Consider the following 144,179-nt stretch of genomic DNA (forward strand, 5'->3'; position numbering starts at 1 on the left):
GGATGTGCTTTTACCTCTGTAGCTAACAGAGATTCTAGGTATGGTTAATCCCACAAGTATCCTTTGGTACTAGGATATTAAATCCAATTTATCTCGCCCATTATGTGATTGTATCACAAAGTGAAGATAAGAATGAGGATTATATAACAGAATCTATACATTTAAAATGTACTATTAATTCATCATATGTTATCTATGTAAACGTACTTATGTAGGTGTACTCATGTAAATGTACTCATGTAGATGTGTCTATGTAACTGTACTCATGTAAATGTAATCATGTAAATGTATTCATGTAAATGTAATCATGTAAATGTATTCATGTAAATGTAATCATGTAAATGTATTCATGTAAATGTAATCATGTAAATGTATTCATGTAAATGTAATCATGTAAATGTACTCATGTAGATGTATCTATGTAAATGTACTCATGTAGATGTATCTATGTAAATGTATAGTAACATATTGTGTGTACTAGCTGTGACGTGTGTTCTCTCTCTATCTAGCAAGTATTGACTCATGAATGAACTGACTCATTGTATGATATCGTGTTCTAGTAATAGTTGTAGTATCTTCCTAAACTACCCATACGGTAGCTTACTAGTAATGTAACTGGCACGTATGAACATGGAAGTATACCCTTGCTACCCAAGGGTATTGAATGAACTGGAAGGACCTTTATGACTATATATGTACACATGATATATAACAAATATTTAAACGACCTTCGGACTGGTACCTGATGTCCCCCCATACCACATCTCAAGCGCAAAAAGGAAATAGGGTGGATAGCCTTCCTAAGTCTTTTAAACATATCTCATATAACTATACATATATAGGCATGCAATTGATAATATAAAAGCATAAAATAAGTTTTGTAAAACCTTTGAACATAATTATTATCTAAGAAAAGATCGACTTGATGTCAATCTATAAAACGGGTCGAAAGCATGGGTTTGATAAAACAGTTTAAGTATAAGGAAACATTTGTTTGAAACACAATTGCAAATGAGTTTGAAATGAAACATATAGAGTAAAATGTACAGTTTAATAAGGAGTTTTAAACATATAAAGTGTTTATAAAAAACATTTGAAGGAAACTGTTTGGTAAAACGGCTAATGAGTAGTAAATCATTTGAATGCTGCTTATTAATCACATATGATTGATATAATAACTAGCATAATTCTACTTGTATCCCCCCCATAAAGCATTTAAAAACATTTAAAACATTGATTAAGAGGTATGAACTCACCTGTTGCGAGTGGATCGGAAGGAAGTGTCGGATAAGTGCTTGGTGTCAAGTGAAGACTTAGACACGTACAAAGATCCTAATTACATATGAGGACATATGTATATAAACAATTAGTCTTTAAACAACTAATAAACAAGTCAAAACACTCTAGCACATGACAAACACTTTGTATAAGTGTTATAACTGCTAAGGAGTGCATCTAAGTGTTGTAGGGAAAGGCTAGTGTGTGTGGGGTTCAAGGAACACTCCTAAAATGAGTTTACTCCCTAAATGTCACACCCCAAAACCAAGAACGGCGGAAACATTCCGGGGTGGAGGACGTCATGTGAAGTATCATAACAGTGTAAAGTAGTAAACAAGCAACAACATCATCCATTGCATTAAAAGTGAAGTTTTAATACATGTGTGTTCTTTCATAATGTACAACAATAAAATGAATAATCAAAATAAGACGAGTCTTGTCTGTGCTCCGTCTTCTCAAAACTTGGCCATCGTACCTGTCTAACCGGTGACCTGAGAATACAAGTTATTTTGAAAGCGAGTATCAGCCTAAAGCTGGTGAATTCATAAGTATTTAAGTGTCATTGTCTTGTTTTGGAAAGCTGTTATGAATGCCATGTAAATCTTTAAATGAAACAGTTGATAGAAGTATGAAAAACCCTAGAAAATCTCATATTTCCTACAAGTATGAAATGTAGTCTTCTACCAAGACCCGAATGTTTTGTTATGACAATGTAGTCTTCTACCAAGACCCTAATGTTTTGCTATGATAATGATAGTTTTTCATTCTTTTTGACTATTACAAACAGTACTTAGTCTAACTCATCGTTTATGTGAATGTATCGCAAAATAAAGTAAATAGGAAAAGCATATAATAGTCGTCTACCAAGACCCGAATGTTTTGCTATGATAATGACAGTTTTTCCTTCTTTTTGACTATTACAAACAGTACTTAGTCTAACTCATCGTTTATGTGAATTTGTCACAAAATAAAGTAATACGGAAAATATAATCATGGAAGTGTAATCCTTTTGTATTAGGATTAACACGACATCGCGATTTGCGAAATGTATAACCTTTGAACATCCGTAGATTGTTCAATTGTCCTCTGTAGCTACAGCAGGTGGGAGGAAGGGTTAGTCTCGTAATCGACTTCCTAATATAAGTATTAACCGTAGGCATTCGTAGATGTTCATCAACCTCTGTAGCGAACAGTAGGTCCGAGGAATGGTTAGTCCCGTAAAAGTATTCTAATATAAGAAATAACTGTAAGCATCCGTAGATGTTCATCAACCACTGGTGCTAACAGCTGAGCTTCGGAATGGTTAGTCCCGTCTAGATATCCCGTTGAACTGGGATAGGCAGGACAATTTACAAAGAAGGTACTAATAAATCATCCTAGTGAATCGAGGTACAAGTATCCATGTAAATGTATATAGGAAAATGTATCCACATAAAGGTACTCATGTATGGCATTCATGTAAGCGTATCTATGTAAGTTCATGTAACATGTAATGTATAGTGTAGACTCATGAATGAACTGACTCTGATGTAATTCCTTGTAATAGGAATAATGTCATGTATCTCCTAACTATCCCTATAATAGTTAACTGGAAGGTAATTGATTGTCCAAACAGGTTTATACACCCTTGCTATACAAGAGTGTGGGAAACTAAATGAAGGATGAAAACTATAACATCAATACATATAAAAGAACATAAGTGTATACATATAGTTTTGTTAAAGAAGGTAAAAATGGTTTTGTAAGACATCTAAGAGTTTTGAAGAATAATTAACAATGACTTGATGTCATTTTAATAAACATTTCAAACGTAATACTTTTGCTATCAAGGTATTTTTAAGATATAAAACCATTTCATTCATCACATTTTGAAGTATGTGAAATCTACTGGATGGAAACACAGTTATAAATACATATGAGTGATTTAATAACATGTTGTTTTCTACTTGTATCCCCCGCCCCCATTAAAGCATTTAAAATCATTTAAAACATTGATTAAGGGGTATGAACTCACTTGTAGATGGTGGTTTGGATGTACTGAATGATGTAGGGTAGCTAGGTGACAAGTGAAGACTTGTTCACACTCAATGATCCTAGTTAACATATAATAACACATATATGTATCCAATTAGACTTAAACCACTAATTGACAGAGTGAAGACACCCTACGGCATGTAAAACACCTTATTTAGGTGCTACAAGTCATAAGGATTACTAAAGGACCTTGCTATAGTGTTTGGGGTTCAAGGGTAAACTCCTTTGGAGTTTACGGTTTTCATGACTTTGGCCTAATGAGTTTACGGTCGTAAAATCCTCTCTTTTTGACCATAAGTTGGTTTGAGGTTTTGCAAGTCCTTTGAAGCATTTCTACTAGGTGGTTTGGCCTTTGGAAGAGATTAGGGCATCATTACACTCCTTTGAGGAGTTTACGACCTCATGGTCATTTCTCTTTGGGTTTACTACCTTAAACACATGAGTTTACTACCTTAAACTCATAAGTTTGGTATTTGGGGGTTTTCAAGTCCTTAGCTCAATCATGGCAATAGTCTAGGTTAGATTTAGGCATAAGGAATAACCATTGGACTTTTATGGGACTTTTATGCACTTTTTGGGGTGTTTACGGTTTTAGGAGATCCCCAAACCATAAACACATAAAAATGGAAGTATTTGGTGCTTTTTGTGTGATAAACTCATCAAGGATGAAGCTAGACAAGTCCCTAAGGCATGGTGAAGCATCTAGGCACCACTTTGCACCATAAATGGTGTTTATGGTTTTGGGAGCCTCCCAAAACTGTGAATACCTTGATCTTGGTGTTCTTCGGACTTTTCGTTGATGTTAATATGTAATACAAGCTTAAGAAGACTCACGGATGGAAGTACTTACTATAAGGAAGCTTGGATTTTGCTAAAAGTCCAAGAACACTTAGTGTGTGTTCTTGGTGTTCTTTGTGATTTTGAAAGTCTAATCAAAACACAAAAATGAATGGATGAATAGATGCACAAACACTAGATTAAGTGCTTAATCAACTTGAAATGGATAGAACACTTACAACTTGGAAGATCTTGAATTGTTTCTAGTTTGCTACTTGAGAGGTTTTCTTGAGTTTACTCTTTTGGGGAGTAAACACATTATAACTAGACTTAGGGAGTAAACTCATGGATAAGCATGAGTTTATGGATTTTGGGATGATTTTTCGACCCAAACGAAATAGTTTGGCAGGAACTTCTAAGACGCGAGGTGTTTGTGGTTTTTAAAATTCAAAACCCGAGACAACACTTTCTTTCACCCGTTCGTTTAAAAATAATATTAATAATCAAACGAACTTTATTTTTCCCAAAAACAAGTAAAAGTGAACTTGACTTATAATATGAAGTGATTGACTTTTAGGGTTTGACCGAATGAAAATTCCGGGTTGTCACATCATCCCCCTGTTAAATGGAATTTCGTTCCGAAATTAGAATTTAGGTAAGGAAGTAGGCATGAATGGTCGAGTCATGAGGTGGAAACTTCCTAATCAATTGGTTCTCGCGCACATAAGTGAATCTGGTTCCTCAGTTGGTATTCCAACGAACCTTCACTTACGGGCGACGGCGTTGCTTCGTCCGCTTGACCTCTCGGTCGAGGGTCACTACGGTTTTAAATATGAAGCTGAGGATCTCGTTAATCTCGATATCGTCGAGTGGCTTATGAGAGTCCTAACGGAAAGGTACGTTTTCATGATCGAGACGCGAAGAGTAAAAATGTACGTTACTGAGTTCGCGGAGTAGGTCTAGTTTGTGAGATACAGGACCGATTCTGGTAAGAATCTCGGAGGTCCTAACTATATTGGATTTAGCTTTCCAAGCTTTACGAAGCGTATCAAGCCATTCCCAGAGTGAGATTTCCTAAAGAATTTGGTCTCTCACTTGGAATTCCAAAGGTTCCCTCTCTCGCTTAACTTCCCAGTCAAGGGCCACCCCTTGCTGGGTCAAAGTCGAAAGGGTTTCTGTAATTTGCGAGGAGTTCTGAATGGACTACGATAGTAGGTCTGCACGACCTAGAATTTGACGGATTTCTATCGGCGTCTCTGGCATTGACAAATTCTCAACGGTTTTGAAAAATTGAAAGAGTACTAAAAAATTCCCACATCCCTAACAGTGTATCTTAGGAATCGGACTCTTCAATTTCAAAACTCGTGTTTAGAGAACTTCACAAAAGTTCCTTTGAAGGTAAAGTTTCCATGGGTTCCTTCTTATTACCAGGGCAGATAATTAAGTCATTACATGATGAACTGATCCTAGTAAGAAAGACGTACCCTACTCATTTAGCTCATGAATACTATGGGCATATTGGTCCTATCCGAGGGGTATCACCACGGACTCGAAGTGTCCTCATCGAGTTCGGAGGGTAGTCATCAGGACATCATTCCCTAACACTCGAACTGGTGATATTCGGATCTCAGGTCCATTTCTGAAAGTAATTCTTTCCTATGATTTCTAGTGGAAATCTTGACGGATTCCTCGATAGCCGAGGTACATATGATTCAATCCTTCGACTTCTAGAAGAATAAGACCGGAGCTCTCAAGGGTGAGAAGCTTGGCCTTCCAATTCTATTGTTGAGTAGTTCGTTGTGTTTTCCGGGCTGTTCTTGTATCTCTGTAGGTGTTTAGACTGTGAGGCGATCTGGTTATAAGAGTTATACTGGGTTCTAAGTTTGTTCACATGCCAAAGCAATTACTCGTAGTCTTGGGCAGTCCCCGTCCTGAAGTTCATATTAGAATTCATACATGGTTCAACGATCACAATCTCGTGTATACGAGTCGTATATAATTAAGATTGAAAAGGTAGTCGAATAACTGATTCTTCCTTAAGCTCACATCCCATCGAGGGAAAAGAAGTTAAAGTGGAATCATCAATTCTAAACCTGTAGAACATTGATTATATATCACCCCTATGTATACATTCTTTAATGATAGATCAATCGTATGAATCTTTGGATTGAACTTGACGTACTGTACGAGTGATGCTGCGGGGATTCCTTCAGAAAGAAAAATAACTATAAGGTACTCCATGCATGAGTACTTCAGTGTTCTGATATGACGGCTTCGCTAAAAGATGTTTATTGAGAAAGATATGTACTTATGAAGCTGGTATTGCGAGGATCGAATTTACTCGAGTCGTATGATAAAGTCGGAATCATATGGAAACTAAAGAAATTAGATTTGAAAATAATGTGTTACGGACAAAACCCAACAGTGCAACTTTTAAGTGGGTTACAATACTTTTAGAGTAACTATAGGAATACTATTGCGAACAAAGTATACTACAAAAGACAAGTATACGCAGCACGAGAGTCCCTTAACTGACAGGATCTCGCAAAAGATAAGACACGAGTTGCACTAGTTTTTAAACATGCTTTAAAAGCATATAAAATACTGACGATTGGAAGTGACCCGATACTATAATAGGTTCCTTCGCTGCCTCTTTCCATTCTGAGATCAAACTCTTCTTGTTCCATCGTCGATCTGCCCTGATGGGGAGTCTCTCTTGAAGTGTCCTATCTCGCCACATAGATGGCATATCCTAGAGTTTTCGACATTGGTGGATGAAGTAATGTGTTGTATCCGAATTCTGTAGTAGCAGGTAGTATGCCCGTCTCTGTTGCAGTTAAAGCAGTGTGGTATACGACATCCTCCTAGATGATGGAAGGCGCACTTATCGCACTTCGGTAAGTCCCCAACATAAGGTCTGGCTGGGTTAGGGGCAATTTGAATACCCAAAGGGATGGTAGTAGGAGGTACCGATGTCGTGGCTGTGAAGGTTGTTAAGGGTGGTTGTTTCATGTTTGCCCTTCAAAGCGATTTGTCCTTAGATTTAGCCCAAGTCTTACGTTTGTTACACTTGGTCTTGGGACTCGGGGTGTCGTGATAGTTTGCTGCTCGTTGAGGTACTTGATTGTTACTTGGATTGGAATTGTTGTTAACAATCCCGCTAACATTTGCGTTGTTAGCGTTAAGGTGGGTCAGAATAGCTGACACGGCAGCCGAGACTGCAACTTGAAAGGTAGTTGCATCAATCTGAAGAGTTAGTGTTTGGTTGAGGGGTTGATTGTCTTTCCTTGGCGACATGATTCTGTTACATGGAAAAAAAATGAATTTATGAGCGAGAATGGTTGAACCTAGACGTAGTTCGATCGCTCATGCAAAGTATAGAAGTATGTTCTCTAAGGTTTGACCTACATCCCTATGATGCAGTCCTAGTACGGAATGGAAGTATGTTCACAAAGGTTTGACCTACATCCTTATGATGCAGTCCTAGCAAAAATCGGAAGTAAGTTCGTACAATGGTCTCAAGATGTTTGTCGTTCGAGCCAAGGTATCGTCGGTTGGTGAATAACATGATCCAACCATTAAAAGAGACTTGGAGATGTCTCCGGAGTTAAATTGATATAGTCTAATGACTTGACTAAAGCATGTTTCAGATAAACTCTAATGAAAGTATGATAAGAGTATTTGAATAAAGAATGACACAGAAGTTAGCCGACTGTCAATATCTTTGACATTCACGACGTACAAGTTCGGGAAAATGACCTTGTAAAAGGTCTTACATCATATCCAGAGAAGATAGTTCTTGACAGCATAAAGACCTAACCAAAAGTACTTACAGTACAAGATAGTTTCATAGAAAATGCCACATTGGGCATAGACAGAAAAATGATTCCTTTCTAACAAGGAAAATAAAGTAAAGTATCTACTATTGGCGATGGTCATCCCTCTGGTGAACTCTCAGTTCAGCCAGTTGGCGTTCCACATCAAGTAGGTGTCTTTCGTACACCCTCTGACGTACTCGAAGTTCTATGACTTAGGCTCGTGATTCAGCCCGTGCTTGCAGCAGGGTTTCATGGTTTCTCTCAGATCTCTCACAAGCATCTTCTAGACGAATGGTACGGAGGGTATGCATTCTCGCATCGGCGACTACTTCAGTGATCTGATGTAGGGCTGTCCTGCCTTGAATCTCATTTCGGGCCACTCTGCGGACCAAGATTGGCAAGATTCTGTCTGCTGAGCCCCCATTACTCAGGTCATAGAAGCTTCGGTCACCATTAAATGGCATGGGCTAGTCTTGTCCTTGGCTCCATGTTTCCAAGCATTCCACCCACTCAGGCGTCGGGCCATGAAAAGCAGGACGAGGGTTAGGAATTGGAAAGGGAGCTGTCTTGGGTAGGATGATCATTCTCTGGTTCTTCTTCAAACTATCCAGCAATGACCTCGTTCGGAAGGTACGGGTTGTCGTGGGGATGGAGTCCAGCCATGTTATCTGCATGAGAATTTGGGTAAGGAAATAATTATTAGACGAACTATCTAGATAATTATTATAAAATCTTCATTAGTTATATCGCTATTTGTAAAGTGCATACCAGTCATATGTAATCAACACAGGATAGGCCTTCGAATAAGTGACCTTAACTCCATCTTCACAAGGAATAGGGGTAAAGCAAAATTTTCACCGATTCTAAGTCTATAACATCCTAGTTACATATATCCTTAGTGTATCAACTTAGCAACTATCAACTTAGTAATGGAGACCCTTTTTAGTTCTCAAGTAAGTACTTATAGTAACACGAAACACCTGTATGGTATTTTAGACTAGGTTCTGCTATAATGTTCTCATTGTGGTAATGTTGGTAAGTGTTTAGACTTGTTGCCACATCACAACCATTCTTGGGCATGTGCTAATCACTCCTCGGAACAGCATAGTTGATCAGGCTATGCCACTCCCAAGACTGACCATACATCCCTGAGCTTACCTGTGATATTCAACAATCGTAGTACTTTTGTTCCTGTCATTGTGACATGCATTTTAGTATGAATGTAGGCACGTATACTAAATTAAATAATTTATTATTTAAAAGTATAACTCTTAGACAAAGTGGTTTAATCCAAATGCATTTATAGTTAGTATATCTTTTATGGGTTGATATACTTAATTCACTATAAACAGTTCTTTGATACCAATCTGTCACACCCCAAAACCAAGAACGACGGAAACATTCCGGGGTGGAGGACGTCATGTGAAGTATCATAACAGTGTAAAGTAGTAAACAAGCAACAACATCATCCATTGCATTAAAAGTAAAGTTTTAATACATGTGTGTTCTTTCATAATGTAAAACAATAAAATGAATAATCAAAATAAGACGACTCTTGTATGTGCTCCGTCTTCTCAAAACCTGGCCATCGTACCTGTCTAACTGGTGACCTGAGAATACAAGTTATTTTGAAAGCGAGTATCAGCCTAAAGCTGGTGAATTCATAAGTATTTAAGTGTCATTGTCTTGTTTTGGAAAGCTGTTATGAATGCCATGTAAATCTTTAAATGAAACAGTTGATATAAGTATGAAAAACCCTAGAAAATCTCATATTTCCTACTAGTATGAAATGTAGTCTTCTACCAAGATCCAAATGTTTTCTTATGACAATGTAGTCTTCTACCAAGACCCGAATGTTTTGGTATGATAATGATAGTTTTTCCTTCTTTTTGACTATTACAAACTGTACTTAGTCTAACCCATCGTTTATGTGAATGTGTCACAAAATAAAGTAATAGGAAAAATATAATCATGTAAGTGTTATCCTTTTGTATTAGGATTAACACGACATCACGATTTGCGAAATGTATAACCTTTGAACATCCGTAGATTGTTCAATTGTCCTCTATAGCTAAAGCAAGTGGGAGGAAGGGTTAGTCCCGTAATCGACTTCCTAATATAAGTATTAACCATAGGCATCCATAGATGTTCATCAACCTCTATAGCGAACAGTAGGCCCGAGGAATGGTTAGTCCCGTAAAAGTATTCTAATATAAGAAATAACCGTAGGCATCCGTAGATGTTCATCAACCACTGGTGCTAACAGCTGGGCTTCGGAATGGTTAGTCCCGTCTAGATATCCCGTTGAACTGGGATAGGCAGGACAGTTTACACAGAAGGTACTAATAAATCATCCTAGTGAATCGAGGTACAAGTATCCATGTAAATGTATATAGGAAAATGCATCTACGTAAAGGTAGTCATGTATGCCATTCATGTAAGCGTATATATGTAAGCGTATTCATGTAAGCGTATCTATGTAAGTGTATTCATGTAAGCGTATTCATGTAACATGTAATGTATAGTGTAGACTCATGAATGAACTGACTCTGATGTAATTCCTTGTAATAGGAATAATGTCATGTATCTCCTAGCTATGCCTATAATAGTTAACTGGAAGGTAATTGATTGTCTAAACAGATTTATACACCCTTGCTACACAAGAGTGTGAGAAACTGAATGAAGGATGAACACTATAACATCAATACATATAAAAGAACATAAGTGTATAGATATAGTTTTGTTCAAGAAGGTAAAAATGGTTTTGTAAGACATCTAAGAGTTTTGAACAATAATTAACAATGACTTGATTTCATTTTAATAAACATTTCAAACGTAATACTTTTGCTATCAAGGTATATTTAAGATATAAAACCATTTCATGCATCACATTTTGAAGTATGTGAAATCTATTGGATGGAAACACAGTTATAAATACATATGAGTGATTTAATAACATGTTTTTTTCTACTTGTATTCCCTCCCCCCCCCCATTAAAGCATTTAAAATCATTTAAAACATTGATTAAGGGGTATGAACTCACTTGTAGATGGTGGTTTGGATGTACTGAATGATGTAGGGTAGCTAGGTGACAAGCGAAGACTTGTTCACACTCAATGATCCTAGTTAACATATGATCACACATATATGTATCCAATTAGACTTTAAACCACTAATTGACAAAGTGAAGACATCCTAAGGCATGTAAAACACCTTATTTAGGTGCTACAAGTCATAAGGATTGCTAAAGGACCTTGCTATACTGTTTGGGGTTCAAGGGTAAACTCCGTTGGAGTCTACGGTTTTCATGACTTTGACCTAATAAGTTTATGGTCGTAAACTCAAGAGTTTATGGTCTTAAACTCCTCTTTTTTTTACCATAAGTTGGTTTGAGGTTTTGCAAGTCCTTTGAAGCATTTCTACTTGGTGGTTTGGCCTTTGGAAGAGATTAGGGCATCATTTCACTCCTTTGAGGAGTTTACGGCGTCATGGTCATTTCTATTTGGGGTTACTACCTTAAACTCATGAGTTTACTACCTTAAACTCATAAGTTTGGTATTTGGGGGTTTTCAAGTCCTTAGCTCAATCATGGCAATAGTCTAGGTTAGATTTAGGCATAAGGAATAACCATTGGACTTTTATGGGACTTTTATGCACTTTTTGGGGTGTTAATGGTTTTGGGAGATCCCCAAATTGTAAACACATAAAAATGGAAGTATTTGGTGCTTTTTGTGTGATAAACTCATCAAGGATGAAGCTAGACAAGTACCTAAGGCATGGTGAAGCATCTAGGCAACTTAAGGCACCACTTTGCACCATAAATGGTGTTTACGGTTTTGGGAGCCTCCCAAAACCGTGAACACCTTGATCTTGGTGTTCTTGGGACTTTTCTTTGATGTTAATATGTAATACAAGCTTAAGAAGACTCACGGATGGAAGTACTTACTATAAGGAAGCTTGGATTTAGCTAAAAGTCCAAGAACACCAAGTGTGTGTTCTTGGTGTTCTTGGTGTTTTTGAAAATCTAATCAAAACACTAAAATGAATGGATGAATAGATGCACAAACACTAGATTAAGTGTTTAATCAACTTGAAATGGATAGAACCCTTACAACTTGGAAGATCTTGAATTGTTTCTAGTTTGCTACTTGAGAGGTTTTCTTGAGTTTACTCTTTTGGAGTTTACTCTTTTGAGGAGTAAACACATTATAACTAGACTTAGGGAGTAAACTCATGGATAAGCATGAGTTTACGGATTTTAGGATGATTTTTTGACCCAAACGAAATAGTTTGGTTGGGAACTTCTAAGACGCGAGGTGTTTGCGGTTTTTAAAATTCAAAGCCTGATACGGCACTTTCTTTCACCCGTTCGTTTAAAAATAACATTCAAATAATCAAACGAACTTTATTTTTCCCAAAAACAAGTAAAAGTGAACTTGACTTATAATATGAAGTGATTGACTTTTAGGGTTTGACCGAATGAAAATTTCGGGTTGTCACACTAAAGACCAACACCCTTTGAGTTTACGGTCGTAAACTCTTGAGTTTACAGTCGTAAACTCCTAAACTTTTGACCATTTGTTGTTTTGAAGTCTTCTAAGCTATTCCAAACATTCCTACTTCATGTTTAAGCCTTAGGAAGTGTTGTGTGGCATCAAAACACTCCTATATAGAGTTTACGGTCTAAGGACCATTTCTCCATGAGTTTACTACCTTAAACTCATGAGTTTACTACCTTAAACCCATAAGTTTGGTATTTTGGGGGTTTTCAAGTACTTAGCTCAATCATGGCACTAGTCTAGGTTAGATTTAAATATAAGGAACAACCATGGGACTTTTATGGGACATTTAAACACCTTTTGGGGTGTTTACGGTTTTCGGAGATCCCCAAACCGTAAACACATAAAAATGATTGTTTTCTTGTTCTTTTATGTGATATACACATCAAGGATGGATCTAGACAAGCCCTACGGTATTGTGAATCATCTAGACACCCTAAAGCACCATAAGGCACTAAATTTGGTGTTTATGGTTTTGGGAGCCTCCCAAAACTGTGAACACCTTGTTATTGGTGTTCTTGGGACTTTTTCTTGGTATAAACATGTATAGCAAGCTTTAAATGGCTCTAGGATAGAAGTACTTACATTGTGGAAGCTTGAAATGAACTTAAAGTCCAAGAACACTTAGTGTGTGTTCTTGGTGTTCTTGGTGTTTTGGAAAAACTAGTCAAAACACATAAATGGGTGGATTAAAGGATGTACAATCACTAGGTTAAGTGATCTACTAACTTGAAAGGGCTAAAACACTTACAAGTTTGAATATCTTGAATTAATTCTAGGATGATACTTGAGAGGATTTTTGGAGTTTACTCTTTTGGTAAATGGGGAGTAAACACAAAATGACTAGTTTTTGGGGAGTAAACTCATGCTTATGCATGAGTTCACGGTTTTTGGGTGATTTTTCGACCCAAACATAAAAATTTAGTCGTGAACTTCTAAGACACGAGGTGTTTGCGGTTTTGAAATTTGAAAACCCGAGACGACACTTTCTTTCACCCGTTCGTTTAAAGAATAATATTAAAATAATCAAACGAACTTTAAATTTTCTAAAAATAAGTAATAATGTAATTGACCTATAAATCGAAGTGATTGACTTTTAGGGTTTGACAGAATGAAAATTTCGAGTTGTCACAGACACTTTTGTCCATACAAAGCTTCATAATATGTCATCTTGATGATCGAGTGGAAACTATTATTGTAGGAAAATTCTACCAGAGGTAAATGTTCATCCCAGTTACCTTGAAATTCAAGGGTACATGCTCTTAGCATATCCTCCAATGTTTGAATCGTTCGTTCGCTCTGACCATCGGTTTGTGGATGGTAGATTGTACTTAGACACAACTTCGTACCCAATTCCTCTTGTAGACTTCTCCGAAACCTTGACGTGAAATGACTATCACGATCTGATACAATTGTCAAAGTAACACCATGAGCATTCTAATCCTAAGTGTACATGCAACCCTAAATACCTTGGATCTATGTTTTCTCTATTATACATGCAAATAAGAACTTCCAAGGTATTATCCTAATCTAGCATACAAAACAATGAATGTAACAAGATAGAATACATACCTCTTTGATGTAGAAAGTATTCATGAAGCTTGAGTGCCTAGTGCCCCAAGTGTGACACCTCAAATGGTTCACACAACACCAAATACACATGGAATGACTTGAGAGAAATCTACACTTCATGAAATCGGCTAGCCCTCTCTATAATGATACTAGTCGCCAATTTTGTCAAGAATAAGATCTTTATATAGTGTTACAATTAGGGTAAACCCGAATTGTCATGACTTTCCATTTCCTTGGATCCATGGGTTCAAATACACCATGGAGCATCCATGGACCATCCTATGGGTTTTAGCCCAACTTGATTATCCATGGAGCATTAGCCCACTATACAAGTATGGATGATTTACACAATCAACCCATATATTTAATTAGTCTTCTTTTGATCACTTAATTAATCCTAGATTAATTCTTGATCAATACTAATTAAATAATCTTATTATTCTTATTATTAATATACTAGAACTTATAATATATTAATAACCATAAGTGTCTTATTTCTCTCATTATAGTCTATCCAAGTGCATGATGCCATGCAACCCAAATGGACCATGCCGGGTCGGGTCAAGTCTTACCAATTATAGTTATGGACTTAGACATTAATCCAACAGTCTCCCACTTGGATAAGTCTAAAACTAATATTGCGTATGACTTCAGGAACCGACTGGCAATTGTAGCTCTCAAAAGCTTCTGTCGAACTCTGACCTTGTAGATGAACTCTGACCTTTGTCAGTGACTTGTCCATTAGATAAGGGATCATATATTCCTCCATTCTAGATATCATGTGAACTGAGACATGGATTATAATCATTCTCTCTGTCCATTTGTTGTTTCCTGATTTCCGATTTATGACGACTGACTAATTGAACAAATCAAATCAGTCTTGGCCCGGCCGAGCACTTCCATTTGTCATCATCAAATCATCGAGGGGCCCACAGATATCGCTTTTATCCCGAAGGTAAAAGGAATGGATAAAATTCGACTCGTATGGCTTGTTCTACTACTTGTTGAATCATACACAAAGGCACGTTTTATAGCACAGAGTTACCAAATGCGTTTTCGTGCAATCAATGTACAACCAACTCATAGTAACAACTCATATCTCTAGGTTTGAAGAATATAAGATATTATCATCTCATGATCACTCGTGATAAAATCCATGAAGTGATTCCAATGAGCGCGGGTTGAATCCAATACTCAGAACTTATGAGCACTCATGAGTGTTGTAGCCCTTTGTCCAACACCTTAGACCTCTACAAGCCAACCCATGACAGTCTTAATTCATATCTACTTCCAACATATGACCGAATGTGGATGGTTTGAATAACTTAGTCATTCCGGAAGAATAACCTAGTTTATTCGGGAAGTCAAAACATGCAAAGTGAAACACAATAATAATTGAATCCAATATGGTATCAAAACCTATGAGCATAAATAAAACACCTTTTATTTATCACCATATGATTACACATTATTCATTGTATATTGTTTCAGCTATCAACTTTATTCTTGAATTTAAAACAATAGTTGTCCCATGCTCCAAGCATGTACACTATGTTTTCTAAACACTAGTCATGCCACACACCAAGTATGCATACCATGTTTGTCTATGATCTTTACTTTGTGAACTAGATCAATTGAACATAACTCCAATGATCCTATTTTCATAGTCCCAAATCCTTACTGCAAATGCAAGAATTCCAAATTCATGCCATTTACTGAAATCTGTTAGATTCTAAACTTATATGCATTGAACCCCTTGTAATGATTATGCACAAAGTCAGAAGGACTTGACAACAACCATTACAGACCATTCCAAAGGAGATCAGCTCCTTGGGAACATCCTTCTTGCATTAAGTTTCCTAATCTTAAACAGATTGAAAATTCTAACTTTGAAACATTTCCAGATTCCATTTTGACTATCACTTTTGAACAAGAGTTGCCTCCTTACAGACTATGTCAATATGGTCCTTCCAGAATTATCACTATACTTCCAACTGTCCTTGAGCAACCAATCTTTGGTAAACCTTAGATTGTCCTCGACAATTGTTTAATCCTTTTAGTCATATCCAGTTCTAAACCTTTTCCCTTCTTAATACCCTAGGCATTTGGAAAATTTTAGAAAGGATGAATATAGCACATGTAATCGATCCTATATTCGAAGCATATGGGAAACGATTTCATGATGTCTCACATAAAGACTAAACCAGTCTTTTGCTATAACATTTCCATTTCAATTTGCCAAGTTCTCATAATTCAGATTATGAAAAGGGATGTCGTAATCATAATCGAATTTTAGAACGCAAATAATGGACCCATATACATAATTTCCTTATTTTGAGACATTCCAACATGAAATTCATATATATTTCCTTGACTAAATGATTAAAACCTCACGATCTAAGCTTATAGATTTGAGATGAAGTATAATTTCCTCTCCCTTAATTATAGCAAAACAACTATTTCCCAATTGAAACTTTTGTTTTCTATAATTAACATTGCTTACTTGCAATACTTATCATAATTATCATGCTCCCACTAACATGATGATTATTAGCATAACACTTATGCTCCCACTAGCTTTGACATGTACTCAGAAATCAACTGACTTTCTTATCATAGTTCAGATTTCTGATACTAGATTGTTTTGATAAAACTTTATCAAAATCATACACCTTCCCTTAGATAGCACACTTGTGTGTCTAAACAATTATGAAGAGGGATGCCGTAATCATAATGGTTAGACCTTTTTGCCACTTCTCACAAGTCCAGGTTAGTGTGCCGGTAAACCACACACGCTCCACCAACGACTTTGAGAATGCAAATATCACAATTACTATCTAGCTAAAATCTACTTAGTGAAAGTGTTTCCTCACCATCATTTTCATGAATCGGAGAGAAACCTTATGACACTTAGATTTAATGGTGTATGTGTTCTTATCCATGTGAATTGTCAAAACCATAGTCACAAGACAAGGATAATGACAAATCCAAACTCATATGGACTGAACTCAATCTTAATTTCTTGCCACCTGGCAACTCAAGGGCCTGCCATTGCTTCCAAGTTATTGTGCAACAAATTGAGAACTCTAAGAACTCATATGCAAAGCCAACTTTAACTGGAATGGGCACAGAATATGTCAACACGATAGGTTATAAACCTCAAGTCGTGTGCTAGTGAAGAACTTCAGGTTTTATTCTTGATTAGTTCTTGAGACTTTCAAGACCTTTAAGACTCCCACTGTCCTCTTGACCTATAAGACTCCCTTGTCAAACATCCAAGAGATAGTGTGGATTCTAACCAAGACAAACACTTCACACAATTGGCCTAAGTTGGTCTTTGTTTTATCCAAAACATCACAACTTACCAATTTCAAATGTACAAGAGTAGAAAACTTTTACTCTTACATTTGACAAGTGTTTTAAACCTTCTTTGAGACATGTCAATCAAGTTACTATCTTGGAGTATGACTCTAAGATTTGTATTGGAACGAAGTATGACTCATCTTCTTGATTTAACCATTTCAACAATTCAAGTTCCTCTTCTTAGCTAGGCTCTTAGAGGATGAATTGTGATAAGGTCTCTAAATCATTAAGATGATCACAAAACTGATACTAAAGTACTCTCCCATCTTTTCAGATTTGAGAAACTTTTATCCTTCTGCCTAATTTGATTCTTCTTATTCGCTCTGCCATACATTGGAACCTTTTCCAATGTCTCAGAGTTACACTTAAGCTTGTAAGTATAACCATATTTACTGAGCTTTAGTAAACTATGACGAATAGTCTTATCAATCTTTTTTTTGGTGGACTTGACCAGTGCACAAGAATGTGTACTCAATCCCTTAGTCCTTCACATGACTCACACATCCATGTGAACGAGTAATTAGTCTTAATTTTCCAATACTTGAAAGTTCTCATTCATCATGCTATACAACTTGCATGATTCCAAGTTCTGGTCCAAATGAAACTTCGGTGATGAGAATTTTTCCTTATTTGGTAAATTTTGACATTATCACAAATGAAAGAATCAATTTCATATTTCCACTATTGCTATTAATGGAATCATATAAGCAACAATTTTTCCTCAAATTCCATTGTAAGGATATTTTAAAATAAATAAAATCAAAAATTTACTTTTTATTTTAAAACTTTGCGGAAAAACTTATCCTTACAATCCATATGAAAACTTGTTGTTATCTATTCCTAAGCAATATCTCATAACTCCTAAAAAGCAGCTCAAGAATCCGATCTTCAAACTACACGATAGAAATCCATCTACGCGATCAGATTCAGCATATTCTTTCTTTAAGTTCCTTTACTTTTCTTTGATTCTTAAAACATCAACATGTGACCCAGTCACATCATGTAATAAGAATCTCATAATAGAAACTTAACAGAGTTAGATAGTGGACTTTACCTGAAGTAAAGTCAAACTTATTGACTTTAACATCCTTAGGTAAATTTGGCAACTTCGCAACCAATGCCCCTTTCTTTGGCAATATAAACATATGGACCCTTTGATAATGGTACACGAGACTATCACAGACTTAGTTTTTCTCTTTACCATTTGGTCAACCGAGTTGACTATGGCCGATCCCTTTCCATTGGGAAGAGAATGCTTTTCTGGATTTCCTGTGTCACTATTGTCAATGTCCATCAAGTTTTAAGGAAGTTGATCTTAACAAATAGATAAGATCATTAAGGGTCTTGTCATAGTTTGTTTCATAGGTGTTCCAAAAGAACTCACTATGTGACTTAGAAAGTAGTTGAACCACCAACTTTCTCAAGACTTTGACACCCAACTCTCCCGGCTTGTCAATATGTGACTACATCTCCAAGATGTGATCACACCTAGACCTTGCCTTGCCAATAGGGCTTGAGTGACCTTGAACTTGTGGGTTAGGGAGAATAATTAGAGGAGGTGAAAGAAGTATGATTTCCATGGGACATCATCTTCATTTAGGAAAGCTTGTTTCAAGAGATTTTGGAAGATCATAAATGTCTAAACCAGACATCTTTTGGGAGATATTCAAGATAGTTGATCTTAAGTCCTTAATATGACACCCAATATGAAATATTAAGGCTAGGACCCAACAAACTATTTTATAACTTAGAAGAGGTATGTCGTAATCAAAGCTATAAAATATTTGAAGGTAGGTGAATGACGATTCACCAATTTCCACCAAGATAAACGAAATGTATTATTAGGTTTTAATTGGTTTTGAAACTCCTAGATCTTTGAGATTCATTGAACTGTTCAATGGCATGTTTCAATCTCGAGTGTGCCCTTCAGGTTTTGTGACTGGGATGCCGAGGATCACAAAACAAGGTGTGAAGTAACCATGCAAATTACTTGGTAACCTTAAGTGTTTACCCCTCAATCGATGTGCCGGTTAACCACACACGCTCCATCGATACTATGATAATCATCAAGTTACCCTTTACCTACCTTGTTAAATACGAGTTAGTGTGCCGGTTAACCACACACGCTCCACTAACCGACTTAAACAAAGTGCAAAGTGTAATTTCATGGATTAGCACCTTATTCACATTTTCCTAAGTAACTAAGATTGGGTATTATTAAGAGTTTAGTTACTTAGTATTTATCATTAATACTTTTAATGAAAGGAGAATTATAGTCCTGTCAAACCCGTTCGGCTAATGACCCTCCACTAGTCAAGCAAACGGTGGGTGAGAGTGGACACCCATTAAGTTGCGATTTTATAGGCAACAACCTTATACCCACCTTATAGACCGGCTTCGTGAATGAGGCGTACTAGCGGTAAGACTGACTTTACTCTTATACATATATATATATTATTAACCTATAATATTATAAAGTATAAGGGTTGAATTTTAACTTTTAAAATTCTAATGGCTAACTTGGAATTAAAGTATTCATAAGAGAAAACTTTACGAATTCCAAAACTTGAGGGCAAGTTTTGAAACTATTCAAAACTAATTAATTCCATAACTTATGTGTTTAAAGTAGATTTAATCCAAAAACTCTTCAAGTTCCATAACTTGAGGACAAGTTATGGAAGACTTTAAACTAATAAAAGAATTAACTTTTCTTTATTTTATAACTTATGGAATTAATTAAGGTTACACTTTTTTTTAATTTAGTATTTAATGAAGAGACTCTTGGTCCTCCATAACTTGAGGACAAATTATGGAGTCATAACACCATTTAATTAGAACTAGACTCTTCATTTTTTGTAACCTTTGCCAACTTTTATGAGTTTTATGAAACTTAAATGTGACTTTTCATATAACTTGAGGACAAGTTACAAAAACACATTTTAGAATCAACTCTTAGATTACTTTGGATTGAAAACAACTATTTCACTCATCTTTCTATTAATCTAAGCAACTCATAAGAACAAGATAATTCAAATCAAACTTTTTCATGTAATTAGTCTAAACCTTAAACTAATACAAAACATGAATCTATTGACAATTATCTTTGAAATTGGATTAGCATGAACATTACCACATCAAAAACAAGTTTATAAGTTCAAAAACATCTTAGGGTAATGTTCCTAGTCCAATTCCAGCCAAAAAAGTCGAATTTATGCTGTCTGGGGGTCCAACTCGTCGAGTGCATGAACCAACTCGGCGAGTTGGATTGATTTGATCACTTTTTAGGAATGGACTCGCCGAGTCTCCTGACGGACTCGCCGAGTCTGATGATCAGACAGCAACAATTTCGATTTTTTTTAAGTAGTTTTGCAAGTATAACAAGAAAACAAGTCTAGGCTCTGATACCACTGATGGGTTATGAGCATTCTAACACTCCTAAGTGTACATGCAACCCTAAATACCTTGGATCTATGTTTTCTCTATTATACATGCAAATAAGAACTTCCAAGTTATTATCCTAATCTAGCATACAAAACAATGAATGTAACAAGATAGAATACATACCTCTTTGATGTAGAAAGTCTTCATGAAGCTTGAGTGCCTAGTGCCCCAAGTGTGACACCTCAAATGGTTCACACAACACCAAATACACATGGAATGACTTGAGAGAAATCTACACTTCATGAAATCGGCTAGCCCTCTCTATAATGATACTAGTCGCCAATTTTGTCAAGAATAAGATCTTTATATAGTGTTACAATTAGGGTAAACCCTAATTGTCATGACTTTCCATTTCCTTGGATCCATGGGTTCAAATACACCATGGAGCATCCATGGACCATCCTATGGGTTTTAGCCCAACTTGATTATCCATGGAGCATTAGCCCACTATACAAGTATGGATGATTTACACAATCAACCCATATATTTAATTAGTCTTCTTTTGATCACTTAATTAATCCTGGATTAATTCTTGATCAATACTAATTAAATAATCTTATTATTCTTCTTATTAATATACTAGAACTTATAATATATTAATAACCATAAGTGTCTTATTTCTCTCATTATAGTCTATCCAAGTGCATGATGCCATGCAACCCAAATGGACCATGCCGGGTCGGGTATGAAGTGTTCACTTTTTGTGAATCTATCAACGACCACCCAAATCACGTCGTGACCGCTCTTCTTTTTGGGCAGTTTAGTCACAAAATCCATGGTGATGTCGTGACCGCTCTTCTTTCTGGGCACTTTTTGTGAACCTATCAACCCCTGCAGTTTGTTTCTTGATTTCCGATTTGTCTGACATAGAACATAACTGAATACATCAATTTACTTCTGACAGGCCCGACACCTAAGTAAAAACAAATCATCGAGAGGCCCAAGATATCGCTTTTAATCCTCTTAGGATAAAAGGAATAGATAAACCTCGCCATTATATGCTTGTACCAACTACTCATTAAATCATGCATAACGATACGTTTTATAACATCAAGTTATTGATGCGTTTTCATATCATCAATGCACAACAAACTCGTAGTCAACAATTCATATATCTTGGTTTGAAGACCATATGATATTATCATCTCACAATCACTCGTGATAAACTCCATGAAGTGATTCAGGTGAGCATATGATATCTTGATATTACCATATGATATCTTGGTTTAATCCAATACTCAAATTTTATTTCAGGAGCACTCATGAATGGTGTAGCAAACTTTTGCTATGCCTAATGCCTTAGACAATCTACAAGCCAACTCATGACAGTCTAGCCTCATAACCTACTTCCAAAGTATGATCGACTGTGGATAGTTTGAATAATCTTATTATGCTGGAAGTCAAAACATGCAAAGGTGAAACAATAGTAAATAATTGATACAAGACAGTAACTTTACTTATAAATAAAACTCCTTTAATTTAATTATCAAATGTCAATTATAGTTTAGCTATTACAAGTTTCAAACATTTATCTAATAACTAAAACTAATATCATCCATTAGCCCAATGCCCCTTGCATGCTGCAACTGTCTAACCCTACTCAGTCCCTTCGTGAGGGGATCTATTGGGTTGTCCTCTGACGACATCCTCTTCACAACAAGGTGTCCTTCTTCTACATGATGTCTTATGAAGTGGTACTTTCTGTCAATATGCATGGATCTACCATGATCTCTCGATTCCATGGTTAAGGCAATATCCCCTTCATTATCACAGAAAATATCTACAGGCTCCTTTATGGCTGGCACAAATCCAAGGCCTGTGATGAAGTTCTTCAATCATATCACCCATTTCGATGCTTCGCTCGCTGCAGTGTACTCTGAATCACATGTTGAAAGTTTCCCATGTTACTGCTCCTCTATTTAAGGTAAACACCCAGCCCGACGGAGAGCGCAAATTATCTTTGTCGGTCTGATAACCGGCGTCAAGATACCCTGTCATTCTTAAGTCATCACTCCCAACGAGGGTAAGAACCCAGTCCTTAGTCCTCCGCAGGTACTTAAGAATGTTCTTAACTGCAATCCAGTGAGCTCTACCAGGATTCCGTTGATATCTGATGACCATGCTCAAAGCAAAGGCCACATCAGGGTGAGTACAAGTCATAGCATACATGATCGAGCCAATTGCGGAAGCATATAGAACTCCAATCATCTTCGCTATCTCTATCTCTATACTCGGACTCTATGTCTTACTCAGTTTGGTATTGCTTTGGATAGTTAAGTCACCTTTCTTGGAGTTCTCCATGCTGAAACACTTCAACACCTGTCCAAGTAGGTACTTTGATATGTCATTTTAGTATTTTACTCCCGCTTCTCAATATCCTTATACCTGGAATATAGGCAGCTTCTCAAGGTCCTTCATAGCGAAACACTTCCCAAGCCAAGAATTAATTTCCTGCAAGGTTGGAATGTCGTTTCCTATGAGAAGTATGTCATCTACATACAATACCAGAAAGCTTACTATACTACCACTAGCTTTGACATATACGCAAGATTCATCCTCGCTTCTCGAAAATCCAAACTCTTTGATTTTCTCATTGAAACAAAGATTCGATCTGTGAGATGCTTTTTTCAATCCATAAATGGATTTCTCAAGCTTACACAACCTATTAGTGTTCTTTGCATTAACAAAACCCCCTGGCTAACTCATGTAAACATCTTCAGCCAACTTTCCATTAAGGAAAGCGGTTTTGACATCCATTTGCCATATTCATAGTCATGAAATGCAGCTATGGAAAGTGTAACCCTTATAGATTTAATCTTTGCTACTAGTGAGAAGGTCTTATCATAGCACAACTCAATGAGTTTGAGTATAGCCCTTCAAACTAGTCACGCCTTATATGTGTGTACTTTCCCATCCATGTCGGTCTTCTTCTTAAAGATCCATTTGCACCCGACTGTCTTTCGACCCGGTACATTGTCAACCAAGTTCCAAACTTGATTGTCACAAATGGATTGAAGCTCGCTGTCCATCGCCTCTTTCTATTTAGAAGACTCGGGGGCCACCATGGCTTCCTTGTAGTTGTTAGGTTCATCAAGATTTATCAATGTACTATCACTGATAAATGTATCACCCTCAGATGTTATATGAAAACCATATAACATAGGTGGAGCACTAACTCTACTGGAATGTCTCAGAGGTATAGACTGGTCAATCGGTTCAACAAGAGTTTCCTCTTTAGGTTGAGCGCTAGTGTTTGAGGTTCCTTCATCACTTAACTCTTTAAGCTCTTCAAGGTCAATTTTCCTCCCACTGTCCTCTTGGCATATGATTTCTCTCCCACTACGAGGTTCGAGCTTGTCGTGAGCTTCTTTTCTCATGAAAGCCTCACAACCCCAAACTTTGATGTGATCCAACGAGGGAACCTTCCTTGTCCACATCTCGTGAAGTGTTTTGGCAACCTTCTTGGTAGGGACTAGGTTAAGGATATGGGCAGCAGTCTCTAACGCACATCCTAGAATGAGATAGGTAACAAATCTAGACTCATCATGGAACGAACCATGTCCAACAAGGTTCGATTGCGCCTCTTAGCCACACCATTCAACTGCGGTGTCCTAAGTGGCATCAATTATGAAACAATTCCACATTCCCTAAGATAGTCTAGGAACTCGATACCAAGATACTCTCCTCCTCGATGGGATCGCAACATCTTTATCTTCCTGTCCAATTGATTCTCTACTTCTTACTTAAACTTTGAACTTTTCAAAGGTTTCTGACTTATGCTTAATTAAGTAGATATAGCCATATCTGTTGTAATCATCAGTAAAAGTCACATAGAAGCGGTTAGCATCCCTTGTGGCGGTTCTGAAGGGTCCACACGCATCACTTTGTATGAGATCCAACAAACCTTCAACCCTTTCACAAGTACCAGTGAAGAGTGACTTGGTCATCTTTCCAAGAAAACAAGATTTGCATGTGTCATCCGACTTCAAGTCGAATGGCTCCAAAACTCCAATCTTTTGGAGTTGGCCTATTTGCTTCTTGTTGAGATGTCCAAGATGGCAATGCTACAAGCATGCCTTGTCACATTCTTTAGACGAATCAATATTCAACTCATTATTTCCTAGGTTATCTACAACTATCACAGTTTCATATATATGATTACAAGGTAATGCTTCAAAATAAAATGTACCATTATAATAAGCATTAATACTACCAACTTCATTATTAAAAGAAAAGGTAAAACATTGTTTATACAAACTGTGAAAGCAAATAATATTTCTCGCTATTTCTAATGATTAACAACAATTATTCAATTCTAATTCTAACCCACTACTAAGCAATAAAGAATAAACTCCAATCTTGGTGACAGGCAACATTTCTCTATTTCACATGATTAAGTTTATCTTCCCGTGCTCCATATCCTTACTTCCTTTTAGTCATTGCAAATCAGAACAAAAGTGAAATCCACAACCTGTATTAAGGACCCATGAATTAGCATGTGGTGAGTTATTAGAAAGAATAGTGTAAATACCTGCAATGGTGGGCTTTATCTTCCAATCCTTTATGTCCTGCAAATATTTGGGGCAGCTTCGTTTCCAGTTCCTTTTTTCATGAAAATGGAAGGACTCTGCATCCTTTGGATTGGTAGAGGGATTATTAGAACTAACTTTGGTCCCACTGGAAGAGGATCCATCAAGAGACTTTCCCTTGCGGCTCTTAAAGGGAGCCTTCCTCTTTTTCCCTTTCCCATGTCCAATTGCTAGAATAGGTGCAACAATAGTAGTAGGAGTAGGTACAACCGACTTGCCTTTCAAGTTGCTTTCTACAGTTCTTAGAAGGCCTTGAAGCTTGCTAAGAGTGACCTCCTCCATGTTTATATGATAGGTCATGCGACAAGAAGGCAACGAGTGTAGGATAATATCAATGGCCAACTCTTCACTGAAGTTCACATTCAACTTTAGCAAGCAGTCCACATATCTCTGCATCTTTTGCAAGTGGGTCGTGATGGACTCTCCATCCTTCATCCTGGTTGTGATCATGGAGGCAATGATCTCGTACCTCTCCTGACGAGCACTTTGATGGTACCTTTCCAACAAATCTTGGTGCATTTCGAAGGGCCATAAGTCCTCATAGGACTTTTGAAGCTCAGCAGTCATGATAGCAATCATTATACACGACACCTTTGCCGCGTCCCTCTCATGAACCCTGTATTCCTCGATTTGTTTGGGAGTAGAAGTTTGTTCATCAATCTACTTTAGCTCTCTATCCAGGACATATTCTTTGTTCTCATAGCGAAGGGCCATACGAATGTTTCTTATCCAATCATTGAATTTTGACCCATCGAAGATAGTTTTCCCAACCAAACTCATGAGGGAGAATGAGCTAGAAGGGTTTGAACCTGAAGTATTGTTTGGGATAAACATCTGAAAAAGAAAAAGAACAAAGTTTAGATTATATGAGAATCCTTAATATCACATCGAATAAAATATTAAGGTTAGGACCCAACACAATATTTTACAATTCGAAAGAGGGATGTCGTAATCCAATTGAAAAATATTTAAAGGTAGGTAAATGACGATTTACCAATTTCCACCATGAAAAATGAAATTGATTATTAAGTTTTAATTGGATTGAAATTCCTAGATCCTTTGACATTCGTTGAACTTTTCAATGGCATGTTTAAATCTCGATTGTGCCCTTCAAGTTTGTGATTGGGATGCCGAGGATCACAAACAAGGTGTCAATAACCATGAAAATGTTCTTGGCACTCTTAATGTTACAAATCATCTAATCAATGTTTCGGTTAACCACACACGCTCCAGTGATCTATGATTAACATCAAGTTACCCTTTGCCACACTTGACAGTCCCAAATTAGTGTGCTGGTTAACCACACACCCTCCACTAACGACTTACCAAAGTGCAAAGTGCAATTTCATGGAATAACACCACTTTCATATTTTTCCTAAAGTAACTAAGATTTGGAATTTAATAAAAGTTTAGTTACTTTATAATTATCATTATACTTTTAATGAGAATTAATGTCCAATCCTACCCGTTCGGCTATGACCCACCACCAGTGAAGGAAGCGGCGGGTGAGAGTGGACACCCATTAAACCACCATTTTTAGCAAGTAACCTTCTAACCCCTTTGTAGACCGGCTTCGTGAATGAGGCCTACTAATGGTAAGACAGAAATATATATATATATATATATATATATATATATATATATATATATATACATATATATATATATATATATAAATATATATATATATATATATATATATATATATATATTAAACTTTTAATATTATAATAGTATAAGGGTTGAATTTTAAACTTTTAAGATTCTAAGGTTTGGAATTAAATGTTTCATTGGAGAGACCTTACAAATTCCAATACTTGAGGGCAAGTTTCGCATATGAGCTCCGTTTTCGACGTTCTTTAAAACCACGCGTAAGTAGGACCGTGCTCTACAACTTTGATTTAGACCCCGTCAGCTAATTTTGAGTTTATTTTTAATGTTATATTTTTAACAGGCTAAGACAGAAAAAGTCCGTTAAAAATTCTTAACTTCATTATTCGAAGTCCGTTTTTGTCTGTTTTTTTACCATTGAAATACTATCGATGAGACCTTCGATTCTTATTTAGGTTGTGTCAGCTAAAAATCGCTCGATCTATAATTCAAATTTCGGCTGTACACTATTATGTCAAATTTTAGAAAATTCATAACTTCCTCATACGAAGTCAGATTTGCACATTCTTTTTATGCATGCTCTCGGTTTAACGTATACTACGCCTTTCATTTAGATCGCTAAGGATAAAAAACACTTTATCATAAACTCACATTTTACATCACATAGCATCGGGCCGGTTCTGTCGCGAAACTTCGATAGGCTATAACTTCTTCGTTATAACTCGGACTTCGACATTCTTTATATCTCCGGAATCCTTGTTATGACCACTAAAATTTTCTTCATAGATATCGGGTTTATCTAAAATTTTATTTTTGACACTTATTTTTATTCTTAATTTATTATATCATAATTAAGTATAAAGCACATAATACTCACATAATTCATTCTTATTACTTCAAAACGAGTTACAAATGTTGACCTAGAGTATTACATCGTCTTTAATGCTTAGCCTATTAACACAGGCGTTACAATTGTCTCCCCCTTAGGATGATTCCGTCCCGGAATCATGCATCAACAAACAAATGCGGATAGCGACTCATCATGTCACTCTCCGTTTCCCAGGTAAGATTTGGCTCATTCGCATGTTTCCATCGCACAAGCACTAAATCGACCATCTTGTGTCGCAACTTCTTAGTCTTACGGTCAATGGTGGTTGTCGAGACCACCAAATAAAAAAAAACCGTATATAAGACAACATACAAAATTGAATTGTAGTAGCGGTAATAGGGATCGAATCCACAGGGATTGATTCGAATCAAATCTATGCATTCATTTTCTACGAAATAAAAATATAAAATTATATGGGGGGTTTTCAAAAGGCTAAATGCGATAAAAACTATTTTACAAAAATAACAAAATGGAAAAATACAAAATCTGTAAAATAAAATGTTCCAATATCGGGATAAATCGCAAGTTTAACTAATAGACTAATAATCATAATTTTGTGGTGCAATGGGTTTAATGGATACTAATTTGGCTATAGCAATCTAAGAAGTTTGAGATCACCTAGACTTTTCTTAGTTAATACAATGGTTAGAGAAACTCATAACATATTTTCTTAGTTAAAGTCACAATTTCCATGAAGCATGTAATTAATAAAAATTAACTAGCATTAAGATTTAAAAGTCACCAAATCTAAGAGGAGTCAAAATGTTTCACTACCATATTGGAGAAAATATTTTCATGATTGTGTGAAAGATAAGCAATCACAAGAACCATTTGTCACTTGTTAATTTGATGATCTATTACGTAATCAAGAAATTAACCAACTAATTAAACATTCACATATCTAAACTCATGATTAAAGACATATGAACATAAATAGATGTTTTACTAGAAAATATTTCATAGCATTCCATCGAAACCACACAAAACTATTCATAATCAATTAATTGTTTCATTGATTCACTCAATATTGAAAATAAAAACTAACTAGACAAAATAATAATAACAATAAAAATGATAGAAATTATACCAATAACGATTACGAAATGAATATGACAAAACTTCTTGAAATTGTCACTTCTTATTGCTCCAAAAAATCCATCCATAATCCAAGTATTAATACGAAAATTAACTTAATCTAATTACAAAGATAAACGACTCATTAACAAATTATGACTATGAAATCATAATTGCAATGTTCCAAAAATAAAGAAAACAAAAGAAATGAGAGACACCCTAAAAGAGGCGCCGCACCTCCATCTGCTCTCATCAACTGTGATGTGTCAAAAAAAAAATGTCCTATATTTTTTTGTTTTAATGCTGCCAATTTCTCTGCTCCACACATGACAAAATGCCCAATTAACTTTGCTCTTGGGCTGCTGGAATTAATTCATATGGGTTGCTGCAAAATACTTGGGATATTTAAAATCTTAAAATGGGCTGCCACCATCTTTATGTATTGGGCTGCCAAAGCTAAAGCTGATAGCTTTTTGTCCTGATGTTCATAAGGCTGAAAACTATATCAAAACAAGTCCGAATCCATTTCTTTTTGGTGAGCTCGTTTGCCCCTCCGTCTCATCGCTTGAAGAAAGCCGGTTAAAGCTGTCAAAATCCGAAAAATTAATTTATATCGTTTTGTTTTTCTTTTCGCTTCCGGATTTTGCTACGAGACTTCAATCGTGATTGCAAGGAATTCGATGTGCCTTTAAAGATGCTCCAAAATAACATCTTGTTCGAACAAATCTACACAAAATTAGCTTAAACAAGTAAAAAATATTCAAAACAATAAATCTAACAATTTAATATTAAAAATACTAAAAGTAAAAGAAAACGATTACTAAAATATATACAAAAAATCAAGTTATCAAAATCCCTCAAGCTTAACATTTCCTTGTCCTCAAGGAAAACAATACGAAAAAGTCAAAACGAAGAAAAACAACAAAAATAAAAATAAGATAAATGCAAATTTATCGAGACTAGAAAAAATTCTATTTTTTTTCAAATATTTAAAAAAAAAACGTTACCAAGATTATGTGAGTAGCAATTAAGACACCGGCTTAATAATCATGCAAAAAAAAATCCAGCTTATAACAAATTGTCGAAGCAAAAACGAAAATTAGAAATTTTAGTAAATTGGGGACAAAAAACATAACCACTAAGCCTAACATGTTAATTTCGACAAACATAAATTAACTAAATAAACATAAATTACCTACTAAACACAAAATTATCATACTAATGCAACATTAGAATGCTAGAAAATTGTTTTTTTTTTTTTTTAACATATAAAAACATGAAATTAACTAAATACAATGCATAAAAAAATTCCTAAATGAAAAAAATGAAATGATGAAAAATAAAATAAATAAAGCATCCTCCGCCAAGCTTTGAACATTTCATTGTCCTGAAGGAAAACAAGAATGAGAGAAAACGGGAATGACAAACAAGCAAAATAAAACGAATGAACATCTTCGGTAGCAAATCAAAACAACACCGTTTAGAAATAAAAACCATCATTTTAGATTTAAGAATCATTTTAAGGGACGAAAATTTGTTACACTTCTAGCAAAGGGACACATATGAAAGAGATATAAAACTATTTATGCATACTTCACTAATATAACACAAACGACACAATATGTGGTCCAATCTAGCATTCACATCACAAGAGGTTGTCCCTCCTTTGCATACCACTCACTATTCATAACTTTCTTCCTAATAAAGGAACGAGACCAAGAAAAATAACTTCAAACCTAAAAAAAACAAATGAGAAACGAGCTATATACAAAGGTTGACAAAACTACACTCATCTAAAAACACAAATGCTCATACCAAAATGACATCAATGTAAAGAGGATACTCGAGCAAAAGATGATAATGGAACATTATTGTAGTTGTCAACAAAAAACGAATTCTAGCCTAAAAAAATATCAAAACGGAAATGTAATATATAAGAAAAGAAATCTAATCTAAACATCTAATAAAAGAAAAACGAATGCAAATCGTTTGGCCCGACCCTTTTCATTATTTTTGTTTCTTTTTTTTCGTTTTTTTTTCTACTTCTTTTTTTTTTCTTTTCTTTGTTTTTTTTTTGGCTCACTTTTTTGGTTTACCAAGGACTTATACAAATATTACATCGAATAAAAATACAAAGCACAACTATATACAAGCGACAACTAGCAAAACAAAAACTAAATAAAAACTAAATTTAAATCAAATGGGAAAATATGTCTATATCATTAAGTAGAATGACATGGAATGTAATAACTAGACATAAAAGATCTCAAAGTAGCAAGTTCTACTTCTTGTTCCATTCTTTGGAAGAACGATATGCTTAACAAATAATACGCTTGTGGGGAACGGTTTCTAAGACATTAGGGCTAACTTGTATCACGCGTCATGTCATGCTTGCAATAAGTTGATTCATTTGCATAAATAATTTGTACCCTACCTTATGTGTGTTATAAGAAGATGTGAGAAATGACGGTCCCTATGAACAATTCTATTATCTAAAAAAGATTTGAACATTTGGCATATTAAGACTTGCAATTAAAGATGTTTGGAGGTGAGAGTAAAGAGATAACAAAAATGCATGAGAATGAACCTAAACTAAATGCTATGCTATAAAAAAATTTGAAAAGAAGAAACACAAATCTTTTTGGGTTTTAGATAAAAATGAGAGAAAAAAAAATTGCATGCAAAACTTAAGCTAAATGCAATGCTAGAATAAAAACTATAAAAATAATAAATTTTTTTTTTGGAATTTTCGACAAAATATGATCTAAAACGCAAACTAAAAATACGACTATATATACAACCTAAAAAAATACATGATAACAAAAACAAGAGTAAAAGAAAGACATAAAAAAATATACAAATATAGAAACTCGAGCATACAAAAAAAAATCAAATCAAAGATAAAACAATCCCCAGCAACGGCGCCAAAAATTTGCTGGTTGTCGACACCACCAAATAAAAAAAAACCTATATACGACAACATACAAAATTGAATTGTAGTAGCGGTAATAGGGATTGAATCCACAGTGATTGGTTCGAATCAAATCTGTGCATTTAGTTTCTATGAAATAAAAATATAAAATTATATGGGGTGTTTTCAAAAGGCTAAATGCGATAAAAACTATTTTACAAAAATAACAAAATGGAAAAATACAAAATCTATAAAATAAAATGTTCCAATATCGGGATAAATTGCAAGTTTAACTAATTGACTAATCATCATAATTTTGTGGTGCAATGCGTTTAATGGATACTAATTTGATTATATCAATCTAAGAAGCTTGAGATCATCTAGACTTTTCTTAGTTAATACAATGGTTAAAGAAGCTCATAACACATTTTTTTATTTAAAGTCACAATTTCCATGAAGCATGTAATTAATGAAAATTAACTAGCATTAAGATTTAAAAGTCACCAAATCTAAGAGGAGTCAAAATGTTTCACTACCATGTTGGAGAAAATATTTTCATGATTGTGTGAAAGATAAGCAATCACAAGAACCATTTGTCACTTGTTAATCTGATGATCTATTACGTAATCAAGAAATTAACCAACTAATTAAACATTCACATATATAGACTCATGATTAAAGACATATGAACATAAATAGATGTTTTACTAGAAAATATTTCATAGCATGCCATCGAAACCACACAAAACTATTCCTAATCAATTAATTGTTCCATTGATTCACCCAATATTGAAAATAAAAACTAACTAGACAAAATAATAATAACAATAAAAAGGATAGAAATTATACCAATACCGATTACGAAATGAAGATGATAAAGCTTCTTGAAATCGTCACTTCTTGTTGTTCCAAAAACTCCATCCATAATCCAAATATTTATACAAAAATTAACCTAATCTAATTACAAAGATAAACGACTCATTAACAAATTATAACTATGAAATCATAATTGCAATATTCCAAAAATAAAGAAAACAAAAGAAATGAGAGACGCCCTAAAAGAGGCGTCGCGCCTCTATCTGCTCTCATTAACTGTGATGCGTCAAAAAAAATGTCCTACATTTCTTTGTTTTAATGCTGCCAATTTCTCTACTCCACACATGACAAAAGGCCCAATTAAATTTGCTCATGGGTTGATGGAATTAATTCATATGGGCTGCTGCAAAATACTTGGCCTATTTAAAATCATAAATTGGGCTACCACCATCTTTATGCATTGGGCTGCCAAAGCTAAATCTGGCAGCTTTCTGTCCAGATGTTCATAAGGCTGAAAACTATATCAAAACAAGAATGAATCCATTTCATTTTGGTGAGGTAGTAGATTTATGTGTTGGGAAGACTCCTGTAAGTTTTCAGCTCAATTGGACCTCGTTTGCCCCTCCGTGTGATCGTTTGAAGAAAGCCGGTCAAAGCTTTCAAAATCCGAAAAATTAATTTATATCGCTTTGTTTTTCTTTTCGCTTTCGGATTTTGCTACGAGATTTCAATCGTAGTTGCAACGAATTCGATGTGCCTTTAAAAATGCTCCAAAATACCATCTTTCTCGAACAAATCTACACAAAATTAGTTTAAACGAGTAAAAATATTCAAAACAATAAATCTAACGATTTAATGCAAAAAAGAATATTAAAAATGCTAAAAGTAAATGATTGCTAAAATATATACAAAAAATCAAGTTATCAAAATCCCCCAAGCTTAACTTTTCCTTGTCCTCAAGGAAAACAATACGGAAAAGTCAAACCGAAGAAAAAAATCCAACTTATACCCAATTGTCAAAACAAAAACGGAAATTAGAAATTTCAATAAAATTCGGACAAACAACATAACCATTAAACCAAACATGTTAATTTCGACAAATATAAATTAACTAAGTAAACATAAATTACCTACTAAACACAAAATTATGTAACATGAGAATGCTACAAAATTGTTTTTTTTTTTTTTTGACACATAAAAACATGAAATTAACTAAATACAATGCATAACAAAAATTCCTAAATGAAAAAATGAAATGATGAAAAATAAAATAAATAAAGCATCCTCCCCCAAGCTTTGAACATTTCATTGTCATCAAGGAAAACAAGAATGCGAGAAAACAGGAATGACAAACAAGCAAAATAAAAAGAATGAACATCTTCGGTAGCAAATCAAAACAACACTGTTTAGAAATAAAAACCATCATTTTAGATTTAAGAATCACTTTAAGGGACGAACATTTGTTACACTTCTAGCAACGGGACACATATGAAAGAGATATAAAACTATTTATGCATACTTCACTAATATAACACACATGACACAATATGTGGTCCGATCTAGCCTTCACATCACAAGAGGTTGTCCCCCCTTTGCATACCACTCACCATTCATAATTTCTTCAAAATCAAGGAACAAGACCACGAAAAATAACTCCAAACCTAAAAGACAAACGAGAAACGAGCTATATACAAATGTTGACAAAACAACACTCATCTAAAGACACAAATGCTCATACGAAAATGAGATCCATGTAAAGAGGATACTCAAGCAAAAGATGATAATGGAACACTATTGTAGTTGTCAACAAAAAACGAATTCTAGCCTAAAAAAAATATCAAAACGGAAATGAAATATATAAGAAAAAAAAATCTAATCTAAACATCTAATAAAAGAAAAACGAATGCAACTCGCTTGGCCCGGTCGCTTTCAATATATATTTTTTTTCCTTTTTTCTTTTTGGCTCACTTTTTTGGTTTACCAAGGAGTTATACAAATATTACATCGAATAAAAATACAAAGCACAACTATATACAAGCTACAACTAGCAAAATAAAAACTAAATTGAGATAAAATGGGAAATATGTCTATATCATTAAGTAGGATGACATGAAATGTAATAACTAGACATAAAAGATCTCAAAATAGCAAGTTCTAGTTTTTGTTCCATTCTTTGGAAGAACGATATGTTTAACAAATAATACGCTCATGGGGGACGGTTTCTAAGACTTTAGGGCTAACTTGTCTCATGCGTCATGTCATGCTTGCAATATGTTGATTCATTTGCATAAATAACTTGTATCCTATCTTATGTGTGTTATAAGAAGGTGTGACAAATGAAGGTCCCTATTATCTTAAAAAGATTTGCACATATGGTGTATTAAGACTTGCATTTAAAGATGTTTAGAGGTGAGAGTAAAGAGACAACAAAAATGCATGAGAATGAACCTAAACTAAATGCTATGCTATAAAAAAATTTGAAAAGAAGAAACACAAATCTTTTTGGGTTTTAGATAAAAATGAGAGAAAAAAAATTGCATGTAAAACTTAAGCTAAATGCAATGCTAGAATAAAAACTCTAAAAATAATAAACTTTTTTTTTTGGAATTTTTGATAAAATATGATATAAAATGCAAACTAAAATTACGATTATATATATAACCTAAAAAATACATGATAACAAAAACAAGAGTAAAAGAAAGACATAAAAAAAAATATACACATATAGAAACTCGAGTATACAAAAAAAATCCGATCAAAGATAACCACTCCCCAGCAATGGCGCCAAAAATTTGGTGGTTGTCGAGACCACCAAATAAAAAAGAAACCTATATACGACAACATACAAAATTGAATTGTAGTAGCGGTAATAGGGATCGAATCCACAATGATTGATTCGAATCAAATCTATGCATTCAGTTTCTACGAAATGAAAATATAAAATTATATGCGAGGTTTTCAAAAGGCTAAATGCGATAAAAACTATTTTACAAAAATAACACAACGGAAAAATACAATATCTATAAAATAAAATGTTCCAATATCGGGATAAATCGCAAGTTTAACTAATTGACTAATCATCATAATTTTCTGGTGCAATGAGTTTAATGGATACTAATTTGGCTATAGCAATCTAAGAAGCTTGAGATCACCTAGACTTTTCTTAGTTAATACAATGGTTAGAGAAACTCATAACACATTTTCTTAGTTAAAGTCACAATTTCCATGAAGCATGTAATTAATGAAAATTAACTAGCATTAAGATTTAAAAGTCACCAAATCCAAGAGTAGTCAACATGTTTCACTACCATATTGGAGAATATATTTTCATGATTGTGTGAAGGATAAGCAATCACAAGAACCATTTGTCACTTGTTAATCTGATGATCTATTACGTAATCAAGAAATTAACCAACTAATTAAACATTCACATATATAGACTCATGATTAAAGACATATGAACATAAATAGATGTTTTACTAGAAAATATTTCATAGCATGCCATCGAAACCACACAAAACTATTCCTAATCAATTAATTGTTCCATTGATTCACCCAATATTGAAAATAAAAACTAACTAGACAAAATAATAATAACAATAAAAAGGATAGAAATTATACCAATACCGATTACGAAATGAAGATGACAAAGCTTCTTGAAATCGTCACTTCTTGTTGCTCCAAAAACTCCATCCATAATCCAAGTATTTATACAAAAATTAACCTAATCTAATTACAAAGATAAACGACTCATTAACAAATTATAACTATGAAATCATAATTGCAATATTCCAAAAATAAAGAAAACAAAAGAAATGAGAGACGCCCTAAAAGAGGCGTCGCGCCTCCATCTGCTCTCATTAACTGTGATGCGTCAAAAAAAATGTCCTACATTTATTTGTTTTAATGCTGCCAATTTCTCTACTCCACACATGACAAAAGGCCCAATGGCACATCCCCGAACCAGACGGAGGAAACGTCTGATGGCTTTTGTGACTTAAATTGAATACCATCACAATGAATATACATGATTCATAACATAAATCATCACCATGCACTGAAATGATACAACTGATATTGTTTACATCCAATACATTGTTTTAAACATTACAATTTCATAACATAAACTATCTGATAGATATCATAAGCAAAACACCCTGACATTACTTGGTACTTATTCTCCGGTTTACCTGTTACTTGAGAATACAAGTTAATTTTGAAAAACGTCAACATATGAAATGTTGGTGAGTTCATAAGCAATGTGGTGGTAAAATGATTTGGTGTAGTTTGTAAAACCCAGAAAATCCGATATTTTTTGAAAAGATAATTGTTTATAAAAAGTGTGAAGATCCGTGAATATATGCTTGTTGATTTTCAAAACATGTATAATTGTTGAACTTCTGTAATGATCGCGCAAGTGAAAATGTTGAACTTCCCAGGAAAACCCGATGTTTTCCCATTACATAAAACACAGTGATTTCTCAATTGTTATACCATCACGACGAATGATTTTGATTATGTCACACCCCGAAACCGAAGGCGGAAACGTTCCGGGGCAGAGGACTTCATGAATATCACAACCAATGTACATAGTAAGCATAGTAAACACAAAACTTTACATTACATAGATTCATTTACATTGTCTGAAAACAAGAGTTACATGTTTTATACATATACATATCATATGAACAAAAAATACAGACGTGTCTTCTACGTACTTCGTCTTCACCAAAAGGATCGCTGGTACCTGTCTAATGTGGACCTGAGAATACAAGCAGTTTGAAAATCAACATAAAGCTGGTGAGTTCATAAGAGGTTTGTTTTACTGAAAATATACAAGTATCCTTTGATTTTCCGAAAAGTTGGTTATCCAAGAAAATCTCATATTTTCTTTTAAGTATAGTTTAGTTATCCATTAATTACCCGATCTAGTTAAGAATAGTTCAGTTATCCCAGGAAAAACCCTTATTTTCCTAAAAGTAAAGTTTAGTTAAATAACACAGTGTATAGTTTAATACATAAAACTATATATTGAAAACCACTGGGAATTATCATCCAGTATATCAGTAGATATTTTTAATACATAAAAATATTGATTGAAAATCATGGGAATACTATCCCGTACTAGATATAAATTCAAAACCATGGGATTAAGATTCCGCACTAGATATAGATTTCAAAACCATGGGATTAATATCCCGCACTAGATATAGAATCAAAAACATGGGATTAACATCCCGCACTAGATATAGATTTCAAAACCATGGGATTAATATCCCACACTAGATATAGATTCAAAACCATGGGATTAACATCCCACACTAGATATAACATAGTTTTAATACACAAAAACTATAGATTAAAAGACATGGGACTACCATCCCGTACTAGATATAGATTGAAAACCATGGGACTAACATCCCGCACTAGATATATATACTATAGATTGAAAATAGATATAAAATCAAATCCGTGGATAAACTTATATTTATACGTATTGTGAGTCGGGTAACCATGCTGATAGGACACCGAGACCTCCTTGACGTTCGTCAGACGACGGACGATATCCAAAATTTTTCACCCCAGGCGTGCCCGCCTAACTGTAGCTAGCAGTTAAGGTGTGGGATTGTCAGTCCCGAATAGATCTATTCACAAATTCCACGCTCTCCCTCTAGGAGACTCTGGTTACACTTCCGGAGAGCATTTACTGATAACCCAAAAGGGTAGTGACGAACCTCACAAGCTAGTATTAAATTACTCAAGGTGTTTTCAGACGTTATCAAACATACTAATCGTTTTGAAACATGATACAGTGAAACAACTAAATACAAAGGAATTATCTGGCAATATACTCTAAATTAAATAGTGATAAACTAGATCAGACATAGTTTATCTAAATACTTTACATAAATCTGAACTCATTGAACAAGAACTAAAGATCCTATATTATTCCCATAATAATTTGATTGATTTAATTGTTTCCTTTACTGAAATCCATGTAGTTATAATCGATAAAACATCCCTTATGCTCAACATAATACATAAGGGGTAAAGATATCTAAAGATTAGCCAGATATTTATAGAAATATATCAAGTTTTAGGTTTTAAAACATTTATAGTTTGCTTGTATTCCCCCCCTGAAAACATTGAAAAACACGAAAAAAGGGTAGGGGTATGAACTTACCAATCGAGGAACGTGTCGTCTAGGATGCTAAGTGTCTGTTCAGGGCTTGATAACACGCGAGGTTCCTATGTAATATGAAATGATATACAAATGTATCTAATTAGACTTTGAATCACTAATTAGATATGATTATACACTCCAAGACGCGAAAACACTTCAAATCAAGTGTTTGGAGTGACCCAGGTGGCATCTACGGACGTATAGGGCTCGGATAATGTGTTTTCTCTCAAGAGTAAACTCCTTAGGGAGTTTACGGCCCGAAGATCAACTCCACATGAGTTCACGGCCGTGAACTCATGGATGGAGGGTTTTATGGTGCCAAATGGTCAAATAACACTTGGGAAATGTGACATCCCCAAAATCACGGCCAGAAAAGACCGGTTTGTTTATGCTTTGTTTAAAAATCAGAGTTACATTTTAAATGAAAGTGTTGCGGAATTTGTCCCAAAACAAAAATATGATAAAGATTTATCAAAAGCATTTCCATAGAAATGTATTTCATTAAAAGACTCGGGATGTCATGTTCGTACAGATCAAAAGCATAAACAGTACAATATAAGCCTTACTACATTATTTCATATCTACAGGCCTATATCCGTAATCCCTCGTCCAAAACATCACACCTATGCTCATGCGCCACTACCTGTAATACATAAAACTGAGTGGGTCAGGCTTGGGAGCCTGGTGAGCATATATGTCACACCCCAAAACCAAGAACGGCGGAAACGTTCTGGGGCGGAGGACGTCATGTAAGGTAATCACAACACAGTAAATGTAAATAGGCAAATAACATCATCCATTGCATTAAATATATAAATTTCATACATGCGTGTTCTGTACAGTTTTAGACACCAAAAATATAACGTAAATCAAAATAATAAAATGATGAGTCTTGAGTACGCTCCATCATCTCAAAAAGCTGGCATCGGTACCTGTCTACTGATGACCTGAGAATACAAGTTATTTTGAAAGAGTTTATCAGCATTAAGCTGGTGAGTTCATAAGTATTTTAGTGTCAATGATCATTGTCAAAAACGTTTGAACTTGTCCCAATGTATAAGTTTGTAAAAATGTAAATAAATGTTTAAAAGTATTTGCAAAAGTTTGAATCTCTCAGAAAATCCTATATTTTCTATAAAAGTAACCTTCTACCAAGGCTTAACTGTTTTGTAAACTCGTCTGTTGTAAAAGTGTGTGATTACCCAAGTATAACTATCATTTGATAAAATATAGTGTGTACATTAATGCTTAAGTGAGATTATCACCAAAATATGTAATGGGTAAATCATTGTAGTACTGTAGTTTTGTATAATAAGAACTACTGTTGTACTAATTACTACTACCTTAAACCGGATTTATATTAAGGTATAATGTGATAATTGCACCATACTATCGACTGATAACAACGACATAAAGAACGGTCGTAATAACGGAATGACGTTTGGCACCCGCAGACCTGCAGGTCCGGCTGTAGCTAGCAGCAAGGTGTAGGATAGTCAATCCAGTATAGATCTATACGCAAACTCAACGCTCTCCCTCCAAGAGAATTCTGGCTACAACTCGGGCCATGACATTTAAGGCATGCTCCGATACAGTGGATCACATTTGTTATCGTATTCTTGCATATGTGATGAAATGTTTCTTGTTCTAGTATAGTTGTATATGTTCTCTTCCTAGTATAGACTCATGAATGAACTGACTCATTGATCTAGCAGTTGTAATAGTATGGTTCTGTGTTACCCCGATGGTAACTTGTTAACGGTGCGTTTAGTACGTATGATTATGGAAGTACTTTTATGTCTATATATGTATATTTGATATATAATTAATATGGAAACGACCTTCGGATGGTCACCCGAAATCCTATCAGACCACATCCAAATCGAGGAAAAGGAAACAAGGTGGATAGCCTTCCTAAGTCTTTTAAACATTACTTATATAACTACACATATACGGGCATGCAATTTATAATATAAAAGCATAAATAAGTATTTATAAGGCATTTGAAACATAAGTATTATTTTTAAAGAAAGATTGACTTGATGTCAATCTATAAAACAATTTGAAGGCGTAGATTTGATTAAAACAGTTTAAGTATAAGGAACATTTGTTTAAATCACAGTTGCAGTGTAAATTCGAAAAGTAAATGGGTTTGGAAAACATTTATAAGTAAAACAGTTTGATAGATAGTTTAAATAGTGATAAAATCACTGGTTTCCCTAGTTATTAATCACATGTGATTAATGCAATCACATGTGATTGAAATGATAACTATAAGTATTTAACTTGTATTCCCCCCCCTTGAAAGCATATAAAAGCATTTAGAATATTTAAAAAGGTTGATTAAGGGGTATGAAACTCACTTGATTGATTGAGGAAAGCGAGATGGAAAACCGGGCAGAGTTTCGTCTCGGAAAACGGATTTTTCTCGGGATTCTCGGGAATCTCGGGAGTAAAATCGACCCTCGGGACTTGAGCAAAAAGACCAGAGCTTCGGGTTATAACGGGCACGGAAAACGAGACAAGGTTGTGAGAGAGAGGAGAGAAATGAGCAACATTTTCGGAAAGCCTCGCATCCTATTTATAGGAAGGCTGAACCGCCTCCGAACGCGGGGCGTACGCTCGTACGCAGCGCGTACGCGTACGTCATGCATGACCGAAGCCTCGACTGCCTCGGTTCGGATGGGACGGGTTGCTGGGTACGCGGGTCGGATGGGACAGCGGGTCGGACGGGACAGCGGGTCGGACGGGTCGGAGCTTCGGACGGGTCGGACGGGTTAGAACTCTTCGGATAGTGCGACGTGGACGATCCGAGACCCTCGATCTCAGTACGCGGGGCGTACGAAGGTACGCAGGGCGTACTTCGGTCCAATCCGATGACTCCCCTTCGGATATTACCGAGAATTTATAATTAAATTTATATTTATTATAAATAAACTTCAAAAATTCATATCTCCCTCATACGAACTCCGTTTTTGACGTTCTTTATATCCTCGCGAAGGTGAGACCATGATCTACGACTTTCGTTTAGATTCCGTTGGCTAATTCCGAAATTATTTTTATTATTTATTTATTAAAATGACGTGATTAAGGAATTTCTTCAAAATTTCATAACTTCCTCATCCGAAGTCATATTTGGACGTTCTTTTTATGTATGCAAACCTTGATATGATTCCTATTACTTTATTTAATCCGAATAAGATTTTAGGAAGGTTACATTTTGACCTAAATTTGATCGGTTTTACATTACATTGACTCGAAATATCGGGTTGTCACATCATCCCCCCGTTAGAAGGAATTTCGTCCCGAAATTAGACTTTTAAGCAAGCTAGAATTTACAAATAACTAAGCAAAAAGGTGAGGGTATTTCAGTTTCATCTGATCCTCACGTTCCCAAGTGAATTCCGGTCCTCGCTTGGCATTCCAGCGAACCTTCACGATAGGGATACGGCTTTGTTTTGTCTGCTTGACCTCACGGTCCATGATCTCTACAGGTTCTTCCACGAAGTTGAGGCTCTCGTTGATTTCAATCTCGTCGAGTGGGATTACAAGAGTCTCGTCGGATAGACACTTTTTCAAGTTAGATACGTGGAATGTAGAATGTACGTTACGAAGTGCGTCTGGTAGTTCGAGTTTGTAAGCTACGGGGCCGACTCTTGCAAGAATCTCGAAAGGCCCTATGTACCTCGGATTAAGCTTTCCACGCTTGCCGAAGCGTATCAAGCCCTTCCAGGGTGAGACTTTGAGGAGAACTCGGTCTCCCACCTGAAATTCCAAAGGTTTCCTTCGTTTATCAGCGTAGCTCTTCTGTCGGTCTCTAGAGGCTTTCAATCGTTCACGGATCTGAACGATTTTCTCTGTTGTTTCCCGAATGATCTCCGGACCGGTGAGAGTACTGTCGGAAGTTTGCCCCCTGGCTAATTGGGTATCACCCACCTCAGCCCAGCATAGAGGGGATCTGCACTTACGGCCGTAGAGAGCTTCAAATGGAGCAGCCTTGATGCTCGTGTGATAACTGTTATTATAGGAAAACTCGACAAGGGGTAAATGAGTATCCCATGCCTTCCCAAAGTCAATCACGCAGGCTCGCAACATATCTTCTAGAGTTTGGATGGTCCTCTCACTCTGTCCGTCGGTCTGAGGATGGTAGGCTGTGCTCATGTCCAACCTTGTTCCTAGGGAATGTTGTAGTGATTGCCAAAATCTTGAGGTGAACCTACTATCTCTATCGGAGATAATGGACATAGGTACACCATGCAGTCGTACGATTTCCCTAATGTATGTTCTCGTAAGTTTCTCCATCTTGTCGGTTTCTTTGATAGGCAGGAAGTGTGCAGACTTGGTCAATCTATCAACGATGACCCATATGGTGTCAAGTCGACCCGTTGTCTTGGGCAACTTGGTTATGAAATCCATAGTGATCCGCTCCCACTTCCATTTCGGGATCTCTGGTTGTTGCAATAAACCAGAGGGCTTCTGGTACTCGACCTTAACCTTTGCGCAAGTAAGGCATTTACTTACGAAGGTAGCAATTTCTGCTTTCATATTAGGCCACCAGTATAGCTTCTTAAGATCCAGATACATCTTATCTGAACCTGGGTGGACGGAATACCGAGTGTTGTGCGCCTCGGTCATGACCAAGTCTCGGAAACCACCGTGTTTCGGTGTCCAGATCCGGTTCATGAAATATAAAGCTCCGTCACCCTTGGCTTCTAAATTCTTGTCCATTCCTCTAAGGGATTCACTTGACACATTTTCAGGTTTCATGGCCTCAAGTTGAGCCTCCTGAATTTGCTTTGACAAGTGTGAATGGATGGTTATTGACAACGACTTGACCTTGCGACCAGAATATTCCTTCCGACTTAGGGCGTCTGCTACTACGTTGGCCTTACCCGGATGATAACGAATATCGCATTCGTAATCACTGAGTAGCTCGACCCACCGTCGTTGTCGCATGTTGAGCTCCTTCTGATCGAAAATGTGTTGTAAACTCTTGTGGTCGGTAAAGATAGTGCTCTTCGTTCCATACAAGTAATGCCTCCAGATCTTCAGAGCAAACACTACTGCTCCTAGTTCAAGATCGTGGGTCGTGTAGTTAACCTCGTGTGTCTTCAATTGTCTCGAGGCGTAGGCGATGACCTTACCTCGCTGCATCAGAACACATCCAAGCCCTTGATTCGATGCATCGCAATAAACTACGAAGTCTTCTATTCCTTCTGGAAGGGATAGTATTGGTGCGGTGCACAAGGCTCGTTTGAGCGTTTGGAACGCTCTTTCTTGTTTCTCTTCCCAGTCAAAGGCCACGCCTTTCTGGGTTAGGGTTGTAAGAGGCTTCGCTATTCGTGAGAAGTTCTGAATGAACCTGCGGTAGTAGCCAGCGAGACCTAGAAATTGACGAATTTCTGTAGGCGTCTTCGGTGCTGACCAGTTCTCAATGGCCTTAATTTTGGATGGGTCCACGTGGATTCCCTCTTCGCTTACCACGTGTCCTAAGAATTCGACTCTTCGGATCCAAAATTCACATTTCGAGAACTTCGCATAAAGTTTCTCTTTTCGTAATGTCCCTAGAACTTGTCGCAGGTGATCTCCATGTTCTTTCTTACTTCGGGAGTAGATTAGGATGTCGTCAATGAAAACGATGACGAACTGATCCAAGTAGGGTCGGCATACTCTATTCATCAGATCCATGAAGACTGCGGGCGCATTGGTCAATCCGAATGGCATCACCACGAACTCGTAATGTCCGTAACGAGTTCGGAAGGCGGTCTTCGGCACATCCTCCTCTAGCACTCGTAACTGGTGATATCCGGATCTCAGATCAATCTTAGAAAAATAGCTCGCCCCTTGCAGTTGGTCGAATAGATCATCTATGCGTGGTAGAGGATAACGATTCTTGACCGTCAGTTTGTTGAGTTCTCTGTAGTCAATACACATACGGAAGGATCCGTCCTTCTTCTTAACGAACAAGACCGGTGCTCCCCAAGGTGAGAAACTTGGCCTTATAAAGCCCTTGCTGAGCAGTTCGTTAAGTTGACCAGAGAGTTCCTGCATCTCAGCTGGTGCTAAACGGTAGGGCGACTTGGCTACTGGGGTAGCTCCTGGGACCAAATCGATTCTGAACTCGACTTGTCGTTGTGGAGGCAACCCGGGTAGTTCTTCTGGGAAAATGTCGGGGAAGTCGCTCACTACTGGGAGGTTCTTTAGTTCTTTCGTTTCTAGGTTCGTGTCGACGACGTGAGCAAGGAATGCGTGGTATTCCTTACGCAGGTATTTTTGTGCTTGAATACTTGATATGATGCGAAGACTTGCACTGGGTTTGTCGCCATAGACTATAAGAGTTTCGTTAGACGGAAGGTTTAGACGGACTGCTTTCTCAAAGCACATGATGTCGGCACGATGAAGGCTTAACCAGTCCATGCCAATGATGACGTCGAAACTTTTTATTGAGACTGGCATGAGGTCGATTGGAAATGAATGGTTATCTAGAGTTAGGGTACAACCTAAGTATATGCTACTTGTATTTTCAGTTTTTCCATTAGCCATTTCTACTGTGAATAGTTCTTTGAGTGCGTGCGGTGGTTGATTAAGCATGCGAGCAAATTTATGGTTTACGAAGCTTCGCTCCGCTCCACTATCGAACAGAATGCATGCATAGGAGTTATCGAGGAGGAACGTACCGGTTACTACTGTCGGGTCAGCAACTGCTTCCCCGTGGCCTATAGCCAGTACCCTCCCTGCTCCTCCAGCATTCCTCGCTTTGGGGCAGTCCCTCTTAAAGTGGCCTGCTTCGCCACATCCATAGCAGGTTGGGCTCGCGCCAGAGCCAGGGACTTGGTTGATAGGTTGTGCCGGGAACTTACAGAATCGGACGGTGTGTCCTTTCCTGTTGCAGTTAGAGCACTGCAATTCACGGCAGGGGCCGTTGTGGTGGTAGCTGCATTTGTTGCACTTGGGCGAACTTCCAGCATACCGACTAACCGGGGCAGTAGTAGCAGCAGTAGGGGTCACTGCGGCATGAATTGCCACCAGTTGCTGCTTTTTGGCAGCCTGCTGCTTCTTCCTTTCATCCCAGAATTTCCGCTTAGTATCGGCGGGTTTGGAGGGTTCCGGGATGGCTAGGGTGGTTGTGGTTGCAGAGGTTTTGACTCCATGGTCAATGAGTCGTTGTGCCAATCGTTTGGCACTGTCGAAGGTAGCGGGGTTTGACGCTAGCACATTCCCCTGATACGGAGGCACTAGTCCCCATATGTACCTCTCGATCTTCTTCCCCTCGGTGGGAACCATATTGGGGCAGAGGGCCACCAGCTCGCTGAAGCGGGCAGTATAAGCGACCACATTGGTGCCCTTCATTGACAGGTTCCAGAGTTCCTGCTCCAGTTTCTGGATCTCGCCCCTCGGGCAGTATTCCTCAGTCATGAGGTCTTTCATTGTTTCCCAGCCCATGTCGTTGGCTACGACGAGAGTTAGTGCTTTGACGTGGCCGTTCCACCACGTTAGGGCTTTACCCTCAAAGGTGCATGCGGCATATTTCACCTTGCACGCAGCAGGGCATGAACAGATTTCGAAGACTGATTCAGTCTTCTCGAACCATTGCGAGAGAGCAATGACTCCGCCGGTGCCATAGAAAGGCTTCGGCTTGCAGTTTGTAAAATCCTTGTAAGAGCACTCCCTTGAGCGCACAGGGATTTCGATCGGAATAGATTCCACAGGGGTTCCACCTCTGCTGGCATCAGAAGAGTGATACTGAGCCATGGCAGTTGCCACTACTGCAGCTACGACAGCATTCAGGGCTACAGTATCGATGACCGGAGGCGGAGGAGGTGCAGGATTATTCCTATTCCTGGGAGACTTGCGAGGAGGCATCTTTCAGCTAAAAGTTTATAAAGATAAGAAAGATGGTAAGAATCAATTTGTAAGCAGCGTGAGAGTGACACACGGACTAACTAAACATAGTCCAACAGTTGAAAGAGTGCTTGAAACCACAATAAGGAATATTAGAAGGAAAGCATAAGTGTATAGATTTTTCCCAGATAGATAGATCTCAAAAATTTACTGGTATTACTGATGTAATAAGTTCAGGGAAAATCGACCTAACAGTAGGTCATACATCATACCATATAGAAAAGTTTGACAGTCCTTAGATTTCAAATTTGAGTACGGGAGCTAGAAACATTTTACACACAAGCGCTACTTGGAGCATAGATGTTAAAGGCTATCCCTTAATTAAAAGACGGAGATGTACTAGACATCAACCAACGGCGATGGGAAAGTCCCGGGCGAGTACTGCGGTCGGACACTTGACGAAACACCTCTTGAATGGGTCGATCCTGAGTCCTCTGACGAGCTCGAAGTTCCAATATTTCAGCTCGTGAGGCAGCCAACTGCTACTGCAGGGTTTTATTTGTCCTCCGGGTCCGTTCCATGTCTTCTTCAAGACGGCGGATGCTGACTGTGTTGACACCTGAGTCGGCATCAATCTCTATGACCCGGTCGACGGCTGCTCTACCTTGCTCGACAATACGAGCTATTCTGCGGATAAAGACAGGCAGAGCTCGGTCAGTAGAGCCACCATTGCTGACGTTGTAAAAGGTTCGGTCCCCAAAGTATGGTAAGGGTTGACCCTGATCATTATTCCAGCGGTTCAGGTTGTTTGCCACCTGGAAACGCTGGTCGAGGGTTGTTGTTCGGGGCTTGACCTACAATCGGTAGGTTGTTGACTTCAGGCTCGGAGTCGGACCCATCTGAAAAGCCTTCTGCGAGGTGATCATCCAAAGGGATTGGATGATCAACTTCGGGCTCTTCATCGATCCACCCGGCATTGCCTTCATTGGGAAAGTACGGGTCGCCATGATGGATATCTAGCCATCAAGATCTATGCGAGAATAGAGGTATAAGAATATAGTATACGTGTAACTAGTAGCGCAAAATACTCCTATAGTATTTTAAGTTTAAATTCTATTGATCTTCTTGTGGTATGGTTGGTAAGTTTTTAGACTTGTTAACCTATCACAACCATTCTAAGGCATGTGCTAATCACTCCTAGGATCAGCATAGTTGATCAGGGTATGCCATTCCCAGGACTGACCATACATCCCCGAGCTCACTTGTGATATTTAACAATCGTAATACTTTTGTTCTTGTCATTGTGACACTTATTTTAGTATGAATGCAGACTAGTATACTTAGTTAAATATTTTATTATTTAAAGTATAGACTCTTGGTCAGAGTTTAATCCCTAATGGGTTTATAGTTTAGTATATTTTTTGTGGGTTGATATACTCAATTCACTATAAACAATGCTCTGATACCAATCTGTCACACCCCAAAACCAAGAACGGCGGAAACGTTCTGGGGCGGAGGACGTCATGTAAGGTAATCACAACACAGTAAATGTAAATAGGCAAACAACATCATCCATTGCATTAAATATATAAATTTAATACATGCGTGTTCTGTACAGTTTTAGACACCAAAAATATAACGTAAATCAAAATAATAAAATGATGAGTCTTGAGTACGCTCCATCATCTCAAAAAGCTGGCATCGGTACCTGTCTACTGATGACCTGAGAATACAAGTTATTTTGAAAGAGTTTATCAGCATTAAGCTGGTGAGTTCATAAGTATTTTAGTGTCAATGATCATTGTCAAAAACGTTTGAACTTGTCCCAATGTATAAGTTTGTAAAAATGTAAATAAATGTTTAAAAGTATTTGCAAAAGTTTGAATCTCTCAGAAAATCCTATATTTTCTATAAAAGTAACCTTCTACCAAGGCTTAACTGTTTTGTAAACTCGTCTGTTGTAAAAGTGTGTGATTACCCAAGTATAACTATCATTTGATAAAATATAGTGTGTACATTAATGCTTAAGTGAGATTATCACCAAAATATGTAATGGGTAAATCATTGTAGTACTGTAGTTTTGTATAATAAGAACTACTGTTGTACTAATTACTACTACCTTAAACCGGATTTATATTAAGGTATAATGTGATAATTGCACCATACTATCGACTGATAACAACGACATAAAGAACGGTCGTAATAACGGAATGACGTTTGGCACCCGCAGACCTGCAGGTCCGGCTGTAGCTAGCAGCAAGGTGTAGGATAGTCAATCCAGTATAGATCTATACGCAAACTCAACGCTCTCCCTCCAAGAGAATTCTGGCTACAACTCGGGCCATGACATTTAAGGCATGCTCCGATACAGTGGATCACATTTGTTATCGTATTCTTGCATATGTGATGAAATGTTTCTTGTTCTAGTATAGTTGTATATGTTCTCTTCCTAGTATAGACTCATGAATGAACTGACTCATTGATCTAGCAGTTGTAATAGTATGGTTCTGTGTTACCCCGATGGTAACTTGTTAACGGTGCGTTTAGTACGTATGATTATGGAAGTACTTTTATGTCTATATATGTATATTTGATATATAATTAATATGGAAACGACCTTCGGATGGTCACCCGAAATCCTATCAGACCACATCCAAATCGAGGAAAAGGAAACAAGGTGGATAGCCTTCCTAAGTCTTTTAAACATTACTTATATAACTACACATATACGGGCATGCAATTTATAATATAAAAGCATAAATAAGTATTTATAAGGCATTTGAAACATAAGTATTATTTTTAAAGAAAGATTGACTTGATGTCAATCTATAAAACAATTTGAAGGCGTAGATTTGATTAAAACAGTTTAAGTATAAGGAACATTTGTTTAAATCACAGTTGCAGTGTAAATTCGAAAAGTAAATGGGTTTGGAAAACATTTATAAGTAAAACAGTTTGATAGATAGTTTAAATAGTGATAAAATCACTGGTTTCCCTAGTTATTAATCACATGTGATTAATGCAATCACATGTGATTGAAATGATAACTATAAGTATTTAACTTGTATTCCCCCCCCCTTGAAAGCATATAAAAGCATTTAGAATATTTAAAAAGGTTGATTAAGGGGTATGAAACTCACTTGATTGATTGAGGAAAGCGAGATGGAAAACCGGGCAGAGTTTCGTCTCGGAAAACGGATTTTTCTCGGGATTCTCGGGAATCTCGGGAGTAAAATCGACCCTCGGGACTTGAGCAAAAAGACCAGAGCTTCGGGTTATAACGGGCACGGAAAACGAGACAAGGTTGTGAGAGAGAGGAGAGAAATGAGCAACATTTTCGGAAAGCCTCGCATCCTATTTATAGGAAGGCTGAACCGCCTCCGAACGCGGGGCGTACGCTCGTACGCAGCGCGTACGCGTACGTCATGCATGACCGAAGCCTCGACTGCCTCGGTTCGGATGGGACGGGTTGCTGGGTACGCGGGTCGGATGGGACAGCGGGTCGGACGGGACAGCGGGTCGGACGGGTCGGAGCTTCGGACGGGTCGGACGGGTTAGAACTCTTCGGATAGTGCGACGTGGACGATCCGAGACCCTCGATCTCAGTACGCGGGGCGTACGAAGGTACGCAGGGCGTACTTCGGTCCAATCCGATGACTCCCCTTCGGATATTACCGGGAATTTATAATTAAATTTATATTTATTATAAATAAACTTCAAAAATTCATATCTCCCTCATACGAACTCCGTTTTTGACGTTCTTTATATCCTCGCGAAGGTGAGACCATGATCTACGACTTTCGTTTAGATTCCGTTGGCTAATTCCGAAATTATTTTTATTATTTATTTATTAAAATGACGTGATTAAGGAATTTCTTCAAAATTTCATAACTTCCTCATCCGAAGTCATATTTGGACGTTCTTTTTATGTATGCAAACCTTGATATGATTCCTACTACTTTATTTAATCCGAATAAGATTTTAGGAAGGTTACATTTTGACCTAAATTTGATCGGTTTTACATTACATTGACTCGAAATATCGGGTTGTCACAATATAGGGTTCTCAACCCACAATAAATAAGTTTATTAATTTCATCGATCAACAATAACCCGATTACCCGTTCCCGTTATCCTCACTTTACGTCCCTAAACACCTATCATAAGGGACCTAGCCTAAGGATCATCATCGGGACGGACACTACTACTAAGGGGATTCCTCAGCAATAAATGTCCTAAAGGCAACCATGTGGGGGATGGAGTACACCGGTGAACATATCGTTCACAAACACCTACAGGTTGCGAGCCTGCTAGTGTTCCACTGGACTGTCTAGAAGAGTCCGTGGTCGTCATCCATACTCCGCTAGATGACAGAATCAACAACATCAACATCGAGGCCTCTCATCATTTTATCACACATCACCTATTGCATCTACCCATGTTTTACCCCAACATTTTCGTAGATATAAAATACATATACAGTTTAAATCATTGAAAACATGTATAACAACGTTCATCTAGCATAGATAGCAAGTATTCAGATAATATGCACACATAGCACGTAATTTATATAAAATACTTCATATCTATGTGTAAGTTGAAAGTAACTATGCACTCACTTGTTAAGGTGATGATTCCAAAATCGGGCAACGCTTGCTTCTAACGATTCTATTTTCCTTCGACGAAACAAGGGGGTTTTAGCTAGGAGTCGGGCTCTGCAGGGGCAGAACTTCGTCGCTGAATCTTTCTAAGAAAGATTCGTGCAGCGCTTCAGCGCTCACCTTACTATACTAAGCTACAGAAAGAGAAGTCGAATCACGAGGGACCGAAATGCTCGGGGGATAAGGAGAGAAAGACTCTTGAATCAAGAGAATGGTGCAAGAAATATGAGAGCCCAAGGCTCTTATTTATACTAATTGAATTTTCAAAAACTACCCTCCATAATTACTTAATGACCTTTTAGTTATATAAACAACTAAACACCCATCTATAATACTATTATAAATGGATTTAATGATATTTTTACTAAACTAATGTCGAAAGAACTCAACATTAGTCTTATAATGACCGCATCGTCGATACCTTTCTAATGATATATACATATGTATATATATGTGTACGTATACATGATTTATACTTTATTTTAATACGTAAATATGCTATTATAATTTGTAACTCATGCATACGAACTCCGTTTTTGACGTTCTTTATATCCACGCGTAGGTGAAGACGTACTCTACAACTTTCGTTTAGACTCCGTCGGCTAATTTTGACTTTATTTTTAAAGTTATATTTTTAACAAGTCGGGACAGGATTGGTCTGTTTAAAATCTCATAACTTCTTCATACGAAGTCAGATTTGGGCGTTCTTTTTATCGATGTTCTTAGTTTAACATATTCTACGACTTTCGTTTAGATCACTAAGGCTAAATCTCGCTCTATCGTAAATTCACTATTCACGCTTCCCGGTATCGTGCCGGTTCTGTCGTGAAACTTCGACGGGTCATAACTTCTTCGTTATAACTCGGATTTCGGCGTTCCTTATATGCACGGAAACCTTGAGACATATTCTACAGCTTTATGTAGAGATATCGGGATTATCTCACACTTTAATTTTGACGCTCATTTTTATTCTTTATTAATTATACATTTATAATTAAATAATAAACACATATAATTCACATAATACTCAAATATTTCATCTTTATTACTTCAAAAAGAGTTACAAGAGTTGACCTAGACTATTACATTGACAAAAATGCTTAGCCCTGAAACCCGGGCGTTACAATTCTCTCCCCCTTAGGATGATTCCGTCCCGGAATCATGCATCAGCAAACAGATGTGGATAGCGACTCATCATGTCATCCTCTGTTTCCCAAGTGAGATTCGGCCCATTCGAATGTTTCCATCGGACTAGCACCAAGTCGACCATCTTGCGTCGTAACTTCTTAGTCTTACGGTCAACAATTGCCTCAGGCTCTTCGATCAACCTTTTATTTTCATCCATCCTTAACTCTGAGATTGGAATTATGTCGGGAACATCTCCCATGAATTTCCTCAAATAACACACATGGAAGGTGTTATGAATACCATTGAGTTCTTCGGGTAATTCCAGCTTGTAAGCTTGGTTCCCTATCTTCTGAAGAACTTTGAACGGTCCAATAAACCTTGGACTCAACTTTCCTCGTTTCCCAAATCGTATAAGTCCCTTCCACGGTGAGACTTTAAGCAAAAAGGAATCCCTAACTTCGAAAGTTATCGGTCGTCTTTTCTTGTCAGCATAGCTCATCTACAATCCTGGGCTGCTAACATCCTTTCCCTAATCACCTTCAACTTCTCAGCAGTCTCATGGACTATCTCGGGGCCCATAAACTGCTTCTCTCCGGCTTCAAGCCAACAAGATGGCGTACGACACTTCTGCCCATACAAGGCTTGATAAGGAGCCATTTTGATGCTCAAGTGAAAACTATTGTTGTAGGAAAATTCTACCAGAGGTAAGTGCTCGTCCCAATTCCCTTGGAATTCGAGGGTACATGCTCTCAGCATATCTTCCAGCGTCTGAATCGTTCTTTCGCTCTGACCATCAGTTTGCGGATGATAAGCAGTACTCAAACACAACTTTGTACCTAACTCCTCTTGTAGACTCCTCTAAAACCTTGACGTGAAACGACTATCACGATCTGATACAATCGTAAGAGGGACACCGTGAAGTCTTACAATTTCCTTCACGTAAGCATTTGCGAGCTTATCCATAGACCACTTCTCGTTGGCTGCTATGAAGTGTGCACTCTTGGTGAAACGATCCACGACTACCCAAATCATGTCGTGACCGTTCTTCGTCCTGGGCAGTTTAGTCACAAAATCCATGGTGATGTCTTCCCATTTACCCATGGGTACAGGTAAAGGTTCCAAACTCCCATACGGTTTCTGATGTTGTGCCTTAACCCTCGCACATGTTACGCACTCGACCACATACTTCGCAACATCGAGCTTCATCGTCGGCCACCAGTAGTAGGGTTTTAGGTCCATATACATTTTAGTGCTACCGGGATGAATCGAGTACATGGTCTTGTGTGCTTCTTCCATCAGAAGATCTCTTATTCCTCCTGTCTTAGGTACCCAAATTCAATCTTGGAATACCTTCAGTCCTCGACTGTTTGTACCAAACACTAACTTTCTTCCCAAACGTTCTTCCTTTCGGTCATTTTTCTCTAAAGCTTCTTCTTGAGCTTTCATGATACTTTCCACAATCGTCGAGACGACTTCAATTCTTAACGCTCTTGGCCTTTTCCTTTCCAGATTGACTTTCCGACTGAGAGCATCAGCAACAATATTTGCTTTACCTGGGTGGTAAAGTATCTCACAGTCGTAGTCCTTGAGAAGTTCTAGCCAGCGTCGTTGCCTCATGTTCAACTCCTTCTGATTAAAGAGATACTGGAGACTCTTATGATCAGTGAAGAGCTTGCACTTCGTGCCGTAGAGGTAATGCCTCCATATCTTTAAAGCAAAAACTACCGCTGCCAACTCCAGATCATGAGTGGGGTAGTTCTTCTCGTGCTCTTTCAATTGTCGAGATGCGTATGCTATCACCTTTTCTCTTTGGGTCAGAACACAACCCAACCCGACTTCAGAAGCGTCACTATAAACCATGAAATCTTCGACTCCATCGGGTAGAGAAAGTATCGGTGCTTCACATAACTTCTTCTTTAGCTTCTCGAATGCCTCATCGTGTTTCTCACTCCACGTATACGTAGCTCCTTTATGAGTCAAAGCTGTTAATGGAGCAGCTATCGAAGAAAATCCTTGGATAAATCGTCGATAATATCCAGCTAATCCTAGAAAGCTTCGAATCTCCGTGGGACTCTTTGGACGTTCCCACTTCATTACAGCCTCGATCTTTGCGGGGTCAACCATTATTTCCTCCTGGTTAACAACATGACCCAAGAATTGGACTTCCCGTATCCAAAAGTCACATTTGGAGAACTTTGCAGAAAACTTCTCTTTCTTCAACACTTCTAATACTTCCCGTAGATGCTTGTCATGCTCCTCTTGGCTTTTCGAGTAGATGAGAATGTCGTCGATGAACACTATCACGGATTTATCGAGGAATGGTTTACAAACCCTATTCATCAAATCCATGAATGCTGCGGGAGCATTGGTTAGCCCGAATGACATAACCAAGAACTCGTAGTGTCCATATCTCGTTCTGAATGTAGTCTTCTCAATATCCTGCTTTCTCACCTTTAGCTGATGATATCCTGACCTAAGATCGATCTTTGAGAAGTAGCTCGAACCTTGCAGCTGATCGAATAGGTCATCAATCCTCGGCAATGGATACTTGTTCTTCACCGTTGCCTTATTCAGCTCTCGGTAGTCTATACACATTCTCATACTTCCGTCCTTCTTCTTCACGAATAACACCGGAGCTCCCCAGGGTGATGAACTAAGTCGAATAAAACCGTTGTCCAACAGCTCCTGAAGTTGCGTCATGAGCTCCTTCATCTCCGTCGGAGCTAATCAGTAAGGTGCCTTTGCTATCGGTGTTGTTCCTGGTAACAAGTCTATACGAAACTCCACTTGCCTATCAGGTGGTAATCCGGGAAGATCTTCGGGAAAGACTTCCGGATAATCACACACAACCGGTATATTCTGCACCTCTTTCTTCTCCTTCTTGGCATCGATTACAAATGCCAAGTATGATGCACATCCTTTGGACAAACATTTCCTGGCTTTCATCAGGGAGATGATTCCAGAATTCACTCTGCGTTTGTCCCCATACACCATAAATGATTCTTTTCTGGGTGGGTTTACCTTTACTATCTTCTTTCGGCATTGAATCTCAGCATCGTTGGCGCTAAGCCAATCCATACCCAAAACGATGTTGAAACCGTTTAACTCTATGGGTAATAGCTCTTCGTGGAATTCGTTTCCGTTTAGGTCAATGACGATGTTCCTAATATGATTACTAACAGGTACGAATTTGCCACTGGCAACTTCTACAATCAGGGCATTATCTAGTTTTTCTACAGGCAATGCTAATTTCCCACCAAATTTATGCGACACAAAGGAGTAGTTGGCCCCGGAATCAAATAGTATATTTGCAGGCAAACCATTTACAAGAAAGGTACCTGAAGCGACGTCTGCTGCCTCCTTTGCAGCCTCGAGCGTCATCTGGAAGGCTCTCGCCTTCGGCTTCGGTGGTATGTTGGGTCTTCCTGTCTCCTTCTTCTTCGGGCAGTCCTTCAAAATGTACCCTTCTTCATTGCACCCATAACAGGCTTTCTGGTTGAGGGTGCATTCATTGGCGTAGTGCCCAGGCTTTCCGCACTTGTAACAAGTGACCACTCCGTCACACTTCCCAGAGTGCTTCTTCTTGCACTTGTCACACCACTTCGCTTCTGATCCTCCTCCCCTCGAACCAGACTTCGAGAATCTACTCTTCTTGTTGGACTTCGAGGATCCATTGAACTTCCGTTTCTCACCAACCTTAGCCCTCTCCAGACCTCTTTCCTTTTGTTTGGTCTCCACGTTCTTAGCTGCTCGAATAGCTGATTTAAGAGTGGTTGCCATCTTGACTGTTGGGCCAAAGTCAGCCGGCAGTGCGTTTGCGAATTTCTCAATTTTGGAAAGTTCGGTTGGCACTAGGTATGGAAACAACTTCATCTTTTCCGTAAATGCAGCAGCATAGTCATCGATGCTCATTCTCCCCTTCTTCAAATTTTGGAACTCATTGTTCAGATCAATCAGGTCTATCTCTGAACAGTACTGCGCCTTCAGTTGTTCCAAGAACTCATCCCATGACATTTTCAGAGCTTCTCCCCGTGGCATTGTATCTGCCAATAGCTTCCACCAGCTCAAGACTCCAGTTTTCAATTGTCTCACAGCGAAGATAGTCTTCTGCTTCTCGCGGCAGTCGCAGCTCTCAAACACCATCTCCATCTCGGAGATCCAGTCCATAATCTCAATAGGCTTTGGGCTTCCTGAGAGACTTGGTGGTTTCGCACCCAATAAATTTTTGTACATCCGCCCATCCTTGTTGTTTCTCCCTTCTGCCTCAGTCCCTACTTGACTCACTTGGCGGCTATAGTTCCCTTCCTCAGATGGCTCGGGAACTGGCTCCGTCGGTTCAACATGTATGGTAGGTTCATCCCTATTTTCGTGGAGCATCTGTCTCATTTCTTCCCTTTGTTCAGCTAGCATAGTCTGAATCATGGCTTGAACTCCAGCCATGGTGACTGGCTCAGGTGCAACTTCTTCAACAACAGGTATTTGCTGAACCACTGGGGGTTGGTTCCTACCTCCATTTGCGTTCACGTTTCCGCTACGGGTCCTTGCCATCTTGATCTATACACCGAATAAGGTGAATTTAGATCTTTATTTAGGATAGACGTTTTAAATCGTCCTTATCACTCCGAAACGTTTACATGCTAGTTCTAATATCGTAGTCGTACGTTTAGAATCCTAAACACATAAGGTTTCCAGATCCGGTCGGCAACAGACCATAGATCCGAACAATTAACAGCATATTATGCACAAAACATTTAGCACATAAAAGCATTTTAGGCACAATTCCTAAAGTAAGCTAGTGCTCACACCTCACAATCATCGCTTAGAATTCTAAGTTTAAGTCTAGAAATTCTACAAATTCCTAGTTCGCTTAAACTAATGCTCTGATACCAACTGTGACATCCCCAAAATCACAGCCAGAAAAGACCGGTTTGTTTATGCTTTGTTTAAAAATCAGAGTTACATTTTAAATGAAAGTGTTGCGGAATTTGTCCCAAAACAAAAATATGATAAAGATTTATCAAAAGCATTTCCATAGAAATGTATTTCATTAAAAGACTCGGGATGTCATGTTCCTACAGATCAAAAGCATAAACAATACAATATAAGCCTTACTACATTATTTCATATCTACAGGCCTATATCCGTAATCCCTCGTCCAAAACATCACACCTATGCTCATGCGCCACTACCTGTAATACATAAAACTGAGTGGGTCAGGCTTGGGAGCCTGGTGAGCACATAGGGTTTTCAACCCACAATAAATAAGTTTGTTAATTTCATCGATCAACAATAATCCGATTACCCGTTCCCGTTATCCTCACTTTACGTCCCTAAACACCTATCATAAGGGACCTAGCCTAAGGATCATCATCGGGACAGACACTACTGCTAAGGGGATTCCTCAGCAATAAATGTCCTAAAGGCAACCATGTGGGGGATGGAGTACACCGGTGAACATATCGTTCACAAACACCTACAGGTTGCGAGCCTGCTAGTGTTCCACTGGACTGTCTAGAAGAGTCCGTGGTCGTCATCCATACTCCGCTAGATGACAGAATCAACAACATCAACATCGAGGCCTCTCATCATTTTATCACACATCACCTATTGCATCTACCCATGTTTTACCCCAACATTTTCGTAGATATAAAATACATATACAGTTTAAATCATTGAAAACATGTATAACAACGTTCATCTAGCATAGATAGCAAGTATTAAGATAATATGCACACATAGCACGTAATTTATATAAAATACTTCATATCTATGTGTAAGTTGAAAGTAACTATGCACTCACTTGTTAAGGTGATGATTCCAAAATCGGGCAGCGCTTGCTTCTAACGATTCTTGTAGGGTTTCAAAGCACTCCATGGATGATGGCAATGGGCCCCTTTGATGAATTCTAGGTTAAAAGCCCAAGACTTGTCTTTTCCCTATAAATAGTCATGTATTATTCATTATTAGGGTTAAGAGAGAGACAAAATGTAGCCGCCACGTTGTGAGGTTTCTTGTAGAGTTAGATTATTATTTCTTAAGTGTAATTTGTTCCTCACATTTCAATAAATCGAGTGATCATTCGACATAATCTTCATTATTGTGTTTGTTCTTATTTTCCGCATCTTGTTCATCAAATCACAATTAGGGTTTTAATCCCAACAAGTGGTATCAGAGCGGGTCTTTGAAAATCTATTGATTTTTGAAGTATCGGTTCTTGATTTGGTGATTTTCTACATATATTGAAGATTATTGGTGTTTTGGCGGTATGGAATCAATATTTTGTTCAAGCTACTGCTCATGGAAATTCATGCTGTTCATCACTGTTCATCTGATTTTTTTTATTCGTTCTTCTGTTCATCTTAGATCTGGTGATTGCTTAATCCGAAAATCAGTTGATTTCAATCATTTGTTTTGACCCATTTGGATCCATTCGTGTTTTATCTTGATCTGGCCCAATCCCTTGGCCGATTCACTGTTCATGATCCATTCGCTTAGTATCGATCCAAGTTTCTTTGGCTTTAATATTGCATCCGAGTCTCCAATTGCATCTTCATTCAGTGTTCAATTTGATTCTCCCTTGCCTGTCAAAATTAACAAATCGATGATTGACCGATGCTATCGTTTGTAAGCGTTTGAATATTGATTGGCTTAATCGACCCATCTGGAAAAGACGCATCTTGAATTCGTTATTCCTTTATTCTTTATTCATCGTTTTTTTTTTGGTTCTTACTGATTGACTCGATTTCATTTGTTTCTTCAAATTACTAATGATTCATAGATGAAATCGATCTGTGGTGTATTGACTTGGTGTTGGTTGAATGCAATTTTTGTAGTCATATGATACACTGCGTTGAATCTCAATTTGAATAGTCAAACCACAAAAGTCAAAATCGGAGGTGTGAAAACATTCTTTTATCGGAACTGTAAAATCAGATTGTTAGAATAAAAATTGGAACGAAGGAGATTTGTGGTCAATGCCTGAACTTGAATTGTGATCTAGCTTGGGTAATTGCATTCGGATTTGTCTTGACGTCCTGTTCGCTTCGCCAACCAGGTCTCTTAATAGGGGCTTTATAACATCGATCGAATGGAAGTCAAAATTGGTTTGAAAATCTCACCTGCAAACGAATCGATCTTAATTGGGATGAACATTGGTCAACAGAAAAGTCGCTATGAAAGCCTTACCTGTGAAAACTCGTTTACTGTGCTTATCTTTGGGGTATAAGCGACGATATTGAAGCGAATCTATGATTGGGTTCTTCTGTTGCCTTGGAACGAATGAAGGGAAGTCAGAAAGCAAACCTGTTGTTCGGCTAGGATAAGGTTTCACTCCTTGTTTGCATCGTGATGCTTGATTTCGCTTTTGTATCAATGGCCTTGGAATGTACCTGGAACGAACTTGAGATTCGCGTAAGCAGCTCATGGAACGAACCTCGATCTTGGGTTCGCGTGTTTATGCTGGGACTGAAATTGGAGATGAACCGAAAGCGAACCTGTAATTCGGCTTGGCTATGGTCTCGCTCCTTATTCTAATCGGGATGCTCGGTTTTGCTTTTGAAACTGGGTTCGGTTGTTAATGGTTGGAGCGAACGAAGGATGAACCGAAAGCGAAAGGGGTTTCGCCTGATGAAGCTTGATATGAAACGAACCGAACGTTCGGTTCGCGTGAATAGATGGCAATCTTGAAACGAACCTTGGTTCGGTTGCTGGTACTTGAAACGAATGTATGATCTGTAGCATTTGTTCCAGTCGCGCATTTCTTTTATCAGCCATATATATTGGGGAAGAAGACTTAATGTTTCATTTTTGGTCCCTGAAACTTCAGCGAATTGGCTCTTTTGGTCCCTGTTGTTTTCACAGTTTGTCATTTTTGGACCATTTCCAGTTTTTGTTACAAATGAAAGGGTTTGTTGATGCTGAATTACCATTCCAACCCCTGTCTTTCAGAAAGTGACAGTTTCGGCCCAATTTTCAGAAAAGTTACTACATTGAGGGCCGGTGAATAGTTTTGGATTCTTTAACGCTCATATTTTTTTGTGAACAGAAAAATAAAGATTCCATCAAGTCTTGGCGGTTCGGAAAGTCGTTTTTTTAACGTCAAGTTTTCACGATTTTTCCGGATTTTTTTTATATCTTTTTGTCGCGGGGGAGCATAGTAAATTTTTATCCATTCATGATCATTCTCATGACCTTTTGAAGGCTTTATAATCATGTTTTTGATTATAAATCGGGGGAGAATTTGGTATGGCCATTCGAAATTGGATTTGTGACTTTTCAAAGTCGAAGATTTTTGATAAAGCTTGTGGGAGAATTATGAAGGTAGCTTTTTTACAGAAGTTCTTCATCGAGCTCTACTAAGGTTTTTATAGAGAAGTATCCTTTACAGCAAGAGTTCTTCATCGAGCTCTGCTAAGGAATTGTTATATCTCCGACTTCTTGTATTTTCTCGATGAAGTGGCATTACGGATCTTAAAGTTTGGATTGTTACATGATATTTTTTGATGGCTTATATCATTAGCTTATTTGAAGATCGTTGTGACTTGGAGGGGGAGCTCTTCAAAGACAAGAAGTGATTCAGTTTCTTTATTCTGAGATGGGTTTTATGGCGGGTTTGGTTTTCATGAAGATTCTTTGGGATTACATTCAAAAATGAAGTTTAAAGACATTACTTCAGTGCTTGATTTATATATCCTAGAGCCCGTGTTTGAAGACCATTGAAGAATCAAGATTCGTGGATTGCTTCATATATTCCTCGTTGCAGATCTTTTTATTTGCTAGTTGCTTGTTTTGGAAGTTAAAGCATTGTCATCCATTCCATACTTTGAGGGGGAGATTGTAGGGTTTCAAAGCACTCCATGGATGATGGCAATGGGCCCTTTTGATGAATTCTAGGTTAAAAGCCCAAGACTTGTCTTTTCCCTATAAATAGTCATGTATTATTCATTATTAGGGTTAAGAGAAAGGCAAAATGTAGCCGCCACGTTGTGAGGTTTCTTGTAGAGTTAGATTATTATTTCTTAAGTGTAATTTGTTCCTCACATTTCAATAAATCGAGTGATCATTCGACATAATCTTCATTATTGTGTTTGTTCTTATTTTCCGCATCTTGTTCATCAAATCACAATTAGGGTTTTAATCCCAACAATTCTATTTTCCTTCGACGAAACAAGGGGGTTTTAGCTAGGAGTCGGGCTCTGCAGGGGCAGAACTTCGTCGCTGAATCTTTCTAAGAAAGATTCGTGCAGCGCTTCAGCGCTCACCTTACTATACTAAGCTACAGAAAGAGAAGTCGAATCACGAGGGACCGAAATGCTCGGGGGATAAGGAGAGAAAGACTCTTGAATCAAGAGAATGGTGCAAGAAATATGAGAGCCCAAGGCTCTTATTTATACTAATTGAATTTTCAAAAACTACCCTCCATAATTACTTAATGACCTTTTAGTTATATAAACAACTAAACACCCCTCTATAATACTATTATAAATGGATTTAATGATATTTTTACTAAACTAATGTCGAAAGAACTCAACATTAGTCTTATAATGACCGCATCGTCGATACCTTTCTAATGATATATACATATGTATATATATGTGTACGTATACATGATTTATACTTTATTTTAATACGTAAATATGCTATTATAATTTGTAACTCGTTCATACGAACTCCGTTTTTGACGTTCTTTATATCCACGCGTAGGTGAAGACGTACTCTACAACTTTCGTTTAGACTCCGTCGGCTAATTTTGACTTTATTTTTAAAGTTATATTTTTAACAAGCCGGGACAAGATTGGTCTATTTAAAATCTCATAACTTCTTCATACGAAGTCAGATTTGGGCGTTCTTTTTATCGATGTTCTTAGTTTAACATATTCTACGACTTTCGTTTAGATCACTAAGGCTAAATCTCGCTCTATCGTAAATTCACTATTCACGCTTCCCGGTATCGTGCCGGTTCTGTCGTGAAACTTCGACGGGTCATAACTTCTTCGTTATAACTCGGATTTCGGCGTTCCTTATATGCACGGAAACCTTGAGACATATTCTACAACTTTATGTAGAGATATCGGGATTATCTCACACTTTAATTTTGACGCTCATTTTTATTCTTTATTAATTATACATTTATAATTAAATAATAAACACATATAATTCACATAATACTCAAATATTTCATCTTTATTACTTCAAAAAGAGTTACAAGAGTTGACCTAGACTATTACATTGACAAAAATGCTTAGCCCTGAAACCCGGGCGTTACAGGAAAAGTTGCTATGATTTAATCTAAGGCTTAGGAATGGATCTAATCATCAAGAGCATTACCAAATGGAGTTTACGGCTATAAACTAGGAGTTTACGGCCGTAAGCTCCTATGTGACCATTCCTTACATGATTTTGTGGCTCTAGATTAATCATATGTGATTCAAACCAATCTTACAAGCCTTAGAATGAATTTAGGGCACCATTTGGCTAAGATATACGAGTTTACGGCCCAGGAACCTATCCTTGGGGGGTTTACGGCCGTAAGCTCCTATAGGAGTGGTTTTAATCAATTTATGGCCCCTAAATTGATTGTGGTTGGTTCTAGAATTTAATCCAAGGCCATTGGTGTGTTTAAGTGGCAATTTAACACTCAAATTTGAGTTTACTCCCCATGAATATGAGTTTCTGGCCCAAGAATGTTCTTGGACAGTAAAATCATGTTTACTCCTCAAAAGTTGGATTTAAGGTGTTCTAAGTCCGATTCCTTAAGTCATTTAGCCATATCTAAGCTCCAAAGGTGGATTGGAAGGGTTTTAAGGCTCAAAACCCCCCCTTTAAGTGTGTTCATGGCCCAAGAGCATTCCAGGGCCGTAAACACATGTTGATGGTCCTAAATCATGATTTGAACTCGAAATTGAAGGCTAAAGATGCTAATCTATGAGTTAGAGGAGTTACCTTGATGAATTGGAGCCTTAATTTGATGATTTTGGACCTTAAGTTTAGATTGAGGAGAGAGGTTAGAGAGAGAGTAGTGAGAGAGTGTAGAACTTCAAAATGAAGTCTTTTGGGCTTTAAATATGTTCTAAGTTTGGGACACGGTGGAATTCTACCCGATACCGACGTTAAACGGGGCTTTTGGTTGCACCCGATTAAGTTGTCGTAACCCGGCGGGACCGATTCTAAAAATTTCCAAAATAATAATTTGGGCCGTTTACATGAGTTTCTAAGGAGTTTGGACACTCACGAGATTAAAATAAACATATAAATTTAAATAACTTAGCCCAAAAACGAGATCGGATCGATTCGCAAAAGACGGGTTTTACGGGCGGAACGGGTTACGACGATGGAATAACTTCGGGTTGTCACAGATTTCTCGGGTGGCGTTGGATAAATTTGGGTTTGTGAGTTATTATAATCACACATTAGAAAATGACTAGTTCATCACTACAGATTTCGAACGATCCTTAAAGGCGTCGCCCGTTACTACTCACTTAATCCAACAACCATGATTACTCTTGATTAACGTCCTGAATCTGCTTACCTTGGTTACTCGTAAGCCTAACAAATGAGGAAAAGGGGAGTACAAAGTCCCGTTATTTCTGTGAGTTATTTTAGGCTGTCGGGAATGCGAAAGGCACGTTGGCCCAACTCGCATTTGATTTCTTGACCTTACTAGCAATACTAATGGGCCACTAGGGCACAATAGCACATTAGAGCCATTGAAAGTCCTTTTACATGAAATCGGGTCATAGGAGGCCCAATAACACATAAGCATATTCCCTTTGGGACCAAAGATCATGTTAATGGGATAGCAAGGCCCAACAAGTGTGATTTGAAACTTCCAAGCCCAAAGTTTGTAAGTTTGCTCATCGTAGTTATCGCGTATTTATTTAGATGATTTGGTTTAACGCTTGTTGTTTTGTATTGATTCGAGACCGAATCACTTCGTTTGTAACGAGATTTGTTGTTGAGAGTGTATTTGTTTTCCGTTTCGTCAGTAGTTGTGGATTTTGTGTTTTGTATTAATGAATTATTTTGTTTAAAAGTGGGATTTGATCTTTTCACTACCGTTCTTTTATAAAAATAACACTTTTGGTCCTTTTATATAGAAGATTTTCATTTTTAGTCCTTTTATATAGAAGATTTTCATTTTTAGTCCTTAAAACCTTTTCTTGAAACTTTTGTATTATTTATTTGATGAAAACACAATTTTAACCCAAATTTTATTTTGTTGATAGCTTCAGCCCTTCCAGAATAGTGTTTCTCTGTTTGAGCCCCATTTTTTCACAACTTTTACAGTTTTGACCCAAAATCAAAAAAGTTTACATTTTTGGTCCTTTTTGATAGTGAAAAGCATTTTTGACTCATAAAATGATTTTGTCATGCTAATTACCCCCTATTTTACAGAAAGTTTCATTTCAGCCCCTAAAATTTATCCTTTTTCGCATTTTTAGGCTTATTGGGCCGAAAAGATCAAAAATTAGCCCATTAAGCTAAAAATTTACATTTTAAGTCCCTTGAAAATTTTGTATTCAGAAAAATGATTATAGAAACTATTTTGACCCTTTTGACCTTCAAGAAACCATGATTGGTCGATTTGTATCCCAAGTTTTCGGTTTCTGTAGGAAAAGACGAAGAAGATTCGATCCTAGCAAGCTTTCTTAGAGGATCTCGAACTTAAATGTTTCTAAGGAGCAAGATCACAAGTTTTGTTTGAGATAAGGGAGATTGTTGGTAAAATGGAGAAGATATGTTATGAATCAAAGAGATAACTTACCAAAGATGTGAACTGCTTGATGAAAACCTCTTGAATCACAAGCGAAATTCAAGATTTTTGGATGAAGAAGAAGAGATGTGTCTTAAGTGATTTAGAGAATTTTTTTTGTGAGGTGTGTGTGTGTTTCTTTGTGCCTTCGGCCGAGAGAAGGAAAGAGAGGGAGAAGAAAGAGTGAGGTTGGATGGAAATATGAGAAGTGCATGGATGGTTGAAGTGTAATACCTAATTATCCCACAAACAAAAATGATGTGGCATGCAAAAAGTCAACCCTTCCTTTCTTTTGGGCTTAGGCCGAGAATGGAGGGGGGAAAAGGAAAGAATTGAGCCCTTAAATGCCTAAGCCCAAATTATAGATAATTTAGATAACTTTTGGCCTAAAGTAAATCAAGAAATGATTTTTATGGCCCATTAGGGCTAATTGGGTTAGTTATGGCCCAATAAGGTCCATTAAAGTATTTTATTTCATTATAGGCCCAATATGGCCCAAAATATTAAAATAAATAGAAGTGGGTCCAATTAGAGCCCATTTAAGAGTTCTAAGTCCAAAGTAGTCAAATTGGAAGCTTATTGGTCTATTAGGTCCAATAAGGAAATCCTAGTCCAAAATGGACTTTAACCGGGATTTCAAAGGTTTCCAATTCTTTGTTGACCATTTGCAGCGCTTGTATGGAGTGTTTGACTGAAATTCTGTTGTTATTGAATAAGCATCCTACATGCTTTCACATTGTTGGTTCACATTTGTTATCATTGTTAAATGTTTACAAGGCATCGAATTTCCTGGTTGTGACACCCAATTAACTTTGCTCGTGGGATGCTGGAATTAATTCATATGAGCTGCTCCAAAATACTTGGGCTATTTAAAATCTTAAAATGGGCTGCCACCATCTTTATGTATTGGGCTGCCAAAGCTAAAGCTGGCAGCATTCTGTCCTAATGTTCATAAGGCCGAAAACTATATCAAAACAAGTCCGAATCCATTTCTTTTTGGTGAGGTCATAGATTTATGAGTTGGGAAGACTCCTGTAAATTTTCAGCGCAATCAGACCTCGTTTGCCTCTCCATCTGATCGCTTTAAGAAAGCCGGTCAAAGCTGTCAAAATCCGAAAAATTAATTTATATCGCTTTGTTTTTCTTTTCGCTTCCGGATTTTGCTACGAGACTTCAATCGTGGTTGCAAGGAATTCGATGTGCCTTTAAAGATGCTCCAAAATACCATCTTGCTCAAACAAATTTACACAAAATTAGCTTAAACGAGTAAAAATATTCAAAACAATAAATCTAACGATTTAATGCAAAAAAGAATATTAAAAGTGCTAAAAGTAAAAGAAAACGATTGCTAAAATATATACAAAAAATCAAGTTATCAGTCAACGATCACCTTTTGTTCTTCAATTAGCCTCTTTGTTTCATCCATCCTTGACACTGAAATTAGAATTATATTGGGAACCTCTCTCGTAAACATCTCAAGTAACACACATGGAAAGTATTATGAATACCATTTACTTCTTCTGGTAGTTCTAGCTTGTAAGCTTTCTTTCCAATCCTCTGAAAGACTTTAAACGGTCCAATAAATCTTGGACTCAACTTTCCCCTTTTACCAAATCTTATAAGTCCCTTCCATGGCGAGACTTTAAGTAAAAATGAATCTCCAACTTCGAATGTCACCAGTTGTCTTTTCTTATCAGCATAGATCTTTTAACGATCCTGAGCTACTAACATCCTTTCCCTAATCACTTTCAGCTTTTCAGCAGTCTGATGGATTATCTCAAGTCCCATAAACTGCTTTTCCCTAGCTTCAAGCCAACATGACGGCGTTCGACACTTTTGTCCATACAAAGCTTCATAAGATGCCATCTTGATGCTCGAGTGGAAACTATTATGGTAGGAAAATTCTACCAGAGGTAAATGTTCATCTCAGTTACCTTGGAATTCCAGGGTACATGCTCTTAGCATATCCTCCAATGTTTGAATAGTTCGTTCGCTCTGATCATCGGTTTGCGGATGCTACGCTGTACATAGACACAACTTCATACCCAATTCCTCTTGTAGACTTCTCCAAAACCTTGACGTGAAATGACTATCATGATCTGATACAATTGTTAAAGTAACATCGTGAAGTCTTCCTATCTCCTTCACGTAAGCATTTGCAAGTTTATCCATCGACCATTTTTCATTGGCTGCTATGAAGTGTTCACTTTTTGTGAACCTATCAACGACCACCCAAATCATGTCATGACCGCTCTTCGTTCTGGGCAGTTTAGTCACAAAATCTATGGTGATGACTTTCCATTACCCATGGGTACAGGTAAAGGTTCTAAAATACCATATAGTTTCTGATCTTGTGCGTTAACCCTCGCACTTGTCACACACTCAACCACATACTTACAACTTAAACCTTCATCGTCGCCCACCAGTAGTAGAGTTTCAGATCCCTATACATTTCCGTGCTTCCGGGATGAATCAAGTACATGGTCTTGTGAGCTTCTTCCATCAGAAGATCCCTTATTCCTCCCGTCTTAGGTACCCAAATCCAATCTTGGAATACCTTCAGTCCTTGACAGTTTCTACCAAAAACTAACGTTTTGCCCAAACGTTCTGTAACATCCATAAATTTTATGCCAAATTTAAACTTTTCAATGATAAATAAAAATCAAATATCATTGTTTACAAAAATGTTTTCAAATCAATATCCATCAGAGTGTCCCAAAATCATATCAAAAGTATGAGGAGCAGTACGGTCACACCTTCGCCTTGCCATGATCTCCTAAAGTACCTGAAACAATAAACTGGAAACTGTAAGCCCGAGGGCTTAGCGAGCTACCCCTAAAATACTAATACCACAGTGACAATGCCACTTAAATACTTATGAATTCACCAGCTTTAGGCTGATACTCGCTTTCAAAATAAATTGTATTCTCAGGTCACCAGTTAGGTCTTGATCTAGTTTATGTAAAAACTTTGGTATAATTTCCTATCTTTGTAAATCTTAGACCTGTTAGGTCTTGATCTAGTCATAGTTCTGTCAAAATTTTCCTATCTTGGTTAATGTAAGGCCTACTTTTAGGCCATTTTTCCCGAACTTGTTACATTTGTAATCCCAATATTATTGACAGATATCTAATTATATGGAAATTATTATCCAAATGCTATCATATTCAGTTAGTTATACTATTCATTATGTTGTTGGACTATGGGGAGTTAGTCCATGAGACACACTCATTATTCATTTATTCTTATCCATGTCATCATCTTTTAAACGTATAGTTAAAGATGCTGCCACGCAGGAATCCCAGGTGTAACTCAAACAACAAAACACCGATACCACCACCTCAACCTCCTCAACCAGCTTCTCCTTTCGATGCCACTATATTCCAGGCAGCCTTCACAGCAGCAGTAGCAGCTGCTGTGTCAGCCATCAATGCTCCTGTCCCTAGTGGATCGGGAATAGGTGCACCTCCCTCAAACCACGGCGAAAGCCATGGACATCCCCGGGAATGCACCTACAAGGACTTCACGAACGCCAAACCCCGAAGCTTCAATGGAACTGGTGGGGTTATGGTGTTAAGGCAATGGATTGAAAAGATGGAATCAGTCTTTGAAATCTGTGATTGCCAGGAGGGCAACAAGTTCAAGGTTGCAGCTTGTACATTCTCTGACAGAGCACTAACATGGTGGAACGACCATGTTAAGTATCTGACTTTAGTGGTGACATATTCCATCAGCTGGGAACACTTGAAGGACATGCTGATGAGAGAGTACTGTCCTCGAGGTGAAGTACAAAAACTCGAGCAGGAACTCTGGGGTCTACAAATGGTTGGATTTGACATATCGACCTACACGAATAGGTTCTGTGATCTGGCAATTCTATGCCATGAGATGGTTGCTCTTGAGAGCAAGAAGATAGAGAGATATATCTGGGGACTGTCGCCCCAGATCCAGTCAAGTGTGTTAGCTTCCAAGCCTATCACTTTTGATAACGCCAAGGAGCTGGCACAATCTCTCATAGATCATAGGAAACCTCAAAACCCAACAATCTCTGCACCCGGACCACAAAAGGACAGCAACAACAAGAAGGGGTGGAACAAGAGGAAGAGAGGGGCTTCTCAAGAATCCTCCAAGAGACAGCAACTTGTGGCAATCAATGCTGCCACGGTAACTCCCGTTGTCCATGCGAACCCCTTACCAGCAAAGACTTATGCTGGAACTCTCCCGAAGTGCAACAAATGCAGCTTCCACCACCACGGACCTTGCAAGGAGATGCAGTGCTCTAACTGCAACAGGAAGGGGCATACATCCCGTTTCTGCAAGACTCCAACAACTCAGGTTGCCCAGGTTCCTAACACCGGTATGGGCCAAGCTTGCTATGGTTGTGGCAAGTGGGCCACTACAAGAGGAACTGCCCTAAAGTGGGGATGGCTGGAGGAGTAGGAAGAGTTATCGCTTTGGGCCATGCGGAGGCGGTAGCTGATCCTACGATAGTTACTGGTACGTTTCTCCTTGATAACTCATATGCTTGCATACTTTTTGACAGTGGAGGGGAGAAAAATTTCGTAAGTCATAAATTTGCACGCCTGCTTAAACAAAAACCATGTGAATTAGATAATTCATTCACGGTAGAAATGGCTAATGGGAAAATGGAGAGTACTAACTGCATATACGTAGGTTGTACTTTAACTTTAGATGGCCATACTTTCAAGATAGACCTCATGCCGGTCCCAATTAAATGTTTCGACGTTATCATCGACATTGATTGGTTGAGTCTTCTTCGAGTCGACATCATGTGCTTTGAAAAAGCAGTTCGTCTTAAGCTTCCTAACAACGAAACCTTAGTTATATATGGCGACAAACCTAGTACGAGCCTTCGCATCATTTCGTGCATCCAAGCCCAGAAGTGCTTGTGAAAGGAATATCATGCTTTCCTTGCACACGTCGTCGATACGAGTCAAGAAATGAAAGACATTCAGAACATCCCAGAAGTACGCGACTTTCTCGACATCTTCCTAGAAGAACTTCCCGGATTACCACCACAACGCCAAGTCGAGTTCAGAATCGACTTAGTGCCAGGAGCTACTCCTGTAGCCAAATCTCTTTATTGTGTGGCACTGGCCAAGATGCAGGAACATTCCAGTCGGCTTAACGAACTTCTCAAGAATGGATTCATTAGGCCAAGCTTCTCACCATGGGGAGCACCGGTCTTGTTCGTCAAGAAGAAAGATGGATCGTTTTGTGTGTGCATCGACTATAGAGAACTCAACAATCTTACCATTAAAAATCGTTATCCTTTGCCCCGCATTGACGATTTATTTGATCAACTTCAAGGAGCCAACTACTTCTCGAAGATAGATCTACGATCTGGATATAACCAACTACTAGTGTTAGAGGAGGATGTTCCCAAGACAGCCTTCCGAACTTATTATGGACACTACGAGTTTGTGGTGATGTCGTTCGAATTAACTAACGCGCCCGCAGTATTCATGGATCTGATGAATATGGTGTGTCGTCCTTACTTGGATCAGTTCGTCATTATTTTCATTGATGACATACTTATCTACTCTCGAAGTAAGGAGGAACATAGTCAACATCTCCATAGAGTCTTAGAAACATTGCGAGCGGAGAAGCTCTATGCGAAGTTCTCCAAGTGCGAATTTTGGATCCGACGAGTCGAATTCTTGGGCCATGTTGTTAGCGAAGAAGGAATACACATGAACCCTTCCAAAATCAAGGCCATTGAGAACTGGTCAGCACCGAAGACACCTAAAGAAATTCGTCAATTTCTAGGTCTCGCTGGCTACTATCGCAGGTTCATTCAGAACTTCTCCCGCATAGCGAAACCTCTTACAACCCTGACCCAAAAAGGCGTGGCCTTTGACTGGGAAGAGAAACAGGAAAGAGCGTTCCAAACGCTCAAACGAGCCTTGTGCACCGCACCAATACAATCCCTCCCCGAAGGGATAGAAGATTTCGTTGTCTATTGTGATCCATCAAATCAAGGACTCGGATGTGTTCTAATGCAGCGAGGTAAAGTCATAGCCTATGCCTCGAGACAACTGAAGACACATGAGGCTAACTACACCACCCATGATCTTGAGCTAGGAGCAGTTGTGTTTGCTCTGAAGATCTGGAGACACTACCTGTATGGTACAAAAAGCATGATCTTTACAGAACACAAGAGTCTACAACACATTTTCGACCAGAAGGAGCTCAACATGAGAAAACGACGGTGGGTCGAGCTACTCAGTGATTACGAGAGCGAAATTCGTTATCATCCGGGTAAAGCCAATGTAGTAGCCGACGCCCTAAGTCGGAAAGAATATTCTGGTCGTAGAGTCAAATCTTTGACTCTAACTATCCATTCACACATGTCTACGCAAATTAAGGAGGCTCAGCTCGATCCTTTGAAACCTGAAAATGTGGCAGGTGAATCCCTTAGAGGGATGGATAAGAACTTGGAAGTCAAGGGTGGATGAGCCTTATACCTCATGGATCGGATCTGGACACCGAAACATGGTGGATTTAGAGACTTGGTCATGACCGAAGCTCACAACACTTGTTATTCCATCCACCCAGGTTCAGATAAGATGTATCTGGATCTTAAAAAGTTATATGGTGGCCGAACATGAAAGCAGATATTGCTACCTTCGTGAGTAAATGCCTTACTTGCGCAAAGGTCAAGGTCGAATACCAGAAACCCTCCGGTCTTCTACAGCAACCGGAGATACCAGAATGGAAGTGGGAGCGGATCACTATGGACTTCATAACCAAGTTGCCCAAGACGACGGGTGGACTTGATTCCATATGGGTCATCGTCGATAGACTGACCAAGTCTGCACACTTCTTGCCAATCAAAGAAATAGACAAGATGGAGAAACTTACAAGAACTTACATTAGGGAGATTGTAAGACTGCACAGTGTTCCCTTATCTATTATCTCGGACAGAGATAGTAGATTCACTTCGAGGTTCTGGCAGTCGTTACAAAGTTCCCAAGGAACTAGGCTAGACATGAGTACAACATACCATCCACAGACCGATGGGAAAAGTGAGAGAACTATCCAAACCTTGGAAGATATGTTGCGAGACTGTGTGATAGACTTCGGGAAAGCATGGGATACCCATTTACCCTTTTTCGAATTTTCCTACAACAACAATTATCACACGAGCATAAAGACAGCGCCATTCGAGGCCCTCTATGGCCAAAAGTGCAGATTCCCTCTGTGCTGGGCTGAGGTGGGTGATACCCAGTTAGCTAAGGGACGAGTTCCTGAAAGCACTCTCACGGGTTCGGAGATCATTCGGAAAACAACTGAGAATACCGACAAAAAAGCTACGCCGACAAGCGAAGCAAACCGTTGGAATTCCAGGTGGGCGACCGAGTTCTACTGAAGGTCTCACCCTGGAAGGGCTTGATACGCTTTGGAAAGCGTGGAAATCTAAATCCAAGGTACATTGGGCCTTTCGAGATTCTCGCAAAAATCGGCCCTGAGGCTTACAAACTCAATCTACTCGATGAACTTCGTAACGTACATTCTACATTCCACGTATCTAACTTGAAAAAGTGTTTGTCCGACGAGACTCTTGTAATCCCACTCGACGAGATCGAGATCAACGAGAGCCTCAACTTCGTGGAAGAACTGGTAGAGATCATGGACCGTGAGGTCAAGCAGACGAAGCAAAGCCGGATCCTGATTGTGAAGGTTCGTTGGAACGCCAAGCGAGGACCTGAATTCACTTGGGAGCGAGAGGATCAGATGAAACTGAAATATCCTGATCTTTTTTCTTAGTTTTTTGTAACTACTTCATTTGTTTACACTTTAATTTCGTGACGAAATTCCCTTTAACAGGGGGATGATGTGACAACCTGGAATTTTCATTCGGTCAAACCCTAAAAGCCAATCACTTCATATTATAAGTCAAGTTCACTTTTACTTGTTTTTGGGAAAAACAAGTTCATTTGATTATTTTAAAAATTTATCTTTAAACGAACGGGTGAACGAATGGGCCGTCTCGGGTCTCTAAATTTCTTAACCGCAAACACCTCGTGTCTTAGAAGTTCGCGGCCAAACTTTTATGTTTGGGTCGAAAATCACCCAAAAACCGTAAACTCATGCCTTAAGCATGAGTTTACTCCCCAAGACAGTCACTTTATGTTTACTCCCCATTTACCAAAAGAGTAAACTCAAAAACCTCTCAAGTATCATCCTAGAATTAAATCAAGATCTTCAAACTTGTAAGTGTTATAGCCATTCCAAGTTGATATAACACTTAATCTAGTTTTTGTGCATCTATCCATCCATTCATTTTATGTTTTGATTAGATTTCCAAAAACACAAAGAACACCAAGAACACATACTAAGTGTTCTTGGACTTTTAGCACATTTCAAGCTTCCTTATAGTAAGTACTTCCATCCTTAAGTCTTATTAAGCTAGTATTACATGTTAGCATCAAGAAAATATGTCAAGAACACAAGGAATGAGGTGTTCATGGTCCAAGAATGTTCTTGGGCCGTAAACACCAAGAAAGGCACCAAAGTGTGCCTAAGTCCTTAATCTAAGCCTTAGTTTGATGTTTAAGCCTTCCTTGATATGTTTGAACCTTCCCTTGATGTGTTTAATCCTTGATAAACACCAAAGTCCAACACTTTTATGTGTTTACGGTTTGGGGATCTCCCAAAACCGTAAACACCTTAAAGTGTGTTTATTTGGGCCATATTCCTTCCTTAGGCCTAAAAACTAACCTAGACAATAACCTTGATGAGTTAAGGACTTGAAAACATAGAAATACCAATTTCCATATGGATTTAAGGTAGTAAACCCAAAGGGAAATGACCATGAGTCCGTAAATGTCACACCCCAAAACCGAGAATGACGGAAACGTTCTGGGGCGGAGGACGTCATGTATAGTATCACAACAATGTAAAGTAGTAAACAAGCGACAACATCATCCATTGCATTAATAATATAATTATTATACAAGTGTGTTATGTCAAATTTTGATAAACACTAAAGCATAAATCAAAATGAAAGATGAGTCTTCAACGAGCTCCATCTTCCCTAATCCTTGCTTTGGTACCTGTCTATGATGACCTGAGGATACAAGTAATTTTGAAAGCGAGTATCAGCTTTGAAGCTGGTGAGATCATAAGTATTTTAGTGTCTTAATTTGTATGTAAGTATTTGTATGTAAGAATTTGTATATGAACTGTAAGTATTGAAAATGTTTGTAAAACAACTGTAAACGTTTGAAAAACCCTAGAAATCCCTATGATTCCTACTATTATAACAGGGAGTCTTCTACCAAGACTTAACTGATCTCTATTAAGCCATTCCCAGAGTGAGTTCTCCTAAAGAACTTGGTCTCTCACTTGGAATTCCAAAGGTTCCTTTTCTTGCTTAACTTCCCAGTCAAAGGCCACCCCTTGCTGGGTCAAAGCCGTACGGGTTTCTGTAATTTGCGAGGAGTTCTGAATGAACTATGACAGTAGGTCGGTAAGACCTAGAATTTGGCAAATGACTGTCGGCGTCTCCGGTGTCGACAAATACTCAACGGTTTTGAGAAATTGAAAAACAACTCAAAATTTCCCACATTACTAACAGTGTGTCATAGAAATTCGACTCCTCAATTTCAAAACTCGGGCCTAGAGAACTTCGCTAAAAGTTCCTTTGTAGGAAATGTTTCCATTGGTTTTCTTCTTACTACGAGGGTAGATAAGTAAGTCATTACATGGAGAAATGACGAACTGATCCAAGTAAGAAAGACGTACCCTACTCGTTTAGCTCATGAAAGCTATGGGCGTATTGGTACTATCCGAAGGGTATCACTACGGACTCGAAGTGTCCGCATCGAATTCGGAAGATAGTCTTCTGGACATCCTTCCCTAACACTCGAACTGGTGATATTCGGATCTTAGATCCATTTCTGAAAGTAATTCTTTCCTTGCGTTTGCTCAACCATTTCATCTATGCGAGGCAGAGATAACGATTTCTAATGAAAAATCTTGACGGAGTACTCGATAGCCGAGGTACATACGACGCGATCCATCGATATCTGGAAGAATATGACCGGGGTTCTCCAGGGTAAGAAGCCTAGTCTTCTAATTCTATTTTCGTGTAGTTCGCTAAGCTGTCCGGGCTGTTCTTGTGTCTCCGTAGGTGTTTAAGAAAATGGGAGATCCATTTACGGGAGTCGTACTGGGTTCTAAGTTTGTTCACATGACGATGTGATTACTCGTAGTCTTGAGCAGTTCTCCGTCCTGAAGTTCATATTAGAATTCATACTTGGTTCACAATCACAATTTCGTGTATACGAGTCGTATATAATTAAGATTGAAAAGGTAGTCGAATAACTAATTCTTCTTTAAGCTCACATCCCATCGGGGAAAAAGAAGTTAAAGTGGAATCATAGATTCTAAACCTGTAGAACCTTGATTATATATCACTCTTATGTATACATTCCTCAGTGATAGATCAATCGTATGAATCCTTGGATTGAACTTGACGTACTGCACGAGTGGTACTTCGGGGATTTCTTTGGGAAGAAAATAACTAAGAGGTACTCCTGGCATGAGTACTTCAGTGTTCTCAGATATCGGCTTCCCTGGAAAAGCGATCTAGAAGAAAGAGATTTACGTATGAAGCTGATTGTTTCTTGATGACGACATGATTATGTTAGCATGAATGATAAGGATTTTGTGAGCGATTCTGGTTGACCCTAGATGTACTTCGATTGCTCAAGAAAAGAGTAAGAGTATGTTCTCGAAAGGTTAACCTACATCCCTATGATGCAGTCCTACAGAATGGAAGTGAGTTCGCGAAGGTTTGACCGACATCCCTATGATGCAGTCCTAGTAGTGAGTAGAAGTAAGTTCGTAGAATGGTCTCAAGACGTTTGTCGTTCAAGCCGAGGTATCGTGGGTTGGTGAATAACAAGATCCAACCACTGAAAGAGACCTGGAAATGTCTCCAAAGCTAAATTACTATAGTCCAATGACTTGACTAAAGCAGGTTTCAGATAGACTCCAATGAAAGTATGATAAGAGTACTTGAATAAAGAATGACACGAAAGTTAGCCAGCTATCAATATCTTTGATATTCACGACGTAAAGATTCGGAAAAATGACCTTGTAAAGGTCTTACATCATATCCAAAGAAGATAATTCTTGACAACATAAGGACCTAACCTAAAGTACTTACAGTACAAGATAATTTCATAGAAAATGCCTCATCGGGCAAAGATAGAAAACGATTACTTTCTAACAAGGGAAGTAAGGTAAAGAATCTACTACTGACGACAGTCATCCCTTTGCTGAACTCTCAGTTGAGCAAGTTGACGTTCCACATCAAGTAAGTATCTTTCATACACCCTATGGCATACTCGGAGCTCTATGACTTCGGCTCGTGATTCAGCCAGTGCTTGCAGCAGGGTTTCATGGTTTCTCTCTGATCTCTCGCGAGCATTTTCTAGACGTATGGTGTGGAGGGTATGCATTCTAGCATCGGTGACAACTTCGGTAATCTGATATAGGGCTGTCCTACCTTGAATCTCATTTCGGGCCACTCTACGGACGAAGATTTGCATGATTTTGTATGCTGAGCCCCCATTGCTCAGGTCGTAAAAGCTTCGGTCGCCATCAAATGGCATGGGCTGATCTTATCCTTGGCTCCATGTTTCCAAGCTTTCCACCCACTCAGGCGTCGGGCCATGAAAAGTCGGACGAGGGTTAGGAATTGGAAAGGGAGCTGCTTGAGGTAGGTTCTCAACCTCTGGTTCGGAATTAGCATCGTCCGAAAGGTCTTCATCATGGTGATCATTCAAAGGGATAGGATGATCATTCTCTGGTTCTTCTCCAAACCAACTAGCTATGACCTCATTCAGAAGGTACTGGTTGCCGTGGGGATGGAGTCCATCCATGTTATTTATGCGAGAATTGGGGTAAGAAATAATTATTAGACGAACTATCTAGATAATTATTTAGAAAATATTCATTAGTTACATCGCTATTTGTGAAGTGCATACCAGTTATATATAATCGAAACAAGATAGGCCTTCGAATAAGTGACCTTCACTCCAAATTCACACAAAATCGGGGTAAAGTAAAATTTCACAGATTCTAAGTCTATAACATCCTAATTACATATATTCTTAGTGTATCCACTTAGCAACTATCAACTTAGTAATGAAGATCCCATTTTAGTTCTCAAGTATAACGTACTTATAGTAACACCAAATACTCCTATAGTATTTTAAGTTTAATGTTATGTTCTATTGTTCTCATTGTGGTAGGGTTGGTAAGATTTTAGCATTGTTGCAACCACACAATTAAACTTAGGAACATGGTAGTCAACCCTCGGATAATATAGGTGATTAGGCTATATATTCCCAGTTTTGACAATATGTCTCTAAGCCCACTTGCGTTCCCCAACAATCGTAATTCTTTTGTGCTGTCCTAGTGACATTGATTTTAGTATGAATGCAGGCACGTATACTTAATTAAATATTTTAATATTTAAAGTATAAACTCTTGGTCAGAGTATTTTTAATCCCTTATGTATTTATAGTTAGTATATCTTTTATTGGTTGATATACTTAATTCACTATAAACAATGCTCTGATACCAATCTGTCACACCCCAAAACCGAGAACGGCGGAAACGTTCTGGGGCGGAGGACATCATGTACAGTATCACAACAATGTAAAGTAGTAAACAAGCGACAACATCATCCATTGCATTAATAATATAATTATTATACAAGTGTGTTATGTCAAATTTTGATAAACACTAAAGCATAAATCAAAATGAAAGATGAGTCTTCAACGAGCTCCATCTTCCCTAATCCTTGCATCAGTACCTGTCTATGATGACCTGAGGATACAAGTAATTTTGAAAGCGAGTATCAGCTTTGAAGCTGGTGCGATCATAAGTATTTTAGTGTCTTAATTTGTATGTAAGTATTTGTATGTAAGAATTTGTATATGAACTGTAAGTATTGAAAATGTTTGTAAAACAACTGTAAACGTTTGAAAAACCCTAGAAATCCCTATGATTCCTACTATTATAACAGGGAGTCTTCTACCAAGACTTAACTGATCTCTATGTAGCCTTCTACCAAGGCATCTAGTGTCTGTGTGTGTCTCTTGTAAGAGTGTGTATTTTCCCAAGTCTGACTACCATTAATCAAAAAGATAGTTTCTACATTACCGTGCGTCGTGTAAATGTTCACGAAGTGAATGTAATGGGAAAAAGAAATAATACTATGGTGTACCATTGAACTACAACCGTACCAATTACCTAAAGTCTAGGGTAATTCTTCTAAGTACTGTAGTATTTGATATAAATAACTACATCGGTACTCAACTGCCTTATTTGAGGGATAAGGTATAATGTGATGTCTAGATCCCAGACTATACGCTCCCCTATCAGAGGGATTTTGGGACCTACCCACGACCCCTGCATGTATGCAAGCCATGAGCATCCACATTACTATGATCATGTATACTCGATATAACGATCACAATTGCGTTGTGATTCATCGGTAAAATTAGATCCTGAACTGGTTCCATGCTATAGCACCTAATGACGTCTGTTCTATGTATATGTAAGCGTAATCATGTAAGTGTGATCATGTAATTGTGCTTATGTAAGCGTAATCATGTAAAAGTATATGAACGTATGCCTTTGCTACCCAAAGGCACTGAATTGACTGAAAGGAACTATTATGTCCATATATGTATACATGATATATAACTAATGTTTAAACGACCTTCGAACGGTACCCGATATCCCACCAGACCACATCTCAAGCGCGAAAAGGAAATAGGGTGGATAGCCTTCCTAAGTCTTTTAAACATTACTTATATAACTATACAAATATAGGCATGCTTATAACAAAATATCTATGTAAACGTAATTATGTAATTGTATAGTAATGTACTGTAATGTTCTAGCTGTAATGTATGTTCTCTCTATCTAGCAAGTATTGACTCATGAATGAACTGACTCATTGTGTGATATCGCGTTCTAGTAATAGTTCTAGTATCTTCCTAAACTACCCATATGGTAGCTTACTAGTAATATAACTGGTACGTATGAACATGGATGTATACCCTTGCTATCCAAGGGCATTGGATGAACTGGAAAGACCTTTTATGACTATATATGTACACATGATATATAACTAATATTTAAACGACCTTTGGACGGTACCCGATATCCCACCAGACCACATCTCAAACGCGAAAAGGAAATAGGGTGGATAGCCTTCCTAAGTCTTTTAAACATTTCTTATATAACCATACATATAGAGGCATGCAATTTATAATAAAAGCATAAAATAAGTTTTGTAAAAACCTTTGAACATAAATATTTTCTAAGAAAAGATCAACTTGATGTCGATCTATAAAAGGGTTTTGAAGGCATGGGTTTGATAAAACGGTTTAGTATAAAGAAACATTTGTTCGAAACACAATTGTAAATAAGTTTGAAATGTAATATACAGAGTAAAATGTACAGTGTAATAAGGAGTTTTAAACATATAAAGTGTTTATGAAAATCATTTAAAGGAAACTGTTTGGTAAAACGGCTAATGAGTAGTAAATCATTTGAATGCTGCTTATTAATCACATGTGATTGATATAATAAGTAGCATGATTCTACCTGTATCCCCCCATAAAACATTTAAAAACAGTTTAAAACATTGATTAAGGGGTATGAACTCACCTGTTGTTGGTGATACGGATGAACTGAAGAGGTAGGACTGCTAGGTGTCATGTGAAGTCTTGAACACACTTATGATCCTAGTTAACATATAATTTCACATATATGTAAGAAATTAGTCTATAAACAACTAATAAACAAGTCAAGACACCCTAGGATATGCTAAACACCTTTATCAAGTGTTATTAGCCTCTAGGATTGCATCTAAGTGTTTGTAGGGGAAGCTATTGTGTGTAGGGTTCAAGGAAAACTCCTTAAGGGAGTTCACGACCCTAATGACACTACCAAATGAGTTTACGGTCGTAAACTCATGAGTTTACAGCCGTGAACTCATACCTAGGTGTCTATTTGATGTTTGATGCTCTATAAGGCCCTAATAAGCATTTCTACTTAATGAATTGGTCTATGGAAGAGTTTAGGGCATAATATAACTCCTTTTAGGATTTTACGGCCCTGGGACCATATTCCCTTGGAGTTTACGGCCGTAAACTCCCTTGGAATGATGTTTTTGATGCTTTCAAGTCCCATACTCACATAGGATATGTTCTAGGCAATTGTTCAAGGCTTTAGGAGGAATTATGGCACCATTTGGCACCATTTATTGGAATTCACGGCCCTAGAACCTTTTGGGCCGTGAACTCTCTTTCTCCCTTGAATCGTAATTTTTTTGGTGGTCTAAACATGTAATGTAGGCTTCTAGTTTGAGATCCGAGGCTTTGAGGAGCAATGGGACTCTTTTGGCCCTTAAAATGGAGTTTACTTCCCAAGTGTTCTTGGGCGGTAAACTCCCAAATCTTGGGGTTTTGGATTGTTTTCTAGTCCTAAATACATTTATAAATAAGCCTAAGTTTGTTACTTATCATGGGGAAAAGACTAGGTAGCATTTATGCCTCATTTTGGAGTTTACTCTCCAAGAACGTTCTTGGGCGGTAAACTCCCGAATCTCACAGATTTGATATGTAATCTAAGTTATTAAGAACATAATAAGCATTATAAGACAACTAGAGAAGTGTACTCACGATTTGGGATAAAAACCCGAAGATCCGTGAGAGAGAAAACGACTTTTCTCTAGTTGGAAATGTAACTAATGACATAATTTGGTTCATAATTCTATTTATAGTCCTGAGATATTTTTGGCAGAAAATATTTTTGTTCCCGAAATGATTTATAATATAACAGAGTGTTGGAATAATAGTGTTGCACGAAACCCTAGTGCATCCACTCTCCTGATATCTCCTTAAATGTAAATCCTGAAAAACTGCCAAACTTATACTCAAAGTCTGAATTTTCATTGTAACTGTTCTACTTCTATTGGCTTCAAATGGTTTGTACAGAATGGAAATTTCGGGTTGTCACAGTAAACTCCTCAAAGGAGTGTAATGATGCCGTAATCTCTTCCAAAGGCCTAACCATCAAGTAGAAATGCTTAAAAGGACTTCAAAATCCTCAAAAACAACTTATGGTCAAAAAGTGAGGAGTTTATGACCATAAACTCTTGAGTTTACGACTGTAAACTCATTAGGTCAAGGTCATGAAAACTGTAAACTCCAAGGGAGGTTACCCTTGAACCCCAAACACAATAGCAAGATCCTTTAGCACCTAGGTGCAATCCTTATGACTTGTAGCACTTATATAAGGTACTTTACATGCCTTAGGATGTCTTAACTTTGTCAATTAGTGGTTTAAAGTCTAATTGGATACATGTATGTGTGATTATATGTTAACTAGGATCATTGAGTGTGTACAAGTCTTCACTTGTCACCTAGCTATCCTACATCATTCAGTTCATCCAAACCACCATCTACACGTGAGTTCATACCCCTTAATCAATGTTTTAAATGATTTTAAATGCTTTAATGGGGGGGGGGGGAATATAGGTAGAAAAAATATGTTATTAAATCACTCATATGTATTTTATAATTGTGTTTTCATCCAGCAAATTTCACATACTTCAAAATGTGATGCATGAAATGGTTTTCTATCTTAAAATACCTTGGTAACAAAAGTATTAGTTTTGAAATGTTTATTAAAATGACATCAAGTCATTGTTAATTATTGTTCAAAACTCTTAGATGTCTTACAAAACCATTTTTACCTTCTTGAACCAAACTATATCTATACACTTATGTTCTTATATATGTATTGATGTTATAGTTTTCATTCTTCATTCAGTTTCCCACACTCTTGTGTAGAAAGGGTGTATAAACCTGCTTGGACAACCAATTACCTTCCAGTTAACTATTATAGGGATACTTAGAAGATACAAAACATTATTCCTATTATAAGGAATTACATCAGAGTCAGTTCATTCATGAGTCTATACTATACATTACATGTTACATGAATACGCTTACATGAATACCTTTACATAGATACATTTACCTATATACACTTACATGAATACTTGTATCTCGATTCACTAGGATGATTTATTAGTACTTTCTGTATAAATTGTCCTGCCTATCCCAGTTGAACGGGATATCTAGACGGGACTAACCATTTCGAAACCCACATGTTAGCAACAGTGGTAGATGAACATCTACGGAAGCCTATGGTTATTACTTATATTAGGGGTACCTTTACGGGACTAACCATTCCTTTGGCCTAGTGTTTGCTACAGAGGTAAATGAACATCTACGGATGCCTATAGTTAATACTTATACTTGGAGTAGCTTTACGAGACTAACCCTTCCTTAAACCTGTTGTAATTGAACAATCTACGGATGTTCAAAGGGTATACATTTCACTAATCGCGATGTCGTGTTATTCCTAATACAAAAGGATAACAATTACATAATTACATTATTCCTATTACTTTATTTTGTGATACATTCACATAAACGATGAGTTAGACTAAGTATTGTTAGTAATAGTCGAAAAGGAAGGAAAAAAACTATCATTTTTACTTACAAAACATTCGAGTCTTGTTAGAAGACTACATTTCATACTAGTAGGAAATAAGGGATTTTCTAGGGTTTTCAAACTTATATCAACTGTTTCATTTAAATATTTACATGGCATTCATAACAGCTTTCCAAAACATGACAATGACACTTAAATACTTATGAATTCACCAACTTTAGGCTGATACTCGCTTTCAAAATACTTGTATTCTCAGGTCACCAGTAGACAGGTACGATGGCCAGGTTTTGAGAAGACGGAGCATAGATAAGACTCGTCTTTTATTTTGATTGTATATTTTGGTGTCTTATTACATTGAAAGAACACACATGTATTAAAACTTTACTTTTAATGCAATGGGTGATGTTGTTGCTTGTTTACTACTTTACACTGTTGTGATACTGTACATGACGTCCTCCACCTCGGAACGTTTCCGCCGTTCTTGGTTTTGGGGTGTGACACTCGCCGAGTCAAGCTTGTGACTCTCTGAGTCCATTTAGTCCTCTTTCCATACAGACTTGTTTTGAGCCATGCAGCGGCTCTAAATCACAGATCCAAGCTTCTAGGGCATGCTTATCACCTAAAGTTGCAAACTTTACGTGCATGTATGGCTATAAAGGCTCTAAATGCCTATTTTAGGTTTTTAATGGAACTTGATGCTCAAGAGGGACCTTAATCATGACCAAAACTGAATCATTATGCTTTTAGAACCCAAGGAGGGTCCAGATCTGAAGTTACAACCTTAGATGTAGCCCATAGCTCATCTTTCCAACTTATTATCTCACCAAACACCCTAAAACTCAACCAATAGATGAGATTCACAAGGAAAAAGGCGATGTGGTTACCTAAAGAAGATGATAACTGAGATAAGAGTTGATTCCCATACTCTACTTGCTCTAATCTCCTTTTCCTCCAAGCCTTCTCCCTCCAAAGATCCTATTTTCAAGCTTTAAACACACAATAGGCACACACATACATGCGTATTAGGGTTTTAAGGGGCTATCAAAGACTGTAAAGAGGCCAAAGGAGGCTAAGGCTCCTTTAAATAGAGGTGTAAACCCCGGGATTTAGGGCTTGATATGCCAGCTCCTACTCGCCGAGTCCCAATATGGACTCGTCGAGTAGGTCACTTAACACGCGATCCCACCCCGCTGCTACTCGAAGAGTAGTTCAACCAACTCGTCGAGTAGAGCTTAACCCAATAAATCTTAATTAAATAATACCTGTGAATCGGGGCATTACAACTCTCCTCCACTTAAACTAGACTTCGCCCTCGAAGTTCGTTGGAATAACAATGCCAGGTAATGCTCGCGCATCTTCGCCTCCGGCTCCTATGTCCACTCAGATCCCTTCCGATGTTCCCACTATACCTTTACTAAAGGTATTTCCTTGTACCGAAGAATCTTCTTCTTCCTTTCCAAAATAGCCATAGGTATCTCCACATAGTTCAGACACTCATAGACCTGAATGTCATCCAATGATACCACTGCCTCCTGGTCCATAATGTATTTTCACAATTGTGAAACATGAAATGTGCTGTGGATCCGGCTAAGCTCCTCCAGATGCTCTAGCCTATAAGCCACCCTGCCAACCCTGGCAATAATCCTGAACGGCCTAATGTAACGGGGACCCAATTTTCCCCTCTTCCTGAAGCGGATCACACCCTTCCAGGGTGAGACCTTCAGGAGAACCATGTCACCCACCTGAAATTCCAGCTCAGATCGGCGTTGGTCGCCATAAATTTTTTGCCGACTCTGAGTGGTCTGCAGCCGTTGTCTAATCTGTTGTATCATCTCGGTAGTTTGCAGAACTACCTCTGTCCGACCCATCACCCTGTGCCCAACCTCACCCCAGCAGACTGGGCTCCTACACTTCCGCCCATACAATAGCTCGAAAGGTGGGGCGCCAATACTGAAATGACAGTTGTTGTTGTAGGAGAACTCTACAAGCGGTAGGTAGGAATCCCAACTCCCACCGAAATCAATGACGCACGCCCTGAACATATCCTCGAGGGTCTGAATGGTCCGCTCACTCTGCCCATCCGTCCGCGGATGAAACGCCGTGCTAAAATGCAGTTGCGTACCCAGTTCCTCATGGAACTTCTGCCAAAAACGGGAAGTAAACCTGACATCTTGATCGGAAACGATAGAAACTGGAGCCCCATGGCGAGAGACAATCTCTCTGACGTACAGGTCGGCCAAATTCTCTTCCGACGAACTCTCCCATATGGCTAGGAAATGGGCACTCTTGGTCAATCGATCCACGATGACCTATATAGCATCAAACCCCCTTGCCGTCTTCGGCAACTTCGTGCTGAAATCCATCGCGATCTGTTCCCATTTCCACATGGGAATCTCCAGAGGCTGCAACATGCCATGCGGCCTCTGATGCTCGGCCTTGACCATCCTATAGGTCAAGCACCTCTCAACAAACCAAGCGATATCTCGCATCATGCCAGACCACCAATGTACCACCCGGATTCCCAGGTATAATATTTTGTTCCTTTATTTTGGGTTTTGTGGGGGAACCCGGCGAGTTGGCGTCTAGACTCGCCGAGTATGGTCGCGGATTGGTACGCGAGTTCACAGCTGGACTCAGCGAGTCCATGCTGCTTAATGAAACCCTAATTTCCAGGGTTTGTGACCTATTTATAAGGCCTTATGGCCATCATTTGCAGCCACCAACCCTAGAGAGAAACCCTAAAGAGACCTAGAGCGTTTGTGAGGAAGGAGAGGCTAATCTTGAGCTTTGGTGGGTGTTTTTGCAAGAAGGAAATGTTTAAGGTAAGAGGAGGCTGAAGGAGGTGCGATTTCTGGTGGTTTTGAGCTCATAGAGACTGCATTGAGGTATTATTGTCGGACCTTCTTCAGTTTTGGTGTTGATTCTTTGTGTTAGGGTTTTCCTAACCCTTTTAGAGATGGATTAAGTGGTATTTTGGTCCCTCCTCGAGTTTGTGTTATGGATCTGGACCCAAAGAGGTCCAGAGACCTTAACCTTTGGAGCTTTTTGAGTCATTTTGGAAGTCATGAGCTTGGAATGTTATTTTTGGGGCTAAATCACCATTCTGGACCATTTCTATGTCATATGTGTGTCCAGGTCCGAACTTTACATGATTATCATGCTTGGGGAGGCCATATCTATGATTATATGGAATAGATCTGACCTCAGAAGTTATTTTGAGTTGGTGCATGGTATCATTGGATTTTAGGGTCAAGTTTGACTATTGACCTTGTTGACTTTTAGGGTTGAGTGTTGTTGTATTTATGAGAGTATTACTTTGTGTGATTAGGCGGAGGCTAGATCACATTTCTTCCGAGACAGATACTTATCGAGACCGCGAGGTGAGTCTTCACACTGTACGTTACCTAGAGTCCTATATTTGTGTGGACCAGAGGGTCTTATGTGTTATGTATGAGACTCTGTGCTATGTGATAGTTGTATGTTGTATGATGATTTAGACCGGACCGGAGGGTCCAACGAGTTATGACCGAACCAGAGGGTCCAGCGAGCTATGGGACTGGAGGGTCCCGCTGAGACACATCGACCGGAGGGTCATATTATAGTTTCGAGTGGCGTATTTGTTGTATGTGGTATTTTGGGCAACTCACTAAGCATTCATGCTTACAGTTGTTGTGTTATGTGTTTCAGGTACCAGTGATGAGCGCGGGAAGGCGCCGACATGATTCGTACACACTTGAGGGGTTTATGTTTTGGATTATGGGGAGATGTTTTTGTGATAAATACATTTGATGCAATATGTTAGATGTTATTTTGTGAGTAAATGAATATTTTGAAAATGAAAAATTGTTTTGAAAATTTACGTTGTTACAAGTTGGTATCAGAGCCTTGGTTTGAGGGATTCGGATGCATCTTCGGGCGTATCTGAACTCAAACTGAGGAATTGAGGAAAATTTTGATAATGAAGTAATTTTTTTTGAAAAGAGAAAGAGTTTTGAGAAAAACAGAGCATAGCTGTGTGTACGATTAACCAGCGCCCGAACGACGAATTCCCCAAAAGTACCCTTACTTTATGTGTTATGAGATATGTTATATTATGCATGCTAGAGTAGGCTAAGTATACATATTAGGACTAGAGTGGCCAGATTTGTGATGTCTTAGCCTAGTAGTTTTCTGCTGCTGAGATGCTTTGAGGGCGAGTGGATAGCAATTAGGAGCTCATGAGAATAGAGTACTCGTTACCCAAGATCCAAGGAGGAGGACTTGAAGTGAATGCTGATGCGGTGTGGTTAGTAGTATTGGGCCCGTACTACTGAAGACACCGGATCAGTGGGCATTTCAAGTAAGAATCTTTTGGACAACGGAGGAAAATTAGGGTTGCGCCATCGAGTATGAGCATGTTTGATCGAATCTCTGATAATTTTTGTTGTATTTCAGAGGCATCATGGTTGCGACTCGACACACACCTGAGATCAGGGGTGTCAGCGACGAGAAGATCCGTCGGTTGATTCATGAGGAGGTGGTTGCTGCCATCCGGGCTGAGATTCCTGAGATGTTTGGGGACATCAAGACCACATTGATTGAGACTTTTTATGAGCGGTACGCAGCGTTGACTGAGGCTGCTGCAGCTGCAGCTACTGCTGCTGTTGCTGCTGCCAGACCTCAGGAAGGTGACTCGTTGTTCCGGGAGTTCAGCAACACGAAGCCACCAGAGTTCGACGGGACGTAGGACCCGATTGCTGCTATGAAGTGGATCTATGACATCGAGCGATGTTTTTATACATGCTCTTGTCCAGAGCACTTGTGTCACACCCCAAAACCACGAACGGTGAAAACGTTCAGGGGTGGAGGACGTCACGTGCAGTATCGCAATAGTGTAATATAATAAACAAGCAACAACATCATCCATTGCATTATAAGTAAATTTTTAATACATATGTGTTCTTTAATTGTAGTAAGACACCAAGAATATACAATCAAAATAAAAGACGAGACTTGTCTGCTCGTCTTCTCAAAACCTGGCCATCGTACCTGCCTACTGTTGACCTGAGAATACAAGTTATTTTGAAAGAGAGTATCAGCTTTAAAGCTGGTGAATTCATAAGTATTTAAGTGTCATTGTATTGCTTATGAAAATCTGTTATGAAGGCCATGTAAACCTTTAAATGAAAATGTTGATGTAAGTATGAAAACCCTAGAAAATCCCTTATTTTCTATCAGTTTGAGATGTAGTCTTCTACCAAGACCTGAATGTTTTGTAAGTAATATGATAGTTTTTCCTTCTTTTTGACTACTACAAACAGTAACTAGTCTAACTCCTCACTTATGTGAATATATCACAAAATAAAGTAAATAGGAAAATATAACCATGAAAGTATTACGCTTGGGTTACCAGGGATAACACAACATCGCTGAAGCGAAAGGTATAACCTAATGAACATCCGAAGATTGTTCAATTAACCTCTGTGGCGAACAGTAGGTTCCAGGAGTGGTTAGTCCCGTAACTGACTTTACATCGTTGTAGTCAAAGTAAATAACCTAATGAACATCCGAAGATTGTTCAATTAACCTCTGTAGCGAATGGTAGGTTCCAGGAATGGTTAGTCCCGTAACTGTCTCCTAATATATGTAATAACAACCCAATGAACATCCGAAGATTGTCCAATTAACCTCTGTGGCGAACAGTAGGTTCCAGGAATGGTTAGTCCTGTAACTGACTCTACATTGCTATAAGCGAAATAGATAACCTTATGAACATCCGAAGATTGTCCAATTAACCTCTGTAGCGAACAATAGGTTCCAGGAATGGTTAGTCCCGTAACTGACTCCTGTTGAACTGGGATGGGCTGGAATGATTTACTGAAGGTACTAATAAATCATCGTTACGAATCGAGTTTCAAGTATTCATGTAAGTATACACAGGTAATTGTATTTACGTAAAGGTACTCATGTAATGTGTTCTTGTAAGCGTATTCATGTATCATGTAAGCATATGTAAAGGTACTCATGTATCAGGTAATGTACTAGTAAAGCCTCATGAATGAATTGACTCTTGTGTGATCCCTTGTAATAGGGTAATGTTTGATATCTTCAGATTATCCCTATGATAATTTACTGAAAGGTAATTAGTTGCTCAACTAGGTTTATACACTCTTACTACTCAAGGGTGTGAGAAACTAAACGAAAGATGTAAACTATAACATCAATACATATATACGAATATAAGTGTATATGCATAGTTTAGTTCAAGAATGTAGAAATGGTTTTGTAAGACATCTTATGGGTTTTGAACAATAATTAACAATGACTTGATGTCATTTTAATTAACATTTCAAAGGTAAAACATTTGATAACAATGTATTTTTAAGATTTAAAACCATTTCATGCATCACATTTTGTAGTATGTGAAATTTGTTAAATGACAAACATAGTTATAAAATACATATCAATGATTTAATAACATGTTTGTTTCTACTTGTATCCCCCCATTATAGCATTTAAAATTATTTAAAACATTGATTAGGGGTATGAACTCACCTGTAGTTGGTGGTTCGGAAGAACTGGACGGTGTAGGATTGCTAGGTGTCAAGTGAGGATTTGTAGACACACTACGATCCTAATGAACATATAATCACACATATATGCACTCAATTAGTCTCAAATCACTATTTGATAATGTTAAGACATCCTAAACATAATAAACACTTTATATAAGTGTTTTAAGCCCTAAGGATTGCATCTAAGCTATTGTGGGACAAGGCACTTGTGTTTAGGGTTCCAAAGGACCCTATATATGAGTTTACTCCTCATATACTAACACTCATGGAGTTTACGGTTGTAAACTCTTGAGTGTACGGCTGTAAACTCCCAACTATGGGTGTATTGTGTGTTTTGAAGTTCCAAATGATTCCTAGAATTATTCCAACTTGGTGGTTCAATTCTTGAAAGGGTTTAAGGTCTAGAAACACTCCATTTAGGAGTTTACGGCCCCAAGGCCATTTCCCTTGGAGTTTACGGTTGTAAACTCCCTTGGGGTGTTGTTTTTGTTGTTTTCAAGCCTCATGCATAAGTGGGATAATTTCTAGGCATGTGTTTAAAGCTAATGAGGACCCTAGGCACACTTTGGTGCCATTGTTTGGTGTTTACGGACTAGGAGCATTACCAGGGACGTAAACTCACTTCAAGAGGTGATTTTGGTGTGGTTTTGTCCTTCAATTAAGTGGGAAACAATTCCATGTAAAGGTCTAGGGCTTTAGGTGTCTTAAAAGCACCCTTTGGTCCATTTCAATGGAGTTTATGGCCTAAGATACACTTGGGCCGTGAACTCCCATGTGTTTGTGTTCTTTGATTGTTTTCTTGTCCTTAATACACCTACAATTGGGTCTAAGGCAGTAGCATAATACAAGGAACAATCTAGGCTCGGTTTCGGGAGTTTATCGCCCAAGAACACCTTGGGGAGTAAACTCCTAAATCTAGTGATTTAGCCTTCTAAATCATGTTATTAACACAAATAAAGCTTTCTAACACTACTAGAAAGAGGTACTCATGATTTGGGATAAAAACCCGAAGATCCGTGAGAGAGAAAATGGCTTTTCTCTAGTTGGAAATGTGAATAATGAATGAATTTGGTTCAGAATTCTATTTATAGTCCTGAGATATTTTTGGCAGAAAATATTTTTATTCCTGTAATGATCTCTAATATAATAGAGTGTTGGAATAAAAGTGTTGCACAAAACCCTAGTGCACCCACTCTCCTGATATTTCCTGAAGTGTAAACCCTGAATTACTCAAACTTACGCGAAAAGTCTGAAAATTAACTGTGACTGCTATAACTTTTATTGAAGTGATATAGTTTGTACAGAATGGAAATTTCGGGTTGTCACATCATCCCCCCGTTAGAAGGAATTTCGTCCCGAAATTAGAATTTAAGCAAATAAGAAATTACAAATAACTAAGCGAAAAGGTGAGAGTATTTCAGTTTCATCTGATCCTCACGTTCCCAAGTGAATTCCGGTCCACGTTCCAGCGCACCTTCACTATCGGGATATGGATCTGCTTTGTTTGCTTGACCTCTCGGTCCATGATCTCTACTGGTTCCTCCACGAAGTTGAGGCTCTCGTTGATCTCGATCTCGTTGAGTGGAATAACAAGAGTCTCGTCGGATAGACACTTTTTCAAGTTCGAGACGTGGAAGGTAGGATGTACGTTATTGAGTTCGTGCGGTAGATTGAGTTTGTAAGCCACAGGGCCGATTCTCACGAGAATCTCGAAAGGCCCTATGTATCTTGGATTGAGGTTCCCACGCTTTCCAAAGCATATCAAGCCCTTCCAGGGTGAGACCTTCAGTAGGACTCGGTCGCCCACCTGGAACTCCAATGGTTTCCTACGCTTATCAGCGTAGCTTTTCTGTCGGTCTCTAGAGGCTTTCAACCGTTCGTGAATTTGAACGATCTTCTCTGTCGTTGCCCGAATGATCTCCGGACCCGTGAGAGTGCTTTCGGGAACTCGTCCCTTAGCTAACTGGGTATCACCCACTTCAGCCCAGCACAGAGGGGATCTGCACTTTCGACCATAGAGGGCCTCGAACGGAGCTGCCTTTATGCTCGTATGATAACTGTTGTTGTAGGAAAATTCAACAAGGGGTAAATGGGTATCCCAAGCTTTTCCAAAGTCAATCACACAAGCACGCAACATATCTTCTAAGGTTTGGATAGTTCTCTCACTTTGCCCGTCGGTCTGTGGGTGGTAGGCTGTACTCATGTCCGGCCTAGTTCCTAGGGAACTTTGTAATGACTGCCAGAACCTCGAAGTGAATCTACTATCTCGGTCCGAGATGATAGATAAAGGAACACCGTGCAGCCTTACAATCTGCCTAATGTAAGTTCTGGTAAGTTTCTCCATCTTGTCTGTTTCTTTGATTGGCAAGAAGTGCGCAGACTTGGTCAGTCCGTCGACGATGACCCATATGGAATCAAGTCCACCCGTCGTCTTGGGCAACTTGGTTATGAATTCCATAGTGATCCACTCCCACTTCCATTCTGGTATCTCCGGTTGTTGTAGAAGACCGGAGGGTTTCTGGTATTCGACCTTGACCTTTGCGCAAGTAAGGCATTTACTCATGAAGGTAGCAATATCTGCTTTCATGTTAGGCCACCAGTATAACTTTTTAAGATCCAGATACATCTTATCTGAACCCGGGTGGACGGAATAACGAGTGTTGTGAGCTTCGGTCATGACCAAGTATCTGAAGCTGTAACGCCCGCAAATCTGGGCTAGTCAAATTAGAGGCAATAGGGGTCGAAAACGACTTTTCGACAAAAGATTATTTAGAATAAATAATCTTAACCAAGTTGTAGAGTATGTTACAAGGTTTTCGTACATATAAAGAACGCCGAAATCCGAGTTATAACGAAGAAGTTATGACCCGTTGAAGTTTCGCGACGGAACGGGCACGATACCGGGATGCGTAAATAGTGAATTTACGATAGAGCGAGATTTAGCCTTAGCGATCTAAACAAAAGTCGTAGAATATGTTAAACTAAGAACATCGATAAAAAGAACGCCCAAATCTGACTTCGTATGAGGAAGTTATGATTTTTCTAAGATTTAGCATATCAGTGCACAACCCGAAATCTGAATTTTAGATCGGTCGATTTTTAGCCGACGGGATCTAAATGAAAGTTGTAGTACTCGTAAATACCAAAGTGTGGATATAAAGAACGTCGATAATAGACCTCGTATGCGAAAGATATGGACGAAGCTTAGTCCCTACTTTTCGAGCGCGGCGAATTCAATACAGTTTTGTAAATCCGAGATAGAATGAGAATTAGCCAACGAGGTCTAAATGAGAGTTGAAGATCTCATTAATAGGAACTCAACGGTAAAACGACAGATAGAAACGAAACTCGTATGCGAAATTTATGGACGAAGCTTAGTCTCTACTTTTCGAGCGCGACGAATTCGATACAGTTTTGTAAATCCGAGATAGAATGAGAATTAGCCAACGAGGTCTAAATGAGAGTTGAAGATCTCATTAATAGGAACTCAACGGTAAAAAGACAGACAGAAACGGAACTCGTATGCGAAAGTTATGGACGAAGCTTAGTCTCTACTTTTCGAGCGCGGCGAATTCTATACAGTTTTATAAATCCGAGATAGAATGAGAATTAGCTAACGAGGTCTAAATGAAAGTTGAAGATCTCATTAATAGGAACTCAACAGTAAAAAGACACACAAAAACGGAGCTCGTATGCAAAAGTTACGGATGAAGCTTGGAGACTACTTTACTATACACTTCCTATAAATACAAGGGTGAACTCCTCATATTTTCTTCACACCATAAGCCTTTCTTTCTCTCTCTAACTTCTCTCTAACCTCCCTAAACCCCTCCCAAGTCTAGGGAACCTCCCTATCACGAGAAGAAAGCCCCGGAGCGCCCGACGGCTCCGAGAAGAAAAGCTTTCGGCTCGGAAACGCTGCTCCAGCGAAGCCCGATTTTTAATAAAAACCCGCTGTAAGTGAGCTACGCCTATAGTATATTTAATATAGATTTTATTTAATTATAGTAACATTGTTAGGACCTTAATAATTATTTAGGCTATTATTATGAGTTATATTGAGTGTTATTTAACGCTTATATAATAGTAATAATAGCTAGACTATTAAATTAGTCTCGTCAAGCGTTAGACTAAACTCTAGTGGTAATGATACTAGGTTTCGTCAAGGGATAATTGTTTTAAGAGTAACGAAGTGCTGTCCGAGTGCCGACTCACCACCTTTCAGGTGAGTGCATAGTCCCTTTCATCTTAGACATAGATATGAAGTATTTTATATAAACTACGTGCTATGTGTGCACATTATCTGAATACTTGCTGTCTATGCTGGTTGAACGTTTTATACATGTTTTAAAGGACTTAAACTGTATACGTATTTTATATATACGAAAATGTTGGGTATGAGATGGGTAGATGAATGATGAGAGATAGAAGATGACATGAGTATACATTGGCAGTTATAGACTTAGTGCCTATGGGACAAACACCGGTAGCTATGGACTTAGTACCTTTTAGACGTTAGTAGCTATGGATTTAGTACCTGTTGGGAATTGGTAGCTATGGACTTAGTACCTATTAGTTAGACGCTGGTAGTTAAGGATTTAGTTCCTGTAGGAATTGGTAGCTATGGACTTAGTACCTGTTGAACATATGTAGCTATGGACTTAGTACCTATTAGATAAAGACTAGTAGCTATGGATTTAGTACCCGATGAATAGACTATAGCAACTATGGAATTAGTGCTTTATGAACGAACATTGGCAGCTATGGATTTAGTGCCAGTCCCATAACCCTGGAAGTAAGGGACTTCGGAATAAACGAATGCAGGATAGATGACTCTTAGGTTAAATCCTTAAAGAGTAAAGAAGATAATGGGGATGGGTAATTGGGTTGATTGTTTGATTGAACATAATAATTATATTATTGTGGGTTGAAAACCCTATGTACTCACCAGGTTTCCCAACCTGACCCACTCAGTTTATGTATATCACAGGTGACGAAGTGAAGTGACATTACACTGAGAGATTTAAAAGAGATGTAGATCACTAGTGTAAATCATTGTAAGTTCTGTTTATGCTTATGTTTCGGTATTAACGATGACATCCCAAACATTTTAAAATGAAATAAATACGTTTCTTCAAAAATGTTTTAATAATGTATTTACCATGTTTTTCTGGGAACAAATTCCGCAACCTTTTTATAAAATGAAGTACTCTGATTTTTATAAAGCATAAAAAAAATCGGTCTTTTCTGGCCGTGATTTTGGGGATGTCACAGTTGGTATCAGAGCATTAGTTTAAGCGAACTAGGAATATGGATTTATTTCTAGACTTAAACTTAGAATGCTAAGCGATGATTGTGAGGTGTGAGCACTAGCTTATTTTAGGAATTGTGCCTAAAATGCTTTTGTGTGCTAAATGCTTTGTGCATGATATGTTGTTAATTGTTCGGATCTATGGTCTGTCGCCGACCGGATCTGGAAACCTTATGTGTTTAGGATTCTAAACGTACGACTACGGTATTAGAACTAGCATGAAAACGTTTTGGAGTGATAAGGATGATTTAAACGTCAAGTAAAGGTCTAAATTCACCTTATTCGGTGTATAGATCGAGATGGTAAGGACCCATAGCGGAAACGTAAACGCAAATGGGAACAGGAACCAACCCCCAGTGGTTCAATAAATACCTGTTGTAGAAGAAATTGCGCCTGAGCCAGTCACCATGGATGGAGTTCAAGCCTTGATTTGGGCTATGTTGGGTGAACAATGGGAAGAAATGAGACGGATGTTGAATAGGGACGAACCTATTATGCCCATTGAGCAACCCGAACTGATTCCCGAGCAATCTGAGGAAGGGAACTACAGCCGCCAAGTGAGTCAAGTTGGGACTCAAGGTGAGCAAAGGGATGGCCCAGAAGGGAGAAACAACAAGGATGGGCGGATGTACAAGAATTTCTTGGGTGCGAAACCACCAAGCCTCTCAGGAAGCCCAAAGCCGGTTGAGATTATGGATTGGATCTCTGAGATGGAGATGGTGTTTGAGAGCTGCAGCTGTAATGAGAAACAGAAGACTGTCTTTGCAGTAAGACAGCTAAAAACTGGAGTCTTGAGCTGGTGGAAGCTATTGGCAGATACGATGCCACGAGGAGAAGCCTTAAGGATGTCGTGGGAAGAGTTTTTGGAACAGTTGAAAATGCAGTACTGCTCGGAGGTAGATCTGATAGACCTAAACAACGAGTTTTAGAACCTGAAGAAAGGGAAGATGAGTGTTGATGAGTATGCCACCGCATTTACCGAGAGGATGAAGCTATTTCCCTACTTGGTGCCTACTGAACTCTCCAAGATTGATAGGTTTGCTAACGGACTGCCCACTGACTTTGGTCCAATGGTCAAAATGGCAACTACCTTGAGAGCAGCTGTTAGGGCAGCTAAGAACGTAGAGGCCCAGATAAGAGAAAAGGGTCTAGAAAAAGATAAGGCAGGAGAGAAGCGAAAGTTTGAGGGATCTACGAGGTCGAACAAGGAAAGCAAATTCTCAAAACTTGGAGGAGTAGATGGAGGTGAAACAAGATGGTGTGATAATTGCAAGAAGAATCATGGTGGGAAGTGCAACGAAGAAGTGACTTGTTACAAGTGTGGGAGGACGGGTCACTATTCCAAAGACTGCACACATAATGACAAAGTATGTTACGGATGTGGAGGCAAGGGGCACATGTCCAGAGACTGCCCAAGGAAAAAAAAGCAGCAAGACCAGAAACGCCACCAAGGCCAAGGGCATTTCACATGATCCTCGACGAAGCAGAGAACCATGCGAGGAATCAAGAATGAGGACTTCTTACCCGAAGATCGGATTATGCAGTAGCCATAGTTTCGTATGATGTAGCCTAGTAGAGGCATAGTCTAGGGTGAACTTGAACACCTATGTAATCGTTTCAAGAATTAATATAAAACCTTCGTTTTGTTATCTGATGTGTTGAATGATTGTATGATTTGCTGCATGGTGACTTGGGAAACTGCGAGACAATACTTGGGACGAGTATGAGTAGGTGTGAATGGTAGTAGAGGCCTATACTACCGGAAGCACAGGACTCACACTTGGATCAGGGAAAGTCACAAGGTTACCAAGAAGCTAGTAATTGATTTCGTTTTATTCAAGTGTGTTGTTACCATCGTTTCGGTAATGACTAAGAAGATTGTTGATATTCCGACCCTAGTGGTCATATCGAATCGAGTCCGACTACGATGAGTATGTTGTGCGGTTCAGAGAACCAAGTTTGATGTAGCGTCCGACTTAAACCAAACGGTTGAAATCAAAGAGATCAATAGAAGTATCTCACTCGTTGTTAAAGAAGTTGGTGGCTAGAAATGCCTAATGTTAAAGTGTGATTATATCACATTAGAACATGAAGGAAGGCATAGTTTGTTTTAGAATTTAACTCTAAGAGACCTAAGTCTAAGTGTTGCAACATACGATGATAGGTCATTAGAATATGACACATCGATCTATAGTAGTAATAAAAGAACTTATCTCAAGTCCGTATCCAGCAAGGATCGAGATTGTGACTTGAAGGTCATAATTTGGAGTCTAACCTGAGGTAGAGAGTAGGTGCACGATCGAGTACTCTTACAGTCAATGAGTTTAAGAGATAGAATTGAAGGAATGTAGAAGTTATAATTATTACCTAGGATGAAGAGATGACGTATGGAGTCATTATATGAACCTATTTCGTTGATGATTCCGGGACGTAATCATCCTAAGGGGGAGATAATTGTAACGCCCGCAAATCCGGGCTAGTCAAATTAGAGGCAATAGGGGTCGAAAACGACTTTTAGACAAAAGATGATTTAGAATACATAATCTTAACCAAGTTGTAGAGTATGTTACAAGGTTTTCGTACATATAAAGAATGCCGAAATCCGAGTTATAACGAAGAAGTTATGAGCCGTTGAAGTTTCGCGACGGAATGGGCACGATACCGGGAAGCGTAAATAGTGAATTTACGATAGAGCGAGATTTAGCCTTAGCGATCTAAACAAAAGTCGTAGAATATGTTAAACTAAGAACGCCCAAATCTGACTTCGTATGAGGAAGTTATGATTTTTCTAAGATTTAGCATATCAGTGCACAACCCGAAATCTGAATTTTAGATCGGTCGATTTTTAGCCGACGGGATCTAAATGAAAGTTGTAGTACTCGTAAATACCAACGCGTGGATATAAAGAACGTCGATAATAGAGCTCGTATGCGAAAGATATGGACGAAGCTTAGTCCCTACTTTTCGAGCGCGGCGAATTCGATACAGTTTTGTAAATCCGAGATAGAATGAGAATTAGCCAACGAGGTCTAAATGAGAGTTGAAGATCTCATTAATAAGAACTCAACGGTAAAAAGACAGACATAAACGGAACTCGTATGCAAAAGTTATGGACGAAGCTTAGTCTCTACTTTTCGAGCGCGGCGAATTCGATACAGTTTTGTAAATCCGAGATAGAATGAGAATTAGCCAACGAGGTCTAAATGAGAGTTGAAGATCTCATTAATAGGAACTCAACGATAAAAAGACAGACATAAACGGAACTCGTATGCGAAAGTTATGGACGAAGCTTAGTCTCTACTTTTCGAGCGCGGCGAATTCGATACAGTTTTGTAAATCCGAGATAGAATGAGAATTAGCTAACGAGGTCTAAATGAAAGTTGAAGATCTCATTAATAGGAACTCAATAGTAAAAAGACAGACAAAAACGGAGCTCGTATGCAAAAGTTACGGATGAAGCTTGGAGACTACATTACTATACACTTCCTATAAATACAAGGGTGAACTCCTCATATTTTCTTCACACCATAAGCCTTTCTTTCTCTCTCTAACTTATCTCTAACCTCCCTAAACCCCTCCCAAGTCTAGGGAACCTCCCTATCACGAGAAGAAAGCCCCGGAGCGCCCGACGGCTCCGAGAAGAAAAGCTTTCGGCTCGGAAACGCAGCTCCAGCGAAGCCCGGTTTTTAATAAAAACCCGCTGTAAGTGAGCTACGCCTATAGTATATTTAATATAGATTTTATTTAATTATAGTAACATTGTTAGGACCTTAAAATAATTATTTAGGCTATTATTATGAGTTATATTGAGTGTTATTTAACGCTTATATAATAGTAATAATAGCTAGACTATTAAATTAGTCTCGTCAAGCGTTAGACTAAACTCTAGTGGTAATGATACTAGGTTTCGTCAAGGGATAATTGTTTTAAGAGTAACGAAGTGCTGTCCGAGTGCCGACTCACAACCTTTCAGGTGAGTGCATAGTCCCTTTCATCTTACACATAGATATGAAGTATTTTATATAAACTACGTGCTATGTGTGCACATTATCTGAATACTTGCTGTCTATGCTGGTTGAACGTTTTATACATGTTTTAAAGGACTTAAACTATATATGTATTTTAGCTATACGAAAATGTTGGGTATGAGATGGGTAGATGAATGATGAGAGATAGAAGATGACGTGAGTATACATTGGCAGTTATAGACTTAGTGCCTATGGGACAAACACCGGTAGCTATGGACTAAGTACCTTTTAGACGTTGGTAGCTATGGATTTAGTACCTGTTGGGAATTGGTAGCTATGGACTTAGTACCTATTAGTTAGACGCTGGTAGCTAAGGATTTAGTACCTGTAGGAATTGGTAGCTATGGACTTAGTACCTGTTGAACATTGGTAGCTATGGACTTAGTACCTATTAGATAAAGACTAGTAGCTATGGATTTAGTACCCGATGAATAGACTATAGCAACTATGGAATTAGTGCTTTATTAACGAACATTGGCAGTTATGGATTTAGTGCCAGTCCCATAACCCTGGAAGTAAGGGACTTCGGAATAAACGAATGCAGGATAGATGACTCTTAGGTTAAATCCTTAAAGAGTAAAGAAGATAATGGGGATGGGTAATTGGGTTGATTGTTTGATTGAACATAGTAATTATATTATTGTGGGTTGAAAACCCTATGTACTCACCAGGTTTCCCAACCTGACCCACTCAGTTTATGTATATCACAGGTGACGAAGTGAAGTGACATTACACTGAGAGATTTAAAAGAGATGTAGATCACTAGTGTAAATCATTGTAAGTTTTGTTTATGCTTATGTTTCGGTATTAACGATGACATCCCAAACATTTTAAAATGAAATAAATACGTTTCTTCAAAAATGTTTTAATAATGTATTTACCATGTTTTTCTGGGAACAAATTCCGCAACCTTTTTATAAAATGAAGTACTCTGATTTTTATAAAGCATAAAAAAAATTGGTCTTTTCAGGCCGTGATTTTGGGGATGTCATAGTTGGTATCAGATCATTAGTTTAAGCGAACTAGGAATATGGATTTATTTCTAGACTTAAACTTAGAATGCTAAGCGATGATTGTGAGGTGTGAGCACTAACTTATTTTAGGAATTGTGCCTAAAATGCTTTTGTGTGCTAAATGCTTTGTGCATGATATGTTTTTAATTGTTCGGATCTATGGTCTGTTGCCAACCGGATCTGGAAACCTTATGTGTTTAGGATTCTAAACGTACGACTACGATATTAGAACTAGCATGCAAACGTTTTGGAGTGATAAGGATGATTTAAACGTCAAGTAAAGGTCTAAATTCACCTTATTCGGTGTATAGATCGAGATGGTAAGGACCCGTAGCAGAAACGTAAACGCAAATGGGAACAGGAACCAACCCCCAGTGGTTCAGCAAATACCTGTCGTAGAAGAAGTTGCGCCTGAGCCAGTCACCATGGATGGAGTTCAAGCCATGATTCGGGCTATGTTGGCTGAACAAAGGGAAGAAATGAGACGGATGTTGAATAGGGACGAACCTACTATGCCCATTGAGCAACCCGAACTGATTCCCGAGAAATCTGAGGAAGGGAACTACAGCCGCCAAGTGAGTCAAGTTGGGACTCAAGGTGAGCAAAGGGATGGCCCAGAAGGGAGAAACAACAAGGATGGGTGGATGTACAAGAATTTCTTGGGTGCGAAACCACCAAGCCTCTCAGGAAGCCCAAAGCCGGTTGAGATTATGGATTAGATCTCTGAGTTGGAGATGGTGTTTGAGAGCTGCAGCTGTAATGAGAAACAGAAGACTGTCTTTGCAGTAAGACAGCTAAAAACTGGAGTCTTGAGCTGGTGGAAGCTATTGGCAGATATGATGCCACGAGGAGAAGCCTTAAGGATGTCGTGGGAAGAGTTTTTGGAACAGTTGAAAATGCAGTACTGCTCGGAGGTAGATCTGATAGACCTAAACAACGAGTTTTAGAACCTGAAGAAAGGGAAGATGAGTGTTGATGAGTATGCCACCGCATTTACCGAGAGGATGAAGCTATTTCCCTACTTGGTGCCTATTGAACTCTCCAAGATTGATAGGTTTGCTAACGGACTGCCCACTGACTTTGGTCCAATGGTCAAAATGGCAACTACCTTGAGAGCAGCTGTTAGGGCAGTTAAGAACGTAGAGGCCCAGATAAGAGAAAAGGGTCTAGAAAAAGATAAGGCAGGAGAGAAGCGAAAGTTTGAGGGATCTTCGAGGTCGAACAAGGAAATCAAATTCTCAAAACTTGGAGGAGTAGATGGAGGTGAAACAAGATGGTGTGATAATTGCAAGAAGAATCATGGTGGGAAGTGCAACGAAGAAGTGACTTGTTACAAGTGTGGGAGGACGGGTCACTATTCCAAAGACTGCACACATAATGACAAAGTATGTTACGGATGTGGAGGCAAGGGGCACATGTCCAGAGACTGCCCAAGGAAAAAAAAAGCAGCAAGACCAGAAACGCCACCAAGGCCAAGGGCATTTCACATGATCCTCGACGAAGCAGTGAACCATGCGAGGAATCAAGAATGAGGACTTCTTACCCGAAGATCGGATTATGCAGTAGCCATAGTTTCGTATGATGTAGCCTAGTAGAGGCATAGTCTAGGGTGAACTTGAACACCTATGTAATCGTTTCAAGAATTAATATAAAACCTTCGTTTTGTAATCTGATGTGTTGAATGATTGTATGATTTGCTGCATGGTGACTTGGGAAACTGCGAGACAATACTTGGGACGAGTATGAGTAGGTGTGAATGGTAGTAGAGGCCTATACTACCGGAAGCACAGGACTCACACTTGGATCAGGGAAAGTCACAAGGTTACCAAGAAGCTAGTAATTGATTTCGTTTTATTCAAGTGTGTTGTTACCATCGTTTCGGTAATGACTAAGAAGATTGTTGATATTCCGACCCTAGTGGTCATATCGAATCGAGTCCAACTACGATGAGTATGTTGTGCGGTTCAGAGAACCAAGTTTGATGTAGCGTCCGACTTAAACCAAACGGTTGAAATCAAAGAGATCAATAGAAGTATCTCACTCGTTGTTAAAGAAGTTGGTGGCTAGAAATGCCTAATGTTAAAGTGTGATTATATCACATTAGAACATGAAGGAAGGCATAGTTTGTTTTAGAATTTAACTCTAAGAGACCTAAGTCTAAGTGTTGCAACATACGATGATAGGTCATTAGAATATGACACATCGATCTATAGTAGTAATAAAAGAACTTATCTCAAGTCCGTATCCAGCAAGGATCGAGATTGTGACTTGAAGGTCATAATTTGGAGTCTAACCTGAGGTAGAGAGCAGGTGCACGATCGAGTACTCTTACAGTCAATGAGTTTAAGAGATAGAATTGAAGGAATGTAGAAGTTATAATTATTACCTAGGATGAAGAGATGACGTATGGAGTCATTATATGACCCTGTTTCGTTGATGATTCCGGGACGTAATCATCCTATGGGGGAGATAATTGTAACGCCCGCAAATCCGGGCTAGTCAAATTAGAGGCAATAGGGATCGAAAACGACTTTTAGACAAAAGATTATTAAGAATAAATAATCTTAACCAAGTTGTAGAGTATGTTACAAGGTTTTCGTACATATAAATAATGCCGAAATCCGAGTTATAACGAAGAAGTTATGACCCGTTGAAGTTTCGCGACGGAAACGACACGATACCCGGAAGCGTAAATAGTGAATTTACGATAGAGCGAGATTTAGCCTTAGCAATCTAAACGAAAGTCGTAGAATATGTTAAACTAAGAACATCGATAAAAAGAACGCCCAAATCTGATTTCGTATGAGGAAGTTATGATTTTTCTAAGATTTAGCATATCAGTGCACAGCCCGAATTCTGAATTTTAGATCGGTCGATTTTTAGCCGACGGAATCTAAATGAAAGTTGTAGTACTCGTAAATACCAACGCGTAGATATAAATAACGTCGATAATAGAGCTCGTATGCGAAAGATATGGACGAAGCTTAGTCGCTACTTTTCGAGCGCGACGAATTCGATACAGTTTTGTAAATCCGAGATAGAATGAGAATTAGCCAACGAGGTCTAAATGAGAGTTGAAGATCTCATTAATAGGAACTCAATGGTAAAAAGACAGACAGAAACGGAACTCGTATGCGAAAGTTATGGACGAAGCTTAGTCTCTACTTTTCGAGCGCGGCGAATTCGATACAGTTTTGTAAATCCGAGATAGAATGAGAATTAGACAACGAGGTGTAAATGAGAGTTGAAGATCTCATTAATAGGAACTCAATGGTAAAAAGACAGATAGAAACGGAACTTGTATGCGAAAGATATGGACGAAGCTTAGTCTCTACTTTTCGAGCGCGGCGAATTCGATACAGTTTTGTAAATCCGAGATAGAATGAGAATTAGCTAACGAGGTCTAAATGAAAGTTGAAGATCTCATTAATAGGAACTCAACAGTAAAAAGACAGACAAAAACGGAGCTCGTATGCAAAAGTTACGGATGAAGCTTGGAGACTACTTTACTATACACTTCCTATAAATACAAGGGTGAACTCCTCATATTTTCTTCACACCATAAGCCTTTCTTTCTTTCTCTAACTTATCTCTAACCTCCCTAAACCCCTCCCAAGTCTAGGGAACCTCCATATCACGAGAAGAAAGCCCCGGAGCGCCCGACGGCTCCGAGAAGAAAAGCTTTCGGCTCGGAAACGCTGCTCCAGCGAAGCCCGGTTTTTAATAAAAACCCGCTGTAAGTGCACGCCTATAGTATATTTAATATAGATTTTATTTAATTATAGTAACATTGTTAGGACCTTAAAATAATTATTTAGGCTATTATTATGAGTTATATTGAGTGTTATTTAACGCTTATATAATAGTAATAATAGCTAGACTATTAAATTAGTCTCGTCAAGCGTTAGACTAAACTCTAGTGGTAATGATACTAGGTTTCGTCAAGGGATAATTGTTTTAAGAGTAACAAAGTGTTGTCCGAGTGCCGACTCACCACCTTTCAGGTGAGTGCATAGTCCCTTTCATCTTACACATATATATGAAGTATTTTATATAAACTACGTGCTATGTGTGCACATTATCTGAATACTTGCTGTCTATGCTGGTTGAACGTTTTATACATGTTTTAAAGGACTTAAACTGTATACATATTTTATATATACGAAAATGTTGGGTATGAGATGGGTAGATGAATGATGAGAGATAGAAGATGACGTGAGTATACATTGGCAGTTATAGACTTAGTGCCTATGGGACAAACACCGGTAGCTATGGACTTAGTACCTTTTAGACGTTGGTAGCTATGGATTTAGTACCTGTTGGGAATTGGTAGCTATGGACTTAGTTCCTATTAGTTAGATGTTGGTAGCTAAGGATTTAGTACCTATAGGAATTGGTAGCTATGGAATTAGTACCTGTTGAACATTGGTAGCTATGGACTTAGTACCTATTAGATAAAGACTAGTAGCTATGGATTTAGTACCCAATGAATAGACTATAGAAACTATGGAATTAGTGCTTTATGAACGAACATTGGCAGCTATGGATTTAGTGCCAGTCCCATAACCCTGGAAGTAAGGGACTTCGGAATAAACGAATGCAGGATAGATGACTCTTAGGTTAAATCCTTAAAGAGTAAAGAAGATAATGGGGATGGGTAATTGGGTTGATTGTTTGATTGAACATAATAATTATATTATTGTGGGTTGAAAACCCTATGTACTCACCAGGTTTCCCAACCTGACCCACTCAGTTTATGTATATCACAGGTGACGAAGTGAAGTGACATTACACTGAGAGATTTAAAAGAGATGTAGATCACTAGTGTAAATCATTGTAAGTTCTGTTTATGCTTATGTTTCGGTATTAACGATGACATCCCAAACATTTTAAAATGAAATAAATACGTTTCTTCAAAAATGTTTTAATAACGTATTTACCATGTTTTTCTGGGAACAAATTCCGCAACCTTTTTATAAAATGAAGTACTCTGCTTTTTATAAAGCATAAAAAAAACCGGTCTTTTCTGGCCGTGATTTTGGGGATGTCACAGTTGGTATCAGAGCATTAGTTTAAGCGAACTAGGAATATGGATTTATTTCTAGACTTAAACATAGAATGCTAAGCGATGATTGTGAGGTGTGAGCACTAGCTTATTTTAGGAATTGTGCCTAAAATGCTTTTGTGTGCTAAATGCTTTGTGCATGATATGTTGTTAATTGTTCGGATCTATGGTCTGTTGCCGACCGGATCTGGAAACCTTATGTGTTTAGGATTCTAAACGTACGACTACGGTATTAGAACTAGCATGTAAACGTTTTGGAGTGATAAGGATGATTTAAACGTCAAGTAAATACGTTTTAAAATGAAATAAATACGTTTTAAAATGAAATAAATACGTTTCTTCGAAAATGTTTTAATAACGTATTTACCATGTTTTTCTAGGAACAAATTCCGCAACCTTTTTATAAAATAAAGTACTCTGATTTTTATAAAGCATAAACAAAATCGGTCTTTTCTGGCCGTGATTTTGGGGATGTCACAGAAGCCACCGTGTTTCGGTGTCCAGATCTGATCCATGAGGTATAAGGCTCCGCCACCCTTGATTTCTAAGTTCTTATCCATCCCTCTAAGGGATTCACCAGCCACGTTTTCAGGTTTCAAAGCGTCGAGCTGAGCCTCCTTTATTTGCGTGGACAAGTGTGAATGGATAGTTAGAGTCAAAGATTTGACTCTACGACCAATATATTCTTTCCAACTTAGGGCGTCGGCTACTACATTGGCTTTACCCGGATGATAACGAATTTCGCACTCGTAATCACTGAGTAGCTCAACCCACCGTCGTTGTCTCATGTTGAGCTCTTTCTGGTCGAAAATGTGTTGTAGACTCTTATGGTCTGTAAAGATCGTGCTTTTTGTACCGTACAGGTAATGTCGCCAGATCTTCAGAGCAAACACAACTGCTCCTAGTTCAAGATCGTGGGTTGTGTAGTTAACCTCATGTGTCTTCAGCTGTCTCGAGGCATAGGCTATGACTTTACCTCGCTGCATCAGAACACATCCGAGCCCTTGGTTTGATGCGTCGCAATAGACCACGAAGTCTTCTATCCCTTCGGTGAGGGACAGTATTGGTGCGGTGCACAAGGCTCGTTTGAGCGTTTGGAACGCTCTTTCTTGTTTCTCTTCCCAGTTAAAGGCTACGCCCTTCTGGGTCAGTGTCGTAAGAGGTTTTGCTATGCGGGAGAAGTTCTGAATGAACCTGCGATAGAAGCCAGCGAGACCTAGAAATTGACAAATTTCGGTAGGTGTCTTCGGTGCTGACCAGTTCTCATTGGCTTTGATCTTGGAGGGGTCCACGTGTATTCCCTTTTCGCTAACAACATGGCCCAAAAATTCGACTCGCCGAATCCAAAATTCGCACTTTGAGAACTTCACGTAGAGCTTCTCCGATCGTAATGTTTCTAAGATTTTACGAAGATGTTGACTATGTTCCTCCTTACTTCGAGAGTAGATGAGTATGTCATTAATGAAGACGATGACGAACTGATCCAAGTAAGGACGAAACACCCTATTCATCAGATCCATGAATACACCGGGCGCGTTAGTTAATCCGAACGGCATCACTACAAACTCGTAATGTCCATAACGAGTTCGGAAGGCTGTGTTGGGAACATCCTCCTGTAACACTCGTAGTTGGTGATATCTGGATCGCAGATCTATCTTCGAGAAGTAGTTGGCTCCTTGAAGTTGATCAAATAAATCGTCAATGCGGGGCAAGGGATAACGATTTTTAATGGTAAGTTTGTTGAGTTCTCTATAGTCGATGCACATGCGAAACGATCCATCTTTCTTCTTGACAAACAAGATCGGTGCTCCCCATGGTGAGAAGCTTGGTCAAATGAATCCCTTCTTGAGAAGTTCGTTAAGTTGACTGGAAAGTTCCTGCATTTCAGCCGGTGCTAGACGATAAGGCGATTTGGCTACGGGGGTAGCCCCTGGCACTAAGTCGATTCTGAACTCGACTTAGCGTTGTGGTGGTAAACCGGGAAGTTCTTCTGGGAAGATGTCAGGAAAGTCGCGTACTTCTGGGATGTTCTGGATGTCTTTCAGTTCTTGGCTTGTATCAACGACGTGTGCGAGGAATGCATGGAACTCCTTTCGCAAACACTTATGGGCTTGAATGCACGAAATGATGCGAAGGCTCGTACTAGGTTTGTCGCCGTAGATAACTAAGGATTTGTTGTTAGGAAAGTTAAGACGAACTACTTTTTCGAAGCACATAATGTCGGCACGAAGAAGACTCAACCAATCCATACCGATGATAACGTCGAAACATTTAATTGGGACTGGCATGAGATCTATCTTGAAAGTATGGCCATCTAAAGTTAAGGTACAACCTACGTATATGCAGTTTGTACTCTATGTTTTCCCGTTAGCCATTTCTACCGTGAATGAATTATCTAATGCACATGGTTTTTGTCTAAGCAGATTTGCAAATTTGTGACTTACGAAACTTTTCTCTGCTCCACTATCGAAAAGTATGCAGGCATATGAGTTATCGAGGAGGAACGTACCAGTAACTATCGTAGGATCAGCTACAACTTCCTCGTGTCCTAGGGCCATAACTCTTCCTACTCCGCCAGCCATCCCTGCTTTAGGGCAGTTCCTCTTGTAGTGGCCCACATCGCCACAACCGTAGCAAGCTTGGCCCATACCGGCGTTAGGCACCTGGGCGGCCGGTGTTGTTGGCGTCCTGCAGACATGGGCTGTATGCTCCTTTCTGTTGCAGTTAGAGCACTGCATCTCCTTGCAAGGTCCGTGGTGGTGGTAGTTGCACTTGGTGCACTTCGGAAGAGTTCCAGCATAAGTTTTTGCTGGTAAGGGGTTCGCAGGGACAATGGGAGTCACTGTGGCAACATTGATTGCCACAAGTTGTTGCCTCTTGGAGGATCCTTGCGGAGCCCCCCTTTTCCTCTTAGACCACCCTTTCTTGTTGTTGTCAGGGTTGGACTTTTGGGGTACGGGTGTAGGGATTGTTAGGTTTTGAGGTTTCCGGTGAGCGATGAGAGATTGTGCCAGTTCCTTGGCGCTATCGAAGGTAATAGGCCTGGAAGCGATTACACTTGACTGGATCTGGGGCGACAGTCCCCAGATATATCTCTCTATCTTTTTGCTCTGGAGAGCAACCATGTTAGGGTATAAGTTTCCCAGATCACAGAACTTATTTGTGTAGGTCGTGATGTCGGATCCAACCATTTGTAGACCCCATAATTCTAGCTCGAGCTTTTGTATTTCACCTCGAGGACAATATTCTTTCATCAACATGTCTTTCAACTTTTCCTAGCCAATGGAATAAGCCACCACCAAAGTCAGATAGTTAACATGGCTGTTCCACCATGTTAGTGCTCTGTTAGAGAAGGTACAAGCTGCAAACTTGACCTTGTTGCCCTCCTGACAAGCATAGATTTCAAAGACAGATTCCATCTTTTCAATCCATTGTCTCAACACCATAACACCCCCAGTTCCATTGAAGCTGCGGGGTTTGGCGTTTGTGAAGTCCTTGTAGGTGCATTCCCGAGGGTGTCCATGGCTTTCGCCGTGGTTCGAGGGTGGTGCACCTGTTCCTGATCCACTAGGGGCAAGAGCATTTATTGCTGACACAGCAGCTGCAACTGCTGCTGTGAAAGCTGCCTGGAACATGTTGGCATCGAAAGGATTAGGCGGTTGAAGAGGTACAGGTGGTGGTGGAGGTGGTGGTATCGGTGCTTCGTTGTTTGGGTTTCGCTTTGGATTCCTGCGTGGCGACATCTTTAACTGTACGTTTAAAAGATGACGACATGGATAAGAATAATGATTAATGAATGTGTCTCATGGACTAAATCCCCATAGCCCAACAACAGAAGGAATAGTATGACTAAATGAAGAAGATAGCATTTGGATAATAATTTCCATAAGATTAGATATCTGTCAATAATATTGGAATTACAGATGTAACAAGTTCGGGAAAATGGCTTAGAAGTAGGCCTTACATCAACCAAGATGGAAAATTTTGACAGAATTAAGACTAGATCAAGACCTAACAGGTCTAAGACTTATAAAGACAGGAAATTAGACCAAAGTTTTACATAAACTAGGTTATATCCAAAAGATGAGTCGACGAGGTTTTATCGGCAACGAGAACTGCTTGCATGGGTTCTCGATCCCGATAGTAGACGTTCAATGTCCCTCATACGCCTGTCAGCTCTCATTTGCTGAGCTTGAAGTTCCCTAACTTCAGCTTGAGTTTCAGCAAGTTCCTTCTGCAGATTTGCATTGCAGACTCTAGTTGGCGAATGTGGACAGTGTTAACACCAGAGTTGGCATCAACTTCCAAGACTTGATTGATAGTCGCCTGAGCCATTATCGTGTTCCGAGAAATCCTACGCACAATGATTGGTAGGACTCTATCAGCAGAACCTCCTTCAGCGAGGTTGTAGAAACTTCTGTCTCCATTGTAGGGAATGGGCTGACCCTGTTCATGACTCCATGTAATCAAGTCAGTGGCCCACAGAGGTGTGGGTTCTTGAAATGCAGACAGGGGTTCAGGTTTGGGTTTTGAGCACCTGGGGGTAGGTTGTTGACTTCAGGCTCTGAGTCAGAACTATTGGAAAAACCCTCAGCATGGTGATCATCCAAAGGGATTGGGTGATCATCTTCTGGTTCTGCCTCTAGCCAACCAGCATTTCCTTGGTTCGGGAAGTACGGATCGCCGTGGTGAAATCCAGCCATTTCAATCTACGCGAGAAAAGGGATATAAGAAATAGCTAAATAGGCGAACTAACTAAGATAATTACAGTAAGACCAAATACCCCTATGGTATTTCTTTATGGTTGTGTTGGTAAGTTTTTAGACTTGTTGCCATATCACAACCATTCTTGGGCATATTCAAATCACTCCTCGAACCAGCATAGTTGATCAGGCTATGCCATTCCCAAGACTGACCATATATCCCCAGGCTTACTTGTGATATTCAACAATCGTAATACTTTTGTTCTTGTCGTTGTGACACTGATTTTAGTATGAATGCAGGCACGTATACTTTGTTAAATATTTTATTATTTAAAAGTATAACTCTTAGACAGAGTGTTTTAATCCCAATGTATTTATAGTTAGTATATCTTTTATGGGTTGATATACTATATTCACTATAAACAATGCTCTGATACCAATCTGTCACACCCCAAAACCACGAACGGCGGAAACGTTCAGGGGTGGAGGACGTTATGTGCAGTATCACAACAGTGTAATATAATAAACAAGCAACAACATCATCCATTGCATTATAAGTAAAGTTTTAATACATATGTGTTCTTTCATTGTAGTAAGACACCAAGAATATACAATCAAAATAAAAGACGAGACTTTTCTACTCCGTCTTCTCAAAACCTGGCCATCGTACCTGTCTACTGTTGACCTGAGAATACAAGTTATTTTGAAAGAGAGTATCAACTTTAAAGCTGGTGAATTCATAAATATTTAAGTGTTATTGTCTTGCTTATGAAATTCTGTTATGAAGGCCATGTAAACCTTTAAATGAAAATGTTGATGTAAGTATGAAAACCCTAGAAAATCCCTTATTTTATATCAGTTTGAGATGTAGTCATCTACCAAGACCCGAATGGTTTGTAAGTAATATGATAGTTTTTCCTTCTTTTTGACTACTACAAACAATAACTAGTCTAACTCCTCACTTATGTGAATATATCACAAAATAAAGTAAATAGGAAAATATAACCATGAAAGTATTAACCTTGGGTTACCAGGGATAACACAACATCGCTGAAGTGAAAGGTATAACCTAATGAACATCCGAAGATTGTTCAATTAACCTCTGTGGCGAACAGTAGGTTCCAGGAGTGGTTAGTCCCGTAACTGACTTTACATCATTGTAGTCGAAGTAAATAACCTAATGAACATCCGAAGATTGTTCAATTAACCTCTGTAGCGAACGGTAGGTTCCAGGAATGGTTAGTCCCGTAACTGTTTCCTAATATATGTAATAACAACCCAATGAACATCTGAAGATTGTCCAATTAACCTCTGTGGCGAACAGTAGGTTCCAGGAATGGTTAGTCCCGTAACTGACTCTACATTGCTATAAGCAAAATAGATAACCTTATGAACATCCGAAGATTGTCCAATTAACCTCTGTAGCGAACAATAGGTTCCAGGAATGGTTAGTCCCGTAACTGACTCCCGTTGAACTGGGATGGGTTGGAATGATTTACTGAAGGTACTAATAAATCATCGTTACGAATCGAGTTTCAAGTATTCATGTAAGTATACACAGGTAATTGTATTTACGTAAAGGTAATCATGTAATGTGTTCTTGTAAGTGTATTCATGTATCATGTAAGCATATGTAAAGGTACTCATGTATCAGGTAATGTACTAGTAAAGACTCATGAATGAATTGACTCTTGTGTGATCCCTTGTAATAGGAATAATGTTTGATATCTTCAGATTATCCCTATGATAATTTACTGAAAGGTAATTAGTTGTTCAAGTAGGTTTATACACTCTTACTACTCAAGGGTGTGAGAAACTAATCGAAAGATGTAAAGTATAACATCAATACATATATACGAATATAAGTGTATATGCATAGTTTAGTTCAAGAATGTAAAAATGGTTTTGTAAGACATCTTATGGGTTTTGAACAATAATTAACAATGACTTGATGTCATTTTAATTAACATTTCAAATGTAAAACATTTGATAACAATGTATTTTTAAGATTTAAAACCATTTCATGCATCACATTTTGTAGTATGTGAAATTTGTTAAATGACAAACACAGCTATAAAATACATATCAATGATTTAATAACATGTTTGTTTCTACTTGTATCCCCTCCCATTATAGCATTTAAAATTATTTAAAACATTGATTAGGGGTATGAACTCACCTGTAATTGGTGGTTCGGATGAACTGGACGGTGTAGGATTGCTAGGTGTCAAGTGAGGACTTGTACACACACTACGATCCTAATGAACATATAATCACACATATATGCACTCAATTAGTCTCAAATCACTAATTGATAATGTTAAGACATCCTAGACATAATAAACACTTTATATAAGTGTTTTAAGCCCTAAGGATTGCATCTAAGCTATTGTGGGACAAGGCACTTGTGTTTAGGGTTCCAAAGGACCCTATATTTGAGTTTACTCCTCATATACTAACACTCATGGAGTTTACGGTTGTGAACTCTTGAGTTTACGGCTGTAAACTCCCAACCATGGGTGTATTGTGTGTTTTGAAGTTCCAAATGATTCCTAGAATTATTCCAACTTGGTGGTTCAATTCTTGAAAGGGTTTAAGGTCTAGAAACACTCCATTTAGGAGTTTATGGCCCCAAGGCCATTTCCCTTGGAGTTTACGGTTGTAAACTCCCTTGGGGTGTTGTTTTTGTTGTTTTCAAGCCTCATGCATAAGTGGGATAATTTCTAGGCATGTGTTTAAAGCTAATGAGGACCCTAGGCACACTTTGGTGCCATTGTTTGGTGTTTACGGCCTAGGAGCATTACCAGGGCTGTAAACTCACTTCAAGAGGTGATTTTGGTGTGGTTTTGTTCTTCAATTAAGTGGGAAACAATTCCATGTAAAGGTCTAGGGCTTTAGGTGTCTTAAAAGCACCCTTTGGTCCATTTCAATGGAGTTTACGGCCTAGATACACTTAGGCCGTGAACTCCCATGTGTTTGTGTTATTTGATTGTTTTCTTGTCCTTAATACACATACAATTGAGTCTAAGGCAGTAGCATAACACAAGAAACAATCTAGGCTCGGTTTCGGGAGTTTACCGCCCAAGAACACCTTGGGGAGTAAACTCCTAAATCTAGTGATTTAGCCTTCTAAATCATGTTATTAACACATATAAAGCTTTCTAACACTACTAGAAAGAGGTACTCACAATTTGGGATAAAAACCCGAAGATCCGTGAGAGAGAAAATGACTTTTCTCTAGTTGGAAATGTGAATAATGAATAAATTTGGTTCAGAATTCTATTTATAGTCTTGAGGTATTTTTGGCAGAAAATATTTTTATTCCTGTAATGATCTCTAATATAATAGAGTGTTGGAATAACAGTGTTGCACAAAACCCTAGTGCACCCACTCTCCTGATATTTCCTGAAGTGTAAACCCTGAATTACTCAAACTTACGCGAAAAGTCTGAAAATTAACTGTGACTGCTATAACTTCTATTGAAGTGATATAGTTTGTACATAATGGAAATTTCGGGTTGTCATAACTTGAGGGTTCGGATTGCCTTGAACCAGCTCCGCCTGGGAGCGAATGATTGGTGGAAGTTCGTGACGGCGAACTTTACATTGGCTGAGATTTCTGAGGTGACCTGGGAGAGGTTCACCGCTATGTTCCGAGAGGAGTATGTTCCCCCGGTAGAGAGGGAACGGTTGATCCAGGAGTTCTTGACCCTCAAGCAGGGTACTGATTCTGTGACAGTCATCACCAGGAAGTTCCATGCGAGGGCAATGTTTTGCCCTAAGCAGGCGTCGACTGAGCAGGCTCGTATGAGCCGTTATTTGGGTGTTCTGGGGAGAGATATCCGGGAGTTCGTGGCGAACTCAACTTACCGGACATTTGCTGAGCCCCAGGAAATTGCCCGGAAGAGGGAGATCGAGCTGAAAACCGAGGCCTGGGAGGAGGCCGAGTCTTAGAGGATGGACCGTCGGCCGACTCATTCTCAGTCGGCAGCCAAGCGGGCTAGACCCGCTGATTCGAGATCTGGGGGCGCGAAGGGTCGCACTTGTAGGAAGTGCGGTAAGAGCCATGAGGGGTCGTGCAAGGCTGGGGTATGCTACAAGTGTGGGAAGGAGGGGCATATCATGAGGGATTGCCCCAAGGGATTCTCGGTTTGCTTTCATTGCAACCAGACCGGCCATCGGAATGCCGAGTGCCCGCAGCTTCTTCAGGGATCAGCGCAAGGATCTGCGCCTGCTACTGGGGTTATCGAGGTTCGGCTTCTGCGAGTTTCCTTAGTTGATGAGCGAGCGGTGTATGCTTCGGATGTGATTCGAGGATGTGTCCTTGAGATATTCGGGGTGGAGTTTCCAATAGATCTGATTCCGATTGCGATGGGGGATGTGTGTGTCATAGTAGGTATGGATTGGTTGACCCGATATGGAGCTGTGATAGACTGCGAGCATCAATTGGTGACGATTCGAGACCCTAGTGGGGGAGTTCTTATGGTGTACGGCGAGGGTACACATACGGGGTCAGCATTTTGTTCGGCCGCCAGAGCGAGACAGAGTCTACAACAGGGCTGTAGGGTTTTTGTGGCATATGTGATCGATGCGAGGGTTGATACAGAGAGACCAAAGTCAGTTGATGAGGTCCCGATAGTGCGTGAGTTTCCGGATGTGTTTCCATAGGAATTGTCGGGTGTGCCTCAGGAGAGGTAGGTAGAGTTCGGTATTGAGTTGGTTTCAGGAGCTGCGCCTATCGCTAACGCGTCGTATCGCCTTGCGCCTCCGGAGATGCAGGAGTTATCCTCGCAGCTTCAAGAGCTGCTGGCGAAAGGGGTTTATCAAGCCAAGCAGTTCGCCTTGTGGAGCGCCTATCCTTTTTGTCAAGAAGAAGGATGGCTCGCTCCGGATGTGCATCGATTATCGTGAGCTGAATAAGCTAACGGTCAAGAACCATTACCCGTTGCCAAGGATCGATGATTTGTTTGATCAGTTGCAGGGAGCATCTTGGTTCTCCAAGATCGATTTGAGGTCTGGGTATCATCAGGTGAGGGTGTGAGAGGAGGACGTTTAGAAGACAGCCTTCCGGACTCGTTATGGGCATTACGAATTTGTGGTGATGCCTTTCGGACTCACCAATGCACCAACGGTGTTCATGGATCTCATGAACAGGGTGTGCAGACTGATGTTGGATCGCTCGGTGATCGTGTTCATCGACGACATATTGGTGTATTCGAGATCCAGAGAGCAGCATGAGGAGCATTTGAGGGAGATCCTCGGAGTTCTGAGACCGGAGAGGCTTTATGCCAAGTTCTCCAAATCTGAGTTCTGGCTGCGAGAGGTTTAGTTTTTGGGGCATCTCGTTAACCAGAAGGGGATATTGGTCGATCCGGCCAAGATTGAGGCGGTTATGAGGTGGGAGGTGTCGAGGCCACCCACCGAGATCAGGAGTTTTCTGGGTTTGGTTGGCTATTATCGGAGATTTATTAAAGATTTCTCCAAGATCGCTGTGCCACTCACCAAGTTGACCCGGAAGGGTGTTGTGTTTTTTTCGGGTCCGGAGCATTAGGCCTCGTTCGAGACACTTCGCCAGAAATTATGCGAAGCACCAGTGTTAGCTCTTCTGGAAGGGATGGAAGATTTTGTGGTATACTTGATTGGTTTTAGCCATAAGAACTTTCCTATGTGCGCATGCAAAACCCTAATGCTCGGATCTAGGCTTTCTAATAAACATGCTTTAAATCCAAGACTTCTAATTACTAATTAGGTTAAATAACAACATTGAAACAGATCTAGAATCATACCTTTGAGTTCCTTGTTGATCTTGAGGTCTTGGAGCTTCTAGAGTCACAAATGTCACTCCTCTAATGGCTTACAAACACCAAAGCAAGGAGGATGATTTGGGAGAGAGGAGAGGGGAGGAATTTCGACCAGAGTTCTCTTACTTAATCAGAGGTGTCGAATTCCCTATGCCATGGGGTCTATTTATACTTGTAGACTCCTTAAGGGTTACAACCTAAACCCTAATTGGATAATCTTCTCTTAAGGCTATCCAAATCCATTCCTAGATAACTCTAATGGACGATTTTAGCTATCCTAATCCTCTTAGAATTCGTCCATAATATATCCAAATGGATTTACAGTCTAAAGCTTAACTATCAAACAATTGACAGTTTATACCCCTTTATTTAATTAATTTCTTTAAGTCACCAAATTAATTCTAATTAATTCTATGACTTATATTAATCAAATAACAAATATATTATTCATTATATTATTCCCATAATATATTAATAATATTTACTCTCTCTTATTAAATCATCCTATCAAGTTGCTATGGTGAAGGCAACCCAAAAGGACCATGCACAACCGGATATAGTTACAGCCTTAGACACTATTCCAACAGTCTCCCACTTGGATAAGTCTAGTAACTATACAAGTACAATTCGGTTTGCAATCGTAGCTCTCAAAGACGCTGTCAACTCTGATCTAATCAATCTTGTCCTTTAGATAAGGGAACGTACAGTCCTCTGTTAGATATCATGCTGACAATCCTATGGAATGGTTAGTCAAGCATTTAGGTTTCTCGATCTCTGATTTATTTGACATAGAACTTAATCGAACACATCAATTCAGTTCTGACCGGGCCCGACACATAAGTCAAATCAAATCATCGAGCGGCCGAGATATCGCTTTTACCTTCTTAGATAAAAGTTACAGATAAACTTCGACTTATATGCATTTACTTATTCATTTACCAACTATACACAACAATACGTTTTATAACATCAAGTTACTGATGCGGTTTCGTATTATCAATGCACAATCAATTAACAAATAATAAACCATATATCTAGGTTTTAAGACTATATGATATTATCGTCTTGCGATCACCTTTTATATCGTATTCCATAAGGTGATTCCAGCAAGCGCGGGTTTATTCCAATGCTCAAAACCAGTTCATAAGCACTCATGAACGTTGCAGCAACCCTTGCTATGTCTAAAACCATTTAGACATTCTACACACCAATTCATGACAATCTTCTTTCATATCTACTTCCAATATATGAACGATTGTGGACCATTTGAACAATTCTATTATTCCTAATAATTTCAATTATTCTGGAAGTCAAAACATGCAAAGTGAAACAATAGCTAAACAATTAACATAAGATAGTAACATTACTCATAAATAAAACTCCTTTATTTAATCATCAAATGTTAATTACATTTATCTATTACACGTTTCTAATACTATCTAATCTATGCTAATATCATCCTTCAGCCCAATACTCCTAGCATGCTGTAAGTGCTTAACCCTACTCAGTCCCTTCGTAAGCGGATCTGCTGGGTTATCTTCTGATGATATCCTCTTCACTACGAGTTGTCCTTCTTCTACACGATGTCTAATGAAGTGATATTTTCTGTCGATATGTCGAGATCTACCATGATCCCTCGGTTCCTTGGTCAAGGCAACCGCACCTTCGTTATCACAGAAAATCTCCATGGGCTCCTTTATGGCCGGTACAACTCCAAGATCACCAATGAAGTTCTTTAGCCATATTGCCTCCTTCGACGCTTCGCTCGCTGCGATGTACTCTGATTCGCACATTGAATCAGCTACGGTTTCTTGCTTGGAACTCTTCCAAGTCACTGCTCCTCCATTTAGGGTAAAGACCCAACCCGACTACGAATGGTAGTTGTCCCTGTCGGTCTGAAAGCTGGCGTCACTATACCCTCGCACCTTCAAGTCATCACTCCCTCCAAGGACTAAGAACCATTCTTTCGTCCTCCGAAGGTACTTAAGGATGTTCTTCACCACAATCCAATGTGCTTTGCCAGGGTTCCCTTGATATCTGCTAACCATGCTCAAAGCGAAGGCTACATCAGGGCGAGTACAAGTCATAGTGTACATGATTGAGCCAACTGCGGAAGCGTATGGTACTCGGCTCATTTCTGCTATCTCAGCTTCGGTACTCGGACTTTGAGTCTTACTCAACTTGGCATTTCCTTGTATCGGTAGTTCTCCCTTCTTTGAGTTTTCCATACTAAAACGTTTTAGTACCTTCTCTAAGTAAGTATTCTGACTAAGTCCAATTAGTCTCTTACTTCTTTCTCTTACTATCCTTATTCCCAAAATGTAATAAGCCTCTCCGAGGTCCTTCATAGCGAAGCACTTCCCGAGCCAGGACTTAACCTCCTGCAGAGTCGGGATGTCGTTTCCTATGAGTAATATGTCATCGACATATAGAACGAGGAAGCTTACTATACTCCCACTGGCTTTGACATATACGCAAGATTCATCTTCGCTTCGTACAAATCCAAACTCTTTGACTTTCTCATCGAAGCAAAGATTCCATCTGCGAGATGCTTGCTTAAGTCCATAAATGGACTTCTCAAGCTTACACACTCTATTCGGATGCTTCGGATCCACAAACCCCTCTGGCTGAGCCATGTAAACATCCTCAGCCAACTTTCCGTTAAGGAAAGCGGTCTTGACATCCATTTGCCAAATCTCATAATCATGAAATGCGGCAATTGCTAGCATCACTCTAATAGATTTAATCTTCGCAACTGGTGAGAAGGTCTCATCATAGTCAACTCCAGGAGTTTGAGTAAAGCCCTTCGCGACCAATCGCGCTTTATATGTGTGTACGTTCCCATCCACGTCGGTCTTCTTCTTGAAGATCCACTTGCACCCTACGGTCTTACGTTTGGGCACATAATCAACCAAATTCCAAACTTGGTTATCGTACATGGATTGGATCTCGCTATCCATCGCCTCTTTCCATTTCGCAGACTCCGGGCCTGCCATGGCTTCCTTATAGCTATTAGGTTCATCAAGATTTACTAGTGTACCATCACTAATATACGTGTCCCCTTCGGTAGTAATATGAAAATCATAAAAGTGGGGATGAACTCTAACTCTATCGGAACGTCTGAGAGGTAAGGATTCGTCAATTGGTTCAACCGGAGTTTCCTCCTCGGGTTGAGAGCCAGCGGTAGAGGTTCCTTCATCCATCGACTCTTGAATCTCTTCAAGTTCGATTTGCCTCCCACTGTCTCCTTGGCTTATGAGTTCTCGCTCTCGGAAAACTCCTCTCCTCGCAACGAAGACAACATTGTCCTTCGGTCTATAGAAGAGATATCCAAAGGATGTCTGCGGATAGCCGATGAAAATACATCTCTCACTTCGAGGTTCAAGCTTGTCGTGAGTATCTCGTCTTACGAAAGCCTCACAACCCCAAACCTTGATATGTGCCAACGAGGGAGCTTTCCCTGTCCACATCTCGTGAGGTGTTTTGGCAACCTTCTTAGTAGGGACTCGGTTAAGGATATGGGCGGCAGTCTCTAAGGCATACCCCCAAAAAGAGATTGGTAGTGAAGCACGACTCATCATAGAGCGAACCATATCCAATAAGGTTCGATTACGCCTTTCTGCCACACCATTCAACTGCGGTGTCCTAGGAGGCGTCAATTGCGAAACTATTCCACACTCCTTGAGATAATCGTGGAATTCAAGACTTAGGTACTCTCCTCCTCGATCGGATCGAAGCATCTTGATTTTCCTGCCCAATTGATTCTCCATTTCATTCTTGAACTCTTTGAACTTTTCAAAGGTGTCTGACTTTTGCTTGATTAAGTAGATACACCCATATCTACTATAGTCATCGGTAAAAGTCACATAGAAGCGGTTCCCATCCTTCGTGGTTGATCTAAACGGTCCACATACATCGGTATGTATTAAGTCCAATAGACCATCGCCCCTTTCACAAGTACTCGTGAAGGGCGACTTAGTCATCTTTCCAAGCAAACAAGACTCGCATGTGTCATCTTCCCTAAGGTCGAATGACTCCAACACTCCATCCTTTTGGAGTTGGGCTATGCGTTTCTTGTTGACATGTCCAAGACGACAATGCCACAAGGATGCTTTATCCATTCTAGTGGAAGAATCAATATTCAAAACATCATTTCCAAAGTCATCAACAATCATAACAGTTTCATATATTCCATTACATGGTATAGCTTCAAAGTAAAAGACACCATTTAGATAAGCCAAAATAGAACTATTCTCATTATTAAAAGAAAATCTAAATCCTTGTCTAAATAAACCATGAAATGAAATGATGTTTCTTGCCATTTCTGGCGAATAGCAACAATTGTTCAAATCTAAAACTAAACTATTCCTAAGCACTAAGGAATACACTCCAATCTTGGTTACAGGCGACGATCTTCTGTTCCCCATGATTAGATTGATCCTTCCTTGCTCCACATCCCTACTTCTTCTTAGTCCCTGCACATTAGAACAAATGTGATAACCACAACCGGTATCAAGAACCCAAGAAATAGCATGATTAGAATCGTTAGATTTGATTGTATATATACCTGCGAAAGATGGGTTGATCTTTCCTTCTTTGATTGCTTGCAGGTAATCCGGGCAGCTTCTCTTCCAATGTCCTATCTTGTGGCAGTGGTGGCACTCTGCCTCCTTCGGGTTAGAGCAGGGCTTGGCGGGATCAACTTTGGTCCCACTAGAAGAGGCACCATCTCGGGCTTTCACCTTGCGATAGTTCTTCGATGAAGCTTTCCTCTTCTTTCCCTTCCCTTGTCCAATAGCCAAGACAGGAGCAGCGGGCGGATTGGGAGTAGGTGCAACAGACTTGTCTTTGAAGTTGCTCTCAGCAACCCTCAAGAGACCTTGGAGCTTGCTTAGGGTGACCTCTTCTTTGTTCATGTGGTAGGTCATCCTAAATTAGTTGTACATCGGAGGTAAAGAGTGAAGCACCATGTCGATCGCCAAATCCTCACCGAAGTCAACATTTAACTTGCGAAGGCGGTCGACATACCTTTGCATCTTTTGCAAGTGCACGGTAAGAGATTCTCCATGACCCATCTTCGCGGAAATCATGTTAGTGAAAATCTCGTACCTCTCTTGTCTCGCGTTTTGGTGGTACTTTTCCAATAAGTCTTGGTGCATCTCGTACGGGTACATGTCCTCGTAGGACTTTTGGAATTCGGAGTTCATGGTGGCGATCATGATGCAATGTACCTTCGTTGCATCTCGCTCATGAGTTTCAAAGGCAGTGATTTCGGCTAGAGTAGCGATTTCGGTGTTGATTTTCTCGAGCTTCTCATCAAGGACATACTCTTTGTCCTCATAGCGAGCAATGGTGCGAATGTATCTTATCCATTCGCTAAAGTTCGTTCCATCGAAGGTGACCTTTTGGCAAAGGCTCATCAATGTGAAAGAACTAGTAGCAGCGTTGTTTGCGTTCGACATCTACAATTAGAAAAGGACAAAGATAGATTAGAATAATAATCCCTAATTATCACCCAATAAGAAAATTAGGGCTAGGATCCAACAATAACATTTACATACTAGAAAAGGGATGCCGTAATCTAACATGCAAATAAATTGAAGGTAAGTGAATGACGATTCACTAATTCTCCATTACGAAACTTAAACTATTAGTCCTAAGTGTTTTTGAGAATTCCTAGGTTCGGATGAGATTCATTGAAACTATTCAATGGCATGTTTAAATCTCGATATGCCCCTCTTGTTTGTGACTGGGATGCCGAGGATCACAAAGCGGGTGTGAATTACCATGAAAATTCACATGGCGCCTTCATTGTAACAATCACCTATTCGATGTGCCGGTAAACCACACACGCTCCATCGAACCATGATAAACAACGAATCACCCTTTGCCACCTTCGCTTAGAACCAATTAGTGTGCCGGTAAACCACACACGCTCCACTAACATCTTAGCAAGGTGCAAAGTGTAATTTCATGGGATTGCATCAATTCACTTTTCCTAAAGTAACTAGGATTGGGAAATTTTAAAATATGTGTAGTTACTTTGTATTTCTTATTATACTTTTAATGAGAGGATGGGGTTGCCCTATCCTACCCGTTCGGCTAACGACCCTCCACCAATCAAGCAAGCGGTGGGTGTGAGTGTACACCCATTAAGCGCCATTTTATAGGCCGCAACCTTATACCCACCTTATAGATCGGCTTCGTGAATGAGGCCTACTAACGGTAAGACTAGCATTTAGTTATACATATATATATTATTCTACTAATATCATATTAGTATAGGGTTGTATTTTAAAACTTTTAAAATCTAGGGTTTGAAATTCAAGTTGTCTAAATTAAAACTTTTAATCACAAAAGTAAATTTCAAAACATGAGGGTAGGTTTTAAACATTTAAAACATGGAGGATCAAATAACAAATAATCCAATTAACAATTAATATCCTAATTATCTATATTTGATTTATTCAAGATTTCTTTTTAAGATAATTACCAAAATAATCAAAATAATTAATTAATTATCATATAAGGAAATTAAATATTTAATTAGTTAATAATTACCTTTAACTAGATCAAGATAATAGTTATATTTATCAGAAAAACGAATTAATATTGATCTAATTAGTTTATGGTAAGTTAAGATAAGATAAACACAAAGAAATCTCGAATCTGGCCATTCCTGACGCCTGGACTCGCCGAGTGCACAAATGGACTCGCCGAGTCAGGCCTACTCGCCGAGTCCACTTTGAGACTTGCCGGGTCCATGACTCAGAAACCAAAAATCGAATTTTGCAGGTTTGTTTCAGTTAATCAAGCAACAATTTACAGAAAACCAAGCTAGGCTCTGATACCACTGATGGGTTTTAGCCATAAGAACTTTCCTATGTGCGCATGCAAAACCCTAATGCTCGGATCTAGGCTTTCTAATAAACATGCTTTAAATCCAAGACTTCTAATTACTAATTAGGTTAAATAACAACATTGAAACAGATCTAGAATCATACCTTTGAGTTCCTTGTTGATCTTGAGGTCTTGGAGCTTCTAGAGTCACAAATGTCACTCCTCTAATGGCTTACAAACACCAAAGCAAGGAGGATGATTTGGGAGAGAGGAGAGGGGAGGAATTTCGACCAGAGTTCTCTTACTTAATCAGAGGTGTCGAATTCCCTATGCCATGGGGTCTATTTATACTTGTAGACTCCTTAAGGGTTACAACCTAAACCCTAATTGGATAATCTTCTCTTAAGGCTATCCAAATCCATTCCTAGATAACTCTAATGGACGATTTTAGCTATCCTAATCCTCTTAGAATTCGTCCATAATATATCCAAATGGATTTACAGTCTAAAGCTTAACTATCAAACAATTGACAGTTTATACCCCTTTATTTAATTAATTTCTTTAAGTCACCAAATTAATTCTAATTAATTCTATGACTTATATTAATCAAATAACAAATATATTATTCATTATATTATTCCCATAATATATTAATAATATTTACTCTCTCTTATTAAATCATCCTATCAAGTTGCTATGGTGAAGGCAAGCCAAAAGGACCATGCACAACCGGATATAGTTACAGCCTTAGACACTATTCCAACAGTCTCCCACTTGGATAAGTCTAGTAACTATACAAGTACAATTCGGTTTGCAATCGTAGCTCTCAAAGACGCTGTCAACTCTGATCTAATCAATCTTGTCCTTTAGATAAGGGAACGTACAGTCCTCTGTTAGATATCATGCTGACAATCCTATGGAATGGTTAGTCAAGCATTTAGGTTTCTCGATCTCTGATTTATTTGACATAGAACTTAATCGAACACATCAATTCAGTTCTGACCGGGCCCGACACATAAGTCAAATCAAATCATTGAGCGGCCGAGATATCGCTTTTACCTTCTTAGATAAAAGTTACAGATAAACTTCGACTTATATGCATTTACTTATTCATTTACCAACTATACACAACAATACGTTTTATAACATCAAGTTACTGATGCGGTTTCGTATTATCAATGCACAATCAATTAACAAATAATAAACCATATATCTAGGTTTTAAGACTATATGATATTATCGTCTTGCGATCACCTTTTATATCGTATTCCATAAGGTGATTCCAGCAAGCGCGGGTTTATTCCAATGCTCAAAACCAGTTCATAAGCACTCATGAACGTTGCAGCAACCCTTGCTATGTCTAAAACCATTTAGACATTCTACACACCAATTCATGACAATCTTCTTTCATATCTACTTCCAATATATGAACGATTGTGGACCATTTGAACAATTCTATTATTCCTAATAATTTCAATTATTCTGGAAGTCAAAACATGCAAAGTGAAACAATAGCTAAACAATTAACATAAGATAGTAACATTACTCATAAATAAAACTCCTTTATTTAATCATCAAATGTTAATTACATTTATCTATTACACGTTTCTAATACTATCTAATCTATGCTAATATCATCCTTCAGCCCAATACTCCTAGCATGCTGTAAGTGCTTAACCCTACTCAGTCCCTTCGTAAGCGGATCTGCTGGGTTATCTTCTGATGATATCCTCTTCACTACGAGTTGTCCTTCTTCTACACGATGTCTAATGAAGTGATATTTTCTGTCGATATGTCGAGATCTACCATGATCCCTCGGTTCCTTGGTCAAGGCAACCGCACCTTCGTTATCACAGAAAATCTCCATGGGCTCCTTTATGGCCGGTACAACTCCAAGATCACCAATGAAGTTCTTTAGCCATATTGCCTCCTTCGACGCTTCGCTCGCTGCGATGTACTCTGATTCGCACATTGAATCAGCTACGGTTTCTTGCTTGGAACTCTTCCAAGTCACTGCTCCTCCATTTAGGGTAAAGACCCAACCCGACTACGAATGGTAGTTGTCCCTGTCGGTCTGAAAGCTGGCGTCACTATACCCTCGCACCTTCAAGTCATCACTCCCTCCAAGGACTAAGAACCATTCTTTCGTCCTCCGAAGGTACTTAAGGATGTTCTTCACCACAATCCAATGTGCTTTGCCAGGGTTCCCTTGATATCTGCTAACCATGCTCAAAGCGAAGGCTACATCAGGGCGAGTACAAGTCATAGTGTACATGATTGAGCCAACTGCGGAAGCGTATGGTACTCGGCTCATTTCTGCTATCTCAGCTTCGGTACTCGGACTTTGAGTCTTACTCAACTTGGCATTTCCTTGTATCGGTAGTTCTCCCTTCTTTGAGTTTTCCATACTAAAACGTTTTAGTACCTTCTCTAAGTAAGTATTCTGACTAAGTCCAATTAGTCTCTTACTTCTTTCTCTTACTATCCTTATTCCCAAAATGTAATAAGCCTCTCCGAGGTCCTTCATAGCGAAGCACTTCCCGAGCCAGGACTTAACCTCCTGCAGAGTCGGGATGTCGTTTCCTATGAGTAATATGTCATCGACATATAGAACGAGGAAGCTTACTATACTCCCACTGGCTTTGACATATACGCAAGATTCATCTTCGCTTCGTACAAATCCAAACTCTTTGACTTTCTCATCGAAGCAAAGATTCCATCTGCGAGATGCTTGCTTAAGTCCATAAATGGACTTCTCAAGCTTACACACTCTATTCGGATGCTTCGGATCCACAAACCCCTCTGGCTGAGCCATGTAAACATCCTCAGCCAACTTTCCGTTAAGGAAAGCGGTCTTGACATCCATTTGCCAAATCTCATAATCATGAAATGCGGCAATTGCTAGCATCACTCTAATAGATTTAATCTTCGCAACTGGTGAGAAGGTCTCATCATAGTCAACTCCAGGAGTTTGAGTAAAGCCCTTCGCGACCAATCGCGCTTTATATGTGTGTACGTTCCCATCCACGTCGGTCTTCTTCTTGAAGATCCACTTGCACCCTACGGTCTTACGTTTGGGCACATAATCAACCAAATTCCAAACTTGGTTATCGTACATGGATTGGATCTCGCTATCCATCGCCTCTTTCCATTTCGCAGACTCCGGGCCTGCCATGGCTTCCTTATAGCTATTAGGTTCATCAAGATTTACTAGTGTACCATCACTAATATACGTGTCCCCTTCGGTAGTAATATGAAAATCAGAAAAGTGGGGATGAACTCTAACTCTATCGGAACGTCTGAGAGGTAAGGATTCGTCAATTGGTTCAACCGGAGTTTCCTCCTCGGGTTGAGAGCCAGCGGTAGAGGTTCCTTCATCCATCGACTCTTGAATCTCTTCAAGTTCGATTTGCCTCCCACTGTCTCCTTGGCTTATGAGTTCTCGCTCTCGGAAAACTCCTCTCCTCGCAACGAAGACAACATTGTCCTTCGGTCTATAGAAGAGATATCCAAAGGATGTCTGCGGGTAGCCGATGAAAATACATCTCTCACTTCGAGGTTCAAGCTTGTCGTGAGTATCTCGTCTTACGAAAGCCTCACAACCCCAAACCTTGATATGTGCCAACGAGGGAGCTTTCCCTGTCCACATCTCGTGAGGTGTTTTGGCAACCTTCTTAGTAGGGACTCGGTTAAGGATATGGGCGGCAGTCTCTAAGGCATACCCCCAAAAAGAGATTGGTAGTGAAGCACGACTCATCATAGAGCGAACCATATCCAATAAGGTTCGATTACGCCTTTCTGCCACACCATTCAACTGCGGTGTCCTAGGAGGCGTCAATTGCGAAACTATTCCACACTCCTTGAGATAATCGTGGAATTCAAGACTTAGGTACTCTCCTCCTCGATCGGATCGAAGCATCTTGATTTTCCTGCCCAATTGATTCTCCATTTCATTCTTGAACTCTTTGAACTTTTCAAAGGTGTCTGACTTTTGCTTGATTAAGTAGATACACCCATATCTACTATAGTCATCGGTAAAAGTCACATAGAAGCGGTTCCCATCCTTCGTGGTTGATCTAAACGGTCCACATACATCGGTATGTATTAAGTCCAATAGACCATCGCCCCTTTCACAAGTACTCGTGAAGGGCGACTTAGTCATCTTTCCAAGCAAACAAGACTCGCATGTGTCATCTTCCCTAAGGTCGAATGACTCCAACACTCCATCCTTTTGGAGTTGGGCTATGCGTTTCTTGTTGACATGTCCAAGACGACAATGCCACAAGGATGCTTTATCCATTCTAGTGGAAGAATCAATATTCAAAACATCATTTCCAAAGTCATCAACAATCATAACAGTTTCATATATTCCATTACATGGTATAGCTTCAAAGTAAAAGACACCATTTAGATAAGCCAAAATAGAACCATTCTCATTATTAAAAGAAAATCTAAATCCTTGTCTAAATAAACCATGAAATGAAATGATGTTTCTTGCCATTTCTGGCGAATAGCAACAATTGTTCAAATCTAAAACTAAACTATTCCTAAGCACTAAGGAATACACTCCAATCTTGGTTACAGGCGACGATCTTCTGTTCCCCATGATTAGATTGATCCTTCCTTGCTCCACATCCCTACTTCTTCTTAGTCCCTGCACATTAGAACAAATGTGATAACCACAACCGGTATCAAGAACCCAAGAAATAGCATGATTAGAATCGTTAGATTTGATTGTATATATACCTGCGAAAGATGGGTTGATCTTTCCTTCTTTGATTGCTTGCAGGTAATCCGGGCAGCTTCTCTTCCAATGTCCTATCTTGTGGCAGTGGTGGCACTCTGCCTCCTTCGGGTTAGAGCAGGGCTTGGCGGGATCAACTTTGGTCCCACTAGAAGAGGCACCCTCTCGGGCTTTCACCTTGCGATAGTTCTTCGATGAAGCTTTCCTCTTCTTTCCCTTCCCTTGTCCAATAGCCAAGACAGGAGCAGCGGGCGGATTGGGAGTAGGTGCAACAGACTTGTCTTTGAAGTTGCTCTCAGCAACCCTCAAGAGACCTTGGAGCTTGCTTAGGGTGACCTCTTCTTTGTTCATGTGGTAGGTCATCCTAAATTAGTTGTACATCGGAGGTAAAGAGTGAAGCACCATGTCGATCGCCAAATCCTCACCGAAGTCAACATTTAACTTGCGAAGGCGGTCGACATACCTTTGCATCTTTTGCAAGTGCACGGTAAGAGATTCTCCATGACCCATCTTCGCGGAAATCATGTTAGTGAAAATCTCGTACCTCTCTTGTCTCGCGTTTTGGTGGTACCTTTCCAATAAGTCTTGGTGCATCTCGTACGGGTACATGTCCTCGTAGGACTTTTGGAATTCGGAGTTCATGGTGGCGATCATGATGCAATGTACCTTCGTTGCATCTCGCTCATGAGTTTCAAAGGCGGTGATTTCGGCTGGAGTAGCGATTTCGGTGTTGATTTTCTCGAGCTTCTCATCAAGGACATACTCTTTGTCCTCATAGCGAGCAATGGTGCGAATGTATCTTATCCATTCGCTAAAGTTCGTTCCATCGAAGGTGACCTTTTGGCAAAGGCTCATCAATGTGAAAGAACTAGCAGCAGCGTTGTTTGCGTTCGACATCTACAATTAGAAAAGGACAAAGATAGATTAGAATAATAATCCCTAATTATCATACCTTTGAGTTCCTTGTTGATCTTGAGGTCTTGGAGCTTCTAGAGTCACAAATGTCACTCCTCTAATGGCTTACAAACACCAAAGCAAGGAGGATGATTTGGGAGAGAGGAGAGGGGAGGAATTTCGACCAGAGTTCTCTTACTTAATCAGAGGTGTCGAATTCCCTATGCCATGGGGTCTATTTATACTTGTAGACTCCTTAAGGGTTACAACCTAAACCCTAATTGGATAATCTTCTCTTAAGGCTATCCAAATCCATTCCTAGATAACTCTAATGGACGATTTTAGCTATCCTAATCCTCTTAGAATTCGTCCATAATATATCCAAATGGATTTACAGTCTAAAGCTTAACTATCAAACAATTGACAGTTTATACCCCTTTATTTAATTAATTTCTTTAAGTCACCAAATTAATTCTAATTAATTCTATGACTTATATTAATCAAATAACAAATATATTATTCATTATATTATTCCCATAATATATTAATAATATTTACTCTCTCTTATTAAATCATCCTATCAAGTTGCTATGGTGAAGGCAACCCAAAAGGACCATGCACAACCGGATATAGTTACAGCCTTAGACACTATTCCAACAATACTGTGATGCATCGATATCCGGATTGGGAGCGGTGCTTATGCAGAGGGGGCATGTGATTGCATACGCATCGAGGCAGCTTAAGCCTCATGAGTCGAGATACCCCACTCATGATTTGGAGTTGGGAGCGGTAGTGTTCCTTCGCAAGATCTGGCGACATTATATGTATGGGGTCCGGTGTTCGATATACACGGACCACAAGAGCTTGAAGTATTTGATGGATCAGCCCAACCTGAATATGCGCCAGAGGAGGTGGTTGGACGTGGTCAAGGATTATGATTGTGAGATCCTATACCACCCGGGCAAGGCTAATGTGGTAGCCGATGCATTGAGCCGTAGGGCGTAGGGCGCCCCAATTCGAGACGTTTGTTTGAGATTGTCAGTGATGACCCTGGTGTTGGTTGCTATTCGTGGGGCCCAGGTTGAGGCTGTGAAGCCAGAGAGTCAGAAGAGGGAGCGAGTTGTTGGGCTGGTATCGGAATTTGTTACCGATAGCCGGGGGCATATGACATTTTAGGGCCGGATTTGGGTAGCGTCTGTGGGTGGGACGCATACCATTTTGTTGGAAGAGGCTCATCGATTGAAATTCTCGATCCATCCCGAGGCCACTAAGATGTTTTTGGACCTGAAGAAGGATTATTGGTGGCCCTATATGAAGAGGGATGTCGCATGGTTCGTAGAGAGGTGCTTGACCTGTCACAGGGTGAAGGCCGAGCACCAACGTCCACATGGTAAACTACAACCATTAGAGATTCCCGAATGGAAATGGGAACAGATTACCATGGATTTCATCACCAAATTGCCAAGAACCGCGAGGGGATATGCTCCTGAAGTTGGCGGAGATGTACGTGAGAGAGCTCTTCTGCGGAGAAGTTGGCGGAGATGTACGTGAGAGAGGTGGTATCGCGGCATGGAGTACCAATCTCGATTGTCTCAGATCGAGATGTACGTTTCACTTCCAGATTCTAGAAGAAGTTTCACGAGGAGTTGGGAATGAGGCTGCATTTCAGTACTGCATACCACCCTCAGACGGACAGACAAAGTGAGCAGACGATTCAGACACTCGAGGATATGCTTTGGGCATGAGTATTGGATTTTGAAGGGAGTTGGGACACATATTTTCCCTTGGCGGAGTTTTCTTATAACAACAGCCAACATTCAAGCATTGGCATGTCGCCATTTGAGCTGTTGTATGAGAGGAGGTGTCGAACCCCTATTTGCTGGGGAGAAGTAGGGCAGTGTGTGATGGGCAGTACCGAGATTATGCTTCAGACGACATAGCAGATCCAGCAGGTCAACAGAGGTTGTTGACCGCTCAGAGTCGTCAGAAGAGTTATGCGGACAGGCGTCGGTCCGAGCTCCAGTTTCAGGTCGGCGACTTTGTGCTCCTAAAGGTCTCTCCTTGGAAGGGAGTGATCCAATTCAGGAAGAGGGGCAAGTTGGGGCCCCGATATATTGGACCTTTCAGGGTGATCGCGAGGGTAGGCAGGGTAGCCTATTGTTTGGAGTTGCCAGCAGAGTTGGGTCAGATTCATGACACTTTCCACGTGTCGCAGTTGCGAAAGTGTATAGCCGACGAATCGGCAGTGGTGTCATTAGAAGATATTCAGGTGGATGCGAGCCTGAATTATGCCGAGAAACCGGTGGTGATCAGGGATTGGAAGATCAAGGTTTTGAGGAACAAGGAAGTGTCGCTGGTGCAGGTCCAGTGGCAGCATTGGAAAGGGTAAGATTTGACTTGGGAACCGGAGCGTGACATGCAGGAGCACCATCCGGAGTTGTTTGCAGAGTGAGACTTCGAGGGCAAAGTCTGATTCTAGTGGGGGAGAATTGTAACACCCGGATTCCCAGGTATAATATTTTGTTCCTTTATTTTGGGTTTTGTGGGGGAACTCGGCGACTTGGCGTCTAGACTCGCCGAGTATTATCGCGGATTGGTACGCAAGTTCACAGCTGGACTCGGTGAGTTCATGAGTGGACTCGGCGAGTCCATGCTGTTTAATGAAACCCTAATTTCCAGGGTTTGAGACCTATTTATAGGGCCTTATGGCCGTCATTTGTGGCCACTAACCCCAGAGAGAAACCCTAAAGAGACCTAGAGCGTTTGTGAGGAAGGAGAGGCTAATCTTGAGCTTTGGTGGGTGTTTTTGCAAGAAGGAAGTGTTTAAGGAAAGAGGAGGCTTAAGGAGGTGCGATTTCTGGTAGTTTTGAGCTCATAGAGACTGCATTGAGGTATTATTCTCGTACCTTCTTCAGTTTTGGTGTTGATTCTTTGTGTTAGGGTTTTCCTAACCCTTTTAGAGATTGATTAAGTGGTATTTTGGTCCCTCCTCGAGTTTATGTTCTGGATCTAGACCCAAAGAGGTCTAGAGACCTTAACCTTTGGAGCTTTTTGAGTCATTTTGGAATTCATGAGCTTGGAATGTCATTTTTGGGGCTAAATCACCATTTTGGACCATTTCTATGTTATATGTGTGTCAAGGTCCGAACTTTACGTGATTATCATGCTTGGGGAGGCTAGAACTATGATTATATGGAACAGATCTGACCTCAGAAGTTGTTTTGAGTTGGTGCATGGCATGAAATCGCCGAGTCCCAAGAACAGACTCGACGAGTAGTAGGAAGGTTGCCCGTTAATCACTCAGTGAGTGGACTTGCCGAGTTGGGGTAATGACTCGGTGAGTCAGGGAGAGTCAGGGGTCTGAGTTCAAGTTGGGACACGCCGAGTTGTTCTTGAGACTCGGCGAGTTGAGTCGAGGTGGCCCCGTGATTCATGCCAGGTGGAACTCGTTGAGTTAAGGGAAATACTTGACATACAAAGAGAGAATCTAAGAGAGTCAGTGGACACGTGTAGACTCGCCGAGTCGGGTCAAGTTTGACCATTGACCTTGTTGACTTTTAGGGTTGAGTGCTGTTGTAATTATGAGAGTATAACTTTGTGTGAGTAGGCGGAGGCTAGATCACATTTCTTCCGAGACAGATACTTATCGAGACCGCGAGGTGAGTCTTCTCACTGTACGTTACCTAGAGTGGTATATTTGTGTGGACAAGAGGGTCTTATGTGTTATGTATGAGACTATATGCTATGTGATAGTTGTATGTTGTATGATGATATAGACCGGACCAGAGGGTCCAACGAGTTATCACCGGACCAGAGGGTCCAACGAGCTACATGACTGGAGGGTCCCACTGAGTCACATCGACCGGAGGGTCATATTATAGCCTCGAGTGGCATATATGTTGTATGTAGTATTTTGGGGAACTAACTAAGGATTCATGCTTACAGTTGTTGTGTTATGTGTTTCAGATACTAGTGATGAGCACGGGAAGGCGCCGACATGATTCGTACACACTTGAGGGGTTTATGTTTTGGATTCTGGGGAGATGTTTTTGTGATAAATACATTTGATACGATATGTTTGATGTTATTTTGTGAGTAAATGAATGTTTAGAAAATGATTTTTGTTTTTGAAAATTTACGTTGTTACAACCAATAACTCGGACTCAAATCACGGTACATCTTGGTGGCTCCCGGGTGAATCGAAATCCACCCCCTTCCTGTTGCTCAGGGTCCCACCAGAAATCCACCCCCTTCCTCATTAGACGATTGAGGGGTACGAAAATCTTGGAGAAATCACAAATGAATCTCCGATAATACCCTGCTAAACCTAAGAAACTCCTGATGTCTGAGGGAGATTTCGGAGTCTCGCACTGCATAACCACCTCCACCTTGGCCGGATCGACCAAAATCCCCTCCTGGTTAACAAGATGTTCGAGGAACTGGACCTCTCTTAACCAAAACTCGCATTTTGAGAACTTGGCATGCAACCGTTCTCGCCTCAGAACCTCCAGCAGCTCCCTGAGATGCTCCTCATGCTGCTCTCAGGTCTTGGAATACACCAAGATATCATCTATGAACACAATGACCGAGCGATCGCGCATTGGTCTGCAGACTCGGTTCATCAAATCCATGAACACTGCTGGCGCATTGGTGAGCCCAAACGGCATCACCATAAACTCGTAATGACCATAGCGAGTCCGAAACACGGTCTTCTCCACGTCTTCCACCCTCACCCGACCTAGTGGTATCCTAATCTCAAATCAATCTTGGAAAACCAAGATGCTCCCTGCAGCTGATCAAAAAGATCGTCTATCCTCGGGAGCGGATAACGGTTGTTCACCGTTAACTTGTTCAGCTCCCTATAGTCAATGCACATCCTGTGTGAACCTGTTGGTGATTTGTTTCACTAATGTGTGTAACAGCACGGATTTCCAAGTATCTTTTATTCATGTATTTTTGGTGTTTTGTGAGGGGACTCGGCGAGTTGGAGCTCAAACTCGCCGAGTAGGATCGCGGTTCTGGATGCGGGTTCGTGCCTGGACTCGATGAGTCCAAGGGATGGACTCGGCGAGTCCATGCTGTTTAATGAAACCCTAATTTCCCGGTCCTAAGCCCTATTTAAAGGACCTTATGGCCCTTCATTGCGGCTACCTTGACCTGGAGAGCACCAAAGCGGCTGAGAGTTCTTGTGAGTGAGATAAGAAGCCATTATTCACCAATTTTGTGTGTATTTGCAAGAAAGGAAGGGGGAAATTAAGCTAGGAGAGTTGGGGAGCTTGGATCTACTTCCATTTTGTCAGAAGAAGCTTATTGAGGTATCATTCAGAGCTTATTCTCGTATTTTTGTTGATATGGACAAGTCTAGGGTTTCTTCATGCCTTGTTTGCCTTGTATTTGAGTGTGAGAGGTCCCATGGGGATATGGTACCTAGATCTGGACCTTAGCAGGTCCAGAGAGTCCCAAATGCCATGCTTTATGCCCTCCTTTTGGGTTTGGAGACTAGGGTTGCCATCTTAGAGGTCATTTCTCCAAAAAGAGCCTTGTAGGTGTTGCATGGTAGCCAAGACTGTGACTTTACCTGATGAATGAGCTTAGGAGGGCCAGATCTATGAGTTGATTGAGCGGATCTGACCTCAGAAGCGAGATTGAGTTGATGCATGGCATGGACCCGCCGAGTCCGAAGAACAGACTCGGCGAGTAGCATGAAGATTGTCCTTAACCACTCAGCGAGTGGTCTTGCCGAGTTAAGGGTTAACTCAGTGAGTCAGGGAGAGTTAGAGAGGGTTGACAGGTGGACTGAGTCGAGCTGGAACTTGTCGAGTTGTTCTTGAGACTCGGCGAGTTGAGTCGTGGTGGCCCCGCGATTCATGCCAGGTGGGACTCGTCGAGTTGGGGTTGTACTCGACGTGTCAGGAGGGGATCCTGGAGAGTCAGTGAAGACGTATAGACTCGCCGAGTCGCCATAGTGCACTCGCCGAGTCCGGTCAAAGTTGAGCGTTGACTGTTGACCAGAGTTGACCTGTGTTGACTTGATAGGGGTAGTCAACCTTAGTGGTAAAAGTGTTCATTAGAGATATATGATGTTATAGGAGGATTATAGCTCGGAGGATCGAGCACGAGTGATTTCCGGGATTCGCGAGTTATCGAGATATACGAGATGAGTCTTCTCACTATACTTTACCTTGAGTAGGTAATTAGATTTATGTGACATAATATGTGTATGCTATATGTATATTATGTGTTGTACTGCTTTATGTCTATGTGATTTATGCTGTGCATGCTTATAAAGTTGGAACCGGAAGGTTCCCAGAGTTAGAACCAGTGGGTTCACAGAGTAGGGTCTACGGACCCACAGAGTTATAGCCTCGAGTGGCTAATATGTGTTATGTGTGGTATTTTGGGGAACTCACTAAGCTTTGTGCTTACAATGTTAGTGTTGTTTGTTTCAGGTACTAGTGATGACCGTGGGAAGGCGCTGGCTTGATCTGTACACACGCATGGGATTTTTATAATATGTGATCTTGGGATTTTGTATGATATGGATTGGAGTTTTAAACTTGATGTTTCATGAAAATTTAAATGAAAATGTTTTTATATTATGCAAAAAATTATTTTGAAATTCACGGTGTTACAATGTGATTTAAGTGTAATGGGATTATTTTTGTTGACCAAAATTGATCTTGATAAATATTAAACAAGTAAGGAAGGTGTGGAGTGCACACTTGTTTAAGTTTATTCAAGATTAAAAGTAGACTGTCATTTAGGGGCGAAGCCCCTGAACGAACGGGGGTCAGGGGGCAGCGCCCCTGGAAGCGGGGTCCAAGGGGCAGAGCCCCTGGCTGGGATCGAATTTAGAATATTTGACCTGTTTTTGACTTGGTATTAATTCTTATAGAAAACCCGGATTTATGACAGTTTGTTGACTGTTGCCAAACTGTTTTATGACAGTTTTGACAGTTTTCAGACAAAGAAGGTATTTAACCGATTTTGGTCAGTTTTTTCTAGTACTTACGAAAATTCATATACTCATTCTCTGTTCTTTTCTCTTCTGAGTCTTATCCAATCAAAGATTAGGGAGTACCACCCAATACTTTGATTTGATAGTGAAATCACAATTCTTAGAATTTTCAAGGCTATTTTATCCTTATTATCTTACAAAAATCAAAGTATTATGTGTTCATGGAAAGTGGTGATTCTATGAAGGAAATGACAAGTAAGTTTGAAAAACTGAACAAGTTTGAAGGGCAAGATTTTCGTAGATGGCAGAAGAAGATGAAGTTTCTCCTTACCACTCTGAAAGTGGTGTATGTTCTGAGTACACTGATGCCAGTCTTACAAGAATCTGTTGAAGATGAACCTTTGGAGGCAACAAGAAGAAGATCAAAGTGGGAAAATGATGACTATATATGTCGTGGTCATATTCTTAATGGTATGTCTGACTCTCTTTTTGATATTTATCAAAATTTCGAATCTGCAAAAGAACTATGGGATTCTCTTGAATCCAAGTACATGGCTGAAGATGCTGCTAGTAAGAAGTTTCTTGTTAGTAATTTTATGGGTTACAAGATGATTGACTCCAAGCCTGTTTTGGAACAATTGCACAAAATGTTGAGGATTCTGGGACAGTTTGCTCAACACAATTTAAAAATGGATGAAGCCATTTCTGTGGCTATGATAATTGACAAACTGCCCCCTTCCTAGAAGGATTTTAAACACAATCTGAAACATAACAAAGTGGAATTGACTTTGACTCAACTTGGAAGCCATTTAAGGATTGAAGAGTCCATAAGGACTCAAGAACTTGATAACAATCCTAAAGGCAAAAACCAAGTTGGTTCCTCTTCTGTGAATATGGTGGAAGGAAACAGTTCATAGAATCCCAAGAAGTCTAATGGAAAAAGAAAGTTTAAAGGAAAGGATGACAAGTCTTCCAACAAGAAGGCTAAGTTGGTTTGTTGGAATTGTAACAAACCGGGTCACTTCAAGAAAGATTGTCGTCTTCGCAAAGTGAACAAGGATGGTGCTGGACCAAGTGGATCCAAGGATCCAGAAAAGCAACAAGGTCAGATTTCTGTTTTCATACAGAATCCTAAATATATTCATAATTATATTTCTGTGATTTCTAAAGCATTTTATGTGCAGGATGATAAAGTTGCATGGTGGGTTGATTCGGGAGCAACAAGTCATGTTTGCAAAGATCTATATTGGTTCAAGAACTTTCAACCAAATGAAGATGGATCTGTTGTGAAGATTGGAAATGTTGCAACTGAACCAATCAAGGGCATAGGATCTGTTTTACTTACTTTTACTTCTGGGAAATGTTTGTGTTTGAACAATGTTTTATATGTTCCAGGGATTCATAAGAATCTTGTGTCTGAAATTGTATTAAATAATTGTGGTTACAAACAAGTGTTAGAAAGTGACAAGTATATCTTGTCAAGACATGGTTCTTTTATGGGATTTGGATATATATATGTAATGGAATGATTAGGCTTAATATTAATTATCCTTCTAGTGATAATTCTATTTGCATGGCTTCTAGTAGTAGTAACAACAATTTTCATAAATCTGAATTATGGCATGCTAGATTAGGACACATTCATTACAAGAGATTAAAAGACATGTCTAAAATGAGTTTAATTCCTGCTTTTGATATACAAAATAATGAAAAATGTAAGACATGCATGCCAACTAAAATCACTAGACAACCTTTCAAAGATGTTGTTAGGGAAAGCAAGGTGTTGGATCTTATACATAGTGATTTATGTGATTTCCAGGGAACACCTTCCCTTGGAAACAAGAAGTATGTTGTTACTTTTATTGATGATGCATTTAGATATTGTTATATCTATTTGCTACATTCTAAGGATGAAGCACTTGATAAATTTAAAATTTATAAACAACAAGTTGAGCTTCATAAAAATGAATTAATAAAAGTATTGCGTACTGATAGAGGTGGTGAGTATTATGATCCAAATTATTTTGAATCAACTGGAATAATACATCAAACCACAGCTCCATATACACCACAACAAAATGGTGTAGATGAAAGGAAGAATAGGACTTTGAAAGAAATGGTTAATTCCATGTTGTCATATTCAAGTTTAAGTGAAGGGTTTTGGGGTGAGGCAATGTTAACTGCATGTTACATCTTGAATAGACCTCCAAATAAAAGGAGTAACAGTACTCCTTATGAACTTTGGTGTAAAAAGGTACCAAATTTGAGTTATCTCAAAGTTTGGGGTTGTAGAGCAGTTGTAAGGCTCACTGAACCCAAAAGGAAAATATTGGGTGAGAGAGGTATAGATTGTATCTTTATTGGATATGCTGAGCATTACAAAGCATATAGATTCTATGTTTTAGAATCTAATGACTCTGTGTCTGTAAACACAGTGATAGAGTCAAGAGATGCTATCTTTGATGAAGAAAGATTTACATCTATACCTAGACTAAGGGATATGATTCATCAATCTTCCAGCAAGAGTACTACTCAAGCTGAAGATGTTTTTGGTGGTGCAAGTTCTATACCTGAACCTAGGAAAAGCACCAGAGCTAGAAAAGCTAAGTCTTTTGGATCTGATTTTCAACTATATTTAGTTGAAGGAACAAGGAATGATACTATTTCTCAACATCAATATTGTTTTAATATTGAAGAGGATCCAAAGACTTTCAGTGAAGCTATGGCTTCTAGGGATGTTCATTTCTGGAAAGAGGCAATTCATGATGAGATTGATTCTATCATGCATAACAATACTTGGGTTTTGGCTGATTTACCTCCTGGTTGCAAGGCATTAGGATGTAAATGGATCCTCAAAAGAAAAATGAAGGTGGATGGCACAATTGATAAGTATAAAGCCAGATTAGTTATCCAAGGCTTTAGACAAAAGGAAGGCATTGATTTCTTTGATACTTATGCTCCTGTTTCCAGAATTTCTACTATTAGATTATTATTAGCTCTTGCAGCTATACATAATCTTGTGATTCACCAAATGGATGTGAAAACTACATTCTTGAATGGTGACTTGGATGAGGAAATATACATGAAACAACCTGAAGGATTTGTGATGCCTGGAAATGAGCACAAAGTGTGCAAGTTGAAGAAATCATTATATGGTTTGAAACAAGCACCAAAAAAATGGCATCAAAAGTTTGATGATGTTGTCTTGTCTAATGGTTTTGCATTAAACCAAGCTGACAAGTGTGTATATAGCAAATTTGATACTTCTGGTAAAGGAGTCATGATTTGTTTATATGTAGATGATATGTTGATATGAAATTCTTATCATCTAGTTTTGATATGAAAGACATGGGGGGAGGCTGAGGTAATTATTGGTATAAGAATTTGAAAAGGAAACAGTGGGATTTCAATTTCTCAATCACATTATATTGAGAAGATATTGAAAAAGTTTAACTTTGAGAATTGTTCTCCTGTTAGCACTCCTATAGATCCTAGTCTTAAGCTTCTACCTAATAAAGGATCTCCAGTGTCTCAACTTGAATACTCAAGGGCTATTGGTTGTCTAATGTATGCCATGACTAGTACTAGGCCTGATATAGCATATGCTGTGGGAAGACTTAGTAGATATACTAGTAATCCCAGTTCACATCATTGGCAAGCTGTGAGTAGAGTGTTCAAGTACTTGAAAGGGGCCATGAATTATGGTTTAACTTATAGTGGATATCCTTTTGTTTTGGAATGTTATTCAGATGCCAGCTATATTAACAACTTAGAGGATCACTCCTCTACAAGTGGTTGGGTGTTTCTTTTTGGAGGAGGTGCCATTTATTGGGAATCTAAGAAACAAACTTGTATTACTAACTCAACCATGGATTCTGAGTTTGTTGCATTGCCTGCTTCTGGTAAAGAAGCTGAGTGGCTAAGGAATTTGATTTATGAAATTCCATTATGGCCCAAACCGATATCTACCATTTCTATCAGATGTGATAGTGCTGCAACCTTGGCTAAGGCTTATAGTCAAGTGTATAATGGAAAGTCTAGATATTTAGGTGTTAGACATACCATGATTCGTGAGCTCATCATGACTGGTGTGATATCTGTGGAGTTTGTAAGAACTCAGTTGAATTTAGCCGATCATCTAACCAAAGGTTTAGCAAGAGATCTTGTGCACAAGGCGGCTGTAGGGATGGGTTTAAAGTCCACTTAAATCTTTTATATTGAGATACCCAATTCCCATCTAATGCAATATTAGATGTTGAATTCAATGTGGAAAGCTTGATATTTGAAGATTGGAACACATTTTATGTTTAGCTGCTTCAAGAAGTTGGGACTTGACTTTGATATGCTTATTGAAGGATGGGACACAAGCTAGTGAAATATAGTGTCAAGCTAGAACTTAGAGAATGTAAACTGTTGTGTATATTATCTTCATGTATTCACTTAGAATAGAAAGGGTTCAATCCTTAGTGACACCTTGATATTCGAATATTTGAGATGAATAATATACTAATGTGAAATTCAATCGTCACAATATTTCATTTATACATCAATTTGTTGTTATGTTTTTGTTTTAAATTAATCAAGATTACACTTAAATGGGGAGGTTTGTTGGTGATTTGTTTCACTAATGTGATTTAAGTGTAATGGGATTACTTTTGTTGACCAAAAGTGATATTGATAAATATTAAACAAGTAAGGAAGGTGTGGAGTGCACACTTGTTTAAGTTTATTCAAGATTAAAAGTAGACTGTCATTTAGGGGCGAAGCCCCTGAACGAACGGAGGTACGGTCCAAGGGGCGGCAGCCCCTGGCGGGGTCCAAGGGGCAGAGCCCCTGACTGGGATCGAATTTAGAATATTTGACCCGTTTTTGACTTGGTATTAATTCTTATAGAAAACCCGGATTTATGACAGTTTGTTGACTGTTGCCAAACTGTTTTATGACAGTTTTGACAGATTTCAGACAAAGAAGGTATTTAACCGATTTCGGTCAGTTTTTTCTGGTACTTACGAAAATTCATATACTCATTCTCTGTTCATTTCTCTTTCGAGTCTTATCTAATCAAAGATTAGGGAGTACCACCCAATACTTTGATTTGATAGTGAAATCACAATTCTCAGAATTTCCAAGGCTATTTTATCCTTATTATCTTACAGAACCGTCCTTCTTTTAGACGAAAAGGATCGGTGCTCCCCAGGGTGAGCTACTCGGACAAATAAACTGTTTACCCAGCAGCTCCTGCAACTAAGATGATAGCTCTTGTATCTTCGGTGGTGCCAAACGGTACGACGCCTTAGCGATAGAGGTCGCACCTGGCACAAGATCAATCCTGAACTCAACCTACCTCACCGGAGGCACTCCGGGTAACTCCTCCGGAAACACATCAGCAAACTCTCTAACCACCGGGACCTCTGAAACTGAGAGCTGCTCTCTAACCCGCATATCTACCACATACGCCCAATAACCGGTACACCCGTGCTGAATATACTATCGAGCCCTAGCTGCCGAACAAAACCTTGATCCCGACCTGGTGCCCTCACCATATACTACCAGTTCTCCCCCACTTGGGCTTCGAACCACCACCCACTGTCCCTCACAGTCAATCATGGCGCCAAAACGGCTAAGCCAATCCTTCCCTACAATCACGCATACATCCCCCATGGGGGTAGGAATCAAATCTATCGGGAAGGACACCCTAAAAATCTCTAACTCGCATCCCTAGTAGACCGAAGAAGCAGAAACCCCATGCTCGTTGGCGATTAAAACTCGCAACGGACACTCAAGATCATCTATCGGCACACTAAACCCTCAAATGAAAGCCTGAGATACGAACGATCGACTCGCCCCCGAGTCAAATAAAACCGAAGATGGCAAAGAATTTACTAGAAACATACCTAATCACAGGTACAATCCATAAGCATAACACAAATACAATAATTGAGATAGAGAATAGAAACGTACTAGCAACCATATCCGGTGCTTCCTTCGCCTCCTCAACCGTGAGCTGGAAGGTGCGTCCTTGAGCCTTCGGAGGCTCAACCTTGACTGGCCTCCCATCTACAATCCTCACAGAAGTTGGCACGGAACCCTGCACCGACTTGGCTGCGAGCTGCTGACAGTTGGTCTTCACATGACCAACCTGATGACAATGATAACAAATCCTCATATCTGCGGGAGGGGCAGACTAACGGCAGTCCCTAGCATAACGCCCCTCTTTGCCACATTTGTGGCACCCACCACCTGCTCTATAAGCTCCGGAATGAACCTTGCCACTCTTTCCACAAGTGCGGCTCTGCTGACCCCAGACCGTGTATTAGCGGTCTTAGACCGCTTAGGCGCTGACTGAGACTGTGTCGGTGCCTGACGCTGCTCCTTCAGCTGCAACTCTATCTCCAGCTCACGCCGCCTTGCGGCTTCCTGTAGATCCATGAGGGTATCACAACCGTATATCCGTTATGAGCATACTCAGATAACGAGTCATCTGAGACTGGTATGACGCAAACTCCGGGCAACACATACCCCTCTCAGTGAACATTCGGGTAATCTCCATCATAGACTCCCCATCCTGTCTCAATGTCAAAAACTCCTGAGTAAGCCGCTCTCGTTCCACGCGCGGAACATAGCGGGTGCGAAACATATCCCAGAACTGCTCCCAAGTAATAACAGCCCATTGATCATCAGAATATGAACCTGTCGTCAATCACCACCAGTCCTTTTCCCCGAGCCTAGGCAGGTTCAGAGCACACCTGACCTTCTGGTCAGCAGGACATGAGCACGTGAAGAAAAAGCTCTCCATGTCAGACAACCACCGCATAGCTCTGATCACATCCTGTGTACCATCAAATGGCGGGGGCTTCGTATTATCGAAGTACTGGTACTAGAAAGCCCTGCCGGCTCCTCCTCTAATCCCCGCCGCAATTATAGCCGAAGTGGCTGCAGCGGCTTCTGTCTCTGCCGGAGCTGCATATCGCTCATCAAAATACTCAACCATCGTGGTCTTGATCGAATCAAACATCTCTGGTAGCTGCGCTCGGAAAGCCGCAGTGACCTCATCGTGCAGAATCTCCAGGATCCTGGCATCCAACCCCTCAGTCCCTATTTGAAGCACGGGCTCAGGCGCTACCGGCACCTCTGACCCTCCGTCTCCCGACCCTGACCTTGATCTGGACCCAGCAGCAAAACGTCTCGTCACCACCATACTGAAAGGTACACTCAAGACATCAGACAAACAACATAGTGTCGGGAGACCAAAACCCATAAACCCTAGGGGTTGTGACTTCTTTGCTATGTGTATGGGTCTTGTGCTTTGCCCACACTACCTTCCACACCTACCCATATTTGTCTCAAGTATCACCACAATGCCCTAACAATATCATCAACATAGATATGCGTTCAACCCTCACTTCTAGAGAAATGCCAACTATCTCGCATCTAGTCTCACCACTTCTCTTGACACACATACCCATGAAGCTTCCATCATCCCCTGCAGCGCTAGTTCATGCTAGCTACACATAACGCTAGACCCAATAGACTTTCGAATATCCATTCCTACCTGAAGGCCGAATCAACATTCTCAGGCTATAAGGTCTTTATTGTGCACAACCGTGATTCATACACTAAACATCTATAGTTATGATGTCAATTCGATATACAAGAATTTCCTAGGATAATAGGCATCATATAATCAGGCAAATCTATCATGCGATTCCTAAAGATCCCTAGCCTAGCACTAGCATGTTGTTCTAACATATAAGAATATCAAATAACTGTACGGTATTTTGGGGTTTACTTACTGGCTCCGGCTGATTGTACCCTCTGCATCCTCCATCCTTTATTTTTAAAACTATTTTTTTAAAACTTACTTTCCGATAATCTCCTTGATTTGAGACTGATTCACACGAGTGTTCCTCCAATTCACTCAAACCAAGGCTCTGATACCAACTTGTAACATCCATAAATTTTACGCCAAATTTAAACTTTTCAATCATAAATAAAAATCAAATATCATTGTTTACAAAAATATTTTCAAATCAATATCCATCAGAGTATCCAAAAATCATATCAAAAGGATGAGGAGAGGTACGGTCACACCTTCGCCTTGCCATGATCTGCTTAAGTACATGAAACAATAAACTGGCCACTGTAAGCCCGGGGGCTTAGGGAGCTACCCCCAAAATACCAATACCACACTGACAATGCCATATCAGTAACAATCAATCAATCAACATGCATACTGTGCCATCGGCCTGACTGGACCGCCCTACTGGGCCTACACTCTATCTGAATTTGTCCCGAGCCTTGGCATGATTGGTCCGCCTCGTGTACCTGCAGTCTCCCCAGACCTCTCATAGGGTATGTTGGCCTTCAGCACAAAGCAGGACCGCCTCAACCCAACCAACAAGCAAATAACCATGTGAGCATAACTATCATATATTGGCATATACAACATCAAACATATCTATCTCACTGATCATCAATCGTAGAGTTCTCTCGTAACTAGAGTACCGACCTAGCAGGTCACTAAGATACCAATCCTTACGGATCATAAGAGCATAACATATTGTATACCCTGATTCCGATCTAACAGATCATAACCACATGTAGCATACCATAACAATAACAACTAAAGGGCCGGTCTTGGTGCCGTAGACCCTATCGATATAGTGAGGATAACTCACCTTGCAAATGTCGACTCGGAAGATAAAGTCCAACTCTCGGATCACTTGACACAGCCTCCACCACCTATGATCATAGTACAATATACTCATAAGTCCTTAACTTTATAAGGTGCTCCATAACCCACCAGTCATCTCCTGGTCAAAGTCAAAGTTCTCAGTCAAGGTCAACAGTCCATGTTGACCCCAACTCTTCGAGTACCCTCGGCTACTCGCCGAGTTCCTTGAAGTACAATCCAACTCGCCTAGTTATCGGGGTGACTCGTCGAGTTCCTTCGATTCTTGTCCAAACTTTAAGGCCACCCGTCGAGTTCCCTCCTTACAACTCAACGGATACACATGCATACATATTCTAGGGAAAACTCATCTGACTTGCCGAGTTGTTTTTCAACTCCTCGAGTCTTATGGTAATCTTCATCGGACTCGCAGATTTGTTCATCCAACTCGTTGAGTTCATGACCATGTTCATGTGACTCGCCGAGTCAACCATGAGACTCGTCGAGTCCATTCTTTCCTCTTTCCGTATAAACTTGTTTTGTGCCATGCAGAGGCTCCAAATCACATATCCAAGCTTCTAGGGCATGCTTATCATGTAAAGTTGCAAACTTTATGTGCATGTATGGTGATAAAGGCTCTAAATTCCTATTTTAAGTTCTTAATGGAACTTAATGCTCAAGAAGGACCTTAATCATGACCAAAACTGAAACTTTATGC

The sequence above is a fragment of the Lactuca serriola genome, chromosome 8, assembly GCF_051521515.1.
Source record: "Lactuca serriola cultivar US96UC23 chromosome 8, Lser_US96UC23_V15, whole genome shotgun sequence".
NCBI classification, from domain to species: domain Eukaryota; kingdom Viridiplantae; phylum Streptophyta; class Magnoliopsida; order Asterales; family Asteraceae; genus Lactuca; species Lactuca serriola.